The 144179-nt window shown below is 38.0% G+C and overlaps 2 protein-coding genes across 8 annotated transcripts; one reads left to right on the forward strand and one right to left on the reverse strand.

Moving 5' to 3' along the window:
* Positions 1 to 1274: 1274 nt before the first annotated feature.
* ktn1 (kinectin 1) lies at positions 1275 to 92389 on the reverse strand. Of its 7 annotated transcripts, XM_052015666.1 has the most exons (46): positions 92237 to 92389; positions 81487 to 81639; positions 79502 to 80051; positions 72441 to 72554; positions 69844 to 70011; positions 69594 to 69758; positions 63206 to 63336; positions 62244 to 62366; positions 60692 to 60835; positions 57542 to 57636; positions 53842 to 53986; positions 52683 to 52794; positions 49567 to 49754; positions 48302 to 48370; positions 47752 to 47789; positions 46685 to 46766; positions 45259 to 45327; positions 40340 to 40377; positions 40162 to 40252; positions 38574 to 38642; positions 37843 to 37880; positions 37669 to 37759; positions 37462 to 37515; positions 37163 to 37200; positions 36991 to 37081; positions 36066 to 36134; positions 34909 to 34946; positions 34743 to 34833; positions 34534 to 34602; positions 32762 to 32802; positions 32593 to 32683; positions 32439 to 32507; positions 31870 to 31907; positions 30266 to 30356; positions 25640 to 25726; positions 24930 to 25019; positions 24636 to 24713; positions 22580 to 22669; positions 22392 to 22484; positions 20588 to 20659; positions 13526 to 13609; positions 12863 to 12946; positions 8594 to 8677; positions 7392 to 7475; positions 4247 to 4387; positions 1275 to 2200 (listed from the first exon to the last, which is right to left on the reverse strand). In XM_052015666.1, exons 3-46 carry the CDS (start codon positions 80022 to 80024, stop codon positions 2165 to 2167), a joined length of 4296 nt encoding a protein of 1431 aa, XP_051871626.1. In that variant the 5' UTR covers positions 80025 to 80051; positions 81487 to 81639; positions 92237 to 92389; the 3' UTR covers positions 1275 to 2164. The 7 variants fall into 7 exon arrangements, with proteins under 7 accessions (XP_051871626.1, XP_051871668.1, XP_051871634.1 ...); XM_052015708.1 differs by lacking the exon at positions 72441 to 72554; XM_052015674.1 differs by lacking the exon at positions 34534 to 34602.
* Positions 92390 to 101763: 9374 nt separating this feature from the next.
* On the forward strand, positions 101764 to 142326 carry LOC127570718 (TATA box-binding protein-like 2). The gene is made up of 8 exons (XM_052016541.1): positions 101764 to 101946; positions 108416 to 108610; positions 117393 to 117826; positions 121026 to 121113; positions 125711 to 125802; positions 125926 to 126093; positions 139209 to 139303; positions 142222 to 142326. The coding sequence occupies exons 1-8, from the start codon at positions 101764 to 101766 to the stop codon at positions 142296 to 142298; spliced, it is 1332 nt and encodes a 443-aa protein (XP_051872501.1). The 3' UTR covers positions 142299 to 142326.
* The last annotated feature ends 1853 nt before the right edge of the window (positions 142327 to 144179 follow it).

Raw genomic sequence — 144179 nt, forward strand, 5'->3', positions numbered from 1 at the left:
TCTAAATCTACGTTTCAAAGTGCAAGGGCACAAGTCTGAGACTTGCTTTAGCTTAGGTGGCATGGTGGATAGCATGATGCTATTACAGCGCCAGCGATCAGGGTTCAATTCATGTTGCTGTCTGCATGGGTTTCCTCCGGGTGCTCTGGTTTCCTCCCACATTCCAAAGATGTACAGGTAGGTTAACATAGGTTTAAATGGGCATGTGACTCATTGGGCCAGAAGGGCCTGTTACTGTGCTGTAATTAAAGTTTAAAGGGCTGAACACTACCAGTTCCTTTTCGCAGCATAATTCAGACAATACGAGCCTGGCAACATGGTACTTAACAGCCTCTGTTCAACTGCTGTGATCATTTGTTTTTCAGCCTTGTCGTGATTAAGAAAGGCAATAATATCAGAATAACACAATGTATATTTACCCTGATATCCTCCTATGAATTGGTGCTCAGTATTTGATATTGTAAAGTGCCCTGGGAAGCATTGCTACATTAAAATTGAAATACAAATTTTTTTTTATATATACACATCTAGAACAATGTCCCCAAATTAATAATAGTTTTCTCATTTTCTCTCTTCTACAAAACATACTGCACTGCAGAACTTAATTTTGGGACTACTGAACAGAATGTGCATTGTCAATCAGCATTTTTTCCAATGTGTTTCATAGTGCAATGGTTCAATGGGAAACGAAACGACTAAAAACTTTGGGGAATAATACAAACACAAACAAGTTCTTTAACTTAAGTGTTCAATGCATTGCTGAAAAACCAGATTCTCTATGAAAAAATATCAAGACAGCCATCAACTAAACACCTATGGCAATGACTTTAGCCGAGGCATTGATCTATTTCAACAAGCTACTGTGGCGTAGAATACTACTCTACTTGAAATGGAAGTCTCCCAACAATTGGTAACATTGGGTTTGCAATACATCTTCATTTCCTTAAAAAACTAAGCATCACAGATCAGTAATGTTTTGCAATAGTTTCATGGTCAACTTGTGGAGGAAGTAGTTAAAATTAATAGTTGAAGGTCAGCATTTACAGCTGTCAGTATCTTGTCACTTAGTTTTGTCTACACTGATCAATACTTTGAATGCTGTTGCTAATAAAATCCAGTCTATCAACATTAGTGGAGTGCAAGGAATCCAATGCACCATTACCTTCAGTAATTTGAGGAGACTTTCTAAGCCCATTGTACAATTACAGAGAACCTGGCTATCTTCCTTAGCTACTAAAGAAATAAGCAATCATTTCATAGAAAACAAAACGAGATGCAAAGGAGATATTGTTTTTATTCCTCATTTGTACATGGGAGTTGTATAACAGTCCAGAACATTTCCTAAAAAAATTGGCAGCTCTTTAAATGTAAATAGTTTCAATTCTACATCAAAGAAAACAGTTGAATATCAAAGCAGCATTAATTTGAACTGTTTATTTTCTATAAACCATTCTTTTAATTTTAAACTAGCAGCTTGGGTATGTAGCCAATGCACCACAGGTCACTTAACAGAAAAACCAGTTTGTACCATGCTGTCAGCAATAACTGACCATCAAATATTTACTGCAGAATGTTACTATTCACCCCCCAAAGTAACACCTAGAGAAAACAATTGGCATACAGCTGTCTACATTAACATTTCATCTGGCCACACTATAGAAAATACAGTAGTGCTTTACTGAATGAAGCTTCAGTCTAGTAACTTAGAAACAAGCATCCCTTTATTGAGTGTCACTTTTACAAAATTGTTCAGACTTCCTAAGCTAGTGACAAAACATGGAGTGCAGTTGAGGCTGAAAATTAGAAGCAGCTAACCCTGAAAAATTTAATTTAAACCCAAAAGCAAATGAGCTGCTAGATTTATTGTTTTAGTCCCTCTTTTGCCCAAATTATATATTATTTGCTGGTAGTTAATGTAGCCATTTAGCAAAAAAATTTAAACAACTTATTTGCATTTAGGAATGTACAGATTGGATACTGCGTATTATAAAACTAAAAACTCTCAAGCTGCCTACAGTATTGTCGAATCAGTAGTTTAATTCAATATTTAAAAAAAAACAAAAGTAAAGCTCTATTCAGTGTCTGACAATTAAGAAAGGGTGGGAAAAAAAACATAAATAAGGCTTTAATTTGGCAAATCATGGTGCACACCATAGCACCATCTTCAAAAAGCAGCTCCTTCCTCCTGGGCTCCAGCTGCCTAAAAAGTAAATACAAATAACAATCTTAATAGTTACTAGGAAGGTGAGACCACAAAACTCAAGTCTACTATATTGAGATAAAATGATAAACCTCTTAATTCATTTGGGGGGGGGGGGGGGGGTGGTGGATGTGTTAGAAAATCACCCAATGTGTGAAGAACACATGACCACACTTAAAATTTCCAAACAATATGACAAAATCCATATAGGTAAACACATGACAGACTGCGCATTCTGGAATCTGGAGGAACTTCATGGGTCAGGCAGCATCTATGGAGGGGAATGGATAGTTGACATTTCGGGTCGAGTCCAGATTAAGAGCCTCGACCCAAACATTAACAGTGCTGTCTGACCCGCTGAGTTCCTCCTTTCCCTCTCAATCTGCTACACTGAGGATCAATCGAGTTTGCCATGTGTTTGAGCCCTCACCATGTAATAATTTGCCATAATTTCATAAGTGACACAATTTGCCATGTGAACCAAAATCTGCTCCACATTTAAAAGCTGAGAAGTCTAAATTGGTGTTAAAATTTGATACAATGGCAGTTGAGTTATAACTTCCTGTGCAAAATGAAATCTCCAGATACTAAAGCCTTGATAAGATAGCTCAAGGTTGGCTTGAGGAAAAAACCAGGGCATGTGGAATCAGTAGCTGAATGGATGACATATTGGCCAAAGCAATATGTAGTTATACAGCAGTCTTATTTAGAGCACATCCATAACATTTTAAAACAGTCTTAAGAGCAAAGGAAATTTCAGCAGAACCAATACTACAGGTCAGGTAAGCAGTCAGACAATTTGAAGAGATGTCAAGAGAGCAGATATGGTAGAACTCTGTTTCAGTTGTAATACTGTGAACAATGCAGCTGTTTTTTTGGATGTTATTGTGGGATAGCAGCTGGTTGTAAAATGGAGGGGGTTAAAGATATTTAAGAAACAGCAGAATGGAAAAGACTTGCACCTACAGCACTTTGAGATAAAAGGTGCTGTAGATGCAAGTCTTTTCCATTCTGCTGTTTCTCAGATATCTTTAAACCCCTCTATTGTACAACCAGCTCCTTACAATCAATTAAGTATTTCTGAAGTGCAGTATCCATTGCAATGTAGAAAACATAGCAGCCAATTTGTGCACATTGTTCCCATAATCACTAAATTACTTTTAGCAATTTGATTTCCGCACAAAATAATCATTTCATTTCCTCTTCAATTACACAATTATAATACAACCTAGGGTGCAAAAGATTCACAAGGATGTTGCCTGGATTGGAGATTGGACAGGCTGAGTCTGTTTTCCCTGGAGCAAAGGCAGCTGAGCGATGACATGATAGAGGGATATACAATTAGAGGTATGGATGAAGTAGATAGCCAGAGTCTGTTTCCCAAGATAGGGCTATGTAAAACTAGAGGGCATATGTTTACAATTTCAGATGAAATGGAGAAGATTTAAAGGAGACCTGAGGAGTATTTTTTTATATATATATATTATATATACACACACACACACACACAGAGTAGCTGGTACCTAGAATAAGCTGCCAGAAGTGATGGAGGAGACAGGAACAGTAACAACATTTGGCATTTGGACAGGTACTTGAATGGCAGGGCATAGAGGGATACGGAATTAAGGAAGGCAAGTGGGATTTTTAGTGATGGGCATGATAGTCAGCTAAAATGCAGTGGGCCGAAGGGCCTATTTCTATGCCGTGGAATGCCATGACTATGTATATGGACATCCAATTGTCAATGTTGATTAATAATGGCTAACCAACATCAAAATAATTCAGCTATCTATTCCAATGTACAACTGCACTTTTCAAATCAAGCCAGTATAAGCTCACTATTAGCTTCCTACCTCTGCAAATGCAGGTTTTACTTTATTCATTCCTTTACTCTCATTTTTCTCCCCCTCCACGACTTCCCCCTACTCCCACAGCTAAATGTACTTTTGACTGTCAAGAAGCTAATGGCTGTGAAATACAAGCATTAAGCTAGAACACTTCAAAAAAAAGTCAGAATGCAGAAGGAATTCAATATTTAATATGTACCTTTTGCTCAAGCTGGAAAATAACATTTTGAGAGTTTTCCCTTCCTTTTGAGAACTGATGAATCAAAGCTTTCAGTAGCTGCTGCAGTTGAATAATATTCTGATTGAGATCCATTGATGTTTTCTTCTTATCCAACTGTTCCTGAAAAACATTAGAACTAGTGAAAACTTCTTCAATTATGAATTCAGAGCAAGTTTGCTGTTCAGTGCAGTTAATCCTGTTACAATGAAACTCTGATAATCCAACATCTGATTGTTGTGAAATCCTGATGGCTTGGCACCTGACTCGCTCATAAATATTTGTGTGGAATATGAATCACAGGTTAAGAGCAAGAGTGGTGTGTGGCCAGAGCTGGTGTCAGGATCCGAATATCTGGAGTCACAATGTGGGTCAGATTTGAAGCTGGGGTCTGAGATGGAATCCAGAACACCAGGGGTTAGAACGTGGGTAGATTTGTGGCATATTTCACACTCCCTGGACAATTTATTAGATTACTGAGCAACATACAAAAAAGGTTGTTTTGGTGACATCCATCTGTTCTGGTACTAACCAAGTCCCAAGGATGCTGGATTAACAGAGTTTTACTGTAATCAATTTCAGCCACCATAGACAAAATATTCTAGGTGGGTAAAAAAAAGTGGAAAAGTTTACAAATTGCACAAAATCTCAAGATCACAAGTCCCCAAGTTAATTGAAAATCAATAAAGAAAACTGCAGATATAGGCAATCTTAAAAAAAGAAAATGGTGGAAACATTCAAGTTGGGCAACGTTTGTGGAGAGAGAAGCAGAATTGATGTTTCAGGTCTATGACCTTTCAACAGAAGTAGTGGAAGTAAGAATTCAAATGTTTTAAATTCCAGAGGAGGGGGGTTGGAAAGAACAAAAGGAGTGTCCATGATAGGGTGGAGACCAAGAGTTAGAATGACAAATGATGCTGGTGCTTGCCGAGTAAGGGTCACAAAAGTTAGTTATTCGCAGCAGATCTATGTAGATGATGAACGAGAACAAAGGAGGGAAAAAAAAATTAACGTACAAGAACTGCAGTGGCTGGAAATTGGAAGTAAAAGAGAATGCTGGAAATACCCGAAATATCAAGCAGCATCTATAGGGAGAGAAAATCTCACTTACCATTACATTTTGATGGTCTTTCATCTGAACTGGCAATTCCAATACTAATTGGAAAGGCTGGTTATCTGGAATTGCTGAATACTATTTTTGAGTCCTGAGGGTTTTAGCATACATATTTGGAAGGTCAGCTACTGCTCCTTGAGTTGGGCTTTGTTGGAACAGTGTAGGAAGCCAAAGATAGAGGTTATAGTGGGGAATATAATGGAGAATTAAAGTGACCAACAACGGAGCTCAGGGTTACGCTTGCAACTGAACTAAAATGTTCTGCAAAGCAGTCACCCAAAATGCATTTGGCTTCTCTAATATATTATAGGTAATATTAGCATCAAATTGGAAGGAGAACAAGTGAATCACTGCATCACGTGGAAGGACATGTTTGCGTCCCTGGATGATGGGAATGGAAGAGATAAGAGGACAGGTCTTGTATCTCTTCCAGTTGGATGGGAAGATGTTGAGAGAAGGGGAGTGGGTATTAGTGGAGATGGAAGCATGAACCATGAGATTGCAGAAAGGTCCCTTACAAATGCTAAGAGGGGAGGGGAGACGTGTCTGGTAGTGATGGCATGTTAAGTGTTGTGGAAATAATGGAGAATGATCCCTTGAATGCAAGGTTGGTGATATGGAAGGTGTCGATAAGAGGAACTCTATCCTTGTTCCAGGTTGGAAGAGAGAGAATAAGAGAAGTGTGGGAAATGAAACAGAAGAGATTGAGAGTACTGTTAACCATGGCAGAGCAAAAGCCATGGTTATGGAAAAAGGACATCTCAGAAGCACTGGTGTGTAAAGTATCATAAGAATGACAGAGATGGAGAAACTGGGTGAATGAAGCATTTACAGGAAACAGGGTGGGAGGAGATATACCCAGATGGTTGTGGTAGTATATGACCTTGTAATAGATATTGGTCACTAACTTATCCCCTGAAATGGCGAGGGAGAAGCTGAGAAGTTTAGAAGTGATAAAGATAGGACTGCACACAAAAAATTTGGCTCTGAAAGCAAAAGTCACAAAGAAACTAGACCAGCTTGCAGACTAAATGTTGAATAAATATTTGAATCCTATTACAATGTCTTGTATGTATATTGTTAAGCTCTGACAGGAGCTACAATTAATTTTCACTATTAAAAGGGAATGATGTTGAAATGGGAGTTTTGGAGATGTGACACAGAGGAAACAAAAATCCATTTCCCTGGCAGTTTTCTTTCCCACAGGAGGACAATGCTTAACCCACACACAAACAGATGCTGCGTGTTTGCACCTTCCCAATGCAGGATTACTTTCTCTCTATCAATCCTGAAAACAGTTCCTTTCTTAATCCTATACAAGCTTAACAGAATGACTATTATAAGCAAAGATCCGGCCCAAAAAAGATAAAACTGGATATTGTACAATCAATACAACAGTTATCAGTGCTCCCAAGTGAAACTGCAATTCCCAAGCTTCCTGCCAGCTAATCATCACTCTCGATACAAATACACTTGTCCACTGGACTCCTTGTGAAGATTTGATGGAGAGTGGGTGTGAGGGAGAAGTAGGATTCAAAATTTCCAAACATTTATGCTACAAAATCTGCCCATCAACTCTGCACCAGATTAGACTTGCCGGGCCCATTCATTTAAATGGGAAGGAACAGTTACAGGGATGAAGACAATTTCCTTTCTTTAAAAAACAATTTGAACTTGTTTAAATTATTTTTTGACTTTTTTTTTCCCCCCAAGACTTCAATTTTTCTTTTCCGGGGGAAGAAAAAAAGTATTTTTCTTTTTGATTTTTAATAGTTTTGAATACTTGGGAATCTTTGAGAACCAGTGAGCATTTGGCTGGTGACTTTAGCAGCTGTCAATGCATTTCTGGGAGCCAGTACTTCAGTGGTATACAATAGGGTGGCAATTGACTGCTTAGAGCTTCATGTCAACAGAAGATGGGGGTGTAGAGCTAACTTTGCTTGTACTCAGTTATGCCATTAACTGGAATGCAAGCTAATGCCATTTTACTTATTAAGATTCTCTGACACTTACTTCTGAAACTTCATTATTTTCTACAATCCCATCTTTTATAGTTCTTGCTATTTCTGCTTGAATAATGTTCAAAGATTCTTGAGCCTGTAAATTACAAATATAGCAACATTTTCAATGAAAATGCTTAAAAACGGAGAAAATTTTTAAAAATCTATATTAAGCTTTTACAGAATGTGAATATTCAACAGTTGAGATTAAGCCTGCTCTGTTATACACATCATGCACCAATTATGTAGCTGTTCCCCAAAACTGAAATGTGGGGACAATTCTGCTACAATGCAACACTTAGAAAACACAAATGCTCACATCAATCCTCATTTCTGCCTTCTGAACTCCCTGATAGGGAGGCTCCTTGGAGGCAAATTCTATTCTCTAATCCTCCTCAGGGTAGATATTTCTTATGAATTCTTTATTGATGATTTTTCTAAATACAAATATTATTCATTCAGAAGATGCTGACAGTGCCAGTATTTGTTGTTTATCCCTGAATGGCCTGAACTGAGGAGACAGTTAAGAATCAACTACTCTGGTGGATCTGGAATTATATATTAATTGTACTAGGAAAGGACAACAATTTCTTTGAGAAACATCAGAAAACCAGCTGGCCTTTTACAACATCCAGATGCTTCATGGTGACAATTACTGATGCTAGATTTTTATTTCAGATTCCATTACTGTCACTGTCAAATTCAAACATCTCTGGATCAATGGTCCAAGCAACCGAATGTTAACCAATAACTTAATTATGCTACCATATTAACAGTTGTTAGACAGCCTCTATCCAGTCAAATGTCAGTTTTCTATTTTCTAGAGAGAGACAGCATCAATCCTGTTGGTCTGTCCTAATAGTTTTAACGTCAGTTCTATTGCTATCATTGTATATCTTTTTTTTGTCCCATCTCCAGTGTTTCTATATCCTTTTCTTAATGAAGACCAAAACTTAAGAATTATCAAACTAAAATTTAACACTAACTCTGCATTTAAAATCTGTTCCTCCAGATACAAATCTTGGCGCCTAGTTTTTACTTTTGCTCTTGCTTAAATGACACTAAAGAATATACAGTACATGAATATATACTAAATACTGCAAATGCCAAACAGAAATATGTTTGGATAAGATCTAAATTGCTTATAAACAGATTTATAGTTTTTGATCTCTTACATAGAGCATGTAAAGTAATATATCATACACTATATTTTACCTCGTATAGGTTGGATACAACTTCCTGAGCCTCATTCTGTTCAGTCTTCAGTTTTATTGATGTTTCGCTTAATTGAGTTTTAAGCTACAAGTGAAAACAAGATAGGACAAAATTAACTAAACAAAATTCTATTTCCAGTTTTTCCCCCTCTCCCCAAAAACCATTGTTCCCTTCACAAGGGACATTTCTGTTGGTGGCCAAGCAATTTTTAAAAAAAAAATAAGGTACCTCATCTTCTATCACTCTTAATGGGTGGCACTGGACACTAATCAGTTGGTACTCAGATTGCAGGGGAAAAGCAGAACCAAATTTGGACTGATCCACATACTGGGAACCTTGTCTGATTTTCCCCACCAAGATAGAAAAAGACTAAATAATCTTTCCTGATACTGATAAAAACAAAATCAGTGCAGATTAGCAAGATAATTGAAACAGGAGCCTTACTGCTGCATACAACTTATCAGAATTTTAACAAGCTAAACTTTAGTAAGGTTAAGGATTCATTTAACAAAAGCACAGTTAAACACGTACCTATTAATCCCATTACCTCATCTAGCAAAAAAATCTATTAGCAGCTAATTCTGTGTCTGCAATTTTTAGAATCCTATTTACATTTCAGAATGAACTATTCAACCTGTAACCAGACACACTTCCTTTTAATACAAGGATATTAATTCTGTAAAAGGATTGTCAAATTCTTGAATTATCTTCTTCCTTCACACTGATACAAACTTTAATTATAGAGTGATAGAGCTATACAGAACTGAAGCAGACCCTTCAGCCCACTTGTCCATGCTGACCAAGTTACCCAACTGTTAATCCCATTTGCCTGTGCTTGGCCTATATCCCTCTAAACCTTTCCTATCCATGTACCTGTCTGAATATCTTTCAAATGTTAAAATTGTACCCACTTCTATCACTTCTTCTGGCAGCTTGTTTCATATACCCACCAGCCTCTGTGAAATCTTTCCCTTCTCACTTTAAACCCGTGCCCTCTTGTTCTGGACTCCCCTACCCTGGAGAAAAGACTACACCTATTCACCTTATCCATGCCCCTCATGATTTTATAAACCTCTACAAGGTCACCCCTCAGACTCTGACACTCCTTTGGGGGGGGGGGGGGGAGGGGGGGAGTCCTAGCCTATCCAGCCTCTCCTTAAAACTCAAACCCTCCAGTCCCAGTAACATCCTTGTAAATTTTTTTTGCACCTTTTCCTGCTATAGGAAGGATGTCATTAAATTGGATGGCTAGAACTGGACACAGTATTCCAAATGGGACATTATGTGGCAATTGTTCATTATTTAGATAACTGATTTGGATGTTAAATGTACAAGTCATGGTTAGTAAGTTTGCAGATGATTGTAAAATAGGTGGTATCATAGACAATGATGAAGGTCATCAAAAATTACAGGGGGGATCTTGATCAGCTAGGTAAGTGGGCTGAAGATTGGCTTTCAATTCAGATAAGTGAGAAGTGTTGCATTTTGGGATGTCAGATCAGTGTAGGACTTGTACAGTGACTGGTTGGGCCTTGGGGAGTGCTGTGGAACAAAGGGACCTAGGAGTATAGGTACACAGTTCACTGAAAGCAGTGTCACAGGCAGACAGGGTGGTGAAGGCATGTGGCACACTGGCCTTCATCAGCCAGAGCATTGAGTATAGGAGTTGGGATATTATGTTGCAGTTGTACAAGACCTTGGTGAGACTGCACTTAGAGTATTGTGTACAGTTTTGGTTACCCTATTATAGGACAGACATCATTAAACTAGAAAGAGTGCAGAGAAGATTTAAGAGGATGCTGCCAAGACTCAAGGGCCTGAGTTATAGGGAGAGGTTGGGCAGACTAGGACTTTATTCCTTGGAACATAGGAGATTGACAGGTGACCTTAAAGAGGCGTATAAAATCACAAGGAGTTAGAGAGGGTGAACGCACATGGTCTTTTTCCCCCACAGAAGGGGAACTAAAAACTAGAGGGCATAGGTTTAAGGTGGGAGGTGAAAGATTTAAAAGGGACCCGAGGAGCAACTTCTTCATGCAGAGGGTGATGCATATATGGAATGAGCAGCCAGAGAAAGTAGTTGAGGCAGGTCCAACAACATTTAAAAAGATATTGGATATGTACACAGATAAGAGAGGATTAGAGGGATATAGGCCAAATGGGACTAGCTTGGTGGGCACCATGGTCAGTATGGATGAATTGGGCTGAAGGAGCTGTTTCCATGCTGTATTACTCTATATGGCCTTGCCAACATTTTGTGCAGCTGGAACAACTCCTGTACTCAATATCCTAACCAATGAAGGTACACATGCCAAATACCTTCTTCACCACCTTGTTTGTCTCTGTCACCACTTTCAAGGAACTATGTACCTGTATCCCTAGATCTCTGTTCTATAACACTCCCAGGGACCTACCATTGACTGTGCAAGTCCTAGCCTGGTTTGTCTTACCAAAATGCAACACCTCACATTTATCAACATTAAAATCCATCTGCCATTCCTCAGCCCACTATCAAGATCCTGTTATAATTTTTAGATAACTTTCTTCACCGTCCAATATATTACCAATTTTAGTGTCATCTGCAGATGTACAAACCATACCACCCATATTCAAGGAAATTGTTCATATAACTGACAAACAAAAGTGGATCTAGCACCGATCCTTGCAGCACACCACTGGTCACAGGCCTCCACTATGGAAAAACAACCCTCTACCACCATCCTGTGTCTCCTTCCATCAAGCCAATTTTGTATCCAATTGGCTTGCTTGCCCTGGATTCCATGTAATCTAACCTTCCAGACCAGCCTACCATGCAGTACCTTGCCAAAGGCCTTGCTGAAGTCTGATAGGCAATGTCTACTGTGCTACCCCGATCCATCTTCTTGGTCACCTCTTCAAAAAGCTTAAATAAATTCATGAGATACAATTTCCCATGCACAAAGCCACGCTGACTATCCCCAATCAGTCCTCACCTTTCCAAATGCATGTAGACCCTGTGTCTCACAATCCCCTCCAATAACTTATCCACCACTGATGTTAGGCTCACTGGTCTTAGTTCCCAGGTATTTCCTTGTAGCCTTTCTTAAAGACGTTCAACATTAGCCACCCTCCAATCTCTCAGCACCTCATCCATGCCTATTGATGATACAAATATCTCCGCTAGGGGCCCTGCAATTTCTTCTCTTGCTTCCCATAATGTCCCAGGGTACACTTGATCAGGTCCCACGGATTTATCAACTTTTATGCATTTTAAGGCCTCCAATATCTCCTCTTCTGTAATGTGGACTCTCTTCGAGATATCACTATTAATTTCCGAGTTCCCTAGCATGCACGTCTTTCTCTACAGTAAATACAGATGAGAAAGATTTGTTTAGGACCTCGCCATCTCCCATGGCTCCACACATAGAAGACCTCATTGATCTTTAAAGGGCCTTATTCTCTCACTAATAACTTTTTTGCTCCTAATATACTTGTAGAATGTCTTTGAATTCTCCTTTACCTCGTCTGCCAAAGTTATCTTGCGACCCTTTTTTGCCCTCCTGATTTCCCTCTTAAGTGTATTCATACACCCCCCTATACTCTTCAAAGGAGTCACTTGATCCCAGCTGCCTATAGCTGACATACACCTCTTTTTCCTGACCAGAGCTTCAATCTCTCGAGGTCAAGGGTTCCCTACTCCTGCCAACCTTGCCCTTCACTCTAACAGGAATATGCAGGCCCTGAACTCTCACCATCTCACTATTAAAAGTCTCCCACTTACCAGATGTCCCTTTGGCCACTTTTGAACTTCTGAAAGTTCCTCTCTAATACCATCAAAATTGGCCTTGCCAATTTAATTTTGTTTAAAATGTTATCGGATTGCACCTTGGTTACAAACATTCACATCAGAGAACATTAGTCATTATATTTACTTCCAATGAAAAAAGTAAACAGTTTAAACACAACTACAGATGTGTTGAATCATGTCATGAAATGCAAAACATTTATTCCAATCAACAGATTTAAATTCACTGGCAATTGATGTATTAATTGGAAGGCAGTTTAGTACAGGGCATGAAAAAAACAACTGCAGATGCTGCAAATCTGAAACAAAAAAGTCAGAAAAACTCAGATCAGGCAGCATATGTGGAAAATGCTGCCTTATCTCCAGAGGTTTTCTAGCATTTTCTGTGGTCTAGGGCACATTGTGCATGAATATCCACTGCCATTAAATCTACTGAACATATTTTGGGAAAAAATACATGAACACAGTTGCACTGATTTTCTTACCAAATTTAGTTCTTCATTCTGCTTTATTGCTTCAGCACAAGAATCATCAAGTTTCTTCTGTAATTCAGTCAACAGAACTTTGAGCTGAAATGAAGTTTAAAGCTCACTTTAATGTGTTCCTGGGATGGTTGCATAAATATTTAAATTAGGTTAATATACTGTTGCAGTTTTAAGCCTTTTTGATTGTTGTGATACAAGATACTTTTGGATTTAACTTTTTGGACAGTGCAAGGCCACCATCTGCAACACACACAAAATGCTGGAGGAACTCGGCAGGTCAGGCAGCATCTATGGAGGGAAATAAACAGTTGATGTTACGGGTTGAGACCCTTCATCAGGACTGGAAAGGAAGAGGGCAGAAGTCTGAATAAGGTGGTCGGGGGAGGGGGAGGAGCATAGGCTGACAGGTGATAGATGAGTCCAAGTGAGAGGGGGAAGGGGGGAGATGCAAGAAGCGGAGGGGTGATAGGTAGGAGATGCAAAGCGCTGAAGGAAGAGGAATCAGGCAGGAGGAGGCAGTGGACCATGGAATAAAGAGGTGGTGAGGAAACCCAAGACCACTATCAGTTTGGTTAATTTTCTGCAGTTGTGACAATCCTAAGTTTGAACTTCAGTAGACAACGATATTAGTACATTAACATATCCAACTAAAATAAGACTCACTTCTCTGACTTCAGTTACACAAGTGGCCCTCTCCATTTCCACCCTTTCCAATTCAGATGCAAGATGATTGTTCCGTTTTCTAAGCTGCAAGAATTATATTGGTTTTATTATGAACAATATGCAGACTGCAAACAGATTTTAGAGCCACTTACTTATCTGAACAGTACAAAGTCAATAATACCAAATAACTACATTTGTAGCTGCTAAATTCACAGTGGAATAACTTTTTAATTATACAAGGTGGACCTGCTCCAAGAATCAGAATTAAATGCAACACCACAAAACGATGTTAAACAAACTATGCAACATTACTGAGAACAAAAGACAAGGAACTGAATGATCTTTGTCCATTAACTCAGGGCCCTTTCACTTTCAAAAATATTCACAAAAGTTGTGATCAGGAAGGGAATTTAACCCATTCCTACATGGTCGATCAAATTCCACTTATCTGCCTAATCAGTATTTCTTTCAATTCCACCTCTCACCATTTACACTCCATTTCATGAAAACCAAAATTTTGCATCAACACTTTCCTTTCACAAAGCAACAGGTATATACCATATAATAACATTTGTCATACAATCCACTAGATACAAGTACTGAATTTAGAACCTCTCTTTGATGAGCAAAAGCAAAAAAAAAGTCATGCAAAAAAAAAGCCAGCTTGTTTAAATAATAGTCTGAGCTCTGTAGTGGCGACTTGTGAAGTGAAGGTGCTCAAAGTAAACAGGCCTTGTAGATCTAGGGACTTATAGCATTGGCTTTCCCCTCTTCTGATGTTGGCTGCTGTAAGACATCATTTTCAAAGGGAGGCCTATGTCCAACAGCCAAGTATTCAAGCAGACTGAGCACCCCATGACATTAATGGAGGAAAAATGACAACTATTTAAATTTTAACACTTTAGAGCATTAAAAATCACAAAGGTAGATTAAATAGTGAAATGTTTTATTATTAAAGTCCATTATATTTTGAAACATGTGATAGAGTTCCACATATAAATAGAATTATTTTACTTGCCAGTGAGTTTACTAAGCAGTAATTATGGCTTTGTATGTCATTAACAACTCTACCTTTGTGCTAAACATGAGTATTATTATTATTTTTTTTAAACAGACACTAGTTTGTAAATATCCAAAACTCTTACTTTAATATTTGAATGACTATCAACAACCCCAGATTCCCACGTTAAATCATCCATGTACAAAAATCTCAAATTTGTCACTTTCATGGTGTAATGATGACAAAGAGTGCTGCATTTCCCACCATTACAACTGTAATATCCAAGGCTTTGTGGCCTCTTCTGCTGAATCACAAGGTTTTCTTTAAAATGTGTCTTTTTGGTACAATACTTTATAAATATATAATGAAAGTCTATAAGAGCTAGGAATCGTATCCTGTACCTCATCTTCTGTTCCAAGTCCAATTTGTAACTATGATTAAAACTTGGAGTGTTTAATCTCCCAGAATCCACAACTAAACTGCAGTAACGATCATTCTTTTAAAAAAAATAAAAATTCAAGTAACAAACCAGAAATAAAACTGTAAGTGTTGGTCATGCAGTCATCTATCTGCAATTAGTATTTGAGCCAGAAAACTATTTTCTGACTGGCCTACTGTGTATTTTAAGCATTTTTCATTAAGCTGGGCAGGTTTGACTAGCAAGTCCAAATTAGCATGAATCTACATGTTTAAAAAGAGTTCTTGAATTGATCAGTTTTCCCCTGCTCCTCAATTAGGGCTATATGGTTTCACCACGATACTGGCTGAACAAAAAATATCAGTTTTCAGAAATTTTACTGCCCAAACCTCCAACCATCCTTTGCATTCACTTCAGTTCAATTACAATACCTTTGCTAAATAAAAGACAGATCAGAGAGTCTTCTGAATGCTCAACTGAATACAAAAGCCTCCACTTTGAATGTCTTTGTTCTCTTTCAACAATGCTCTTGCCCCACAACCTGCTCCATCTAACATCTTTACCCTAATTTTCTGCAATCTTTTATTTCTTCCCTTACAGGATATTTTGCCCCTATAATACAACAACCCTTAACTTCTTTTCAGCCACCTTGGATTCCTGTCACTACCTCAAGTTTGAATTTCCTTCAAAACCATAACCATCTGTGCTACAGTCCTGCATTTCAAATTAACTACACATGGGAAAAATTACTTTGTTGACTATAAAATGGTTTTAGATACTTAGAGGTTGAGAGTGGCATTATATATTTACTTGGGCTTTTTCTTTGAATTATCTGGTCATTGCTAGCAAATCCTGCATTTGTCACCCATCTTAACTGCCCTTTAGAAGATGTTGGTGATGGTACTGCAGCTTTTTTGGTGAATATAGTACTGAGAGTAAAGATTTCAAGAATTTACTCCCAGCAGCAATGAAGGACAAGCAATACATTTTCACGTCAGAATGTAGATGAGAGACCACAGGTGGTGGGAGTTCCAGTGCATCTGTTACCCTCGTCTTTCTTGTTGATAGAGGTAGTAGTAGGTTCGGGAGATGCTACAAGGAGTAGCCTGGGCGAGTAACTGCAGTGCATTTTGCAGATGGTACACAGTGCAGCCACTGTGTCCTGCTGGTGGAGCAAAATGGTTCATGGGCACCAGTCAAGTCAGCTACTTTGTCCTGGATGAAGTTGTTGGTGCTGCACTCATTCAGGACAATGGAGAGTATCCCAGCATACTCATTTTGTGCCCTGTAGATGGTGGAAAGCCTTGGGCATTAGGAGTCATTTGCCGCAGGACATCTATGGTCTTGATGCTGTAGTATTTACGTGGCTGGTCCAGTTGAGTTGACCTCCAAGATACTTATAGAAGAGGACTTTGTGATGGTAAATGTCATTTGATGTCAAGGGTAGAATGTTATACTCTCTCTTGTTATAGATGGTCATTGCCTGGCACTTCTATGGCACAAATATTACTTGTCATTTATCAGCCCATGCTAAAATTTCATCTAGGTCTTACTGTATGCAGCCTTAGGCTGCTTTGTTGAGGAGATGGTAATCACTTTGAACATTGCACCATCAGCAAACATCCCCACTTTTCACCCTGCAATGGAAAGTCAAATAATGAAGAAGATGAAGAGGTTGGGCCTACAATACTGTCCTGAGGCTTGGATGATTGATCTCTTGCGACTACCACCATCTATGTGTGCGGTACAACTCCAACCACTCAAGTACTGGTGCCCACAGACTTCAATTGTACCAGAGTAGCTTGATGGTGCACTCTGCCAAATGCTATCCTGCAGTCACCCTCACCTACAGAATTCAGCTAATTGATCCACGTTTGAACCAAGGCTGTGAGGTCTGGAGCCAAGTGGTCTTGTTGAAACTCAAACTAGACAGACATCAGCAAGCCAGTGTCACTTGACAGCACTGTGAATGACAGCTTCCATTACTTTGCTGATGACGGAGAGTAGACTGATTGGGCACTAATTAGCTGGATTGGATTTATCCTACTTGAGCAGGATACATGGGCAATTTTCCACATCAGATAGATGCCAATGTTGTAACTGTATTGGAACAGCTTGGCTAAAGACACAACTAGTTCTGGAGTGCAAGCCTTCATCCCTACAGCTGGGATGCTGCCTGGTCCCACAACCTTTGCTGTATCCAAATACTTTCATACAGAGCGAATTGAATTAGCTGGAGATTGGATATGATGGAGATCTCAGGAAGCAGCAGAGTTGCATCATCTATTTGGCATCACTGGCTGAAAACAGTTGTGAATAGTTCAGCCTTTATATAGTACTCACACTCTGGGCTGGGCCACGTCATCGTTGAGTATGGGGATATTGTTGAAGCCGCCTCATCTCGTTAAGTGTTTAATTGTCAACCACCATTCACAGGTTGATGTGGTGGGACTGTAGAGCTCCAATCTGATTTGTTGGTTATGAGATTGCTGCTGAGAATGCAAGTTGCCCTGTATTGTAGCTTAACTAAGCTGGTACCTCATCATTTTTAGATATGCCAAGTGTTGCACTGGGTATGCCCTCTGCACTCCTCATCGAACCAGAGTTGATACCATTATTTTGAAGCCAAGGAAGATTGAAGGATTACAGATTGTCGTAGTGGACAGTTCTGCTGGTTCACAGCACCTCATGAATGCCCAGTTTTTTAAGCTGCTACATCTGTTCCAATTCCATTCCATTTAGCACATTGGTAGTGCTACATGACAATGGAGAGTGTCCTTGGTGCAAAGTAGAATTTTGTCACAAGTACTGGTCAGTGGTCACCTCTACCAATACTATTATGGCAGATGCATAGGTAGATTGATGAATAAGTGATCAAGTTGGATTATCCCTCATGTTGGTTCACTCATTACCTGCCAGTCTGGCAGAACTTGGCCAGCTCTGTCACGGTGATGCTATCAAGCCACTCTTGGTAATGAACATTGCAGTTCTACACCAAGAGCACCTTTTCTGCTCTTTCCATTGTCCGTGTCTCTTGCAAGGGTTATCAAACTTTGGAGAAGCACTGGTATCAGCGAAGGAAGAACAGGAGGTTTCTTTGCTCATGTTTGACCTGATGCCATGAGACTTCATGGTGTCTGGAATCTATGTTGAAGGCTCCGAGGGCAACTTCTTCCTACCTAAATATCACTGTGCCACCACCTGTGATTCTGTTGGTGGGGCAAGATGTATCCATGGATCTTGGGGGAGTCTGGCACATTGTCATACTTGCAGAGAATGTCAGGCTGTTGCTTGACTAGTCTGTAGGAAAGTTTCCCAAACAGAAAGCTTTCCACATCTTTAACTAGATACAATTCCCTTCCCCATTCAGCATTCCTTTTGAGACATTCTAGTCCATTCTCTTATCTCCACAAATCACTCCCTTCTCATTACAACTCCCCATGCAACAACAGGAAAGGCAACATCTTTTTATCTCTTCCCTTCCCACTATCCAGGGAAGGAAACAGTCCTGTCTGGCAAAGCAGCAATTCACTTGCATTTCTTTCAAATCTAGTGTACTGCATTCTCCCCTACATCGGAGCAACCAAACTTAACACTTGACTCCAGTCTGTAGATGCAAACCTGAACTTCCTGTGGCCTGCCATTTTAGTTTCCCATCCCACTCTGACCCAACTGTCTGTGGCCTCCTTCACCATTATAATTAAGCCCAACACAAGTGTGAGGAAAGCACATCTTGCGTCTTTTGGATTCGATATCAAATTCAACATCTTCAGGTAACTATCTCTCTGCATCGGAACTGACCAGCTCTGTTCTAAATCATCCATTTTACTCTTACAACTAACCAAGATTATCATTATAAATACTATATTAGATTCAACAGATTATCACCATGACAACCATTGCTCTAATCCCCTGCAACTGAAAACTTGTTTTTCCCTCTTTCCAGATTTTGATGAAGAGTCTTCAACCCGTAACATGAACTCCACTTTTCTTTTGACAGGTCCTGCCCAACTTTTACAGCTTTTTATTTTTCTCCAGATGTTTGCGAGGAGAACTTTAAGGTAGCTTAGGCTGGGAACAAGTTTGCAGTGTACAAATTCAGTACTTCCATCAATGCCAAGTTGGTCCACACAGTGTTATTCCCCGTCAGTTTCAGGGTAGCAGCAGTGGTACAATCAAGTGGCTTGGTAAACCACATCAGAGAGCATTTGAGTCAACTATGCGGGATGGGTCTGGAATCAACATAGGCCAGATGTTCTAGGATATGAAGGATATTGATATCCTTCATGAACCGGAATCTTCTAACAAAGGACATTAGTGAAGCAGATGGGTTTTCAATGACAATCCAGTAGCTTTGTGTTATTTCTCCCCCCAAATTTAAGATTATTAACTGAATTTAAATTCCACAGCTGTCATGGTAGGATTGAAATGGAGGTCTCCAGATTGTTAATCCAGGTCTCTGGATTACAAATCTGGTGATTTAGCTTCTACATCACCACTTACTATGCCACAAATGGTTCAAAGGCACTTTATGCTGAAAAATAAGGAAACTTAATTGCCTCATTTTTCTCTCGCTTACCTTTCCATCCATTACATCAAAAAAAAAGGGGGCCAATCTTAACAAGAAATTTCTATCCCACTCACTGTACCGTTTGGACATTTAGTGGACCCACAGCCCTCACTCGTGTGTCTCCGCAGAATATTCATTCACTTACACGCAAGGCACGCAACCTTAGTGAGGACAATCTCAATTACATGATGATGGAAACCTAGCTCATGGCTGGTGACATCTTGGACCTTATTTAAGTCCTCTGCCAAGCTATAATTCCAAAATCTGCCCGACATAAACTATTGCAATGAACATGTGGCTACCACTAAATCACACCTTGCCATCTTCTTCCATTCTTCAGGAAACCTCTCTTAAGTTACCTACCCTACCTTTTCATCTCTAAGCTTTGACTCCTTTTGGAAAAAGAATCCTAGATCCCATCGTAAATGTTTCTTGCAAATATTCCACTTCCTTTCCTTCCTTATCCTTTGCAGCAGACAACTCCTAATATCAATCCTAAATCTGCCCATCATACTTCAACCACCCCCTCAATCCAATAATCACCCTGGCTCCCATCTCACCACTCTCCCTTTCCTCTTTGTACTGGCCATCTCTCCTCTTAGTCCTGATGCAGGATTTTGATCCAGAATGTCAACAATTCCTCCCCCCCACCCATGCTGCTTGACCCACTGTCACTCTAGCAAACTAGTTATTGCTCCAGATTCCAGCATCTGCAGTTTCTTGTTTCCTAATAGCAATCTGTTGAAACCCATTATGTTCCCCTGCCTCTGACCCTTCTGCCTTTCATTCTTCCTCAATTTCCCAACACAAATCCTTGGTCACCCCTTCAACCTTACCCCTTGGAAAAGCTGCTGCCCATCCACAGTTGAATCAAAAAGCCATGTTTCAACAATGCCCCCCCTTTCCTTTGACCTTCTGTCCCTCACCAACTGCATCCTCCAAACTGCTTGCAAACATACTTTGTCAGCCTATCCCTAGAATTTCTCCTCCAAAATCATTTACAACTGTAAATAGACAATATACAAATATGCATCTACTTCCCATTTCCTGAACATGTAACAAAGATTCACCTACACTTTCAGTTTCTGTGTTTTCGTGCTTCACTTTTTCCAATTCTTGCTCCAATGTGTGGACTGATGACTGCATCTGAAATACAACATGTGAAACATTAAAAACTTCTGTGAGGAGACAAAGTCCCTCTTATTATCAACACAGCTGGAATACAAATTTTAGTCTGATTCAGACAGCAAGTTTGATAGATATTTGAGAAAAAAGACATATTGACTTATTGGAGAAGGTGGTGCTTGAATGGGTGGGTGAGCAATGAGGGAATAGTGTGCAACTTCCATTGTTTATGCTGGGTTTCCACATGCTTCTGAGTGGACTGAAGGTTATCCAAGCCATCCTGAATGCTCCTTTGCTGTTTTGAGCAGTCACACACACACCACCCCCCCTCCCCCACCCCACCACTCCAGGTGGCTTTGAAAATAACTGATTTGTTTTTGACCTCTTGGTAGTCTGTTGCCATGATGGAGCTTAGAATAGAGTATCTCCTTTGGGAGGTTGTTGTTGGGCATGCAAACGTTGTGGTATGCTCCACAGAGATAGCTGGTGACATTGATTTGTGAGAGGACACTGCTTTTGGTTGGCTTATCCTGCCAATGGATTTGGAGGATCTTGCAGAAACATTGCTGCTACCTACAGGACAAAGGAGAAACTGTTCAACGCACATCACCTCCACTCTGAAAGAAAGGTCACTTCAACCTCAGTTGCAGCATGCAGACAACATTTGCATGTGCACACGTTTGGAGGCAGAGCTCCAAGTCATTGTCAACTCATTCACTGAATGGGCGTTACATTAAGCACAAAACAAGTGTCCTCTATGCACCTGTCGCTACTATGAAACAAATGTCCTTGACAATAAGTGCACAAGACTCCAGAGGTAGAGGTGTAAAAGGGATCATGGAGTGCATGCCCAGTGACCCCCAAAGTTAGCAGAACATGTAGGTAAGGTAGTTGAGGGGCCTCAAACACAGGAAAGAAGGATGACCCAAATAAACAACCTAGCAGAGAAGTCAAGGATACAAAGCTTTAAGTAATTAAAGGAAAGTTGAGCAAACATGCTCTTATTCCACATGTGGTGGGGTCAGGAACTTGATGTCTTTAAAAGGTTAATGAAGGTAGAAATCCTAATCATATTTAATTTCCTAGATAAGCTTTTAAACACTGTAACAGGAAAGGCTATGGTGCAAACAGGAATGGAAAAATAAAAAGTTCTTTAAAAATAGCATAAATATGGCCCTACAATTTCAGTTTCTATTATAATCAGAACATACATATGGGATCGCACATTTGTGTGGTTTTATTTTCCTGATTCTGCAATCTTTCCCAATTATTTTCAATAGGATTAATTGAAAGTTAGTTGAACTGGAAATAAAGCAACATCGGCTCTGGTGTTATTTTGCACGCTTGCACCTGTTTTCTTTCCCTGAAATCACGTTTTCTCTCAGGCCTTCTTCCCCAACCCACAAAAAGAGAAAGTAGAACATTTGGATATTGGTTAAAAAGTAAAATCAAAAAATCTGATCATCAGCCTGGAAAGTAACATTCATTGACAACAGACTATAATATCAAAACGAAAGTACCAGTGAAATGTTAGAAAGGCAATTCTTTGTTGAAATTGGAGAGAATTAGGTAAATACTGGCAGTTCATATTCATGGATATGGTAATTTCCTTCATCCATGATGAGCACATGCAGACTTATTATTAATAAGCCATTACTGACCTAATCATAGAGAAGTAAGCCAATTGTAAAGCAATTCCAAAACAAAAATCAGGTTCCAGAAGATGGTGCAAATTATCAGACAAGCTGGATACCTGCAATAATGCCTTCTGTGATTCTTCCAGTTTCATCTTCCATTTACCTTCCTCCTCTTCAACACTGCTTTGCAACCTTTGCAAAATTCCTTCCTACGGGCAATTTCATTGAAATACTTTAATTTTTGAGAAGAAAAAAGGCACAATTTGAAGACCAAACTCTGATGGAAACAAACAGTAAAACTTACCGTTTCTGCAAGTACCGTTTTGTACTTTTCGCATTCTAACTGCAACATTGCATGCATCTCTTCAGCTTCCTTTTCTTTTTGTTCCATGACCTAATTTTTTTTTAAAAAACGTGACCAATAAATAATACAGCAGTTTGCATGTTTAAACAGATAAGCATGCCAAAGTCCATCCATCAATACTTGTGTAAAAAGACAGATCATTTAACTTAATTTGCACCAATAAATTTTCTCTACAATCTTTATTTCTAAAACTCTATGTCAAGGTAGTAACAACAGAATGCAATGCTTCCTTCATTTCTACTGAGTGGAAATCAGTATTAAATAAGTACTAATAAGTATTAAACTAAAATTTTCCATTTGTGTGCTTTTGGAATATGACCAGTTCAGCTTAACTTCTCCCACCCACCAATGTTGATGAGTTGACAAAGTATTGGTCAAATTGTTCTAAACATGCCTCAATGAAACAATACCCACTAAAGTGGGTCAGATTAGGTCAAATGCCAACACTGATCTTGGAGCCAGTAGACTGCACCTCTCCAGCAACTGAGCTAAGTTGATTATTCAAGGAGTGCAATGACTCAGGTACCAGACTTTGGAAGAATTTGCTTAATTTATGGATTTAAGTGGATGTTAAAATCTAGCACATTATTCAAGGCAGGTGGGCAATTTTCCCCAGTTTCCTAGAATGACCCTCTTTTGCAAAAAGAAAATCAATTAACTGGTGTTTCAATTCATTCCTCATTGTAGGACCTCTGGTCCTACATGACCAAAATATTTGTTATCCCAGAAATGAAAATACATGATATTTTCTTCACATTCTCCATATTTTAAGTTCTGTCAACTTTAATAGTCTTAGTTCAGTATAATACAAATTTAACTTCTCAGTGTTAGAGAGATACATGGATACTTTAGCATGGAAAAAAGCCCTTCAGCCAACTAAGTTTGTGCCAACCATAAAGCACTTTCTTTCAAAACACTAATCCTAAACTAATATACTTTATTCTCCCCACATTCCCATCGCTCCCCCTTTCCCAAATTCTAATCACTCATCTACACAATAGGGGCAATTTTGAGTAACCAATGAATCTATCAACCCACATTTTTAAGGTGTGGGAAGAAACCCACGGAGTCACAGGGAGAACATGCAATCTCCACACAGACAACACTGGAAGTCAGGATTGAATGTGAGTTGCTAGGACTGAGAGGCAGAAGCACTACTGGCTATGCACTGTACTACCCTGCCTTTAAACACAGTATTAATTTCACATTGCTGGCATATAGTCAAACTACATTTTGATCAGAAGAGGCTTGGAAATGCTTTGGTTTAAAAATCAGTAGCATTAGGGGAAAGAAAAAATAATTGGGGACTAATTCAAGTACAATAGACGAGAGCAATGGTCCGCCTTTCGAAGAGTTTATTTGAAAATGCTGCAATGGCAGCATTTATTGTCAGTCCTTTGTGGTTAGCTCTTAACTACCTCAATATCTATCTTTAATTGCTCTGAATTAAGTACCAGCATTACTACTGATATCTACATTCCATGGAATAGACTATACAGCTTCAAGCTAATAACAATAATTTTATTTACCCTAAATGTCTTATCATGTAATGAAAACATCACATTGCTACAGTTCAAGAATACATCACCAACTTCTTAAGGACAGTTAAGAGCAAAACGTGCAAGCTGAATGAACCTGCTTGAGCTTAAGGAAATGCTGATTTGTCCAGTGGAGGGGAATTAGGCAGACCGTGCCTATTGTCTGCTGAGTTTAAAGACTGAGGTTTTTTTTAAAAAAATCTTTAGAATGATGAGGTCATTTCATGTAATGTTTTTTCCCTCTTTCCTGTTAAAATCTCCATTATTCAGGCTTGTGTTTAGCATTAAACTCTCACACCCCAGGTGATGTTTTCCAAACAATTTTTATCTCTATCAATGACTTTCCCCCCAAAAAAACAGTAAGGTGATGCATAATGAGTTAACACACACAAATTAATGACAAACATAAATATTGCTATAATAAACTAGAACAGAATATAGTTTTCAAACATGCAAACCTTTGATTGTTCTGCTACCAGTGAAGATAAAGTCTGCTCTGCAGCACACTCAAACTCCTGCAGCCAATCTGTATAATCCTGCAAGTAAAAAGAACAGCTACTTTTAACAATATGGAAACATTGAGAACAATTATAAAATTTTATATCAATGAAATTAAACTGTTCTTAACATCAGGAATGAAAGCTGATAGTACTGAGAAAACATCAACATTTCAGGAAATAAAAACAGCATTTCCTTACCAATTAACAGTGTCCTTAAAGTAGCTTTATACTAGTTAAACGAAGAATAGTTACCAAGAGAGAAGACACCGATACCCTAGGAAAAAGTCTTTTCAGAATATCTCTAGCTTGCGACTGTACGGCAACCACTTGCTGATTACTCTCCTATTTCAAGAAACAAACACATTTGGAGTTACATTCTAATTGATTAAATTATGTCCATGAAGTAGCTAACTGGCAAGCAAGCAAGCAGTGGCACAGCAGTGGTATACCAATTTGCTCTGCCTCAGAGACAGGGTAAGATTTGCCCCTGATTGTTTCTTTACTCTCAGCAATGCACTAGGGAGGTGTTTTGACAAGGCATTCTTGCAATGAAAAGATGGGGGAGAAAAAGCACAGCAGTTCCTTCATACACCTCCAAGCAGCAGTTACAGAGGAATATCAGGGTTGAGATCTGGAGGTTGGCTGTGTATTTGGCAGTCAGGAGATAGGGGGTGAAGTTGAAAGAGACAGAAGGTGAAGAGAAAGAAAATTAAGGAAGAATAAGCCCTGAGGGTAACAAACAAAACTGGCAAGCAAAAACAGAATAAGACGATCTTTCACTTATAAATTTAAAACAAGACCAACAAAACAGACATGCAAATATTAAATCAAGATCTAGGAAAGGAGCACAACAAGCAGAGTGCAGAATGGTTAGGTGCTAGTGCCTTAAATTTAAAGTTATTTCCATTTTCAGACTGCAGCAGAAATTATCTACTGTAAAAAAAAAATCACATTATTACAACCTTGGCTGTCTTGTTCACTTTGTCCTGCAACATTTTTTCAGTTGATGTCAATGCTTCCATTGCTTTCCAGTTTTTCTCCCGAAGTTCCTAATTATTTTTAGAAAGAACTATTTCAGTTCAGCCAAGAAATTTTGTGAATAATCAATTTTTAATTTAAAAAAGGGGGATTAACATTTGTGAATTTAAAGTGCAAATCACTAAATGTTTATCAAGCACTTTGTTCCATTGAACAGAAAGCTGGGGCGGGGAGAAGCAAAAATTTGCATCTACTGTTGAAAGCAAAAAATGAAGAAAGCAAGTTTTCACAATTTTATGTTAGTTAGATCCAAGGCGATATACGTCTGCAGTGCAGAACAGGAAAACAAAATGTTAAACTGCAAATGCCAGAATTACATAACAGCATTTCACCCATCTTTCTTTTTCACTAACCCATGCATTTCTAGCATTGCAGTTTTATTTCAAGAAAAGGAGAAACATCCACAGTAATTAAGTAAGAAAAAGTACCGTAAGACTGTAGAATAGAGCTAGAATGAGTTATTAGGGAAATCAGCTGAATGGTTTACTAGAGGAAGATGAATTGTAAAACAGGGACTTCTTCTGTGATCAGTAAAGTTCATCCAAAAGTTGACAGAAACTTGGGGAAAAAAAAAATCACTGAACGCATCAAATGATATAACATAGCAATGGGAAAACCATCTCACCAATTTTCTTTCCATTTCTCCTCATGATATCTTCCATTACTTTGTTGATAAATGAATGACTGTTGACACTTGCTTCATGGACATGGATTACCATGGGATGGCAATCACTTGGTACCATTACTTATTTCATCACTTTTCAACAATTCATCATTTTCTTACGCAAGTTTACCGCATCATCATTACTAGTTTAAGGGCCGTACATGGCTACTGACTACCCTCTTTGTTCTCAATGTAATCTTAAAGTGCTGATTTTTGCTATTTTCTTTGTACATTTCTTTTGCACCTCTTGCAGCGTGTCATGTCTCTCCCAGTCCCAAGGTTTCATGGTAATTTTTTTTTTTTTAAACATTTTTTTTTGTTTTATGCTGTCTTACTTCTTTAGTCTTCCATGGTTTTCTTATAGCAACCAGAATTCTGACTCTTGAATCTATATACTTTCAGAAAACACCTTTGACTGCTCCCCTCTGGTTTCACACATTAGCAAATTTACGTAGTTCACCTCCATAGCATTGATATCATCTAAAAGTAAGTGTGGCCCAAAACTCAGTAGTTGTGCATTTCTTGCTTCCAAATACTGCACAGAACTTTGTGAATGGCACAGTGGTGCAGCTAGTAGAGTTGCTGCCCCATGCCTCCACCAAGCCAGATTCAATCCTGAGCTCCAGTGCTGTCTGTTTGAAGTTCATATGTTCTTTGTATGTTCTTCCCGTCACCTCAGTGCTTCCGTTCCCTTTCACATCCTAAAGTGCAAGGTTGGTTAACTGGCTATTGTAAATTACCCCTCAGTGTAGCTGAGTGGAAGTATTGGTGGGAAGGGGGTGAGGGAGAGAAGCAGGGTTAATGGTAATGTGGGGAGAATAAAATGGGATTATTACAGAATTGGAATAAATGGGTGCTTGATGGTTGGCACTGACTCAAATGGGCCACAGGGCATGTTTCCATACTGTATTTCTCTGTAAATGTCCACGACTATCAACATCTGGATTTTACTTTGATTTCATTATTTGTGTTTTTAACAGCTTGATAAGTAACTTAGCTCATTGCAAAAATATGAAAATATAATGAAACTTTCACCCTTATTTATTCTAAGACCTACTGTTATAGAAATCCATCATGAGCATACATTGGAAATTTACTACTTTTAAAACAATGTCAATTGGAACAAGCAATTCTAAAGTTAAAATTCTATTAAAACCATTAGTTTCATTTCTAATAGTTTTACGGTTATATCCCTGCATTTAATTGCATGATAACTACACCTGTTTTAGTCAGGTTTAATACCTCACACTTATGGATAATGAATACCATTTGCTACTTTAAAGCCATTCTCTTCTCTCCAGTATACTTTTCAAATCCATATCCAAATCAAGGACTCACTCTTGATCAAGGGACGTAGGGATGGGGTATGAAAACAAACAAAGGCACATGACAGGCCATGATACCCAACAGTGAAGGCTCAAAATGACCCATGGTCATTGTGTTCTTTTTAAAAATGTGTTGTGCCCAACATAAGAGTGGCCTCAAAACATAGACCTGTGACTTGCCATCTTTCTTTTTAACAAAGAAGATTTATTCCTAATTCTAGGTCAATTGTATTGCTGTTACTACACCGAGTTAATTCAATTTACTTTCCTTTTTACCTTAGTCAAACCCAGTGATCTAATTTTTATATGAACTTTCCAGTTCCATTGTAAATCAACAATACTTTCGTCATTATGCCCAAGATGCTCAACAACATTCATATCACCAGGGCAAACGTGGACAAGGGTGGTAACCTAGGAAGGCAACTTTGATTTGAACCAAAAAAAAAAGACACTACAAGTTTTTACCCAGTGGTAAAAAGAAAATCTATGACATCTTAGCTTTTCTTTTTCATAGAATCGTAGGTTAATCCATTACATTTTAATCTTGATTCTGTACCACTTCCTGTCTTCTAAGTAGGTGGATGTGGCACAACAATGAAGAGGAACAAGGGAATTATCCCTGGTGTTCTGTCCAATATTTGTCCCTCAACCATCACAAAAACAGATAGCTGGTCAATAGCATGTTGTTTGAAGGAGCATGCTGTCCACATATTGTGTTCCATGTTTTTTTGCATCACAACAGTGATTACACTTCAAGGATTGTAAACAACTTTAAGCCTGAAAGAAATATATTTTCTTTTTATAAGACTTACTGACATTGAAATATCCTGAAGTCATTCACTACCCCTGTAATTCCTAAGCCATATCTGCACATAGTTGATGAACAAAGTTTTTCTCTTATCTACCTCCTAGAATAAATTTCTCAATAAAACTCATTCCTCCTCAGCGCAATTACTTCAGACAAACCTGCTGACTTGCAGTCTTCAACATTATCAAGACAACGCTCATTGTATCGAAGGTTATTATCTCAATTTTTTTTCATTTGTCTATTATAAATGCCTCCACACTGTAAATCTCGATGGCATGGAACTTAAATTTCAGGACCTTATTGTTCAGGCAGTTGGCCATCTCCTTCCTCCTCTAATGCCTTCTAATTATCTAGGTTGATCGGCACATTCCTGGTTGACCCTAAAAATCAGAATTTAGTCTTTTTCCAGAAGGAGCATGATACTTACTAAATCGGAAGAACAAATAGGTTTATTGAATTGAGCTTGATGCAAAATGCTCTGTTTCTGCTCTGAAGAATGTATTTATTAATGAGAGGGGTTGGGAACAGATAAATGCTTGGGGACAGCTACTTCATAATACATATGCATGATTTCTAAATTTTTTTTTCCTTTAGCTTTCTCAGTTTCTTTCTGACTAACCCAAGTAATATAACTGTTCCTCTTCACGCATGTTATTTTAAAATCTAAAAAATATATATATAGTACCATCACATTTCATGTATTTAAAGCCTTCAAAGATTCCCAAGTGAGAAAATAAAATCAGTTTTAAGACAGCAAACATACAGCACTGGTCAGTGTGAGAGGGTATACAAAGGCCAGTATTTTTTTTTATGAAAAGAGGAGAAACTTGGGTCGATTTTGTCCCTCACACCATTTTCTCCTTTTATCAAATTTATATACTACTTAATGAGGGGGAGACATAATATATTGCTTGTGATGATTTGGTAAATAAAAGAGTAGAAAATGAAATTGTTGTACTAAAACTTATTACAACTGTAATATTCATTATGAAATTGTTGAAATTCAAGAGGGTTATGTCCCAAAAAGCAGTCACAAGAAAAATCCTTTCACCGGAACTGAAAAATCAGGATGAAGTTTTATGTTTATTTGAAATGACAAATACAAAGCTCTTTAGAGGTAATCCCATTCGGTACACCACTAAAACATTGTGCACAAAGCAGATGTTCAGCAGTTGAATTTTGAGCAACTACTGTCGGAAGCTTTTGCTTTGTAAAAAAAAAATCTGGCAGTAGCCAATGTCATAGCTCCAGAATAAAAAAAGGCAGGCATCCACTAACCACCAATAAAAACCACTGGAAATACTATTCTCTCACATCAAATAAGATTCAAGAATATGTATATTTGTTTCATTACTGAAGTCTGCTTCTCTTTGAACGTTCCTATTCCTACATCCTAAATGCTTTGTATCATAACATTTTTCATTTGAGAAATTAAAGCTGCAGCAGGATTTCAAATTGATAGTTCATCACCCTTCCTTCTACAACAGAAATATTTCAAAACACATAGTACTTAGAATCCCCTACTCAATTGCTTCATTACCTTCAAGAGGAAAATGAAATCCATACATTTTCTCAACAGGTAAAACCATAATAAAGTTAATCAAAAAAAATTCTTAATAATAATGGCAATTCTTATTCCTCACAAATATTCCTACTTTTGAATCTTTCCTATTGAAAAGCTCAATAGTGGAGTTTGAAATACCACCTGTTGCAATATAACCTGCAATAAAACATTAATTAAATTTTTACTTACATTGTTTTTCATCCGTTGCTGATTAACAGCTGCTTTTAGTGACTCAGTTTCTTGGTGTAAAGAATCAATTTCTTGGTCTTTTTCTGAAAGGCTAAAATATGATAAAAATATGAGCAGGGAATTTTGTAAATGCTTACATTATTAGTTACAACAATAACTACTTTTGACAACATATTTAATCATTGCACAAGGATCTCAATCACAATTCCTTGTGTTAGCCTCTGATGGATTGAGATCTGAAAGTACAATAACAAAACTATCAATTGACTAACTACTTTCAATTTCCTTTCCTTTTTGAACATATAGCCTTTTACAGACTACAGACTTTTGACTGTACAAAGCAACTGCTGGGACAGGATGTGTTTTCTATATCCAAGAATACAACTAACATTGATAATTAGTCAGAGACCAAGAGGTATATTTATTCATATTCCAGGACAACATGAAGCACTTTTGAAGAGTAGGCAGTCAATTTGCCCACTTAGTCTAATCAGTCTAATAAAAACAGGGTGATCTATGTTAAGGAAATGATGACTTGAACAGCAGATTAGGTTATTATACCACAAAGTATCAGCTGCCAAGAAAGGTAGTTAAAACCTGAGCTTTTCAGATTAAAGGTAACAAAAATATTTTGTATAACACTGTAACATAATTTAAGGGATATTGAGAAGGCAAGTCTGGAATAGCGTTTTAATGGAAGAGTTTGTTATAGAAACTTGGCTTTAAACCAATCAAGGATAAATACGAGACTACAAATGCTGTAATCCGGAACACAAATCAAACTGCTGGAGGAACTCAGCAGGTTAAGCAGCATCTGTGGAGGCAAAGGGATCAAAGTTAGTAAGGGTGTCAAAGGTTACAGGGAGCAGGCAGGAGAATGGGGTTGAGTGGGAAAAAATTAAATCAGCCTTGATCAAATGGCCGAGCAAACTCGAAGGGCTGAATGGCCTAATTCTGCTCCTATGTCTTATCGTCTTAAGTCTTGGGTTGAGACCCTGCATCAGGGCTGTTCAAGGGTAAACAAGACTAACCCATGGAAAATTAATCCTATCTATAACAGTAAATGAGAAAAAAATTGCAATTATTTAGAACAACTGTAGTGAACTAGTGGGTTCCATTGGATGGATGAATAATGAGGTCAATATAATTATTCTGCAAAATAATATTTTGACATTTTTGTCACTTCATGGTAGTAATGACAGCTTTATGCTTCAGCTACATCTGCAACAGGGCTGCTGAAGCTCATAGTCAGAAGAGATTTTCATTCCAGGAGTACAGATGTTTTTTAAACCAGGGTATTAGAAGTAAAAAGAAATGAAAATATGCTATAATACCAAATCCCTCAACTACCAAGTGAATATTAAGAATATATCCATTTATGAAAAGTTACCTGGAAGCTAAGTAATCTAGTATTACATGTTCATTGAAGTTGTTACATTAGGAGAATTCAATTTCACAAGAGCCAATATTTGATAGATAAATGCTCTGAAGTCAGGATTGTCTGATGAGGTGGTAGATTTTTATCTGATCTTGGCAAGTTATTGTTATTGAAATAAAATATTCTAAGACAGTACAATTAAAAATGTGCCTCACTATTCACTTACACATTCAGCAGTACTTCACTCTTGAGCAATGCAGAGTCCTGTATCAAGGGAATCAGGAATGAAATATTAAAAATGCAAGATTACACTCAGGGCATGCATCGCATTATTACAGCAAGACTCCTGGCAATCCATCTAAACTACATCTACTGTTTCCCGTGTCTAACTTGATTATTAGATTTTCAAAAGAACTTTAGCAAATTTGGCAATAAAAAAAAATCATTGAATCTGCTTAATGATCTTAGGACTTTCTCAATGTTCTGTTATTACCTCCTTAATAATGGATTCCAATTTCTTCCCAATGACAGTTAAATGAACTAAGTTAATGGTTTCCTTCTTTGTCTCACTCTTCTCTTGAAATCGAATACAGGTGGCTCCCACAAAACACAAGTTGAAAAATGTCTTGATTTACTTTTTTTAATCCCCATACACAGATTCCATGACAGTGAATTTTATTCTGCATCTTAAATTTTTGGGTAGCAATTTGCAAATTCTGCAAGGACGAATCTCCGTAACCCAAATAGCTGTAATGTGAGAGTCGCATGTAGTGCTTATTATGCGATTAATCTTACCTGTTCATTGGCTTTATCGTGCAACTGCTGAATCTGAATTTTCAGTGCTGCATTTTGATGCTGAAGATCCTATTTCAAAAATAATTAAAGGTAGTAATTTTAGTTTTTGAACTTCAAACTGAATTCTAGCAGTGAACAGTGGTCACAAAGTTACCTGCAATTTTGTCACATAGCTAGCAACTGCTTCTCTACTGTCTGTCAATGAAGCCTTCAAGTTATTAATTTCTTGTTCTTTTGTTTCAAGTCTGCAAGTAAAATGAAGGTCAGAAAAAATCATTCTGTAAATATAATCAACAGGTTAAGCAATTATCAAGTATACTTACATAATTTGTGATTCTTCATTCTGATTAGCTTTTATTGAATCCTAAAAATGCAATAAACAAAATTGATAGAATATACATTTAAAATACAATCTTTCTAGGCCAGAAAATTCTGTAAAAATTCTGTAATAAAATACTACTAAAACTACAATATTCTGATGATAAAGAGTGATATCAAAAGATCAAAATATATTTGATTTTTAAAATCAAGAATTTAAACATTAACAAGCTACACAAGATATATTTTACAAAACTAAGAAATTCACCAGTCTGAGTCATACAGCACCAAAACAGATCCTTCAGCTCTCAGTGTCCATGCTGACTTCAAGTATCCATCTAGACCAATCTCATTTACCAGCACTTCTGTGCTATGGTGATTCAAGTGCGCACCAAATACCTTTCAAATATTGCCAGAGTACCCAACTCCACCACCTTCTCAGTAACTGCATTCCAGATCCCAACCACCCTCTGCGTGAAGAACTCGTCCTCAGCCCCCTTCTAGTCCTCTTGCTACTCACCTCAAACCCAGGCCTTTTGCTTCTAACAGTCTCCATTATGGGGAGAAGTTTCTCACTAGCCATGTTATCTATGCCTCTCATTATTCTGTACACCTCAATCAGGTTCCTTCCCCACTCTTTTCTACTCCAAGGAAAACAAAACCAGCCTATCTTGTTCTCTCCTCTACAGCATTCTTTCCCATGCAACATTCTGGTAAATCTCTTCAGCACCTTCTCCAGTGCAATCACATCCTTCTTATGGTGTCACAGCCAGAACTGCACACAGTACTCCACCCATGGGCCAAGCCAAAAGTCGTATACAGTTGTTCCATGACTTCCATGCTCCTATATTCCATGTCCCACCTGGGACTCAATACTCAATTGTTTGTATTCTTGACAAATTCAGGTCAGTTGACAAACATTTTTATACTTTTAATTACTAGCTTTAAGTAGGTATGTTAAGCTTAAAAATTAAAGAACAAATGCAGCAATCCCAAAATTACCAAGGTTAATAGTGCAAACTAGAGAAAAATTTGTTGGAATTCACTAGTACCTTTTGTTTGCGGTTCTCTTCCCTTTTCCCCTTACCCCGATTTCATCAATTGCCAGCTGATTTGCACATTAATAACAGTTAACTTTTAAACAAATTTTGTGGTACAATGCCTGACTTGTGCCAATTTCACTTAATATGGGTACTTGACTATTAGCAGCAACCCAGAAATACCGAACAAAAGATTCACTGTATTTAAAGAGTCATATTTTAAATGAAGGCATTTCTTTCAGGCCTTGCTGTGAAAATTAGACACATTATAAATACGGTAAGGTTTCTTTAACCATCTGATTCCAATGTAGAAGATAAACAATTTATAAGTATATATACAAGTTTTCTACATAATAAACCACAGCTGGGTATGTAATATTCTAAGTTCTTCTTTAGGAAGTAAAGAGGTATTACGGTCCACCAGCTTCTTCATAAAGCATAATTGGAACAGACATTTCACAGGTTTCCTCTGGGTGCTCCATTTTGCTTCCACGTCCTGAAGATGTGCAAGTTGGTAGGTTAATTGGCTAGTGTGAATTGTCCCTAGTGTGTAGATGAATGGTAGAATCTCAGAGTTCTTGGGAATGCAAGAAACTAAAATGAGGGAGGGTAGTGTAAAAATGGATGCTTAATGGCCAGCATGAAATAAGTGGGCTGAATGGCCTGTGTCCATGCTGTTTCTTTCTATGTCTCTAAATAAACCACAAGAAAGGAAACCTCATGTTTATATTACTTACCTGATCAGCTTTTTGAAGTTGTACATTTTCTATCTGTTTCTTGAGCAAATCATTTTCTTCTCGCAAATCCTAAATATTTCAGCAAAACGTTGTACAAATAACAAAACACCCACATGAATACATACAGGTTAATTATGGCACAATTACAGCACTGCATAAGCTAAAGAAAATAAGATGGCATGGATAAATCAGCAAAGATATCTAAATACCTTAATTCTTTGGCCATTGTTTTCTAATTCAAGCAATTCCTTTTCCAACTGGTCTTCAATACTTTTGATCTTTTTATCCTTCTCAACAAGACTGGAGTAGTAAAAGTAAGTTAACAACCATAACATTTCAACCGGTTTCCTCAAATTAATTTATTAGAATACTTACATCGCCTGGAGTTCTGTCGCCACATATAGAGAATCCTCCTAAGCAAGGATAAAGTTAGAAGATATAAAGATCAAGAGCTGTCATAATTCAAAAAAATCGAATGAAATATTTTCCACATACAACTTGAGCAGCATTACCTAAAACACAAAGACAAATCAACAAAGACAAATCAACTTTCTCGAAATTTCCAGATTACAACTTTCCTTTCAAAGCTTATATTTTGAGTCCTCCTGAAATGTGCCTCTGGAAGGGGGAATCGTGGAATAATAGGATTGACCTCTTCTATGAAGATCTCACAGTGAATACCTGCCGAGACTCTCAGATTGGGAATGGTCACCTGAGTAATGGAATGTCTCAAGGATAAAACAAAATTGTGACTAAAACCTCAGGAACCTAAAATAAACTTGCCTACTAATGTTTCACACCATTCTGCACTGGAATCTTTAAATGTCACCAATAGCAGAAGATTTAAAATTATAGTGGTGCAATAACTTATTTGCCATAGTTTCTACAGAAATACTATGTACTTAATTTTACTACAAGGAAACTAAATTAACATCAAGTAACTTTACATGGGGCGATCATCAGAGACAGAAATGAAATTGTCAGGAAAAATTCACACTTGGTCCTGATAGAATAAACTGGAATCCCACTACCTGTTCTTGTTGGTACCTTCCCATCAGGCCACATCAACAGAAGTCTATCCAAAATCAAAACTTGGGTTTATGCAAGAATGTTGGGAACCAAGATTAATAATTTTTCGTTTGTTCCACGGTGACAGAATAAAAGAACATGGGCATTCACAAATCCAAGTTCAGTAATGTTATAAACCTAGATTTCTACAAAAGGTGTACAATTGCATTCGTCAATGGGTGCTGCAGAATTTCAGGTTACTGATCCATGATTCCCTCGTACAATGAGATGGACTATGAACTCACGATCTACCTTGTGACCACACACTTTATTGCACTGCACTCTAGCTGTGACACTTTACTCTGTACTGTTATTGTTTTTACCTGTACTACATCAATGCACTCTGTACTGACTCAATGTAACTGCACTGTGTAATGAATTGACCTGTACGATCGGTTTGTAAGACAAGCTTTTCACTGTACCTCGGTAAAAGTGACAATAATAAACCAATACCAATCACTTACTTGGTTAGCAATTCGAACATGTAGCTGCTGAATCTCCAACTTCAACGCCTCATTTTCCTGTAGAACATTCTATTAAAACCGAAAACACATTTTTTAGGCTAAGTTTTTGAAAGACACAGGAGAGAAGACATCATATTGTGCCTATGTACTTTCTGCTGTAAATATTGAAATTCATTAACAGTTGGAATTATTGAATAATTCAAAAATACTGAAGCAACATAATTTGTTTACAGGCATTTGGAGTAGCAATCCAAGAGAAATGCAAATGTGGCCAACTGAAAAATCTCATGCCAGAACGAGAACAGTCTTGAAAAATAATTGCGAATGAAATAAAATATGTTTGTATGTCTTTTGATATTACACCCCAAACTGTTTTAAAATTAGTACAAAGGAATTATACAAGCTAAATTTAAATCATACCAAAAGAAAGCTAGATGTAACTGCTAGATTTGATAAACCATGTGCTTGTTGAAAATAAAGAAAAAATATAAATTAAACTTTTAAAAAAATCTCTTCAAGGCACAGACAAATTGTTCACATTGAAAGCAAGTTTTTTTTTAAAAAAGCTAATGTGGTAAAGCAGCAAAAATGTGCCATTCCATATGAGTGACATAGGTTTGCGTTGTCAAATTTTTCACACAGAAATACCAAAAGCAGCCTTTCTCCTAGAGAAGCAAGGTTACACTGAGTTACACTGACTGCACACCAACTGAATCTGATACTAGGTGGGGTGGGGGGGTGGCGGCAGTGGGTGCTAACACCAGGGCACCTACTCATATCTCCAGCACAAACAGAGATACAAGAGCAAATAAAAGCCAACTGTGAAAAAGATATTTTGTTTCCTCCTTTTCAATTTTCCTCTGTAAAATGTTTTAGAAACCAAAGTTAGATGGTCACTAATTCTGCCATAATGTATTTAGTTTACCTGAATTCCAGCCATTTTGTTGGCAGCTGCTTCTGTACTATCTGCCAACGCAGCCTTCAAATTACTAACTTCTTGTTCTTGCGCCCTAATTCTTTGAGCAAAAAAACAACCTGAAGTCAGAGAAACTATTATTAACCAAATGACGTTTCAACATCCTGAAAAAAATACTTACATTTTCTCAAGATCATCCAACTTTGGTGTTGTAGAAACCTACAAGAATGAAGTTTTATCAAATTTCAGAATGACAATTTTGCGTCACCAACTGAAAAATTTGTAAGTGTAACTTTACACATCTTTCTAAACTGGAGAATAGGATAATAATTAACTGATAGTATTTTTTTTTTAAGACCATCAATAAGAGCTCAATTTTTGCTCACATTAGGCTATATCAAATATACAAGGTTCTGAGAAATTATGGATTTTTCCTTAGCTATCTTATAAGCAGCTCAAAACATTGAGGCATTTCATTACCTGTTGAGCACTTTGTATTTCACCTCTGAGCATCTCATTTTCCTTCCGCAAAGCCTTGAAGAAGAAAGAAAGCAGCAGTTTTACAAAAACAGATGAAACTTCCAAATCAAGTTTCACTGTCAGGTGCAAATATACAAACGTAGAAATGAGAATGCATAATGGCTGCCACAAACAAAAATTTCAAAGAAAAGTTTACAGACTGAATACCTGAATAGTTTTCTCATTACTTTCTATTTTAAATATCTGAGACTCCAAAAGGTCTTCAATGGAACCCACTGTTTCATTCTTCTCATTAATGCTATAGTCAAAGAGATAGTCATCAGCACATGTAAAATGAATTGTGAAGAAAATTATTGATTTTTTTTTAAACCCATTACTTACATTTGCTCAAGTTCTTCTATTTTGGATGCAGAAGATATCTAAAATGTGCGCAAACAAAATAAGATACACTTAATATATTATTTCATTTTAAAATCAGATAGTTTACCGATGCTACTAGTAAAATGCTTGGACAACAGATATGATTTTCCATGTAATTTATCCATCTTCCAAAAAACTCTGAAGAGCAAAGAGGGGAAAGTTATCTGCATTACCCCAAAATACCTATAATTAAATGCCATCACATAATAACCCTATTGCAATTTTAAAATTATCTTTTAAAACCAGACCAAGCCAGACTAGTTTGGTTAGATCTGCAATTCAATTCCTTCACTGTCACCTGTTCTAGCTTTGTGCAACACTTGATTTCTAATAATGGACTTAATTCTCAATTACTTTAACACAGACCGTTTCTTTGCAGCTTTTGTGTCATTGAACTAGAACAAAGTGATCATTTTCCAAAGAAAACTAAATATCTATAATTACTCGTTCTGTTGCACAGGGTAAACATCTTGCAGACATTTAGATCAAGCAGCACCTCACACTTCAGCAATTTTAATTACCCAGAATTATCATTTCTCATCAGATAATAATTGGTAGCTTATCATTTATTAATTCCCCTTATGGGTGAATGTAAAGGGGCAACTGAGATTAGTTGAGCCACTGTTAAAAAGTTCAAAGCCACAATAGAACCTGGTATGAAATATCAAGAAAATAGATCAGCTTTAGCTTACCTGCTCAGCACTTTTCACTTCAAGTTCTTGAATCTTTTGTCTTAAGCTTTTATTTTCCTCCTTCAACATCTTTAAAATGAAATACCAGAAGGTTAATCAGTTGGTGGCTAAAGCTTAGAAATTTCTGATTAAGCATTCTATGTTCACTAAGTATCTTACTATTGATTAGAATTATTTGCATTAATGGACTCTCGTTGGAATTGCACATTTTCCCCCATAACGTTCCAGCAACAAAGTGTCCATTTCTTATGTGGTTATGTTGCTGGCCTAGGAATACAGAGACACATTCAGAAATTCATAGACTCATACAGCAAAGAAATGGACCCTACTGTCCACCTTGTCGATGCCTCCTGTTCTACCAATCTACACTAATCCCATTTACTTTCATTTGGTTCATAGCCTTTGGTACCTTGGCAATGCAAACACTTGCCTGGATGCTTTATAACGTGTCACAGGAGAATCTTCCTCCGCTACCTCTTCAGGCAGTGCATTCCAAACTCCAAACACACTATGTAAAACTTCCCCCTCAGATACAGTCTGAACCTCCTACTTCTCACCTTTAACTATGCCCTCGTCTTTGACAGCCCCATTATGAGAAAAAGAATGTTTTACTTTCTACCCTATCTATCCCCCTCATAATTTTATATACCTCGGTCAGGTTACCACTCAGCCTCCTCCATTCCAGGGAAAACAAACTTGGCCTATCCAGTCTCTCATTATAACTTTAATGGTCTAATCCAGGTAATACCTTGGCAAACCTCCTCTTCTTTAAAATGGAATACCAGAAGGTTAATCAGTTGGTGGCTAAAGCTTAGAAATTTCTGATTAAGCATTCTATGTTCACTAAGTATCCTACTTGCATGATACCTGACTTGCATGCTCAAATCTCTGCAGTGGGATTTGAACCATCAACCTTATACAATGTTGCATAGTTCACCACTGACTCCATTAGGTAATTAAATATGAAGCATTTACAGTGGCCAGAAGCTGGCTGAACATCTGTTAGTATTTGTTAACTATTTATGAACTCATGCTAGCTCTGTGCTGCAAGATACTGATGCAGTAGTTATTCCTAGAATGTTACAAGGCATTTTTCCATGTTGATTAACCTACACTGCAATTTCATTTAGGCAGGAACTTTACCCCACTCTACTCATCACTGTTGTTGGCTGATCACAAATAGGAGTCAGGATATTCTAAGGCAATCAGGGTTGGTAAGAAAACATTACACAACTTACCAGTAAATGCCAGCAATTCCATGCAGAACTACTGGCATTTACTTGCATAGATGCAAATAAATTTTGGTCCCCAGCACAAGTATCCATCAGGAAAATTGCAAACATGCTGACATATTCCTGCAGTATGCTTCACCACAGATGCATGTTCAAATTACAACAACTCAGAACACTCTCACCATCATCAGTTTGAGAGAACAGGACTGTAAATAAGAAATGCTGTCTGTAACTTTTCAATATTTTAAAAATTCTCCACAACAAACTCAAAAATAAGCAGGAATTACAAATTAAAGTTGCCTTACAATTTTTCTTCCTGTGGTAGATAGGTCTACAAAAGTTAATGTTTGGCATACCTCAATTTCTTCCCCTTTATTTGCCACCTGAATAAGTCCAGATTCCAACAGTTCTTCAACTGTTTTAAGTTTTTCATCCCGTTCCTGAAGACTTTTAAAAAAAAGAACAAAAAGACACATCAAAAGACAAGTGTAATTGAACTGCACTAGATTAAACTAAGTGATAAAGGTGACTCACCCTTTTTGCATCTGTTCCATCTTGCATAAAGCTGAAGCCTACATACAAAAGAAACAATCTGTGTGAAAGGTAGTAAGCAACATATTCTTACAAACAATTATGAAAAATATCTTCAAAGTATTTTTTTCTTTGAACTATATTTGACAGTCTTCTAGGTACTATCTTTAGCTATAGATAGTTTTGAACTATAATTATTTGAGAAATCAATCTGACAATAGGAAAATAGGAACTTGTGGAAAAAAATGAAATCAAACAAACATCTATTTACAAGTGAACACTAAGTGGGGCACTTAAGCAGCAAGATATGCTAGCTATTATTCCCCAGAAACATTAAGAGTAAACCACAATGGCTGATGTCATGTAATATCCAAACTGGGTGCCCTCACAATCATTTGCACATGAATGTCAAATCTGACAGTTAGTCTAACATTATAATTCATGGATTCTCAAAAAAGCCTGTACTGTAAGAAATTCTGTTTCCAAATAAAATTACTGAACTCACATCAATTGAATCTTATTTATTCAGTTGGATTTTCAAATTATTAGCACAACTTGAAAGTTAAAAGCATACTGAAACTAAAACAGAAAAAAGCTAGAAACTTTTAGGTCAAGCAGCATCTGCAGAAAGAGAAAATGAGTTAATGTTTCAGGTCAGAGACCCTTCATCACAAGGCAAGTTACTCAAGTTGTTCAAGTCGATAGAGTCCAGAAGGCTGCAACTTGTTCAGCTGGAAGCTGTGGTACTGTTCCTTAAGCTTCTGTGTTTGCCCTCATTATGACAGTGCAGGAGATCATAAACAGGTAGATCAAAAGTGGGAGAGAGAATTAATCTGGCAAGCAACCTGAAGCTCAGGGTCACCACAAAGTAGTCATCCAATCTGCATTTGGTCTCTTCCATGTAGAAGAGAGCAACGTCGTGAGACTAAATGCAGTGCACTAGACTGGAAGAAATGCAAGCAAATTGCTCCTTCACCTGGAAGGACTGTTTCGTTCATTGAATGCTGGGAAGAGGTAACTGAGATATTGCCACTTGTAAGGAATGGTGAGAATATTGTGACACTGTAACAGGGTACAGATAGATTTAGTGACTGGACAAAAGCTTGATAAATGGGGTTTAATGTGGGAAAGTGCAAGGTCATGCACTTTGGTAAGAGGAGTCAAGTTATTATCTAAGTGGATTAAGACTGCAAATAAGTACAGATGGATCAACGTGTCCTTTTGCATGAATCACAAAAAGTTAGTAGGCAGGTGCAGCAAGTAGTTAAGGCCAATGGCATAATGGCCTTTATTGCCAAAGGGTTGGAATTTAGAAATGGGAAATTTTGTTACAATTTGGACAGTCATACAGCATAGAACCCATTACATTCGTGCAAACCAGCGAGCACCCATCAATATTAATGCCATCTTCCAGCACTTGGCACATAGCCTTCTATGCCCAGGCAATTCAAGTGATCATCAAGATGCTTCTTAAAATGTTGTTAGTAACACTGCTTCCACCATCTTCTCAGGTTGTACATTCCAAGTACTTGCCACTTTTGTTGAAGGTCCCCCTCAGATGCACTCTAAATCTATTGCCCCTTACCCTAAATCCACATCCTGCCTCAGACAGGTGTCAAGCTAGCACTTGGGGAATTGAGTGCCGTGATGAATGAACACGAAATGACATAGCCTGATGCCTCCTCCATCACTGGGGACTTCAAATCATGCAAGCTTGAAGAAATTGCTGCCCAACTACCATCAACATGTCACCTTCAACCCCGGAGGACCAAACACACTCAATCACTGCTATACTACCATCAGGAATGCCTACCACTCCAACCCTCACCCACACTTCAGTAAATCTGACCACCTTGCTGTGCTGCTTCTTCCTGCGTAGAGGCAGAGACTGAAGAGCATGGTGCCAGAGGTGAGGACTATGAAGAGCTGGTCAAGGAAGGCAGAGGAACCAATACAAGACTGTTTCAAATTGATGGACAGGGCCGTGTTCAAGGATCTGTCAGCAGACCTGAATGAATGCCACAGTAGTAACTGACTTCATAAAGAACTGAGTGGATGAACGTATACCGACAAAAACATCCCGAGTCTTCCCCAACCAGAAGCCCTGAATGAACCAAGAGATTCTCAGTCTGAAGGCTACAACTCTGGTGTTTAGGATGGGCAATTCAGAGTCAAACAAGTCCAGGTACAACATCTGGAATGTTATCACAAGCAAGAAGAGACAATTCCAGACGAAACTGGAGTCACAGATGGATGTTCAACAGCTGTGGCAGGGCTTGCACGCTATCACTTCCTACAACGCAAAAATGGGTAGCATAAGCAGCAACAACGCATCGTTCCCAGCTGAGCTCAATGGCTTTTATGCATACTTTGGAAAGGGAGAATAATGACACACCTACAAGAGCCCCCACAGCTCCTGACGATCATGTGATCAGACTCTCCAAGGCCAACGTCAAAGCATCCTTCAAGAGGGTGAACCCATGAAAAGCATGCAGACCAGATGATGTACCTGGCTGAGTGCCGAAGACCCGTGCAGACCAATTGGCTGGTGTATTCAAGGACATCTTCAACCTCTCACTTCTGCAGTTGGAAATTCCCACCCACTTCAAAAGGGCATCTATAATATCAGAGCCCAAGAGCACAGTGACCTGCCTCAATGACTATACTCCAGTAGCACTTACATCAACTGTAAAGAAGTGCTTCAGGGGGATGACTTCGGCACAAATCAATTCCAGCCCCCGAAATGACCTGGATCCCCTTCAATTTGCCTATCGCCACAACAGGTCATCAGATGCTATTTCACTGGCTCTCCACTCAGTTCTGGATCACTCGGACAATAGTAATGCATGTGTCAGGCTGCTGTTCATTGACTACAGCTCAGTGTACAACATAATACCCTCCAAACTTATCACCAAGTTCCAAGACATGGGCCTCTGTACCTCTATTTGCAACTGGATCCTTACCTTCCTCATTGACAGACCTCAATCAGTACAGATCGGTAACAACATCTCATTCTCACTGATCATCAGCACAGGTGCATCTCAGGGCTGCATGCTTAGCCCCCTGCTCTACCTTTTACATCCGTGTGGCTAAAGCACAGCTCCAATACCATCTATAAATTATCCAACAACACTACTTTTGTTGGCCGAATCATGGGTGGTGATGAGTCAGCGTACAAGAGAGAGACAGAATGCCTGGTTGAGTGGTACCTCAATAACAACCTCACACTTAACATCAACAAAACTAAGGAGCTGATCATTTGCTTCAGAAAGAGGAAGTCAGGAGACCACGTGCTACTTCTAATTGGTGGGCCAGAGGTGGAGAGTGTGAGCAGCTTCAAATTCCTGGATGTTTACATCTCAGATGACCTGTCCTGGGCCAAACACATAGATGCAATCATGAAGGTGTGCCAGCATCTCTACTTTCTTATAAGCTTAATAAGATTTGGCATGTCACCAAATACCCTAACAAACTTCTACAAACGCACTGTTTGAAACATCCCAACTGGTTGCATCATGGCCTGGTACAGCAACTCCAATGCACAGGAATGCAAGAGACTGCAGAGAGTAGTGGACATAGCCCGGTCCATCACAGGCACAGCCCTCCCCACCATTGACAGCATCTAGGTGTTGTTGCCTCAAGTAAGTGGCATCTATCATAGAGAATCCCCACCATTCGGGTCACACCCTCTTCTCGCTGCTACCATCACGTAGGAGGTACAGAAGCCCAAAGTCCCACACCGCCACGTTCGGGAACAGCTACTTTTCTACAACTAATGGGTTCTTGCACCACCCTGCACAAGCCTAAGCCTAACCCTACCCCAGCAATGGAAGACTACAGACCACCTCGTGCACTACCATGGACTTGTCTCTGATTGTGTCTTTTTTTTTTTGCACTGAGGTCTTGTTTTTGCACAGTACATTTTTCCCCTCTTCACTGCCCTGTATAATTTATATTCTGTGGTGTCTGTACCTATATGCCTGTGATGCTGCTGCAAGTTTTTCCATTGTACCTATACCTCACCATAATTGTGCACTTGACAAAAAACTCTATTTTACTTGATCTATGTCCTCTAGTTTTATCTGGATATGGCAAAAAGTTTCCTGCAGTCTACCCTATATATACCCTTAACACACCTCAGTCATGTCCCCTTTTAACCTCCTCTGCTCCACAGAAAACAGATCTCCAGTCTCTTCTCATAACTGAACTGCTCCATCCCAGGCAACACCCTGGTGAATCTCCACTGCATCCTGTCCAGTGCTATCACCTCTTTCCTGTAGTGTAGTGACCAGAACTGCATGCAGTCGTTGTTGGCGAGGCCACACCTGGAGTACTGCACACATTTTTGATCACCTTACCCAAGAAAGGATATAGTAGCATAGAAGGCAGCACAAAGGACACTCACCAAGGTAACTTCTGGGATGAGAAGATTATCCTATCTTCTAAGAGAGGCTAAACAGATTGGGTTGGTATTCTTTGGAGTTCAGAAGAATGAGCAGCAATCTTATTGAAACCTGCACGATCCCAAGGAGGCTTGACTGGGCAAAATGTTTTGAATAGTGAGAATGTCTCTCAAACGAGACAGTTTCAAGACAAGGAACTGGGCACTGAAATTAGGGGTGCATAGAAATTTCTTCTCAAAGAGGCTAGCAAATTCTCTACAATGCATTGGCTTGATCATTAATATTTAAAGGGAGGTAGATAAATATTTGAAAGAGGAACTGAGGGCTATGGGGAACTGATAGAGTAGAGGCAAGGGAAAGTATGAACATTATATACAGATACTGTTAAGTTGGAACGCAAGGACCAGAGGAACTCTGTCCAGGAAAGGTTGCGAGAGCAGAGGTTTATATGCAGTGTATCAACAATGGCAGAGGGGAAGCTTCCTAAACTAAATATAGTTAAACTGCAAAATAACCTACCTGCTCAGATGTCTGAACTTGTAGCTTTTGTACTTCAGCTGTTAAAGTTTTCTTCTCTTTGTGCAAACTCTAAATACAAAATGGATACTATTATATTCTTTATTTATGAATCAATTAATGTGAAATATGCTTTCATGGGAAAAGGAACAATTTGTTTTCAGGTTGAAATCAAGTCAGCATTTGTAAGCCTAACATCAAACTTCCAATGTTGAGAACGACATATGTTGCAAAGTTCCATCTACTCTGCTGCATAGTTTCAACTCTCCCCAGAATATGCCATTTACACAAACTCAATTCCACAAGGAACCAAAACAACACAACTCCAAATTTATTTTTTCTTTAGGTCATCACTGCAGACTGGAAAAATGAGGGATCCAAAGAAACTAAAGCAATTAAATCTACAGTTTAACAATGATGGACTGTGAATTCAGTGGCCTTGTAAACTAAATTTAGATAAAATATACAAAATAATTAAAACTTGCTGCTCTTATCTCAATCCTTTTGCACATACGCATGAAGCTGAAGTTAAAAGCTCATCTGTTTTCATAGAACTGTTCAGACAATTTAAATGGAACAGTCAAGAGTTCAAACAACCTACCCAACTCGTGATGCCACAGAAGTGAATATAACACAAATATAAAATAGGAATCCAAAGTGACCAGCCTCTACCTGGAGGCAAATAAGTTATTTGGTTTTGCAATAACCTAAAAGGAGCATAAATTCAGTTATACTCTATGTGCTCTTCTGTGGATAGCAGGTCAGTAATTTTAAAAGGCAAATAAATCTGATATTTTACTGACACTTTGATTAAAAATTATGCCTAAAATTGCATATACAGAAATGACATTTTGGGAAAAAACTGAATTCCACTTTACAGCAGTAGATGACATCTTGTATTAATTGACGAGTCTAGGACAAGGCAAGATTGAATACTGTCCTCTGGCCGATCTGAATTTGAACTTGGTTATTTGAAGTTAAGTTAATTTAACACTGAATATTAGATTTGAACTTAGTTCCAACAAAAAGGATACTTGTATTATTTAATATTGTTGAAGCAAGTATGATCACATTTTAAAAATAAAAATACAAGACCCGATTCCCTATATCTACTTTACTAATGACCATAGTGATTAATGCAACAGTTTATCATGCCAAGTCAAAAAAGTGTGTCAAGGTTATTCCCCCCCCCCCACTAAATCACTAATAATAAAAATTGAGTAATCCATCTTTCTACATTATCTTTTCAAAAGAAATGTGAAGATGCAAGATTAAGATATTTGCTATTTTGAATGCAAAATATCATAGAAACATAAATCATTTTATTTTTGGAAACACCATTGTTGGAAATTTTTCCAAACACTTCACTGAAGTAACAATAAGGAAGTAAATACCAGGAAATCTGCTCCAGTTTAAAAATAGTATTTACCTGAATATCCTGTTCCTTTCTTGTTACATGAAGATGTAGAGATTCTTCCATTAACTTAATTTGTCTCTCTTTTTCTGCAATCCTTCAAATTGAAGCAAATTACATTAGTCATATCCGTAGCTCCAAATTTCCACTCATCTCATGTTAATCAAAAGTCCAGAATTATTAGTAGGAATGGATGAGTCTTCCATTCTTGCACTCAAATGCATTTTTTGCTCGATTCTGCAGTACTGACAGCCTTCAGACCACTCACAGTTTATGACTTTTGCAGCTACACCTGCATCATAACTTACATACCTTTTGCAAATATATAACCCATCTAAGATTTATGAACTAACCACAGATAAGTGACTTATGGCAGGATTTCCCTGATCTGCACGATCTAATTGGAACAAATCAGACTATTAAACAGAAGTCAAGAATTCAGCTGGCTTGCCCAACCACTTTTATGTATGTAAACTTCCAAACAGGAACCCAAAATGGTATGCCTCCATCTTGAGGCAAAATGGAAATTATTTTGCTTTTGGATGACCTAAATTACTCTCTTAAAAAAAGTGTATAACGGTATAGTAACTTTTACAGTAATTAACTTCCAGAAATTTTCCCAACTCTTCAATTTGATCACAAGTTAAGACCACAAATTAAGCAATATACAGAAATGAAATTTTGATTAGTACAAAAATATGTGCGCAACCGTTCTGGTCATGTTGATTAATTTGTTGACCTTCACAATTCATAGTTGATTGGCTGTGCCTGTGAAAATCAAGTGGTGGGAGCTACGTTGAGCAAGCTTTCCAAGAATAGATCCCACATTTTAATTTTCCTTCAGTTGCACAGAAGGTCATGCATCACATTTTAATCAGAATACAAGGCTAGTTGTGCCTCAGCCATATTAACAGAGAGAACTGCATTTTGCACAGAAGTGGATGCAATTTCACAGTTTATCTAGCCTGTGCATTTGATATCCAATGATCTGGTTTGCATTCATTATCAGGGTCCTTTATAATTGCCGAGCCAGTATTTTCTCATGATTGAGATGAAACTCGAGTTAATTCACTTTGACTTACTTCTTCTGCAACTCTTCAACTACACTAGCTGCTGAAGCCTACGGAAAAGAAAAAGAAAAAGATAATTTAGTAAATTGCATTCTTGAGCCTTAGAGAAGCTAAATTTTCTGCAGGATAATAAAAATAAACAAGCAAATGCAAAGAGTGCATTAACATCCATGTTTGCCAACAAACTTCGCCATGCCCAAAAGGACACAAGGTTTAGCGAGCAAAACAATAGCAAACTATTCTAGTCCTTCTCCACTATGTACACATTTCTGTATCTGTTTTGCAGAGAGGGTCTTGGTATCAACACAATGGGCCAAATAGCAGCCTTGAGTATTGTACAATTTCATAAGATAGACCAGAAGTAGATAGATTTCTGTGTCCTAGCTCAGGCATACAAAGCAAATGCAGAAATTGGGTAGTTCAGTAAACTAATGAGTAACACTGCTGCAATGCATCGAAAGAAAAAGCTGGAATCTACCAGTCATTTAATTTAAAGCTAGAAGGACAATTCACATTTTAGATATTGATAAATTAAAATTTAAATCTTCAAACATCTCTATACCTGAGTTGCCACTTGGGCATGAAGATTTTGGATTTGAGCACTCATGGTTTGTTTCTGTTCCAACAGATCCTTTTAATTTAAGAACACAGAAGAAATCATCAAAAATGGTTTAAGAAACATACAAAATGTTATTATGAAAATAATTGCATTTACTTATATCATCCATTTAGATGCCCTCACCCAAATGTCTTAATTGTGCTCACCCTAACGAGAGCAAAATGTTTTTTTTCCCTACTTATTCTACTTTCAATTGATGTAGGGCTCCTCCCACTTCCTAGTTGCATCCAAAGTCTTCAGAGACATGAATCTTGATTAGATCCAAGTTTTCTTTCCTCAAACTAGGCAGAAAACCAAGATCTAAATAGATTTGTGAAATATATTAAGGGAGAAGCAGATAAATCATCTTTTGCTTCATGGAAACAGAATTTTCTCCCCTCATATTACAAATCAAAAGATTCACAGAAGGTTAACTGTTCAATTTTAGGAAGTTATGGGAATTACACTATTTAATGGAGATTATACTGAAGACCACACTGATTTCCAAATCAACTACAAAATAGCTGATGAAAGATCTACAGGCTTGAAGTTCCTACAACTGAACAATATTCTATGTAAAATCCAAACACAAAGCCTTCATAATAGACAACATTCGTTTCTCATTAACGATAGTACCCTTCACTTTTCCAAAAAGTAATCAGCCACAGTGATTTTTTTCACTTTACTATAAGTGAATAGCTTTGTATTAATGGAGGCACAGAATACAAGAGTTTGAAGTCAATGTTAGAGCTGTATGCAGCACGGAAGGTGGTTATCGTGGGATGAAAACTATTGATAAATGCTGCTGGCACAATAAAATTGGTTGGATTGAGAATGGGTGAGAAAGTGCTACACTTTAATAGTGAACTATCCCTGACCGAAAAGAACCTTTTGGCCTCTGGAAATGTTTTCCAATTCTCCTTCCCTTAAAGGCCAGAACAGCACATGGAACATCACTAAAACTATGCAATAATTCACTACCTATGCCACAACAAGTCAGAAAGGTTTTCACCACTACATCCACATGGCATAATATTTATTATTGGTTAAAGATGACCTCTAGGAAGAATCATTGTTCAAGAACAACCAGCTGAAAAATGGAATAAGAAAATTTTTTTTGTGTTTGTTCTACTTTGTGCGCTTTTTGGTTGAGAGTACACCAGGTGGAGATGTACAATAGGGGAAACACTTTTTTCTAAAGGAAACGGGAAACTTAGCTTTGGCAATACCTGCACCTGGATCTTCAGAGCATCATCTGCAGTAGCTCGCTTTTGTTCTGCATTTACCAGCTGCATCATCTTTTGTTCCAGTTGTTGCTTAGATAACATGGTATCAGTGAGCTTACTGTGCAAACTCTGCAACTCTTTGCTTTTATTGCCAATTTCATTTTCAGCAACCATAAGTTTACTTTGTAAATCTAAAATAAAGATACAAAATAGCCACAATTAACAAATTAAAAGACACTTTGAACTTGAACAGTCCTATTTTAAAAGGTCTGCCTATCATGTTTACAACATTATCTCACCATTTTACAAATGCCAAATTTCCCTGCAGCTGAACTGTTGGCAGCTTTTCAAAGTATACAAGTTGTCAGTCACATTCCTTTTGGTGCTCTAATAACATAAACCTTGAAAAGTTATAGCAATAGTCTCATGTAGACAACCAAGCAACAATAAATAAACACGAGTTTCCATTGCTAACTGCATGCAAAAAAACTTACCATTCACATGAAGAACACACAAACCCAAATTTTGGTCTGAGAGCAATGGTGAGACTAACTGTACTCGCAGCTATTATGAAGCAAATTCCATTGCAGCCAGTGCCTGCAGAAATCAGGAGGCTGTTGTCTTGGTTACCCTATTTCCCCACAGGTTTTCATCTGATACAATATTCAGATGCACAAAGAAAGGGAAGTTGTGGTGCACTTGTATAGAACACCAGATGAAGGTTTACTGCTATATGGATAGATTGGAGAAACTATGGTCATTTTCCCCAAGAGCTGAAAAGATTGAAAAAATATTTGAGTGTTCAAAATTGTGAAGATTCCAAAGTAAATGGACTGGATTGTGCCACTACAGCCACTGGTTTCAAAAGGAATTACCAGGTTTTTAGCCATTCCTGCTGAAGCAATTCCAGACAACTTCAAGATCAAGTCCAGAATGTCCTGAGTGACATATTCCAGAATGCTGTTTGACAGTGGCAGGAGAATGCACAATACTGATTCCAGACAGTCAAACCCAATCTAGGATTAGAATCTCTAATCGTAATAGGAAATCCCATCCTGAAGGTTCAGTGGAAAAAGACAAGTGACCTTTATTTTAGAAACTGCTTTCCTGAGTTTTAATGTGTTAATCATTAAAAGTTATAATTTCTAGCAATTTTTAAATTTTTTTTATATACATAAATGCCACTGAATGTCAAAGACAAAAATTCAAAGGCCTGACGGTTGTGATGCAAAATAAAGCTCCACCCCTGCCGGGTAAATGGATCAAAAGTGAACAGAAGATTGCTCTACCTGCTGTAACCAACAAACCACAGGCAGAGCTAAATACTGGGGGCTGTTAGTTTTAATCGCTCATTTTCATTTGGCATGGACACAATGGGCTGAATGGCTGCCTCCTGTGCCATAAATTTTTCTTAACCAAAATACAAAGCCTAATGGGCAGTTGAAAAAAAAACTGAAAGGTAAAGAGGTACAGGATGAAGAGAAAACAACACATTTACACACAAATCAAAAATAAAAATGAACTGCGGTTTCTGGAAATCTGAAATAAAAACAAAGTGTGAGGAATAAAAAGGCAGCAAGTCAGGCAGCATTTGAGGAAAGAAACAGTAAAATGTTTCTGGTAGAAGACCCATCATCTCTTTCCACAGATGCTACATGATCTATTGGTGTTTCCAGCATCTTTAATTTATGAAAGCCAGCGAGTATAAAGAGCCAACCCAAGAGTACAAGGGCTGATGTATAACACATCAATCAAACATGGGTAAAAAGGCAAACAAGATTCTTACATGCAGCATCACATCCATAAGCCATTGTGACAATGCAACTGAAAAAAAAAGTTCCAGAAAGTTACTGGGGGAGTGGTGGGGAGAAGAAAAAAAAAATCAGTGGTGGGGAGAACCAGCAGCTTTAAATTCCTGGGCGTTAACATATCGGGTGACCTGCCCTGGGCACCTATGCACACAGATGAAATCATAACGAAAGCCCGCCAATGCTAACGTCTCTCAGGAGGTTAACCTTGTCACCAAACACTCTGACAAACTTCTACAAGTGTACTGTTGAAAGTATCCTGACTGGTTGCAAAATGGTCTGGTAAAGCAATTCAAATGCATGTGAACGGAAGAAGCTGCTGAGAGTAGTGGACTCTGCCCAATACATCATGGGCACATCCTTCCCCGCCATCAGTAGTATCTATAGGAGGCAATAACTCAAGGCGGCAACATCATTCAACAATCCCCACCGTCTGGGCCATGCCATCTTTTTGCAGCTACCATCAGGCAGGAGATACAGAAGCCTGAAGTCCCACACCAACAGGTTCAAGAACAGCTGCCTATTTGGTTCTTGAACCAAACGCCAAGACCCTAATCACTCTGGTTACCAACACTATGACCACTTTGCACTAAAATGGAATTTGTTTTTTGTTCTAATTACATTCTCTCTTTTAAAAAATGTGTACAATTTATAAAAAAATTGTTTTTCTTGTCAATGCTGCTTATATGAAGCTGTGTGCCTGCGATGCTGCTGCAAGTTTTTCATTGCACCTGTGCATATGACAATAAACTCGACTTTGAGATGGAATTTCTACAGAAACTTACTTAATCCCCACAAAACATGCCCAAGTCAGAAAGAACAGTTCTCAGTTCTGACGAAGGATCTTTAACCTGAAATGTTAATTATGTTTCTCTTTCCACAGATGCTCCCTGCATTGCTGAGTGTTTCCAGTATTTCTCTTTATTTCAGATTTCTAGCATCTGCAAATTTTTTTTTGATGCTCATAAGAAATGGAATGGTAGACAGCCCAGGAGCTATGAAGGCAGTGATCTTCAGACAATCTATCTCAAAAGGAGTGCATATTCAGGGAGCAGTTTACAATAACTGTTGAGAGACCAAGTGCAGAGATCTCTGCAGTTTATTTAATCTTATTCTAAAATTTGCTGAGATATCAGATGACAAATGGTATTCAGTCCACCAATGAAACATTGGTTTACTGAGACATTCAAATGAATAAGTATTTTGAAGCACTATCGAATGGTAACAGGCAACAAGCATAGGGAACAATGAAACTTTAAAGAGATAGCAGCCTCTAATAGCCCAGAGATGAGCATCTGTTGCAATAAATACCTTGTTTTGCATTCTGAACTTCTGTTAGCCTTTTCTCATGCTCTGCTGTTATGTTCCTGAGATATTTCTGCACATCCTCTTTTCTCCTTTCAGTTTCCTCCTGCAGCTTCGTCTTTGTGAATAAAAGTAGGAATTAATGTAGCTTACCTTCCAAATCATTAAAAACATGTAAACAGAAAGAGTCTAAAAGCCCATATAAAGTTATCTACAAATATATTTTATCTCCTGACACAAAGAATATTGTAGTCCACAGATAAATGCAAAATATCCAGTTCAGCTACTCAGCCTAATTCAAAACTGAACTATTAGTCTCTCGTCATGATGTTCATCTTGTTCCATGGAAAAAGAATGAGCATTAGGCCATCTTTAATTTGGAGTGCAAGGTAACTCTATTCCTTACAGTGTACAGGGAAGTATACTTAATGGGCTATGCCAAGGAAGAAAGAAATCAATGTCAATATTGTTAATAGATTAACAAACAAGAATGGAATAGAGGATCACTAAAATTTGTAATCAGCACCAGAACAGGTAACAAAATTAAAAGGACATATGGAAAGGGCAGAAAAATGGGACAGCGTGGTTGGCTGTTTCAAAGAGTAATCAAAGGGCGGCATGGCCCAAATGAATTTCTGTACCAGAGATCCTAGCTTTTAAGCAGAGTTTTAGTGTGGTATTCAACATGGGATGATAGAGTTAAGCCAAATAAGATTTATACATGCAACACTGTAAGAGTGCAACTGAAGAAAATTCCTGTAAAAATTGTGGGAAGCAAACTTAAACCATTTTTAAATATGGAATCTGTTCATCTTATCACCTGGTATTTAACAAAAAAGACAAAAAATGCAAAGGACAAAATTGATTTAACTAAACCCAGAAAAAAAGTTTTAAACTAAAAAAAAAAGAAAAACTCATTGGATAAAATCAAAACAAAATGTAATGGAAGATGTCAATCAACAACTTCTGCAAATAATTAGAAAAACAGGTGGAATTCATGAAATTCACACTGGGGTCAAAAGATTAATCCTTGCTGCAGTTTACAAGCTTATGTTACCAAAGTACAGAATGTTGAGCATACAAAGCACCTGCTGAGAATATTTTAGCAAGTCCATTCCATCGAATTGTTATTCAATTTTCTTACTAATTTGTTATCTCTTTATACCTGGAGTTGTTGAACTGTCTGTTCATAGGAAACTTCCAGATTCTTTTTCTGTGCCTCTTCCTGCTGAAGGCGATTTGTTTTCTCTGTAAATTCATTCATTAATCTCGCATAGTCTTGCCGCAGTTTGTTTAGTTCTGTTGATTGCCTACATTCAACATTTATATATAAAAAAAACAAATTAGTGGCTTTAAGCAGCATTCTGTACAAACCCAAATTGTATTTAACCTATTTGGCAGCACATCTTGTGCTAAAGCAGAAAAAAGTGCTATTTAATGATCAGGCTATAAGTTTGCATTTCACGAGTAATTTAATATCTGAAATTTTCCACACATTTTGTCACTAAATTGAACTACTTTTCAAATACCAGAAGTATATCATGGGATTGATAGAGGGAGAATACACACCACCAGCATAGCAAATAATGAAAACAAGCTTCTCCAATTGGGGAATTTAAAAGGAAAAATGAAGCTATTTGCATAATTATGCCGACTTCATTTTTTAAATCTTCTTGGGATGACAACATGTACTGATGGGGAAAGAGGGAAAGGAGACAGACATACATTGGGAACAAGATAGAAGAACACTTGGACAACTGCTCATACAAACCCAAGGTAGTTGGGTAACAAGAAAACATTGGGAAGCAAAAGAGCCTGGATCATTCTGGAAGGTAACAGTGTGAAGCATTGTGGGATAAATCAGTTATAAATTGAAAAAAATTACTTTTCCATTTCACTTCAATAGAAAGTACATCATTGCGATCTAATGTGTACTGCAGCTCAGAACCAAATTGAATATTCCAGACAAAAGATTCTACAGATGCTGGAATCCAGAACAATACAAACAAAATGCTGGAGGAACTCAGCAGGTCAGGCAGCATCTATGGAGGGAAATAAGCAGTCGACGTTTTGTGTCGAGACCATTCATTAGGACAGGAAAGGAAGAGGGCAGAAGCCAGAATAAAAAGGTGGTGGGGAGAAGCACAAGCTAACAGGTGATAGGTGATTCCAGGTGAGGTGGGGGTTGGTGGGGGTGGAGAAAGAGCAGATGTGCCTGTGATGGGATCCCGTTGGAAATGGCAGAAGTTGCAGAGCATGACATATTGGATGCGGAGGCTCGTGGGGTGGTCGGTGAAGACAAGGAGAACCCTCATCCTGTTACGTCGGGGGTGGGGGAGGGCAGACATGCAGGGAATGGAGAAGGTGCAGGTGAGGGCTGCATGATAGTGGTAGAAGGGAAACCCCGCTTACTGAAAAAAAAGGACATTTCAGATGTCCTGGAATGGAAAGCCTCATCATGAGAACAGATGTGGCAGAGGAACTAAGAGAAGGGAATAGCATCCTTACAAGTGACAGTGTGGGAAGAGGTGTAGTCAAGGTAACTGTGTGAGTCAGTGGTTTTGTAAAAGATGTGAGTGGTTAATCAGTCTCCAGAGATGGAGACAGAGATTCAGAAAGGGGAGAGAGGTGTCAGAGATGGACCAAGTAAATTTGAAGGCAGGGTGGAAGTTGGAGGCAAAGTTGATGAAATTGATGAGCTCAGCATGGGTGTAGGAAGCAGCACCAATGCAGTCGCCAATGTAGCGGAGAAAAAGTTGGGGAGCATTACTGGTGTCAACTTGGAACGTGGACTGTTCCACATAGCCAATGAAAAGGCAGGCATAGCTGGGGCCCATGTATGTGACCATGGCTACTGCTTTGTTTCGGAGAAAGGGGGAGGAGGGCAAGTGTCACGGATATAGGTGGGAAAGGACTGGACTAAGGGGGACAAAATGGAGTCGAGACACGAGGGCACGAGTTCAGTGGGGCAGGGACAATATTCTAGTTGGTATTGGTATATTATTGTCACTTGCACCAAGGTACAGTGAAAAACTTGTCTTGCATACTGTTTGTACAGATCAATTCATTACACAGTGCATTGAGGTAGTACAGGGTAAAAACAATAACAGAATACAGAGTAAAGTGTCACAGCTACAAGGAAGTGCATTGCAGGTAGACAATAAGGTGCAAGGTCATAACAAGGTGGATTTTGAGGTCAAGAATCCATGTTGAACATTATATTAGCTATTGACAGTAAATTTTCTCTTAAAAAGCTAAAATTGTAAAACAGCAAGCCAAGTACAAGGAAATGCAAACCAAGTTATTCCAGAATTGGAGGAGACCAGAGAGGTCAGCTCAAATTCATGAATACAATCCTCTGAAATCTAACAGTACTCAAGGCAGCAAAATAATTACTTTAGTTGCAAATACAAGGCACCTTTCAGGGACCAAGCATTTAATCACACAGATAAAAACAGTCACATTCAATCCAACAAGATTCTAATTATACAAAGTGCTGATAGCATTCAGCAGGTCAGTGTGTTTTCAGCATTTTCTTTTATTTCAGATTTCCAGCACTTGCAATTTTGATATACAATATTTTAATTGTCATTTTTCTATGAAATTAAAAAAATGTTTGCTTCAAGTTGAAGTTATACAGTTGACTTATACTTCCTGACATTAAAATATTTGTCCAAGCTGCAATCTGAAGTTGGACTTAAACTTTAAATGCATTACCATGTTAGCTTACTTTTCACAAAAATGATTTCATCTTAATCAACTATGAGACATGTGGAAGTTCAATCAACCTTAATCACTTTTTCATTAATAAATAACTGCAAAATATTAAAAGGAGATATCTTTAGCAGTCCCCAAGGGTTGAAGGCAATTTGCTTCCATTTCAATTCTGTGGATTTACAGACTCTGCCACAGATGAGGCAGGTGGTATTTAACAGGGTGCTAGTGAAGGAGCTGGTCAAACTCCTATAGAGTTTTAACTTAATATGGAATTGTTGGCATATCCAAAAATGGTTAGATCATCTAAAAGAACCTACCACTGCAGAAGTACTTCAGGATATTCCTGGTTGAAGAGCTCTCTTCTGAATGCCCACCAGATGGATGGAATCCACACTGATACGGGGAGCTACTCTTCAGTGGTTAAGGATATCCCTTGCAATGACTTGCCTTGTGGTAGATAGCAAGGAGACCCTTTTGCAGATATCATAATAGACTGGTGTTTTGTGAAAATGGTCATAGTTATGGCATAATTGTAACATCCATAATCCATTTCAGTAGCATGGAAAACCCTGTAAACAACAGCCAAGCTGCTCTAAGCAGAGATCTAGTGTTACTTGCAGGGGCTGCGCTGAGCAAGCAGGGTGTTAGATTATCTAGGATAGGGTGAATAGTGACAAGGTTGGGGTAATCACATAAACTTGTTTAATCCCAGTCCAGTTGCAGAAGACATCAATCTTAGATCTTCTATTCAAGACAGTAGCTGCCATATCATTGTGTAGAAATCTTAGCACAGTGACTTCAGCCGATAACCAAGACATTGGAGGACTGATCCACAAAACATCACAATTTAAGGATTTGAGTGCCTTGACAGGTCAATGAATGCAAGGCATAGTTCTCACTTTAGTTCCCAAAAAATTTCTGGACCTTCCTAGCAGTGCAGATTATGTCTGCAGTGCCCCAGATGGATGGAAGCCACTGGGTTTCCAGGAAAATCTTCTCAATGATGCAGGCTGTTTTGGATATTGTGGCCCAGGGCCTTGTCTAAAATCATGGGTTTGAATCACTTTAATGGAAATAATAAACAACATAACAGCATTTAATTAAGAATTTGTGGTTATCATTTTAGCTCCAAGATGAAAGATACTCACTTGCTTTCCATTTGACTGGGTGCTTTGCTCACAGCATCCCTCAAGATTCTGTTTTCTTGTTTCAATGCTTCCGTTTGATCTTGAAGTTGGCGAAACTGAATGAAATTTCATTATTATAGAAGTGATTAATCTTTGCAAATTTACAGTACGGATCAAGTTGTGAGATTAGCAACAGTATTTGGAAAAACAACAAAAAACTCAGCGAAAACAAACAGCATGTGCCTTCTCCACTTTGAATAATCATGGGCCAGAAATTCCCAGGAGTGACTGAGCATTTTGCAGTTCTCCAAGGACGCTCTGAGCACGTCTTTGAATCATTTCCTCCGTCTATCCAGTAATCTCTTGCCATAACAGAATTCAAAATAATGTGTCACTTTTGGGAATACAGTACCCGGCATGCAGAAAGTTGACATGAAAACTTGCCTTTTAATGCAAAGGAGTGGAGTACAAAAGTAGGGAACTTCTGCTGCAACGGTATAGGACTTTGGCAAGAGGACACGTGGAGAACTGCATGTAGTTTAGGTTTCAAGGATAAAATTTTCTTAGTAGAGAGCTTTGCTAAATTTATTATCAAGATAAAGGAATTGTTTTACAAGCAAGGATTATGTAGATTGGGCCTTTACTCTCCAGAATTTTTTTTAAAAAAAAGAAAAATGGGAGATGATCTTAGTGAAGTATACAAAGGTTTCAAGGGGCTGAATCGGTAGATGTCACAAGGATTCCTTGAATGGCATAATCTAGAACTAGACTTGGAGACAAAGGGATGTCTGTTCAAGGAATGATACGAGAAGGAATTTCCCCTCTGAGAAGGCTGCTGATCTCTGGATTTTCTATGCCAGAGGAGTTGTGGAAGCTGAGTTATCATATATATTCAAGATTGAGATTTTAATTTACTGGGGAATCAAGGGTTATGGAGATCAAATATCAAAGTCAAGTCAAACAGGTCAAGTGTAACTTACTGGATGGCAGAACAGTCCACAGAACTCTCTGGCCTATTCCCATTTAACAAGAACTTGCATTCCTTGAGTACTTACATTTCTTGTTCTAATTATTTCACTTTGATATTTAAAGTACTTTTAGATTGTTTTTAAATGAGAGAGTTACACAGTACAGAAATGGGCCCTTCAGCCCAAATCTTCCATGCTGACCAAGAAGTCTATCCGACTTAGCCTGTGTTTGGCCCATATCCCTCTAAACTTTTCTATCCATAAATTAGTTACTTAATTTTTAATATTTTTTAAAAATGTTTACAGAGATATTAAAAATCACTCACTGCTTTTACAGCCAGCAAAGCCCCACTGCACTAGTAGAGGCCCTGTTGCCATCCAAACGGCAATACTGGAGTCCAGTATTCTAATGCCAGCATTGTAGCCCTCTGCATCCAAAGAGTGAAAAATGGGTATAGGGAAAGGCACAAGGGGCTCTCAGCAGGGGTAGCAAGTCAATAAATCATAGGGGCACATACCATAATCTTTCAATGCTCTCCAAGTAAGAGCTTAGTGCAAAGGACTGCAATGGTGAACACTACTCGCTTATTCAAAGGGAAACAACAATTAGCCCTGCAACTATGAGCTAGTTAGTTTAACCACAATGGTGGGAAGGTTTTCAGAAACACTGATCCAGAACATGATTAATATTCACCTGGTGGAAAATAATTTAATTAAGGCAAGCCAGCACAGGTTTGTTATGAGGAAATTGTGTTTAAGCAATATGACAGAAAGTTTCAATGAGAGAATACAAAGGAAGGTAATGCAGTTTGATGTGTACATGCACCACCATTAAGCTTTTGATAAGGTGCATCACAGCAGACTCACCACCAAAGTTGAACAACGTGGCCTAAAAGGACCATTGACAGCATGGATAAGACCTTGGTTAAGTAACAGACAGAGAGCTATGTATGATATTTTCTTTGGACCGGAGGAAGGTGGACGCTAGCATTCCCCATGTAACAGACAGAGAGCTATGTATGATATTTTCTTTGGACCGGAGGAAGGTGGACGCTAGCATTCCCCATGTATCGAAGTTAGTCCATTGCATTTATTTTTAATCTATATTAGTGATCTGACTTGGAGGGTGCATGTCCCAATTTCTAATTGTGCCATCTGCACATCACTTGGCAGTGTCATGAACTGCGAGAAGTTGCAGCAGGATATAAACAGTTCGATGAAATGGGCAGATAGAATTTGTAATCCAGAAATGCAACATGATGCATTTTGGTAGAAAGAATGAAGGGAGTCAAATAGAATAAAGAACATGTAACTAAAATGAGTTTGGGAGCAGAAGGAGCTGGGTTTTTGTGTGTACTAAACAGAACATATTGAGAAAGTAGTTAACAAAAGAACAAATAAATTCTGGACTTTAACAGAATCATAGAAAATAAAAATAGGAAAGTCATACTGAACCTTTATAGTGCGCCACTCAGCCGTAACTGGAATACTGTGTTCAATAATGATAGTCTCATTATAGGAAGGATATGAAGATATCAGAGGGGAGTCCAGTAAAGATTTATGAGAATGACCTCTGGGATGAAGGACTAGAGTTACAAGGATAGACAGAAAGGCCGGAATTGTTTTCTCCAAAAAAGAGGACAGAGGGTAGATCTGATAAAAGTACGAAAAACAATGAGAAGTCTGGACAGAGTGGCTAATCAGACAGTTCTTATTGCTAAAGGGGTCAAGTCCAAGAGATCACAGGTACAAAATAAAAGGAAAGAACTAGGAACAATTTTCCCTCATGTCACTTGTGTGTTTGTAATCCCGAATATACTGCTGATACGCGCAGTGGAGGTAGATTCCACTTTGGCCTTCAAAAGTGATATTAGATAAATATATAGTGTGGAAAAATTTGCAAGGCTTCAGAGAAGGAGCCTAGGGGTGGAACAAGAGAGTTCGTGCAGACATATTGGTCTGAATGGTCTCCTTCTGTGATGTAACCATTCTACATTAAACTCTGGCCCTTAAGTACAACATTTACAATAAACCCTCCTTGCTGAGGAACATTCTCCTATTTTAGTCCTTTCAAACTGAGCTGGCCTCTTTAAATAAGTTGAAGAGCAAAAATGATAAACACAAGCATGCATTTTAGTGGGCAATTCAAATCTGCAAAACCCACTAGTTAGAGATTCTAAATGAGAATTAGATTTTGACTTGCCTGCATCTGGGTTTCATTCATATGATCTTGGTAGCTGACCTGCAGCTTGTTTTGCAGAGCTCCCAGTTCCTTTTCAAGAGCACTGCGTTGTTCCCTGAACTTGGTCTCAACTACATTAGCCTTCTGCTTTTCTGTCACCAACTCCTAAAATAATTACCACAATCACAGTTAAAACAAGACCAGAAAAATCTGTATCAGTACTGCCCATGATCTCGACAGTATTTTCTCAGAATGATTGTGAAAAGAAGAACACACATAGTAATTATTGAAATCCGAATGCAGATCTGCACAGCATTTCTTGCAATAGTCACTCGTTTAAGACAACCCCAAAAATTCAAGTGGACAAAGCATGCTATCTTGTAAGATAAATGCTCGAGTGAAGGAAGCATGCATGTTTATTGCAATAATTTAGACATCTAGATTCATTTATCTGATGATACTTTATCTAGAATATTTAGGAAGCCATTGGGAAATTTAATTCACGATGTACAAGAATAGCTTCATAAAAACTAAAACCCAGAAAATGTACCAATGGTAACATCTATGATGAATTTAAACACGAGTCTTGAAGGAAAGGACGTTCAAAGGCAGAATATCGATAAGAGTTTAAAAGTGTTCCCATGATAACACAACAGATATCAGAAATGTTACACAATAATTATATGCAACAACAAAAAGTTAAAACAGTAAAGCACCATAAACTTATCTTGATATAAATAGTGGTCATAATTTCTGCTTAAGAGTTAGAAATAATTCTAAGAGCAGAATAGAATAGGAATTTATATAGGTCTCCCCCGCCCATGTCAGAATGGGCCGCTTTAGAGAATAATGTTTTACTTTATAGGATAGAGCATATACATTTGGCTTCATATGGTTCAACTTGATAGCTGTTGGCATTTTTCTTAAAGGGCAATTGAAATAAGGATCCAGTAAAAAATTGGCAAATATATTTTCTACTATCCTATTTAAAAGTTATACTGTACATAAGATCCCTGTTAATCTCCAAGACCGACTCGACAGCAAGCCTCCAAGGGCACCTGAATAAAATACCACCCAAGTACAATCGATATGAGGTGCACTGAATGAAACCCACTTTATCATTTGTTTTGTAAGTTACTGCAAATGTACCCAACTGCTTCTAACCATTTCAAAACTCATGTAACAAAGAATACAACCTGATGCCAATTCTGTCTGGAAACTACACTAGTCATTAGTAATGATTTGTCCATGTGTATCAAACTCCTACAAAATATAGAAACTAAAAACTGCAGATGCTGTTAATCTAAATAAAAACAGAAAATGCTGTTGTTTTGACAAGTGGTCTTCAACGCAAAACGTTGACTTTTTTTTCTCTCTCTTCCCACAGATACAGCCTAACACACTATTTCCAGCATTTTGTTTTTATCCTAGAAACCGTTTCACATTATTATATTCAAGTCGTATGAAAGAATTTGATCTCTAAATTCAGTCTAGTCAGGCTATCAAGATAAATTTGCCTATCACAATTCCATACATAAATCATAATCTCAGATATTTTATTGAAAAACATTACCTGGTTTAATTGTTTGCACTTGTCATTTGCCAGCGTAACTTCATCTTGAAGAGCTCTAAGCAACTTTTCCTTATCTTGTAATTGCTGCTGTAAACCAGGAACTGGGTCACATTTCACTCCAGGCTAGAGGAGAGCACGAATATTATCTGATGAATGCTACATTTTGTTTTACAAGAAAGAAATGCTTTTACAATGAAACTAAGACTGAATAAACCACAAAAAAAGTTCAAAATAAGAGTCATTAAATCTTCCACGAAGTGAATTTCTAAATCCTTCCCTGCATTTACAAATGTTTGTTTTTGTCCTACAAATACGAATAAAATTGATTGAGAAAACCTCAATCCGAGAATAATTAAATCTCTGGTTTTCTGGATTCATCATTAGTATTTGTATTAATTTCATGGGAGTTAGTTTTATTGAATATACCAAGCAAATAAAAGAATGAAAATATTCCCTACTCATGAAACTCATTGTGAAGCAAGGAGTGGAGAGCCGAAATATAATTTTAGGGCAGTTGACTTAAAACTGACAAACAATTTGGTACACAGTCCTTAAAGTTTTCCTGTAACCAGATATGTAGAATGCAGATTTACATAATTTAAGGTGGATCGAGAATAAATTTGATATTGTTTTCAGTATTTGTCACCATTCCCCAAATAAAATGCACCGGAAAGGGCAAGACAACTAGCAGTATGATTACTCCCAAGAATAAGGGATCTTTTCTTAAGATTACAGAAACTGGATCTGTAACCTGTCTTCCTGGACATTGATTCATTAAAACAAAAAGCAACATCCAAGCAGATAAAAGACATGCTAGCAAATTCAAACGAATGCTTCAAAGTATAGTTTAAGTACACCATTAGAAGATCTGTTGAGTGCTATTGGTAGTTGAATCAAGTTTGGCCAGATGATTTGCCTCATGCTTCATAATTATTTTACTAAGAAAATGAACAACCACTTACTTTCTGCCAAATATCCTGAATCACCATAGCCTTATCTTTCAGAATCTCAGCAACATAGATAGCCTCCTCCTCAGTGAATGTCATAGTTTTCAAAGAAGAGAGAAAATCTTTAAATTTTATATCTGCATTTTCTGAAAAGAAAGTTAATATAATCAGCACCAACAAATTAAAAATCATTCAGTAGATTATCTGCCTTCTATGGAGACATTAAATTACGCTCTTCTGGAAGATTCCATGAAATTATAACTTGTTAAAATCCGTGACATTGAACAACCAAAAATTCCAAAGACTAACTATAAATTACTTCATGCAACTGTCACAAAGCAGAAATGCCATTAATCCATGTTTTTATTGGATGGTCATTGCATTACATTTTTTTGTAGTTTATTACAAGAATCATCCAGGACCTTCCTGCTAGGATATTACATTCAGTAAAGCAAGATTAAAAAATGTCACAAGCCAAATGAAAACTACTGTTATTCTGTCTACTCCATTCATGTGCCCATTCCCATTAATATTTAAAATTCTAAAGAGCAGCCTCCAATTGTCCTCTGAACAGCTAAAATAATAATGACAGTAATGGGACAGTAAGAGTTTGCAAACAGATGTCCACAGAACAAGAACACCTTCCATCTGCTTCGTAGAATCATAGAAGTTTGACATAGCCAAGTTAAACAGGCAGCACATCATGTCATCAACTTTCTTATCCACAGACATGCATGCAACATGAGACAGATACTTGTCCACATACATGCAATGCTTTGGGCACAAGAGGAAACTGGAATCATCTCTGGAATTTATGGATTACAGCCAAACAGATGCACTGCAGCGTCAACTAACTGTTAACTTCCAGAAAGCCAGGTGAGTAACTGATCAACATGAGAAAACATTTTTCACTCGCTAAGCTTTCTTGAACATTATACCATGTCAAAAAAATGATACCATGAGTGAAAAGGAAAGCTTAGTAGAGCAAAGACCAAACAAAGAATTTGCGTAAGCGAACAGCATTACATTTTGTTATCTTTGAGCATGACAACTCTAAACACAGCACTCCACAATCTGCAAGATTGCAGAATATAGTAACCCCCAAGTATAATCAGCAAACCCTTCACTACAACACTGCTTATGAACGGATAGCCTTCAAAATAAAGTTGACTTTCCAATCCTATAAATACAGGGTAAAATCTTTACAAACACAGATGAAAATTTATTTAGGCTCTAAAATTAGTATTAATTTAAACAACATTCTTCCTCAAAAAAGCTAAGAGTCAGAGTCCACTGATTGTACGTGAGGGTGTCCCAACTTGGGAAGCATAAAAGTAAAATTGTCTGGTAAAAGTGATTGTCCTGCCCACCTCATTGCCACATTTATTAGTATATTTGAAATATTCCAAGATAAATACTTATGGTAGTTTGTACTGTTCCTAAACATCTTGATAGTTTAGAACTTTAGAAACAGTTAAAATTCAACTGAAAAGAAATTAGTAATAATTCACCTAAAATAAAGCTTAATTCTTTTACTGATTAGGTTGCTATTTGGCAAATGTCCCTTTAAGACATAGTACAGGTGTGTGTGCATGCCTGGTGTCATCATGACAACAGCAGGATAACAACGTGCTGATGTTTATTGTTGAGAGGGGGGGGAGGGGGGGGGGAGGGGGGGGAGGGGGGGGGAGGGGGGGGAGGGGGGGGAGGGGGGGGGAGGGGGGGGGAGGGGGGGGAGGGGGGGGGAGGGGGGGGAGGGGGGGGAGGGGGGGGAGGGGGGGACTAACTGTTCTTCATCCATCGATACAGAGACAATAACTGTGTCCATCACTACAATCCATGTACGGATTTTTGGAGTAATCCAGTGGAATCTACTTTGTCATTAACCTGTAGCGGGAAACCGGTATTTCTGTGGACAGCCACGTCTCGAATGCCTTTTGGGGTGGCAGATACTTTGGAACAAAGCAGTGGAGATCATCAGTGATTGAGGTGTCATATGGGTTCCATCGTGGAACATTTGGATTTTGTAATTTCTCTCTACATTTTCTCTTCAGTTGACAGTGGTTTTGCAAAAGCCTTTGCTCACGTTTCACCTTATGACTTGCTGAATTGAACTTTGAGAACTGTTCCTGGACTTGGAGTTTGGGAATTTGCCATACACACACACATACAGTTTAGTTTTTTTGTGGGTTAATGTTTAATATCTAACATTTTTACTTATTATAAGTAGTTATTAATAAAATAGTTTCTAACATATACATGACTGTGTGTTTCTTTTGTTGCTGGTACGCAACAATGCACAAATTGAAGTGAAAAACACTTACCTTTAGTTAAGGTTAGTGGCCACATTTAAAAAGAATGGGGCCATATTTGATGCACCACCTATGGCAGGCATAAAGCTGAGAGATGTATACTACTCCTGAGCTCAGTGTAATCGGGAATAATTTCAGGACTCGTGAGCAGGAATTGAAACACACCAACTGATCTCCAGCACATTCTGCAGTGCACAGCCACAGAGTACATAGCAGCTCTCCTGCACTTCTCCACAGAATGCCAACCAGCTGTCAACCAAAAACTGGAGCCAGATTAACAACTTTGGGACTAAGAGTCAAAAATCATTCTGCACAACTAGTCTCTCCACCGATCCAGAAAAATCTATTTGTTCAATAAATCTTAGAATATTTCACAAATAAAACAAGTTGTATCTCAATATACTTTGTGCAAGTTATTGGTAGTTAACAGTGCCACTAGTAGCCACAGACCCTACCAAGACCCATTCATCAAACTCATTGACAATACAAAAGGTGGGATGATTTGGGATTAATAAGGAATTTGGTGACATTAAAGTCAATTTCTTCCCCAAATATAATGCCAATTATTTGTAGGCTTGGAATAGTCCAGGTATGTTGTCTTCAGTAGCTTGTTAGGCATGACTTTGTCTTAAACAATGATGAATAATGTTAGACAGGATCAGAAGCCATGGCAGAACCATGATCAGCAATGGATCACTGATCACATCACATCAACTCAGCACCTGGCCCTTTCATAGGAAATGAATCATTTCTCCAATTAAATTAAATTGTACAAACTTTTGAAGAATTTCCAAGCCACTGCCATCAAACACCCAGATGTTGTGCAATTCCATAACTGGCCCACACTTCCAAACTTACAACTTAACATAAGAAGGTCCTGGCTGCCAAATGAAGTCTAACCTGTCTTCTTGCTTGCCTAAATGTTGTCAATATCACATGCCTAGAGGAGACGTGAAATCCATCTACTGAAGCTGGGTATTACAAAAGGTACAAGGTACCTCAGTGCACTGTGTAATGAATTGATCTGTATGAACAGTATGCAAGCCAAGTTTTTCACTGTACCTCAGTACATGTGACAATAATAAACTGGCTCCAGATATCATCTTTCTGTGGCAACAGCATCTTTGGAAAAGCCATCACCAAAAAGAATTGAACCAGTCAAGAACCTTTCCCAAACTGGGATTATCTTGACTTGCCGCAGGCTGTAAACACATTTAGGATTTCCCAAGACACCTTGCCCAATGAGTGCCTGAGCTCTTTACAAGCATCACTTACAAAGGACAGCTGCCTAAGATTTGGTGCAGATCAATCATCCATCAGCTTCCCAAAAAAAAATTACTGGCCAATAAAGTCCAGGTGCACCTAACTCTATAGTAGAGTCTCCCTAAGGTGGAGGCAATTCTAAGCATTAACGGATTTCCGACAAAGTTGATATATCAACAAGTATCTGCACCAGCAACATCCATAAAGCACAGCTTTCAAGAATAACATCAAATAATTTGATTTGCTAATGAGCTTGGTAACAACATCTCACTGATCATCAACACAGGTGCACCTCAAAGCTGTGTGCTTAGCCCCTGCTCTACTCTCTATACACACGTCTGTGTGGCTAAGCACAGCTCCAATGCCATCTTCAAATTCGCCAATGACACTACTGTTGTTAGACAAATCACAGGTGGTGATGAGTCAGCTTACCAGAGCGAGATAGGACAACTGGCTGAATGGTGCGGCAACAACAAGCTCTTGCTCAATGTCAGCAAAACTGAAGAGCTGATTGTTGACTTCAAGAAGGGGAAGAGGGAGAACACGCAACAGACAACGTTGGGGGAAAATCAGTGGTGGAGAGCCAGCAGCTTTAAATTCCTGGGTGTTAACATATTGGATGATCTGTCCTGGTCCCAGCACGTAGATGCCACCATTTGGAAAGCACAACAGCATCTTTCTTGGGAGGTTAAGGAGCTTCAAGCTCATCACCAAGAACTCCAACAAACCTCTAAAAGGTGTACTGTTGCAAGTATCCTGACTGGTTGCATCGTGATCTGGTACGGCAATTCAAATGTGCAGGAATGCAAAAAGCCGCAGAAAGTAGTGGACTCAGTCCAATACATCATGGGCATATCCCTCCCCACCATCCGTAGTATCTACAGGAGGTGCTGCCTTAAGGCAGCAACATTCGAAGATCCCCACCACCCGGGCCATGCCATCTCTTTGCAGCTACCTTCAGGCAGGAGGTACTGAAGCCTGAAGTCCCACACCACCAGGTTCAAGAACAGCTACTTCCCTTCAACCACTCAGTTCTTGAACCAACCAGCAAAACCCTAATCACCACTACAGTTTATCAACATTATGACCACTCATCACTTTGCACTAGAATGGTCTTTTTTTGTTCTAATTATGTTTTTTTTCTTCTGTATGATTTATGTTTTTGTTTTCTTGTGAATGCTATTTATATTATGTTATATGCCTGTGGTGCTACTGCAAGTAAGCTTTTCATTGCACCCGTGCATACATGTGCTTATGTACATGACAATAAACTCAACTAACAGCACAGAGAACAAGAATACAGTAGCATAGGAAAAGACTGAATTTTCATCACAAGCTGAACCTTGCCTAGAAGTGAATTTATTCGTAAAGCAAAGTGAGTATACATTTGAAAATGTTCAAAAGGGCATTTCCAGAAGTTACTGAAATCTTTCTTGAAGTCAGAATCAGGTTTATTATTACTGACATATGTTGTGAAATTAGTTTTGTGGCAGCAGTACAGTGCAAAGACAAAATTACTATAAATTACAAAATAAATAAATAGTGCAAAACAAAAGTAATAACGAGGTAGTGTTCATCAGTTCTTAGACTGTTCAGAAATCTGATGGCAGAGAGGAAAAAGCTGTTTCTGAATCGTTGAGTGGGGGTCTTCAGGCTCCTGTACTTCCTCCCCAATGGTACTAACGAGAAGAGGGCATGTCCCTGATGGTGAGAGTCCTTAATGATGGATGCCACCTTCTTGAGGCACCGCCTCTTGAAGATGTCCTTGAGGGCAGGGAGGGTTGTGCCCATGATGGAGCTGGTTGAGTCTACAACCCCCAGCAGCCTCTTTTGATCCTGCACATTGGAGTCTCCATACCAGGCTGTGATGCAACCAGAGTGCACTCTACTGTACATCTGTAGAAATTTGAAAGAGTCTTTGGTGACATACCAAATCTCCTCAAACTCCTAATGAAGTAGAGCTGCTGGCATGCCTTCTTCATGATTGCATCAATGTATTGGGCCCAAGCTAGATCCTCTGAGATGTTGATACCCAGGAACTTGAAGCTGCTCACCCTTTCCACCGCTGATCCCTCAATGAAGGAGGTGCGTGTTCTCCTGACTTCCCCTTCCTGAAGTCTACAATCAATTCCTTGGTCTTGCTGACATGTGTTGTTGTTGTGACACCACTGAACCAGCTGATCTTTCTCACTCCTGTACGCCTCCTCGTCGCCATCTGAGATTCTGCCAACAACGGTGGTGTCATCAGCGAACTTAGAGATGGTGTTTGAGCTGTGCCTAGGCACACAGTCATGAGTATAGAGAGAGTAGAGCAGTGGACTAAGCATGCATCCTTGAGGTGCGCCTGTCAAAATATTAAAGCCTGGATAAACTCTACCAAATAATCTCAAGTTCTCACGGAAGACTAAAAGCTGTAGTTAGATAATTATTGGAGAAGGGCTTTAGCACCAGTTAGAAGGACAACATGTGATTATGACTTATCCAGAACTGGATTCTGGTGAATTATTTCCATTTTGATTCATGGCATTGTCTTGAATTTACAAACAAATTAAACATAACAGCTGACCAGCATTTAATTCTCACTCAACATTTTAACACCTGGAAGGAATACAAAAAAAATAACATTTTTAATCATCAAGAAATGTAACTTATCACCTTTAGCAAGCTTATAACTGGTTTCACCACTAAATAAAACAGAACAAGCAGCAAAAATCTTAACACTAACAGAATCTAACAAGTTCTGTTCCAAACTTCAGAGCAGCCATATATCAAAACAAGTTAAACAAGAAGTACTGAATATCAACAAATAAGCATACACAGCAAATTACCTTTATCACATTCAGTCCTCTGTTTCTTGGCAATTGTTTTCTGCATACCACTACTGATCACATGGCTTTTGTCATCAGCCACAGCTTCCTTCTTTTCAGCCTGAGCATTATCCAAGGGAATGTAGACTGCAGACTTCATTGGGAGACTCTCCACTGAAGCTGAAACTGCCAAAGAACACTTCCAATTGAAATAACTTCACAGAAATTGCATAATTTGTGTTTTTAAAAGTAGCAAGAAAAAAATACCAACCAGTCTCTACTCTTTGCTTTTTTGGCACAGTTTTTCTTTTCACCAGTCCACTTTCATTTGGTTTAGACTCCATTGGTAGAAGCATTGTATCTTGTTTTTTGCTGATTGTTTGAGCAGATTCAGAGTGCTCTTTTATGCAAGTACTGCGCGTGTCCTGTCCTGGATCATCTGAAAAATTCACATTGAAAATATAAAGCATTTAAAATAAAACAGGACAAACGTTGCACAGAGAATTATTCAACCTGGATGGTGGAGATCCCAACAAATACATTATAACTGAATTTACACTCAAAATATCAAGTCAGCATTAATTCAAAAATCATTGAACATTTCAAAATACTGTGGAAAAATGCACAACAAAAATGAATATTGACAGTTGCAAGAGTTCAATTACAATAATGATCTCAATTTTTTGATTTCTGCAAATTTCTATGAAAACTTAAAAGCATTCTTGACCCAAAATATACCACTGTCCGTTACAAATGAAGTTTCCCCTCTGATTTAATGGCTCACCCAATGACTCAAAGTGGAAGTAGAAGTGTACAAATCAGGAACTTGGGGATCATAATGCTGACTTGTGCTGAATTAGTTAACATGTAGGAACAAAAAGGATATGCCTTGGTGTTGTCTAATAAACAGATCAAATTGGAAATGCAGGAATATAGCTTCACTGTGCACAATTATTCACCCCTCAATACTTATGTTCACCAAGATGCCAAAGCAACAATAAGGGCCTAAGTTCTTGGATTTCCTCCATAAACCTCTCTGCCTCCAACTTCTCACTTGCTTAAGAAACTCCATCTTAAAGGAGTGAGAAATTGGAGGCAGAGAGGTTTATGGCACAGGAGCATTATCAAAAAAATATAATACCAAACCTCAAAGCAATAAGGACATATGATCAGAAGCTCAATCACAAAAGTAGGTTTTTTAGGAGGAAGATGTAGTAGTGTTTAGGGAGAGAAATCTAAAAATTCATACCTTGGCAGCTAAAGGTAGTGATTAAAATCTGGGTTGCAAAGAGGCCAAAACAGCAGCAGCATACATACCTTGGGAAGAAAAAGCAGTAAATAACTGTAAAACGCAAGGTGATATTCAAGTGGGATGCACGTTTCAGCAGGTGAGCCAAAATAGGATGGAGCTGGGGAGTTGTACAGAGGCAGCAGTAGAATTTCCTCGGTGATAGCAAGCTCAGAGGTCAAATACTTCACTAAAACTGCAGTCTGATTCAGACTTGTATATGATAGAAAAAGGAACAAATCTGGTTACTCAGTTTGTGGCAGGGTCTAAAGAAAATGTCTTTGGTCTTCCCAGTAGTTAGCTGGAGGAAATTGCTACTTGTGGATCAAAAGAGCAAAATATAAGGCAAGTTTAATACTTAAACATTTGAAATGGACTTTCTGACAAAAGGACAAAAAAAAACACACTGATATTAAAATAAAACTGGCAATTAAGGAGGATCCAAATGAAAAAAAACTGCAGGTGCTGGAAATCTGAAATAAAATCAGAAGATGCTGAAATACTCAGGTGAGACAGCAGTTATGGAATGAGGCACTTTTCCAGTTCTGATGAAAGATCTTTGACCTATAATATGAACAATATTTCTATTTCCAGTCATGCTGCCTGACCTGCATTGAATTTTCTATCATTTTCTATTTTTATGTTGGGGTGGTACAGTTGGGAAGTAGGAAGCAAATAATTGGTCTTTATGGATAGAGATTAAAAGTGGAGCAAATGACCTCCCATCCACAATCATCTTGTAATACTATACAGGGTCATGGTGACCAAGTCACTATACTCATCACTCACAGAAGCAAGCCAACCATTTTCAAATTTATCTTATTAACACGACCTACATAAATATCCACACGGAAAATTTGGTTTTGATTCCATGGACCTATTACCAAAAGCATTTAAAATTATGACATGATAGATCTCCTTTACAGATAGATCATTTCTTTAAAAAAAATCAAATACGTTATATTAATTGATCAGCTAACATTGATTCGAGCACTGATCTCAGGATAATACTGCTCTGAAACCAACATTCCAGAAAGGAGGAATAGCATCAGATGGACTTCCACCAGATACTCCACAATCCAATTTGAAGTATATTGAGAGAACCACAAAGTTTCTTCAAAAGATACGTCAAATCAGAGAGTAATACGAAAGTAATACATTAACAAAAGGAAAAAACCTCAAGATAAAATGTCATTTAACATTAAAATAATTATATTAAAAACACACCAATTGCCACTTTGAAAAGGATGACCTATTAGAACTTTCAGAAAATGGAAGCCGCAGGATAGATGATGGCAGCCTGTAAACAACTCATCCTACTAACTGCAAACCCTCAAATGTCATCAAATGACCAATGGACATCAAGAAACAACCTTCCAATCAGAGAAACAAGAGTTCATTACAGTTTTAAGTGGAATGTTTAGGACCAACTTTCACTACATGTATAAAACAGAACAGAAATGTTATGTTACTTTCCATCATAAGATCATCAGATATTATAAAAAATATACTAAGTTAGTATATCCAATAGATAGATTTTTTAGTCTTAATGTAGCATCCTAGCTCTAAATTACACTTACTGTCCTGTCTCCACAAAAAGGATGCATCCTCTCTCGGCTCTGCAAAGTGAGCAGCAGTTTCCAATCTCTCTGGGTAAACGTGGTAGCTATCAAATTGCTCAGACACACTAGTAGCTAAATATAAAGAAAAAAATCTTGTAACTGTGATTTTGCTAAGCTAGCAATTCAGTTAATTCAAATCAATCCTCACCGAGTGTTATGTTTTTTTATTAAGAAAAGGCTTTTTAAAAATTGATGTCAATGAAGCCGGATGCTTTACTGACATCAAATGCAAGGCAGGATCAACACTTTCAATTGTGCTGTATCTTGACATTTACCACTGTGACAAGGTCATTGGTTACCTATATTTAATTAGGAACCAAGATTTTTAGCAAGACCTACCCACATTTCTGATGCCCACAGAAGCCAGTGTTAAGTTTTATGATTTGCTCTATGATACAGGTAAAAAGTGTGGCACTGTAACTTCCATAAGCAGTGGCCTGTTTCAAAGAGAAACCACTCGTCTTTAGATTCAAAAAGGCATAGTACAAAAAGTAAAGGAAACACCAGTCAGTGAGCAGCTCTCCCACATGGAAATATCCACAATTTCAACAGATGGATGTGTGTATCCAAGAGTATAGAAATTCAGCAGAATTGGGAAACTGGAGCTTAAGTGGCAAATAATATTTATATCCACCCCACCCCACCCCCCCTCGCCCAAGCCTGAATCGAGTGCACATCATTCATCATTATTTGTGGAGTTGCTAATGAAAGTGAAATTGCACTAAACAAAAGAACAAAAATGGAGATGTTCATTTTGTGGAAGGTCAATAATAAAGCAGCCAATGATGACAGTGCTCCAAGAAACTCCTGTCATGATGTTTTAGGACTGAGATGATTAGCCTCTGACAACCACAACCATTTTAATCCCAAAAGGATGATAAACTAATTTTAGCCTCAATACAGATCCTTGTAGCCTTGCAGGAAACAACCAGACACATCCAACCAACTCGGGGACCAGTACATTAACTCTTCCCTCAGAGATTGGAACATTATGGCATTAATCTGCCTTTACTTTTGAGAGATTCAACCCAATTTTAAAAGCCTGCCATGAGAGACTTTATCAAGTTACAACTGGAAGTCCTTTTAAAAAAAAATCAAGACACTTCCCTGTTCACTACATTGATTGTGTATTGAATAATTTCACTCTGGTTCATAAAGCCCAATCTACCTTTCACAAATATGTGCTGGCAACCTCCGATCAACTGAAAATTTGAGGCATTTTGGCACCATCTTTAATTATAGAGAAATAACCTCTAAAATACACATGAAGCTTGCTGGTGTACAATTGTTCTGTTTCACTCTCTTACTTTTCTTAAAAGGAATGGAATATGCTATATATAGAAAGTTTCCAAATGGAACATTTTATAATTAGTCATCTGCAAATATACATAGCTTTTTCTTAAAATCCATGGGATTGAAATTACCATACTTGGAGATTTGAACTTTCAATGCTATTGTTTAATTACTGTTGACTGCAAGTCCCCATGACAAGTTTAATGCTAATTTCCTTCAAATATCCTTTATTGTAAATGACGACAAAGTAATGATTCAAATTATACACTTTTTTTTATTTTTATTCACAGTCAGCATCCATTTCAAGAGCCTTGCATTAGTCTTGGTCATTGCCTTTTTTTTCTAAATACAGGTAGATGACTATATGTTAGTTGTCTACAGCTGTCTTTTTTTTGGCAAGTGCAGCACCCGAGCATTTAAACTATCTCTGTACCACATTCTTTTTGGATACCTTCCATTAACAGATTTGCCAAGTCTCTTCATGTTGATGTCAACCTTACCTAAATGTAGAATCTTAGTAGTTGCAATGTCCTCCCTTTCAAGCACTGCACGGAACTTAATGTTAGCACTGCTATTAGCTAAATATTCACAAGCAATTAGACCGCAAACTAAATCTGTCTGATTATTCATTACCAAATGCATTATAGCCTGCAGAAAACCATCCTGAACACTTAAGGAATTTATGACCTTTCAAGCTCAAGCTACTCTGCTCAACTGGTTATTTAAAGTTAAATGAACCCACCATTAAAATGCAGCCTTCCTTACCTGGTGGTGTAATTGCTGCATTTATATATATTCTAACACTTCATGACAGCTGAGAAGGAGCCCAAATACAAATTTCATATACTGTTTGAAGTCCTTTTCTGAATTCTATTCATAAAATTGCATTTTCCAACTGACCCTATCATCTCCTTGCCTATCAGTGAAGTGGTTCCAACCATAACTACTAAGGTTTCTCCTCGCATTTTACCATTTCCCACCCATCTGCCCTGTAGACTTTATGAATGGTTGATATCTACTAGCCTTTAATGCTCTGGCAATAAAATTTAAACAGATCAGCCTTGCACCATATAACCACCCATACAATTAAACCTTTAGACAAAATTGTAGGTACATAAGAGGTGCATTTAGATAGATGAAAAACATTCAACTCCTTGTCATTCTATCCAATTAATATTGATCTTTACCTCAACTACTTGGCCACTGGTTGCTCCACATGTCCTTTAGGGGACACAGTGTAGTGTTAAATTACTTATAACCCAGAGAACCATCAATCCAAAGACATCAGTTCAAATCTCAATGGCAGATGGGAAGTTTAAATTGTTAACTAAGTAGTTCATAATTTTAAAATCATAAATAGTGATCATGAAACTACTTAAACACTTTATTCCAGCCTTTTCTTACCTTTTTAAGCTCTCCTCTGAAATGGTCTAATAAGCCATAATGTTGAGATTCTGATTAGTTCATCATCATATACACCAAGGTGCAATGAAATTCCTTGCATGAAACTCACAGAGTAAACAATATACATGGTAATAAATAGAACATTCCATCACCCCACTGAAGTTAGCCAAAGACAGACAAGCCACCCAACATCAACTTAATCCAGTCAACTCAGTCCATCTTATAATCGTATAGGGACTAGTGTCCAAATTAGAAGAGCCACCCGCAGAGTAGTCATGCAAGAACCCAACATGGTTATATCTTTCAGCCAGCATCCCAGCCTCCTTCATCAAAATCTGTAGATATATTCTATCTTTGAACTTGCTGTTGATTACCACACAACTTTCTCCCTCAGTAAATAAAGCAGCCTCATTCATGTTTAAGAACACAGAAGAACGGGAGTCATCAGTGATCGAGACTTCCAATACCCAAGGACATCGATTCATTCTGATAGTTACAGCTGGTTCTGAGATTGGCACAAGGAATAAATACACGTGACCATTCTTTACAATCTACTCACTACACACACATCCGTTCACAACAATATTTGAAAGGACAGTGTGGCAGTCACTCTTGCTATCTTCCCAACAAGGACACCCTCCACAATGCATTAAATGGGATGGTTTGCAGAGAAACGCAGTATTCACTGTACTGCACCACCATCTGCAAACCTCTGGTATAGTAATAATGGTAATGGAGGATACATGTTATCAAGTTTTTAAAAAAAAACATTGGTTCAAACATGAGTGCAGAAGACAGCAGCACCAACTGTAACCTAAAAATAAGTTCCAACCTGGTAAAGCTGCAACAAAGGCTACACATGCTCAAAGAAAAAGCAGCATGCTGAAAGAACCAGGCAATTAAGCAACCAAAGCATCATATCGAAGTCCTTCAATCCTGTAACATCTAGAATCAGTTATATGGCATGGTAAAAGGCCCTTCAGCCCAACTCGTCTGTGCTGACCAAGGTGCCAACCTTAACCCATCCTATTTGCCAGTGCTTAGTCCACAATACTCTATAAACATTTTTTATTCATGTACCTGTGCAAATGTCTTTTAAACAAAACCGTATGCATTGCTGCCATTTCTGGCAGCTCGTTCCATGTACCCACCACTCTGTGTGAAGAGCTTGCCTCTCAGGTCCCCTTTAAATCTTTCCCCTCACACCTTAAACCAATGCCTTCTAGTTTTAGATACCCTTACCCTGGGGAAAAAGACTGATCATTCACTTTGTCTGTACCACTCATGATTTTATAAACCTCTCTTACATCACCCTCAGCCTCCTTCACTCCAGAGTACCAGCCTATCCAGTCTCTCCTCAAAACATCAGCCTTCTAGTCCCAGCAACATCCTTATGAATCCTTTCTGCACCCTCTCCAGCTTAATCGCACCCTTCCTATAGTACAGAACTGCACATAATATTCCAGGTGCAGTCTCACAAATATCTTTACAGCTGTAACATGACATCCCAACTCTTGTACTCAATGCCCCAAACGATGAAGGCAAGTGTGCTAATACTCCTTCATCACCACCCTGTCAAACTTTGTTGTCACTTTCAAGGATCTATCCACTTGTACCCCTTGGTCTCTCCGTTCCACAATACTCCCCAGGACTCACTGTATGGCCTGCCCTGGTTTAACTTCCCAAAATGCTTGATTTCACCCTTATCCGAGTTAAATTCCATCTGCCATTCTTTGGCTGACTTTCCCAGTTGATGTAGATCCTGTTGCAATCTTAGATAACCATCTGACTGTCCACTATACCACCAATATTGGTGTCATCCTCAAAATTACTAATTATACCACCTACATTCTCATCCAAGCTGTTATTATATGAGAAACAACAGGGGACCCAGCATCAATTCCTGGTCACCAGCCTAAAATTTCTAGAACAACCTTCCACCAAGCCAATTTTGTATCCAATTGGCTAGCTCACCCCAAATCCCACGTAAACTAACCTTCCGGACCAGTGTACCATGCAGCACTTTGTCAAAGGCATTGCTAAAGTCCAAGTAGACAACATCTACTGCCCTGTTCTCATTAATCCTCTTGGACACATCTTCAAAAACTCAATCAAATTTGAGAGACACAATTGCCCATGCACAAAGCTATGCTGAATATCCCTAATCAGTCCTGGCCTTTCCAAATGCAGATACAACCCATCTCTCAGAATCCCCTCCATTAACTTTCCCACCACTGAGGTTAGGCTCACTGGCCTGTAGTTCCCCAATTTGTTCTTGCAGCCTTTTTTTAAATAAAGGCACAACATTAGCTACCCTCCAGTTTTCCAGTTTCTCACTTGACGGTATCAAAAGGTAGAAAAATCTCTGCCAGGACCCACTAATATCTTCCCTTGCTTCCCACAATGTCCTGGGATGCACTTGATCAGGCCCCAGGGATTTATCCACTGTTATGCACCTCAAAACTACCAACTCCTCCTCTTTTGTAATGCTGATATGTTCAATATCAAAGGGCTATAGGTAAACCTAGTAATTTCTAAGGTAGGGACATGTTCGGCACAGCTTTGTGGGCCGAAGGGCCTGAATTGTGCTGTAACTGTTCTATGTTCTAATATATCTAGTCACAACTGAAGGACAACAGAGCAAGAAACAGGTGGTGGCAGCTCCAAGAACGTCTCTAAGTCTTCATGATGGCACAACCCGAGATGCACATGGCAAAGATTAACATGTGCAACCACGTTCAGCTAGAACCACCAACTCTCCATCCTACCGAGAACTCTATGATCAATAATCTCTGTTCACATTATATGAAATCAAGAACCAACAGAGCACATGTAGAAGCAAAGGCAAGGGGACAAGACAACATCCTGACTATAGTGCTGAAGACTTGCACTCCAGAACTAGTCATATGTTTAGGCCAGCTGCAGCAGTACACCAAACATATCTACCTAAAAACAAAGTTGCCTTGTTACATCTTGTCCACAAATCAGCACAATTCAAATGAATCCAGCCTCTCTTTGAATTGTTTTCTCTGGAGCACTGGAAGCTGAGGGGTGACCTGATAAAAGTATTTAAAATTATGAGAGGTATACATAGGGTAGAGAGTCGAGACTTTTTTTTCCTTGCAGCTAATACTTTTTAATCCAGGCAAAATACTGGTGAATCTCTTCTGCACCCTCTCCAAAGCCTCCACATCCTTCCTGTTATGCAACAAGAACTGCACACAATACTCCAAATGTGGCCTAACCAAAGTCTGAAACTGTTGCAACCTTCCTTCATTGATTGGGGTGTTGAATATAAAAGTCAGGTATGCTATATGCTGCCTTTACTGCCCCATCTACTTGTGTTGCCTGTTTCAGGGAACAATGAACATTCACAGCTACCTTGCCTCCTTTCATTACTTGGCACTGTTTTTAAAAAAAATCTATAGCCGAGATGATTAGCTGTCAGCCCTGCCCAACTTGGTAGCAGAGCTGCCACAATAGCAACCACACAAAAATGAAGTGAAGCAATGCTTCATTAAAATCATTTATGCTAAATACATTTGAATACATCTCAATTATATCCACATGAATAAGTATACCCATTCGACAAAACCAGCTTCTCTCCCCTTTCCACTCTTATTTGTTGCTTCCTTCTCAGTTTGCCTATGATTATCCAGCATCCATTACCACCTTATCTACTAGCAAAATAACAGGTGATTGGTTCTGGAAAATTTCCTCCCTCCTTAATGTAACAATGTCTGGTTAACTACAGGAAATGTAACATTCTGTTCAAGGAGGGTAACCTTTGCACACTTCATACATTTGTATTCACCATAAATGATACAGAAGTCCAGGCATGTTCACATTATACACACTGTTTTTGATGCAGACCCATTTATACACAAGGCCCGAGGGACAGTTAATTTATTGCTGTGGATTATTTCCATTTCTTCATTAACTTACTACTACTCAAACCAAATTATTTTTCTACACTATAACCCAGCTAATAGTCAATAATATCAGATAAAGAGATTGAATAACTAAACACCAAAGCTATCACACCACACTTGAAAGCTTTCTACTTTGATGGGAGGAGACAGGACCGGGAGGTGTAGGGAGGCAAATAATATTAAGGATTTAATTCCAAAATTGCAAAGAGATTCAAATTTAGTGGTAAGACAAAATGCAAACAATCTGTTGATTCATCCTAATTACGTCTCTAAATTTGGTAAAACATGCATCAGAAGATATTTATGTACAAACCACAGCTGTACAGAATATAATGATGAAGAATAAATAAATTTGTGAATGTGTAGCGGGAAACAATGCAATAACCTTACCTGTGTCATTCTTATGCTTTTTTTGTCCAGATTTTCTTTTAAAACTTGACATTTCTGGAGGAGTAGGTTGTTTGGTAACTGGTAGAAGTTCATTTTTTTTTGCAGCATGTTTCAATCCTTCAAAATCCCTACCCAAAGTCTCCTCAGATACATGCCTTGAAGATTTCTTATCTTTCTTCTTCCTTTCTTTTAATCCAGTTGGGATTTCACCCAGAGGTGATGAAATACTAACAGGCGTCTCTTCATCAGGCATCAATACATCCACCAATTCAGAGTCTCGTATTGCACTTTCTGAATCAGATTCGTGCATGTTACCATTGGTGTTGTCTTTCTTCTTATTCTTTTTCTTTTCATTTTTCTTCTTGTCAATTTTTGCCGAAACCGGTTTAGCATCACGTTTTTGTTTTGCAAGTATTTCATCATATGAAGTTTCCTTCATAAACAGCCAGAAGAACAGAAAAATTATGGCAATGACCACTGCTGGGATAATAAGGAGGAGATACTGAGATTCGTAAAACTCCATGGCTGCTTCCTATGTCTATTGTAATATCTAAAAGAAAGAAAAAAAAAAATCACAACAAAAATCAGTGTTCAGGATTTATGGAGTTCTTTGAAACAAAATGAGGTAAAAGATCATTCTGACTCCCATTACTACTTAGATCCTCCACGTGACTAAGCAGTGTGGTTATGCTGCGGTGAAGTAAACATTTGAGAATCGGTAATAAAACAGAAAATGTTGGAAATATTGAGCCGGTTAAACAGCATTTGTAGAGAGTGAAATAGAGTTAACATTTCAGATTGCTAACTATTCACCAGACCGCAAATCATTGACTGTTCTTCTCCTCACAGATGCAGCCAGACCTGCAGAATATTCACAATTATTTTGTTTTTGCTTTAGATTTCCAGCACCTGCTGTTGCTTTTACTTTGATTTGAGAACCAATATTGGGAGCAAAATGCTTTCTCATCCATTTACAGCAAGCAGCATTGAAAATATTGCTTACTCTAGAATCTATTTTGAAATATTTGCTTATCATATTACTACTGGATATGAATTACACTTGCTACATAAAACAGATGAACAAATTTGGAAAAACTGCATCAGTAGTCTTATGTAAAACATAAAATAAACTATTTTATAACCACATTGACATTACGGACATCAAGTAGAATTATATTCTATCCTGCATCATGAATTATTTTACAGGATATATCATTGTACATATTGGTCATATGATCTGTAAACAGTAGTGAAGAAAATGGATTTCTCTCTAGCAGTAGTAAAGTTTGGGTTATATATTTCAGTACAACTTAAGTACAAATCTTATAGTAATTTTTATATCTCTATGTCTTGCGCTGTACTACTGCCACAAAACAACAAATTTCACAACATACATCAGTGATAATAAACCTGATTCTGAATTCATCTTTAAGAATTTCAAACAGCCAGAAGTAATGATTCTGCATGATAAGGAGAGGTACTTAGATGAGATACATTTGCTTTGATTTCATAGCAGCAGTGCAAATGTTTGATTGAACCAAGCAGTGCAAAGTGTGATCAAATAAACTACTAGAAAGCGCAAAGATGACAATGACAATTTCCACAGCATACTCATAATTTACATGAGCATTAAACAAAATACATGTATGATTATAAAAAGCTTGAGTGCTACAGGCATCTCCCATCCCTGGAGATCCTAGGGCAGGTAAGCAAATACTTAGTCAAAGAGAAGATTTTGAAAACAAGTGTCTTTAAGATGGAAAAGAGCTAGACAGAAGGGTGATTTAGGGAGGGAATTCCAGAGGTCAGGACCTTGGCATCTTAAGCTAGCCACTAAAGTTTGGGAGATTAAATTTGCACCAGAATTACAGAACTAGTTATCTCGGAGGATTGTGGGGCTGGAAGAGAGAAACAGAAGTAGAGGGGAAAAGCCTGTAAAGAGATTTGGAAATGATGAGAATTTTAAAAATCAAGGTCTTATCTACCTGGAAGCCAACAAGACAGCATAGGAAGATAGACAAATGGAACTTGATGGGAAGCAGAGTTTCGGATGATCCAAAAATGCTGACTGGGAATGCACTGGAATATTCAAGTCCAAAGATAGCTGGAAACCTGGATGAAGCTTTTCTCCCCCGAATCTGTCAAGGAAAGGGCAGATTTAGGTGACTTTTGTAAGGTGGCAATAGGCAATCATAGTAATGGAGCTCAACTGGTGATAGCTTATAGTTAATTATCTTACCAACTCAGCACCAAATATTACTTTTAGGATTCAGGTCCCATACAAAAATACAGAGTCTAAAATACATACAAGCAGCTTCAAATCTCCAGAAAAATTACTGAAGTCCTATGTTTCTTTTTAACAGGTGTATCATTACCCCAATGTTCCAATGAAACTGATTACAGGTCACCCCTGTTACAGGGGGGTGGAGGGGTTGCAGTATGTTCTAGGAAGATGATTTTCCATAATGCAAAGCCACATCATCTGCACATGCATCAAGGAACACCAGTTGAAAAATGTGTTGATTTATTTACTCCCCGCCCCCTCAAATTCCTCGAGTAGGAATTTTATTCTGTATCTCAAATTTTTTTGGTAGTGATTTGTGAACTCTACAAGGGCTAATTTCTGTAACCCAAATGACTGTAACATGGGGGTCACCTTTAGTGTGCTTTACTTTGATTTCTCAATTGGTTTAGACAGCTGTCACCTTTATAGGATTATACCAATCCAAACTTTGCTTTAATACAAACTAACATGCAGTGGTCAAACAATCCTCTCTGGAATAAGCATGACAAGCAGTTATGACTAGTCAACTAACACTTTAAAAGGAAAAGTTGTAAAAATAGAATTTGCTCTGCTATTTACTTCAACAAGTCTATTTATTGAATACAGTAATCAGAGCTTTTCAAAATGCTCCAAGTCAATGCCTCAAATGTTTTAGCTAAACCCAGTTATTCAAATGACAGATTAAGTAGTGAATTATACTTTAAGTATTTCCCCTCAATGTGCAGATCATACAATAAAAGCAAAAATCTCAAACAGAAAGCATGAATTCACCACTGTCAAATGAATACCTACCATTGAAGTGCTAACAGATATACCCCACTCCTGCTTATATAAATGCTTGATAAGATATACAAAGATATTGCAAATATGAGCAACTATAATTTTTTTTTAACTATTACACCAATACAAAGAGGAGGATGAGACTTGCAAAGTAAGTCTGGAGAAAATATGATAGTCAATCCATTAAAGAGGTAAGGAAACAGGAACTTACTCAGACACTGCCATTTTGAGCCTAAGGAAAGATACAGGAACTGCTGGTATTTTGTTATGATCAGCAAGGGTAGGTCAGCTTTGTTCATCTTGTCTAAAGTAGAACTAATATGTTTGGTAACAAAATTTCTTGCATTACAGATCTGTAGCCTCAGTTAAAATAGCTACTAGTTTACCATATTTTAAATACAGCTTTATCAGCTAACATTTTGAAAATCTCTCTTCCAGGACGGCTAATCTTTCCAAAATAGAGACTTGCTAACTTAAGTAATTAGGGCCAGAGTTTCTTCGTAACTTGCTGTCTTGGGTACCACAAAGGACAAGTTGCACGGTATGCTGAAACCAAGCAATGAAGGAGGATCATCTGTGGAAAAAAAACTAAAGCTGCTTCACCAACTCCACTCAGCTCACCTGGCTCAAAGCCTTTCGTACTTGACCTTTTCAGAGAATCACAGAACACTACAGCACAGAAAACAGGCCATTCAGCTCTTCTAGTCTGTGCCAAAACTGTATCCCGCTAGCCCCATTTACCTGCACCCAGTCCATCACCCTCCAGATCTCTCCCGTCCATGTATCTATCCTATTTATTCTTAAAACAAGAGTGAGCCCGCATTTACCACATCAGATGGCAGCCTGTTCCATACTCGCACCACTCTAAGTGAAGAAGTTCCCCCTCAACTTTCCCCTTTCACCCTAAAGCCATGTCCTCTCGTACTTCTCTCTCCTAATTTAGGTGGAAAGAGCCTACTCGCATTAACTCTGGCTATACCCCTCATAATTTTGTAAACCTCTATCAAATCTCCCCTCATTCTTTTGCGCTCCAAGGAATAAAGTCCTAACCTGTTCAGTCTTTCCCCGTAACTCAACTCCTGAAGACCCGGCAACGTTCTAGTAAATCTCCTCTGCACTCTTTCAATCTTACAAATACCCTTCCTATAGTTAGGTGACCAGAACTGCACACAATACTCCAAATTTGGCCTCACCAATGTCTTATACAACCTCACCATAACATCCCAACTCCTATACTCAATACTTTGATTTATGAATGCCAGGATGCCAAATGCCTTCTTTAAAACCTTGTCTACCTGCGACGCCACTGTCAGGGAATTATGTATCTGAACTCCCAGATCCCTTTGTTCCTTTGCACCCCTCAGTGCCCTACCATTTACTGTGCATGTCCTACCTTGATTTGTCCTTCCAAAATGCAACACCTCACACTTGTCTGCATTAAATTCCATCTGCCATTTTCTGGCCCATTCTTCCAGTTGGTTCAGATCCCTCTGCAAGCTTTGAAAGCCTTCCTCACTGTCCACTACCCCTCCAATCTTAGTATCATCAGCAAACTTGCTGATCCAATTTACCACATTATTATCTAGATCATTGATATAGACAACAAACAACAATGGCCCCAGCACAGATCAAAGGCACACCACTAGTCACAGGCCTCCAGTCTGAGAGACAATCATACACTACCACTCTGTCTTCTCCCACACAGCCAACTTCGAATCCAGTTTACAACCTTTCCATCCATACCTAGTGTCTGAACCTTCTGAACTAAACTCCTATGTGAGACCTTGTCAAAGGCCTTACTAAAGTCCATGTGGACAACATCCACAGCCTTTCCTTCATCTACTTTCTTGGTAACCTCCTCGAAAAACTACAAGATTTGTTAAACATGATCTACCACGCACAAAGCTATGCTGACTATCCCTAATCAGCCCTTGGCTATCCAAATACTTGTATACCCGATCTCTCAGAACACCTTCCAATAATTTACCCACTACTGGTGTCAGGCTCACTGGCCTTCATGGATTTAAGAATTCTCAGCGAGGTGAAACAAAGCTATTTGGGATTTAAAGTATTCCCATATCTGTTCCAAACAGGTTTAAAATAACACTTGATTTAGATTATATAAATTAGAATGCATACTACCTATAACTTAACGTGGCAGAACCTTGTTTACACCACAATTATTCATATTTATTTGATTTCATTACTCAAGGCACCAAACGTAGAGTTTCTTTGCAGAGTTCATTTTGATTTTTTTCTGATTGGGGAGGTGAGTGAAGGGGAGGAAATGGTATGGAGGAGATGAGAATGAGTGGAAGAGCAGGAACAAGAAGAAATCATTAGCAGCACTAAGAGATGGTCTAAGTCAATAAGAGGAGACAAATAGGTTGTCCAGTCATTCTCAACATATAAACACTTTTCCACATTGTTTTTTTTTAAAAATAAAAAAAAACTGGGTGGTGGGAGGGAAAGAGGAGGGGGAAACTCAATTTTGTGACTATTTTCAAAACCATGTTTCCCCTTTTACGCTGTATCAAAAATAACACAAATGGTCAATTTGCAGCAGTGCTGGCTAACCAACAAGATGTGGAGAGGCCATAATCTTGCAGACATTGAGAAAATCGAAAGGGTGTGGTGCATGTTCAGAATGGCATTAGAGGCAAATTGTTAATCCGCCCATTGGAAGGTGTGACTGACCATGTTCAGTAACAAAAATTCCTCGGCACTTCTTTAGACAAATGTATCTTCCATTAGCTCCTTACTAAGCCAGTGCTCAATATACACGTTTTTTTTTGGGTACAGTGCATCTGATCAAATGAACAGCTCGGTCTCCCACCAGACCCAGAAGTATCTTCCCAGCTAGAAGCCCCTGTAACAGCATGACAACATTAAGCTATAAAATTCAGGGAGGGGCCTCAACTGTGCAAAGTAATCTCTGTCAAGAAAGTTGTGGTGTTGCAACAATTTTCATCATTGTCTCAATCTCTGGTCAATAACTGTCTCAATAATCAACTGTCAATCAGCAAATTAACTGAAAGTACCATGGATACTATCCAACTGCACACTGATGCTCAGAAAGGTTCTACCAGGATCATTCAACTCCACACTCTAATTGACCATGTGTCAAATTCTTGAAGCATGTATCAAATTCAAGGAGGCAAGGCGAGAATGATTGCCTTTGACATTAAGATACCATTTAAGAACTTCAGATTCAAGGAACTCCAGTAAAATGCAAGTCAATGGAAATCAAAAGGGAACTCTCCAATGTCTGAAGTCATAACCAACATAAATGAAGATATTGGAGTTCAAATCAGAGCAGTCTCTTCGGTCTGTGTTCAAGCACTGCATGAACCTTCCCTCCAGTTACCCGATTGCTCCACACCATTTCACAACTCCCAGGATAATTGCTTGTTCTGACAAGTTCTGGAAATTGACAAGCAACATTCATGCCATACAAAGGCCAGCCAATAAAAATCAACAACAGAAGCTAACTATCAGTCCTTCACAATCAACAGTTTTGCCATCAATGTATTCTCCACCATCAATTTCCTGTGAATCCCCATTAACCAGAAACTTAATCCTAACCCTCAATGGATGAGATATACAAAGGCTATGGTGACAAGAGAAAGTCTGTGAATGAATAATCCCTAACACATGGCTCATCATCCAATTCCAAAGCCCAACAGCAAGTGATGGAATATTCTGCACTTGCCCAAGGAATCCAGCTACAATAGTTAAGGTGATCAACCTCAAGGAGAAAAGTGCCCACTTCATTGTAACTGCATTACAAGAGGCAATTTCGAAAGCAGTTCCAAACTGTGACCTATACTTCTAAAGAGGAAAAGGAAAAATGATGTTCAGAGCATGTCAATTTTGAGGAAAAGGTGTTGGTTGTCTTGAAAAACATTAAGATGGATAAGTCTCAGGGCCAAATGGGATCCATCTCAGGATACTGAGGAAAGCAAGGGAAGAGATGGGCCTTGACAGAAATAGGAACAGGAAAATAGCCATTGTTGTTCCTTTGTTTGAGGGTGGCAATGGGGACAAACCAACAAGTTACAGCCTCTCATCAATGGCAGGAAAATTATTGAAGATTGTTAGGGACAAGATTATTTGCATTTGGAAAAGCATGGACTTATTGGGGAAATCAGCAAGGCTCTGGGCGAGGGGGGTCCTGTCTCACAAACTTAAGAGTTAAGAGAGTTTTTTTTTGTGAGGAAACGACGACGAAGATGATTGATTAGAGTAGTGGACGTTATCTATATGGACTTTAATAAAGCATTTAACAAGGTCCCTCATGAGATGCTGGCCCAGAAGATTAAGGCACATGGGGTCCAGTGAGTTGCTACGTGGTAATACAAAATTGCCTTGGTCATAGAAGACAGAGGGTAGTGGTAAAGGGGCGTTTTTCTGGCAAGTCCACGGTGATCTGCAAGGGTCAGTGCTGGGACCTCTGTTTGTAGTTTTCACAAAAATTGGTGGAATTGTGGATAACAGGGAAGGTAGTCAATGGATACAGCAGGATATAGATCAGTTGGAAATTTGGATGGAGAAATGGCAGATAGAGTTTAATCCAGACAAGTGTGAGGTCAAGTGCAAGAGGAAATTATACAGAAGCATTGATGCACAGAGGGATCTTCAGGTACAAGTACATAGTTCTCTGAAAGTGACAAAACAAGTGGGTAGGGTAGTAAACATGGTGCACAGCATGCTTGCCTTAATCGGTTGGGACAGTGAGCATAAAAGTTAGAAGCTATGCTGCAGCTGTACAAAACTTTAGTTAGGCCACTTTTGGACTACTGTGCGCAGTTCTGGTTGCCACACTATAGGAAAGATGTGGAAGCTTTGGAGAGGATGTACAAGTGGTTTGCTGGGATGCTGCCTAGATTGGAATGTATTAGCTATAAGGAGAAGTTGGACAACCTTGGATCGTTTTCTCTGGAGTGTCAGAGACTGAGGGATGACCTGATAGAAGTACATTAAATTATGAGAGGCATAGGTAGGGTAGACAGTCAGAGTCTCCCCTCCCCCCCCCCCCCCCCCCCCCCCCCCCAAGGTGGAAATGTCAAATACTATAGGACATAGGTTTAAAGTGAGTGGGGGAAAAGTTTAAAAGGAGACTGGCAGGGCAAGTTTTCATTGTAAGAACACAGTGATTGGTGCCTAGAACACATTGCCAGGCAAAGTGGTAGAAAAAGATACAGCAAACAAGTTTAAGAGGCATTTAGAAAGACCCACAGAAATGCAGGAAATAGAGGGAAACAGACCACATAGAGGTAAAAGGGATTAGTTTAATTTGGCAACATGATCGGTGCAGATATGGTGGGCCTAAGGCCCTGTTCCTGTGCTGGACTTTTCTATATTCTGTGTTCAAAACCTTTGCAACTGTCACTCCCTCTCTAAGACTGAAAGCAATTTAATCCAAACTGAAACCAGGATCTTAAATTGGAACAAACCAAACTATGAAGGCATAACTGGCCAGTTGGCAATGATATATTGGAAAGCTACATTAAAAGAGGTATGACAGTAAATAAGCAATCACCAACTTTAAAGAATTAATACATTGGTTTCATATTATATACATAGGCCAAAAAAATGCAGGAAAGTGGTCCATCCATGGCTATCACGTTAAAGGCGGTATTAGACTCAAGAAAAGGACTTATAATGACGTTAAACCAAAAGCAGCAAGCCTGAAGATGGGCAAGTCATCAGAATTCAGTAAAAGGAGGACCATGGCATTGATAAGGAAAGGAAAGCAGTTAGCATGACGCTATTACAGCGCCAGCGATCGGGGTTCGATTCCCGCTGTCTGTAAGGAGTTTGTACGTTCTCCCGCGTCTGCGTGGGTTTGCTCCGGGAGCTCCGGTTTCCTCCCACATTCCAAAGGCGTACAGGTAGGTTAATTTGGGTTTAAAAAATGGGCAGCGCGGACTCGTTGGGCCGGAAGGGCCTGTTACCATGCTGTAAATAAAATTAAAAACTTTTAAAAAGTCAAAAACTACAGCAGGCAGATGAGAAAACAGAAAGAGGCCATAAAAGCTCCTACAGACATGCAAAAAGGAAATGATTAGCCAAAGTTAATGTACCAGCCTAGAAGTTATATTGGGGAATATGGGAATGCCAGCAAAATTAAACAAATAATTTTTTGTATCTGTTTTCAAGAAAGACAGAAAACCTTGTGGACATTGTGCAAGACCAGTCAGGGGTGAATGAGAAGCTCAATGAAATTAGCATTAGTTAAAAAAAAAACTAGTGAGGAAAAAAATAATGAGATAGGAAGCCAATAAATTCCCAGGACCTGATGACCAGCATTCTAGGGTTTTGAAGGAAGCAGGTATGGAGATTTTAGAAGCACTGGCTACAAGCTTCCAAGATTCCATAGGTCTAGAATGGTTCCTACAGATTGGAAGATAGTAAAGGTAACCCTAATATTTAAGAAAGAAGGGAAAGAGAAGATAGAAGTATATAAGATTAGTCAGCCTGACATCAGTAGGAAGGAAAATACTATTAAGCATGAAGTGGTAACAGGCTTCTTTCACTCAACTATAACAGTAGCCTGGAATAATCTAATGCAGTATGTAAGCAATTGCCACAGTATGCAGCAATCTAATAAAATATGTAATCAATTACAGCAGCATACAATAATGCATTGTTGTAGTAACCAATTATAACAGCATACAACAAACTATCACAATATTAGCTGACTATGCATTTTTTTTCCTGATGCCGCATCTAGCAGAATCAGGATGCGTTTGGATTTGCAGAAGGCCTTTAATGGGATCATGTCAGAGTAACAGTATTGGGAGTAATAAACTGCATAAATTGAGGATTGGTAAAATGGACTGAAAACAGACAGTAGGAGTGGAAATAGATTAATCAGTTCACGTTGGTAAATTTTGACCTGTGGGATGCTGCAGGGATCAGTATTGAACCACAGCTACTCACGATTAGTATCAGTGAGTGGATTAGCTGTAACATATCCAAGTTGCTTATGATTGACAAACTGGGTAGCAGTGCTGGCTGTGACTAGAATACAGGGGCTTCAAAGGATATAGACAAGCTAACTAAAGTGGCAAGAACATGGCAGATTAAATATAACATGGGAAAATGAGAGGTCTTCTACTTTGGTAGAAAAAAAATGGAAAGGCAAAGTTGCTTCCAAAATGGTGAGAGATTGAAAGGTGTTGGTGTTCAAAGGGACCTGGGTCAAGTCCTACATGAATCAAAGTTAATATGTAGATATGTAACTAGGTAGTCAAATGGTATGTTGGCTTTTACTGCAACATGATTTAGGTCCAAGAGTAGATAAGCTTCACTCCACTTAACCAGAATCAAATCAAAGAATTACATCATGGAATCACAGGTACATGTGAAGCTGATGCTTCTCCAAACTGGGCTGTCTAGGGCCTCAAAGTGGTTGACACAAGCACTGAATGTCCTATTCTTGCTTCTATATGCATTTTTAATTTAAGACTCTGTTATTGCTTCGGTAAATATCAGTACAATGTACCACCGCAATGCCTTGTGGGAAAAAAATGATCAAAGCAAGGACACATATGTTTATATAAATACTAAAACAAAAATCCAGGGATATAGGAGGAAAGCATAGAGCTAGCACTAATTACTTGTCTTCTGGAGGTGATAGTGGAATTGTTTGGTACAATTTAATGTTTCACAAGACTGATCACAAGCCAACTGATCATCAACCATATCTTCTGATCTCAGAAACAACCCAGTTTTCCTGCCCTATAAAGATCCATTTACAGATGCCATCTGTTTACTGCCAAATTTCTTCAAATGACTTCAAATTATCTAACTGGCATTATAGGGTTTCAACTCTTGATTTGTTGCATTATTCCTCTTGGCCTCTTAATTGTTAGATCAGCAATAATATCAACTGTCACTTGATAACCAAATACTGCACTGCAGCAACAGAGAGCATATGCATGTCCCATTTTGAAAGGGAAAGGCAGGCACCAAACTCTTGCTTTAACAATATTAATAAATACAACAACAGTTCCACAAACAGTTTGCTTTTCTTCCACAAGCATGAATTGGCATTCAACCTCCTCTTAAATCACCGTGGGTGGATTTGACTAAAGCAATTGGCAATACAAGTTTTTCTGGCCTAGAATTAACTGCGCAATTTAACACTTACTTTTAAATTTTCTTGGAATGCCTTGTATAATTTACAGGAGAAAGAGATAACTAGGCCAAGGATTGCAAACACAATTCAATCCTCATTTTTATCTGAACCAATTTTTTATACTTTTGTGAAGTACCGTATTATCATGGATCATGGAACATGACCATACAAGTTTGTGTGCAATTACTAAAGGGCACTTATAAAACAATTTCTAAAAGGCCACGAAAGATGAAGTGATCAACTTGGTTTGAATGCATCAATCTAATAGCAAAGATCAAGCCATTTTAGAAGATGCAATTTACTTCAGAAATTCCCACTTATGCAGACTAGAAAAACGTCAAGAAGTGTACAAGGAGAGCGAGAACCAATTAAATACGCCTTTAGTCATCCCCACCTTAGCCATATAATGGAGATGACAGATAGCATTAATGTAGAACATATTTGGAACAATAAAATGATCAAAATATTTTTTTTTAAAAACACTGCATTTTTATATAGTAGTTATCCTAATCAATACTTCTCACTAATACCATTGGCAAAGCTTCTCAGAGGATTTAAACAAATCACTATCAAATGAAGGTCACCATTTTTTGGTAACTCAAAACGGGGAGAATAGTTAAATGATTTTTTTATTCAAAATTTAAATATTACATTTTATTTCATGTTATACCATTAATTAGCAAATATTAACGTAGCCAGTGCAGTAAAGGAACCGTCCATAAAATTTGCGTACATGCATCGTTCTTGTTCAAGGGCGTGTCTGGTTTGAAAAAAGGGTTTGACTGACCCACCCACACTACAGTCAAAAGGTGTATTCCTGAAGCCTACCGTAGAAATCAAGAACATGTAATTCAGTTTCTACTATTTGTGATAAATAGTATTCATTTTAACAATTAACGAGAGTGGTAGACTAAAAAAAAGTGGAATTTATAATCATGTATCCTAATACTGTGAGAATGTCATAACACCCGAAACAGGGGACTGCGTGGTTCACCAGATTATTGCTGTGCCATTAAATAATCTATTGCGTGACTGAACTTGACCACAATGGGCGTGGAAAGAAAGCAGAGATAAACGTGTTGGCAAGGCAGGTGGATAATATCGCTACAACTATTCTATGTAATGATACTACAGGACAACACTTTGCCGAGGAGAACCAGGAAAAGCCGGTCCGTTGGAGGAGGCGTTGGGGTTGCGTCCCGGAAACGCTGATACGGGTTTCCTCACAAGCGACCACCCAATCACCTCCCCAACACTCCTCGGTGTCGTCCCCGCCCTTCTCGCCGCTCTCAAAGCCATTTCCCACCCAGGTTAGGTCCTTCGCCCCCACCCCATCAAGCCGCCGAGACAATCGAAGTGAAGGCCAGGCCGCGGCCTCCTGCTGCCCGCTCCAGGTCCTACGCTAAATCACGGCCGCTTCCTCGCACGGCCCCGGTCACCGTTTCGGGGTCGGGGATCAGGTCCTTGGACTCAAACCCACCCAATCGGATTCTGCTGGCTCGCCCGGAGCCCCCCAGTTGCTCACCTCGCAGGCGGAGGAGGGGCCCGGTTGGCTCCCAGCTGCTGTCACCGTTCCCCCGAAGCCAAGGCAGCAGAAGGCGGAGACAGAACGCGCGGTCGCCTGGCTGACGTTCACTTTATTGCAAAATCGGACTGTCCCAGGCTGCAGCCAATCCCGGTGCAGCCACGACGCTTGAGCTTCAACTCTTAAAGGGGGAATGCACACAGCTCCTGCAAGGTCCCCATCTCGAAGCCCTGCCTTCCTTCCTTTGCTTTGACTTCATCACTCCTATTAGAGGTGCCTGTGTATGAGGTTTTGTTTATATATATTTAAAAACGAACATTTAAAATTTCGTACTCACTCTCTCCTCTCGTAAACAGGTTTTCCTAAATAGATGTCACCAACGTTATGGTGGAGCTGTCAGCCTCGTCTCCAAAAGTTAGTAATCAAAAAGTTGGGGGAAAAAAAAACTGGTCCATATATACCTATAGGTATGACATAAAAACCACCTCATGATGGTGTCAAACTGGAGCACCGTACAAAGTAACCTTTTCCGCAGGGTCATAAATTGAAGAACCAAATCCCGAATCCAAAGGACATTCTATGAATGTAAGCAATGAAGGGATTTTTGATCAATTTGAATATTTTAATCAAACATACAAACGAGGTAAAATACAATGTGCCCGATAAATTAAGTGGGCTTAATTATCAATACCTCCCCCCCCCCAAACTAAATCAAAAGCAAAATATTAAATCTTTCCGTGTTCCATATTTAAATTAATCTCACTTGAAATAAATGGCCTGGCTACAAAAGTTCCTAAAATGTTCGGCTAGTTTCTCACGTAGCATTAGTTCATCGAAAAGGAATTGCGCTGAAATTATGATTAACGTTAGGCATTTTCAGTTATTAACCCAAAATATAAATGAGTATATCTGATTTAATAGACTGAGTGAAAAGTTAGTCATACGACCCATTTAAACACAAACGGAGTCCCTGGACACGGTGCTATTTTTAAATTGACCATCGGAAATGTAATTTTATAATCGCAATGATAAAATACAGTGGGGGTGGGTAAACTAGTAGACAGAAGATGTTATCAAGAAAAAGACCGACCCGAAAATATCTAAACGATATTGATGAATTTATCACTTTCTATTTCACCCAATAATATCAGATTCGTGGAGAACATTTAAAATTGTTAAGGCACGAGGCTGTGGTAGATTGGAGAACTATATTTACAAGTTATGACAGTAATCATGCCATTTCCAATATTTAAACAATTAATGAACAGTGTACGTGTAATATTTATCCCTTCAAGCTAAAAAAAGAACAAAATACAACAGGAAAAATGGTCCAACTATCAAGCTAAAGATGGTATCAACTCAAAGGAAAAGGCTTACAAGATTGCCCAAAATGTGGCAAACCTGAGTGCGAAAATTTCAAAATTCATTAATGCTTTGGTCCTTCTTTGCTCGGGAAAAGAAAACAAAATACCCAGGTGGCCTAACGCAAAATATAAAAAGATTGCAAGAGCTTCTATAGAGGTGAAAAAAGGAATACATTAAAGTTCATGTACATCTCTTGCAGATCTAGACAAGTAAAATTACATTGGGCATAGGGAAGTGGCAGAGAAATTTAACATTTTGTGTGACTTCACGGAAGACACAGAAAACCTGTTAATAGTGGGAAAACTACGCATCTCACGGAAATTATTAAAAAGTCACCAGCATTAATAGGATTGGAAGCGACAAGTCCCCAGATAAATCACTCCTCTCATTTTTATCAAATCAAAAGGCAAGAAAACACTATGGGAAGTCGTTATGCCTGTTTCGTTGTGGGATTCCTGGTACAGTCCTTGTTTCTGTACTACTGAGACTCCCTCTCTTCCCCTTCTTTCTTTGTGTTAATTACAGGATTGGTGCTACTATTTACACATACAGAACCTGAACATTTCATTACTTTACTGCCAATATCCACCCTGCTCTCACTTTCACATGGTCCATTACTGACTGAGTCTTTTTTAAAAAAAACAAAACACTTCACATTAAGCATTAGGTTAGCTACCAAAGTCTATTACAAGCCTGCACACTTCCACAGTCATTTTTATTAGATCTCCTCCCTCCCTGCAAGGACCCCATTCCATTCTCCCAGTTTCTCCAGCTCTGTCATATCTGTTCTGATGATGCAACTTTCCACACTAGTGCTTCGGAAAGATCTTCCTTTTCCCTGAAATACGCTTTTCCCACCAAAGTTAAAAAGACTCTCAACCGCATTTGCATTTTCACATTTCTACTCTTATTGACTCTCCCCCAACCAGACCATGGATTGGGTTTCCCTTGTCTTCATCTTCCACCCTACCTGCCAACACATTCAATGGATTAGCAGAAATTGCCAAGGATATCTCCAATTACGTTCCACCTCCAGACAAATCTTCCTCTCCCCTTTCAAAGTGTCAAAAGACCATTCCCTTTGCAACTGCCTGGTTCATTCTTTCATCTCCACTATCCCATCCAATCATTTATGAAACAATACTTACCCTTTTACCTCTTCACTCCCCATTATCCAGGCACCCAAACAGATCTTCCAACTCAAGCACCTCTAATCCAATGCATTTCATTCAATGCTCACCATGTGGTCTCCTCTAAAGAAAACAAACACAGATTGGGAACTAGCAAAACAGCCCCATTCACACACCAGGGTGATCCTGAGCTTCCAGTCACCAGTCACTTTAATTCTTCATCTAACTTCCACTCTGACTTCTGTCTTTGGCCTGATACTCTGCTCCAACAAAACTAAGGAAAAGCATTTCATTTTCTGTCTAGGCACATTACAGTTCTCAGAACTCAAAATGGAATTCACCTTCAGATATCTAGCTTCTCCCATTTGTTTCAGAACTGGCCAGTCCTCTATGCAGAATAGTTGTGATCAACAAGCATTCATCACCTCTCTTGGATGGCATCAACAGCTTTGTCTCATCTGGATAATTTTGGATCTCCCCCAAATCACAGACATTTCTTTTATTCTCCCCTCCCTGTGATCTTGGCTTCACTTTCACAAACTGGTGGAGTACATTGTAAAAGTCCATACACATAGTGATAAATATCAAGTAGTGCTATATAAGGGAGCAGATGTACAACATAAAGTAATGTCTTCCTTATTGAATCTTACTCTTTCAGCAATACGAATTCCCCAAAACACGCATTTCACCAAAGGCTGGTTTCTGAGCCAGTTAAAGCACTCTATCCTTTGTTGGACTGCAGTTAGTTCTCATTAAACAGTCTTCACACTGATCTAGCAGTAACACAGCAAAATATTAAACAATACCATTTCAAAAGTACAGATGATACACAGCAATATTCTTAGGTTTTCCAAATAATTTAGGTCACAGCTTTAATTATATCAGAATCAGATTTATTATCACTGACTTATGCATCATGAAATTTCTTGTTTTATGGTAGCACTGCAGTGCAAAGACATAGAATTACTATAAATTACAAAATAAATTAGGGCAAAAAAAAGGAATAACAAAGTAGTGCTCATGAGAGAATTACATAATGCTATTACAAGAATGTTGCTTGGGTTAATTTTTCACTTGGGTGTTGGACTATTTTTCTGAACCAACAAGTATGTATAGCATTCCATTTGACTTGTATCAGCATGCTTTGGTAAGTGGATGACATTTCATGTGCCCATTTAAAGTTCAGCAGACATAGAATAAAAAAGTATTCAAATGAAATACAACTTGACTTCTGTATTTCAAAACTGTAATGGAAAATTTGCTAGCCTTATAATTGGTATTAAATACAAAGTGTAATCCTTTCAGTTTGTCTTTTTCACCACTTAGGCGGAGCAAAAGTTAACACTTAAGTTTGTAGTAAAACTCCTCTTCCTTGTGTGTCAAATAGGAAATATCATGGAGCATTGTTATTGCCAATTGCACTTAGACACCATCTACCTGATGTTTAATCAACTTGGTAGCAACAGGAAATATTTCAAAATTAGAATAGTAGCAGTCATTTTCATTATTTGGTGTCCAAAGCTGTTACTTACAAAGCCCTGGTGAGCTTCTGCCCATCTACCACAGGTTGGTCCTTGGTAATTTTGGCATCAATAAAAGTGTGGAGTTGCAGAGAAATGGCTTTGTTAATTAATATTACTTTTTCAGCTTGGGATGTTCAAGTTAGAATTTAACCCAGACCAGTGGGACAAATGCTATTATGTAAAAGAGACATAAATTTCCTGTACACTCAAACAATATAAAATAGGCAAATAGTAGGCAATAACACTCAACGAGGCTACAGTCAATACTACTGTGAGAAAAAGATTTGCTACAATGGTTCCCCAAGTCCAGTCTGTCTTGGATAGTAATAACAAGCAGAACTCAAGTTTCCCCTCCAATGCAATAATGTAAATTGTCATTTTCCAACTGTTTCTTCTGACTAGGATCTGTCATAATAGATACCACTAATTCTTGAAATATAGTACAAGACTCTGCTGATATTGATACCATGATTTTATGAAATAGCTTGATGAGAAGACTGCAGTAATAAATGTTGAATTGCTAATGAGACCTTGTTAGCAAGCATGACTGAAACAATGGCAAATGTTTATACTGCAAAAGCTCCTTGTGCATTGCAGATTTTTTTATATCACAGAAGCTCCACTTTAATTGTTATATAAACTAATTACTGCTGTAATTTTTACCTAGAAATGAGAAGTTTGGAAAACACCTTTTAACATATTTCTTTAGGCTCTTTTAACCTACCATATATTGGCATACTTTGTTTTAAAGATTAATGTACAAGATTCTGAACCACAATAATTATCCATTACTGTGGGCATAATTTTTGTATTCAACAATATAACATTTTTCATTTTAATTTAGCACAATTCAACTGTTCCATAAAAAAAAACTGCTATGATGAGAGAAAAACAAATTGTATTTCACCTCACAGTGAAGTTGGATAGTACAAGGAGTTTATTCCCCCCCCCACCCCCCGACAGTTATTTAAATTACAATATTTTATTCTAAATGCATCACACTGTACATTGGCCAATGAAAATATTTTCTTAAAATTCGGGAAATTAGATGTGCTCAAAAGGATGGTTACAACTTTCATATATTCAATGGACAAATTTGCCAAAGAAATACAAGTATTAAAAGTAAAAGTCCATGAGATGTGCATGTCTAAGTTTTGCACACTGTCATTACTTTTAAGATCAACAAGCACACAAGACTAATAATAGTTAAATTTAATGTATTTGTGAGATAGTTCAGACAGCATGATTTTATTTGCAGATATGGTTTACAACATATTTTGCACTGTACTATAATCTTGGATTGTTTATTATATGTAATCCATTATTTTCATTGTTAATCTTGTGTGGAGTCAACCAGATTTCTACACTGCAATTTGTACCAAAAATCATTGCAAAATGATAATTGCGATTTAAAAGCATGTGGTTATAGAAAGCCCCATGGAAGCACTTCAGAAAGCTTTAATGAGGTTTCTATCTACCACTACAAAAGCTTAACAATAACCAAGTCACTTTCATAGCTTCCCCTCCCCCCCCCCTTGAGATTTGGGGTAAACAGAAGGAGATAATTTGCAGAATTGCATTAAAAGCTTCCTAACATTACACACCATTAGGATTCATTAGAAAGTCAGTGCCTTTGTTACCTCCTGTGCTGCAATTTTGGTAAATCTCAGCACCAAATTATCAAAAGGAAACCAATGATCTCAAATCATTGTTCCTTGGCAACATTCTACTGTGGCTAAACATTTACTATTGGATAACAATGTAGGTGATATAAAAATCAAGATTGTGCATGCCTTCAGGAATTTATTTTGCCCTCATGGAAAAGTGCTTGGTATGGTAGCTGGCTGCAGGATGAGGAATTATTCTGGTGCCATTTAAATCATATTTCTTTGTGATATAGGAGGCCATTTCTGCCCATTGAGTGTATGTCAACTCACAGAACAATCCTATTTCCCACTAATTTTCCATGTAACCTATTCTCCAGTTTCCCAAAAAAATCCCCCAAAGTTATGCCCACAAAACAGGATAATTATTGTGGTAAGGAATCTTGTATGTCACTTTCCCACTGCAAAGAGGAATTTTCAGTGGCCTATTAACCTACCAACCCATACATCTTTTGGTATGTAGGAGGCAACCCACATGGTCACAGGGAGAACGTGCAAACTCCAGACAATACTGGGAGGTCAGAATTAAACCCAGTGAGGCAGCAGCTCTATTAACTGCACCATTGTGCAACCCAGAATGTCCTAATCAATGATAATGTAAAGATACAGATCATAACAACAACTTCTTAGGAACATAGGCTGATGAGAATTATGAACCTGAATACATTATGATTTGAAAATGCAAGTTTTCGTTCTTGGATTAGATTTTACAGATATTAATTTACAAAATCACCACAAAACAAAAACAACAAAAAATTCAATTTCCTCACATCACTGGAATTCCTTAAAGTATTTCATCTACACTGGACAGACAAGAAAAACTCAGGGAAATTATGTAGCTGTGTTTCAATTTAAAGCAATTTCCAGTCATAACTGGCATCTATAGATGTTATGGACATTTTGACATGTTTATATTCACCATAAAGGAAGCGCAGATGAGGTAACAAAGGCTGGGTCGTTTGAAAGAGTTTAAATTCTTTTAGCATTCTTTCTTTGACTTCTGCAAAAAAAATTAAGCAATGTTTGCAAAGCACAACAGGAAACCCAATAAAAAGACCATACAAATAAATACAAGTGTTCATAAATATATTTAAAGCATTTAAATATAAATCTAACTCACTTTGAAAATAATACTTGTAAATGTTGCACCAAACAGTAGATCAGCGGCCTCTAGACTAAAATATATTATAACAACAGGTAACATTTAGAGGCCAACTGGCTTGCAACTATTTTCTATTTATTTCCAATTTTTCATCAGTCACACCATTTTTTAATGAAGTGATTTTGAAATTTGAAAATTGAACAAAAATTGTACAAAATGTTGCAGTTCATTGGCAGGAATTTTGTCTCCAAATCAGTAGGTTCCGGGTTAAATCCACTCCTACAACTTGAATTCAGAACTCTAGACCAACACTCCAGTACTCTACTCTACTAATCTAAAACTGCATAGTTTTAGATGTTGTCTTTCAGATGACACATTTGAACAGAGGCCCTGTCTGCTCAATTAGATGGGTGGTAAATGTGTCATGGTACTATTTCATAAAGGACCTGGGGAAATTACCTGGGGAAAGTATATTCAAGACTGAAATCTGTTGATTTTTGGATTCCAGGAAGATATGGGCATTGGGGGGAAAAGTGGACGAGGCACAGGATTGGCTAAATCATGTTGTACGTAGAAAGTGTGCTTGAAAGGCTGTATAACCACTATCGCATCCCAGAGGATAACCACTCAGCCCAGGAATCAACCTAGTAAATCTATATTGCAAACTCCAAGGTGAGTAGAACCTTCATTGGGTAAGGAGACAAAACTGTACACAAATAACAAAAAATAGAAACAGGTATAGGCCAGTCTTGTGAGCCAGCACTGCCATTCAACAAGATCAGACTGATGATCTATCTTACTTTCACTTTCCTGCCTGATCCCCATATCCCTTTAATTTCAAATAATCTATCATCCTGCACTCTGAATGCAATCCAAAGCTCTCAGGGGTACAGAATTCCAAAGAAAACCACTCGAGTTTAAGAGAGATGTGCAGAGATATTTGTGGTCCTGTTCTTGAGAGGTTTAGTGCATTTGGTAAAACATGGAAGGATTGCTTATTGTGCAAATTGTTCCAGTTTTCTTTTGTACTTAAAAATTAATGCCAGCTTGGAGACTTAGAATTGATAAAAGGAGGACCAAAGTAAGGAAAATTGCTCCAATCTATCGAAGGCATTAACATTTTGGTTTGTAGCCTTATCTAACACTTGACTGCCTTGTGCAGGTAAATAATGTGACCTTTGATGTGTTTACTAAATTTTGAGGCAGGCGTAGTATGCAACTTAGGTAGAATGCAACTTAGAGCAGTATTTGTTGTCCAATTTGAAACTAATAGATGAGTGCCTTGCATCCAAACAAATGTTTTTGTACCACATATGTATGAGATATTGGCTCACATCCCTGGGAACCCAGGTTTGATTCAAATCTCAAGTGCTGCCTGTGTGGAGTTTGCTTATTCTCCCTGCAACAATGTGGCTTTCCTCCATGTGCTCTGGTTTCCTACCACATCCCAAAGGTATGCTGGTAGGTTAATAGGCAAGTGTAAATTGCCCATTAGGTGTAGATAACTGATAATAAGAATCAAAAAAAAAAGGGAAGTTGGTGAGCATATAAGAATAAACTGCCGGGATAAGGGGGATAGCACTGGGAGGAATTGGACTAAAGAGATTGCTCTGCTGGAAGGCAGCATTCAATCGAGCTAAAATAGCCCCCTCTGAGTCATAATATGCAATTTATGTGATGTGTGAATAATTTGCTCTACATTTCATATTCTATATAAATTTCTGAAGCCCTGCACGATCTAAACAAGATTTTGTTATTTATCGACTCCAAACCTCTTGCAGTGGAGGCTAACATACCATATGACTTTCTAATTGCCTGCTCCACCTGCAAGATAAACTAATACTTAATTTTGTCACATCATGGGTTAAAATAACATACTGGAGCTGGAGGGAATGGATAGATATGATGCAGGATCTTAAGTCATTAGGATTATGTTTATATTGCAATATTCAAAGCTTTAAACGTCAAAGAAATGAACATATCCATAAAACACAAAGATCTCAGTGTCTACAATCATCAGGATGTGATAAACAATTAGATGAAGTATTCCAAAAATAGGTTACTAATAAATTTATAGAAAGAATCTGATTCATCGCAAGAGGTTAACAAAGCAAGCTGGGGTAATATTCACTCATCTCAAACATTCATTCTATTATAATTGTTAATATTAAAAATTACCAGTTGTTACATAGTATCATTATATCTATGAATCATCCAACTGTATGTAAAAACAAAGGATTGACTTTAGCACATGTAAAGTGATCCATTATTTATAAAATTTTCCACATTCCAGATAGTAGTCAGAGAGGACATCTTACATGCCTTCTGCTAAGTAATTTATCATGAACAAGGTTCAATTGTTAGATGCAGTTGGCTACAGCTCAGTAATGACAGAATTAAGTATTTTAATTTCAGGTTGCAAATCACACAGTCTGCTTATGGTGACTGGTTGCAAATTCTTATTAATGGTATAGCTGTATTAAGAAGTTAATCACATGTGAGAATTTTAGACATGGAATAGTATCTGCACTTGGCACAGAGCTTTAAAAAGGTCAAATATTCTGTTTGCATCAGGAACATATATTATGCTGGCTATTTGCTTTAACATTATAAACCATCAGGTGAACAAGGAACATAGCAGCAAATGCAAGTTTGACAAAATAACAAACAAGAGAGATTGATAAAGTAATAGTGCTGCAATAAAAGAAACTCCAATCCAGAAGCAGCCAAAGTAACATAAGCCATGGTGGGCAAAGTACAGCATTCATCAAAAATAATTGTGAATCTATTTTACATACAGTATGTTACAAGCCTAGCTAGTGAACTTGATGTAGCTTTGGGGTACAACTTAGAACATGCAAACAGACTGAAAATAGAGTATGAATTAGATTGTAGTGATAATAAAATAAAGCATTTCTGGTTTCAGGTATTTCTAAAACCATTATGACATCTCTGAAAATATGAATATGGAAACAAGAAGTTTGGTCTCAAATTAACAAAATGCAAAAGTAAAAGTGTTATAAATAAAATTTAACTGCAAGATTTTGAACACAGTAGTTTTATTTCTTGTGAAATAGTGATCCTGACACAAATGAACAAATCAATATGATCAAACAGTTGTCAATATTGATGAGAAAGGCAATTGTTTTCAGCAAAGCAGAACTAAATTTCATTTAAATGGTGCACAAAAGATATTTAGATTGCCTCCAATGATTCAAGTCACACCTCACAAATCATAGAAAACTTTTCTTTTATCTCTTTAGGATCCAAAGTCCATATTCACATGGACCAGAAATCAATATTGATTCATTCAACTTTTAGATGCATCTGTTGTGCTCGGTTGAAATGGAGTGTAAAATATTTTAACTGTACTAAAGAATGCTGACCACAATGAAAGTATGAGAGAATTACACTGACAGAATATACAAATTATTTTATTCATATTGAGCAAGACCTGATAGAAAAGGTGCAAAAGTTTGTAGCTCTGTACTGAACTCTTTGACACCTGTCTTCAATCAAGGCTAGAATTAGCAATTCATTAAAATTTCTTATCTAATGACCAGTTTAAGGAAATTTCAGTTGGAATAAACCTACTTGAAGTGATACAGCATTAAAAAATTTGCACAGTTGAAGGTCTGCATCTAAGATAGAACAGAAAAAAAATGGATCCATTAAGAGACTTTTATTCAAAAGCAATGAAATCCAAGTTTCCTTGATATCTCTCTAGTCTCAGATGCAATCAGTTATCAAAAGAACTTAAGTAATTCAATGGTTCCAAGTACTGAAATGGAATTAAAGAACATCACAATGTTCTCCCATGGAAATGCTTTAAAGACTGTTTATGAATATTTGTTGCAACTTAACCAAATCCAGATTATGTGATACAGTTTGATTTGTTTTTCTCCTTTCTTTCATAAACCATAACTGGGTAGTATCAGGCAACTTGTCTCTACCAATACAAGTGTTAGAATGGGGATTACATTTTAAGAAGACAATAATGAAAAGGAGTGGATGTTATAGAGCTTTAGTTATACTCCATTAAATGTTCATTACTGGGGGACTCCATTTTAGGAGGGATAGATGGAGCATAGATTCATCAAAATACTAAAAGATGGTGGCGGATTGCACATACTGGGTTTCCATTCCTTTGGATATGGGAGATTAAGAAGTGATCTGTCTGAAAAGCTTATGATCAGAGGAGATCAATGGGTAGATTGAAAGGTCTGATCACTCTGGTAGACAAATCATGAACAAGGACCGATGGTCTTTGACCCAATCAAAGTCAAATTCAAATTTATTGGTATATGCACAAGTACATATATGCACAGGTGCAATCAGAAATTTACTTACACAGGTACATAGCATCATATAAGGAGCATTCACAGGAAAACATAAATTATACACAATTTTTTTTTACAAGAAAGAACAGAATTAGAACAAAATAAAACAAAATCCATTTTAGTGCAAAGTGATTAAGGTGGTCACGGTGTTAAGTTGTAGTGATTAGGGTTGTGCCCTGTTGGCCATTGAGGAGGATGTCAAAATGTATGTTTAAATTACATGTTTAAAAGGCAGTTGGTCAAGCACTTGGATAGGAAAGGAGTGGAGAGATATGGACCTAATGTGGGCAAATAGGATTCGTGTAGGTAGGCATCACAATTATCATGGATGAGGTGGGTCAAAAGTGTGCTGTATAATTCTGATTCTATAAAAACAGTGGTGAAATTTTCTCAAGAACAATTGCTGGGACTACATCAAATTGAAAGGCTTACAACAAAACCTTTCCCTCCCTCCCTCCCCAATCATTCATATGGCAGATCTGCACCTTAATTCCAATTAACTGCCTTTATTTCGTACTCTTTTGACTGAACCAAGTGCAGAACGGGCTCGAGGGCTAACTGACCTACTCCTGTTAATTACCTTTCAATACATAGAACACATTAAAATAAAGGCCACTCTGTCCAAGTAGTTTTTGCCAACATTAATGTTTCAATAAGCCTTCTTCCATCTTTTATCATCCTGGATTTTTTTTTTAAATACATATTTCTACCATATCCAGTTTCAAAATAACCATTAGGGATATATCCCAAACCATTTAACTTTTCTCATTTGTTTATTTTTCCATGAGCTGTGTTTTGCACAATGTAGAGAAAATGAATAGCTCAAGTTACTTTCTTCATCATCTTTATGATAAATACAGTCCATAACTTGTGCAATTTTTTTCTGAAATTACAGAACAGTGTTTTAATTCTCTTTGAGCATCATTTTGCAATCCAGTTGTTGCTGTTTAATTAACTTTAATTATGATTTAATAAAGATTTCCATGCAGGAAAATGTAAGGCATTTTTGATATTCTTTAAAGTTTTCTTTTTTTTCCCCCAATCTTTTTATTAGTTTTCAAATTAATACAGATTAATATATCAATGTTTATACATGTAATACAAAGAGATCAGGAGAACAACCATGACATGGATAATCATAAAGAACAATAAAGTATTAAAAAAATCTGTAGATCCAACGATCTGTTAGTGAATGAATATAATATAAAAGAAAAAGATTTATTATAAAACATAAAAGAAAGAAAAAATCCTCAAAACAATAAGAAAAATTATAAACAATATATCAAACCAAACTAAGCTAAAAAAAATTCAACACAAAAAAAACAGAAAAAAAAAGCTGGACTAAAATTTCTCGATAGAAACAGAGCAATATTATGTCGTCAACTCCGTTCCTCTAAATTGAAGGGTTATTATAAGGGGATCTATATCATGTGAAAATATTGAATAAATGGACTCCAAACTTCCTCAAATTTAAGCAAAGGATCAACAGTACCACTCCTAATTTCTTCCAAGTTTAAACATGATATAGTTTGAGATAACCATTGAAAAGTAGTAGGGGGTATTGGCCATTAATGTAACAAAGGCAATCATATGGTTAGTGGAGGCAGATAGATGGCCAGATTCTATCCTTGGTAAACCAAAAATTGCAGTGATAGAATGAGGTTGTAAATCAATCTTCAATATATTTGAAATAATGTTAAAAATATCTTTCCAATATTTTTCCCAAAAGAGGACAGGACCAAAACATATGCGTCAAAGAAGCCACATTCGATTTACATCTGTCACATATAGGATTTATATGTTGATAAAAATGAGCTAGCTTATCTTTTGACATATGGGTCCTGTGAACTACCTTAAACTGTATCAAAGAATGTCTGGCACACATTGAAGATGTATTAACCAAATGAAGAATTTTCTTCCAAGTCTTTGTCGGTAAAGATGTCTGGAGTTCACTTTCCCATTCATTCTTAATTTTGTCCAGTGGTTCTAAATGAATTTTCATAATTAAATCATAAATTATTGCTATCAAGCCCTTCTGACAAGGATTAAAACCAAAATTTTTTTCTGTAATTTCAGTTTTGTAAGGTGTGGGAAGAGAGGGTATAGTACCTTTTAAAAAATTTCTAATTTGCACACATCAAAAAAAGTGTGATCTAGGCAAATTGTATTTGTTAGACAAAAGATGTAAAACAGTTATCAATGAATAAATCACGAAAACATACTATTCCCTTCCTTTTCCATATGGAAAAAGCTAAGTCAACTCTGGATGGATGAAAGAAAAAAATTAGATTGAATGGGACTTGATAGATTAAATTTATTCAATCCAAAAAATTTACAAAATTGAAACCATATTCGTATCGTATGTTTAACAATTGGGTTAATCATATGTTTACTTAATTTGGTAAGTGCAAAAGGGAGTGGATCCCCTAAAATAGAAACTAATGAAAATTCAAGTACTGATTGGGACTCAAGATGTACCCATTTGGGGCATTGAATTACATCTGAATCTTGTATCCAAAAAATTAAATATCTGATATTGATTGCCCAATAATATAATCTAAAGTTAGGCAAGGCCATACCACCATCCTGAAGTTTTCATACTGGAAGTCTCTACCCCACAGGATTGTAGGGGCTAAATCATTGAGATATTTAAAGAGAAAATCAATAAATATTTGTCAGATTGGGGAATTGGGACTATAGGGAACTGACAATAGAAAAGGTGGCGAGGCCAGGGGCAGAATGGCAAGGCAGGCTTAAGGGGCCGAATGGCTTATTCATGCTCCTATTTTCTTGTATTGCCAGCTAGGAGAACACAAATGATACATCTTCCATACAGTTAATCTCATTCACAACTCTGCAGTCTATATCCAAATACATTCCATTCACACACCACCCCTGAATTTATTGATGACCATTGGCTCCTAATCCCGAAATGACAAACTTAAAATTCTTGATGTTGTGTCCAAATCCCACATGCTCGTCCTTTGACCCAACTCTGAAATTTCCACCAACATTTCAAATGAAATACCAGCACCTCTCTATCTTTTGAAATGTACTTATTTTAACAAGATCTTGATTATTTTCCCAATACCATATGTAGAGATTAAGTAAACTCAAATTTTATTGTATCAGGAATATGATATAATTATTTGCAGCTAATAAACAAAAACAATCTGAGGGTTTAATCAATTGTTGTTTCCCCCGATTCTTCATGGACACTCAAAAATACTCCAACCAGATTTGATTTTCTTTAAATCAAACACAGTCATTAAAATTTCTGCATAGCTTTTTAAATACTCCCCATTCTCTCTAATCTAACACCAACAGGTACTTCATATTTCCTTGAAAAAAAATTAAAACCAATTTCTGGCAGAACTTTGGTTAATTCATCCAATTCCATAATCAGAGAAGCTCCAGATGAATGAGATACTTCACGAAATAAACTTCAACCCATGTAACTTATACTCTCCAAAGTAGGTATCCTTACAAAGTAGCTAAGCACATTAAAAGATATTGTTAAACTTTCATACTTACCAGATCCACATGTAATCATTTCGAGGTGACAAAACACCTGTGAGAAGGGAAATATTTCTTTACGCCTAACCAAGGTCTATTCATATACACATACCAACTAATTCTACAATAAGTAAATATCATATCAAATCAATTATTCAGTTTATCCAAATATAATTTAGCACAAATATCACACATTAAAGTAACACACACCCAAGTTGGTTGGGAAATATATTCAGAAAACAATGAGTCACAATTTAAGCAAGCTTTTGTTTTCTTTATACAAAAAGTCAGTATGTCCCCAAAAGGGAGTTACTTCAAACACGTGTCAATTCAGAGATTAAGAAGCCAAGAAAAGATTCACTTATCCTTCTTAGGAAGCAGAAATTGTACTGCTTAAGACATCTATTTTTGTCAGTAAACCTCCATTGGCAAGTTAATTATCTAGTTGCTAATCATGAAACATGTCAGCATAGACTCAATAGGCCAATATGCTTTCATTCTATATCATAAGATGTGGAAATTCATCTCCAGCACCTTTAATAGACCTTAAATCCATGGAATAATAACACATTTCCTTATAGATATTTTACAGATTTAGTGCCCACCTTCACACAATTTCCTTCCTTTTTTGATTAAGTTTACTTTCGCATTGTAGCATTTTGTCAGTTGTCTGTGTTAAAAGAAACCTCATTATACCTTAATTGTCCAATTAAAGATTTATTTTCATTTGCCACCAATCAAATACACTTACGCATTAATTCTTTAAAATAAAGCTTTGCCATTTGGACTGGAGATCATTGCCTACAAAATCTGCTCTTCTCCTTGGTTAAATTAATGACTTTCTCCCTTTAAAATCTCCAATAATTCCGTTGCCTTTCTGCAGCCAGACTTGATACCACATCCCGTATAATTATGCTCAGAGTACCCATTCCATTCCTCTCGTTTAGGTCGTTACTGCTCACATTTTTGCCTTTCGCAATCAACCCGTGCACGAAGCCTTTTGGTGGGTCTGTTGTTAATAAGTCCAAGATGCCAATCATCAAAAAAAAGATTTTCACCTATTCTCCACTTTTGGCCATTAGCGTAGTTATGAAGCATGATATCCGGTTCTCTGCCTATAACTGTCTGCCAGCATATCAACTATTTTAAACTATAAAGTTATCAATTAATTGGCAACTATTAAAGGCCAGGTATACAACTTGAATTTGAAGAGATGGCGTGTCCTTAAAATAAAATCATTACCTTATCCCCCCCTTGCCCGGAACAAAAACGGGATCATTTTAAGTTCTTTACGGGGCAGAGTAGTGAAGCAATACTGTACCCACAATAAGATTATTCAGAAGTAAAACGAACAGGAAATAAATGTTACATGAAATTGGGGAAAGTAGAAAAATAGCGTAGAAATGTAATAACACTATTTATTCCCAATTACATTTTTAGTGGGTTTTGTCCTGTGGATGTTCACCGCGAAAGCAATGCTTGCTGTGTAAAAAAAGCCAGTCTTATAACTCACATGCCAATCTTTATAAACTATAATAGAATAAAACATTTTTTGTAAAACTGCATGGATTTACGTGTTTCACATCAACAGAGACCACGTGGGGTGAATTGAAGACGTCGGGAGCATTTCTGGGTAAAGGTTCTGCTTTCCTGCTAGCCCAGCTAACTAAAACGATTAACAAAATCATTATGGAGTCATCGTTGGAAAGTTATTTTGATGAATCTATTGAAAATGTAAGTTAATTTCTCTCCTACAATAAAACTAATTGCAAGAAGGGTATACGAGAGTAAAACTCATGATGAATTTCATTTTGTTCCTTTTCTCTAAGTTTTCACATGTGAAATGTAATAATTCTTTTTTAAAAACGTAAAATTATTTAAATGTGTCATTAGTAGGTCAGTAGCGCATCGTGAATAGAAATTACTTTATCTTTCAATTAGTTGAGCTGGCGAATACAGAAGCACATTATCTTATTTGTGAAGTTGGATTTTTTGTGTTACCACTTTGCTACCTGTATACAAGGAATGTTAAAGTTGCTATAGATCAAGTTCAAGGTGAGCAATAGAGAAAGTGAATTGGCCAAAGATTTTGTATTCTACTTAGGTGTATTTTGTTGGTACACTTTTTTTGTTGCTGCAGATCGGCATCCGTAATAGTTTCCTGGATCCGAGTTAATAAAACAACATTTGAAAGTATATTAAGAGAATTCTCTCGATTGCACGACTACTTGTTATTGCTTCAAGCATTACTCCTAAGTCCCCCAAATGTTTAATTCCTTCTCCCGCTGTATATAATTACATTTTATGACACATCGATCACAGCAAGCCTGAGTCGGACTCCAATAGCTACGATGGAACTTTGCATTTACTGTACCTCCCAATGTCGCAGGGTTAGGGTGGGGCAGGCATTAGGCTCGACTTGCTGAAGTTTGGGAAAAAATTGGGTAGTTTGTTAGAATTTGTACTAATCAATCACACCTGAGGTTTGTAATTATAGTCTTATCGAATCAGATTTTTCAAACAAGTAATCGACATTGATGCGTGCAATACTCTCTGTAGATCTTAATTTAGTTCACTTGTACTTTTCGAGATTGATGTTTTCATTGCACTAACTCTTCTAAAGAAGGCTCCATCTATCAACTGACTCCAGTTATTCAAGACAAAGAAAAAGAGGTTTGCCTCAACTGACTGTGAGGTAAACTTCTTTTTTCTTTGTCTTGAATAATACATTTTAAATGTCTTGGTTGAAGTTGTTGTATTGGTTTATTATTGTCACCTGTACCAAGGCACAGTGAAAAGCTTGTCTTACAAACCTATCGTACAGGTCAATTCATTACACAGTGCAGTTATATTGAGTTAGTACAGAGTGCATTGAAGTAGTACAGGTAAAAACAATAACAGTACAGAGTAAAGTGTCACAGCTACAGAGAAAGTGCAGTGCAATAAGGTGCAAGGTCACAACAAGGTAGATCGTGTGGTCATAGTCCATCTCATTGTATAAGGGAGCTGTTCAATAGTCTTATCACGGTGGGGTAGAAGCTGTCCTTAAGTCTGGTGGTACATGCCTTCAGGCTCCTGTATCTTCTACCCGATGGAAGAGGAGAGAAGAGAGAGTGTCCCGGGTGGGTGGGGTCTTTGATTATGCTGGCTGTTACACCAAGACAATGAGAGGTAAGGACAAAGTCCAAGCAGGGGAGGCTGGTGTCCATAATGTGCTGGGCTGTGTCCACAACTCTCTGCAGTTTCTTGCGGTCCTGGGCAGAGCAGCTGCCGTACCAAGCCATGATACATCCAGATAGGATGCTTTCTGTGGTGCACCAGTAAAAGTTGGTGAGAGTCAAAGAGGACAAACCAAATTTCTTTAGCCTCCTGAGGAAGTAGAGGCACTGGTGAGCTTTCTTGGCCGTGGCTTCTATGTGATTTGACCAGAACAGGCTGTTGGTGATGTTCACTCCCAGGAACTTGAAGCTGTCAACCCTCTCGACCTCAGCACCATTGATGTAGACAGGTGCATGTACACTGCCCCGTTTCCTGAAGTCAATGACCAGCTCTTTTGTTGACATTGAGGGAAAGGTTGTTGTCATGACACCATTCCACTAAGCTCTCTATCTCCTTCCTGTACTCCGCCTCATTGCTGTTTGAGATACGGCCTACAACAGTGGTATCATCTGCAAACCTGTAGATGGAGTTAGAGCAGAATCTGGCCACACAGTCATGAGTGTATAGGAAGTAGAGTAGAGGGCTTAGGACGCAGCCTTGTGGGGCACCAGTGTTGAGAATAATTGTGCCAGAGATACTGCTGCCTATCCTCACTGATTGCAGTCTGTTTGTTAGAAAGTCAAGGATACAGTTACAGAGGGAGGTGTTGAGTCCTAGGTCTCGGAGTTTGGTGACAAGCTTGCTTGGAATTATTGTATTGAAGGTAGAGCTGTAGTCAATAAACAATAGTCTAACGTATGTGTCTTTGCTGTCCAGATGCTCCAGAGTTGAGTGTAGGGCCAGGGAGATGGCATCCGCTGTAGACCTGTTTTGCCGATAGGCGAATTGCAGTGGGTCCAAGTTGTCTGTAGGCTGGTAGGCTGCACTGACCAACCTCTCAAAGCACTTCATGATGATTGATGTCAGAGCCACTGGTCGGTAGTCATTGAGGCACGTTACCTTGCTTTTCTTTGGTACCGAGATGATAGTGGTCTTCTTAAAGCAGGCGGGAACCTGAGACTGAAGCAGGGAGAGGTTAAATATGTCCGCAAATACTTCTGCCAGCTGATCAGCACAGGATCTGAGCACGCGGCCCAGCACACCAACTGGGCCAGGTGCTTTCCTCCTGTTCACTCTCCGGAAGACTGGTTCAGGGTTACTGGTTACAGAACTTAATAAATATTCCCAATGCAATGGATGTTTTATTATGCAATAACATTATCCATGTCTGAAGCAGAAATATTCAGTGAGATTGGTTATGAAATTAGGAAACATTTCTTCAACCAGGAATTAGCACAAAGCACCTAAGAACAGAAGAATTAGGAGCAAGAGTAGGCCATCTGGCCCTTCAGGCCCGTTCTGCAATTCATCAGGTTCTGAGCTGACATTTCAGCTCGGCTCCATTGTCCTGCACTATCCCCCATGTCCTTGATTCTCTTGATTTCCAGAAATCCACTAACCTCTTTATAGAACTAAATGATTTGACTTTCAAAGCCCTCTGAGTGAGGAGTCCAAAGGTTCAATATCCTCTGAGTCTCGTCATCTCAAACCTAAATTGTCTAGCTCTTATTCTGAAAATATGACCTTTCATTCCATGTTCCTCAGCCAAGGGAAGTACCTTCCCTGCATCCACTCTATTGAGCCCTGTAAGAATTCATCTCTCCTTCCTTTGAACCCTAGTAAATACAGGCCTAGTGTGCTCAATCTCTCCTAAAATGATAAACCCAACATCTCACAACCTAGGTTGGTGCACCTTCATTGCATTCCCTCCATGGTCAATATTTTTCAGAAAAAGTGTACAAATTACTCCAGTGCAGTCTCACCGACACCCTATATATTTGCAGTAAACCAATTTTACTTCAGTATTTAAATCCTCTCTTTCTCTTTGTCAATATTTTTAGTAATTTCAAATAAGAAGTACAAAATGCATGAAACAAAGGAAAAAAAGAAAATGTTACAAAATAGATTGTATTGAATCACACAAGAAATCACAATGCTTCATATTGATAAACAAAAAAAAATCAATTGATATTGATAAGTTGGAATAATTTTATTATAAAAAAAATCTAACTCCACTACCAAAACTAAAGCTGTTTAGTAACATCCTAAATACATAGTAGTATTAGCCAATATCTGTACATTTAGCACCAAATCAGTGGTTTTGAAAATAGTTCAAAAAAGGTCCCCATAATATTTGAAAGTTCGGAATAGATCCAGAAATAGAGCAACGGATCTTCTCTAAATTTAGATATGACATAACATCCCGTAACCATTGAGCATGAGTAAGGGAGTAGTCTCCTTCCACTTAAGCAATACAGCCCTCCTGGCTATAAGAGAAATGAAGGCCAATATGTGTAAATCTTAAGTCTCCAGAATTATATCTTTTTCTCCAACAATCCTGAATAACGCAGTTAAAGGATTTGGCTTAAAATTTATTTTAAAAAGTACAGAAAAAGTACAGAAAAAGGTTGAAATACCTCTATCCAGAATTTTTCCAAACTCAGACATGACCAAAACATATGGATTAAGGAAGCCTCTCCATTATTGCATTTGTCACAATAAGGAGGTATATCTGAACAGAAACGTGATAACTTATCTTTGGACAGGTGGACTCTATTGGACCACTTTAAATTGAAGAAGGGAGTGACATGCACATAATGATGAAGTATTAACCAGTTTAAAAATTTGATTCCAAGTTTCCTCAGAAATTGAAATCTGTAGATCACATTCCCAAGTGTTTTTAATTTTGTTTAAAGGGACCTTATTCATTCCTGATAATCTACCATAAATCTTAGATATTGAAGCATCATAGAAAGGCTTCAAATTAAAAATTACGTCTAGTAAGTTCTCATCAGGACTATAGGGGAGGTATGTACTTGAGATCGGAGAAAATCTCTAATTTGCAAATATCGAAAAAAGTGAGTTTTGGCAAATTACATTTAGTTGCCAATTGTTCGAACGTTAAGAAATTTCCTCCAACAAACAGATCCTGAAAATGAGTAATACCCAATCTATCCCATTGTTTAAAAACTATATCAGTCATAGAAGGTTTAAAGAAAAAATTAGCAAAAAATGGGACTAGACAAAGAAAGATACAATAAACCATAGCATTTTCTAAATTGTAACCAAATCCTCAAAGCATGTTTAACTACCAAATTATCAGTAAATTTATTTATTGATAAAGGAAGTGAAGAGCCAAGCAAAGAAATAATAGAAAATTTTTTAACAGAATTAACTTCCAAAGAGACCCATACTGGACAGGCTTCGTGATTAATATAATGTAACCAAAAAGTAAGATTTCGTATATTGACTGCCCAGTAATATAACCTAAAGTTAGGTAAAGGAAACCCTCCATTATTTTTAGCTTTCTGAAAATGAACTTTATTTAACCTAGGATGTTTATTTTCCCATATGTAAGAAGAGATAATTGAGTCAAGAGAATCAAAAAAAGACTTCGGAGTAAAAACGGGTAAAGCCTGAAATAAATACATAAATTTAGGTAAAATATTCATTTTAATAGAATTAATGCGACCAATCAGCGATATAGAGAGGGGTGACCAATTTGGTAAGATCCTTTTCACATAATTCAATAAGGCAAGAAAGTTCTCTTCAAATAAATGTTTATAATTCTTAGTAATAGTTACACCCAAATAGGTAAAATGGTTTCTTATGGTTTTAAAAGGAAGAGTAATATCGAATGGTATCAGATTGTTCAAAGGGAAAAGTTCGCTCTTGTGTAAATTCAATTTATATCCCAAAAATTGGCTAAAACAGGAAAGTAAAGAAAGCATAGAAGGTAACAAAGTCTCAAAATTAGAAATGAAGAGCAGTAAATCATCAGCATAGAGCAAAACTTTATGGATGGTACCTCTCCTAGAGATACCGGCAATCTCTATAGATTCTCGAAAAGCAATAGCTAAAGGTTTTAGGACTAGGTCAAATAGCAGAGGGCTCAAAGGGCATCCCTGTCTAGTTCTACGTTGAAGTTTAAAAGGTTCAGAAAGCTGAAAATTAGTAAGAACACAGGCAGAAGGAGATAAATCCTCTCTTAATAAAGGCCAACGTACTATTTCCTTCCTAATTGCTTGCTGCACCTGCATGTCTGCCATCACTTTTAAAAGAAAAGCTCTGCTTTTCTCTCTTGTGCACTGAAGTGAATGACCTTGCCTTTTTCCACTTTATGCCATGTTCTTGCCCACTCACTTAATCATTACATTCTGCTCCCAAGTCACATCTCACCCAGTTTTGCATAATAGTGGCATGATTAACTGGACTACTTAGACTGCATCATTTATGTGAGCTCCTCAAAATTCTGTTTTAAAGAGTGGTGGGATAAAAAATGCCCATTGACTTCAAGGAGATCTAATTGCTGTGAAGTAGTAATGCAAATTACTCTTGCACACTGAAACGGCTTATACAATCCTGCTTCTCATGCTCATTGCTCTACACAAGCATATAAAGTTGTTTTTTTTCCTTGTCTGCTGAAAAGATTAGATCTTCCAGGATGGAAATGGGTCATCTGGCCGTGGAAGTGTTTAACACCAGATGAAAAAATCGTTATAATTGGACTTATTTACTGTTCCAAGATCCCTCCCCTATCAACCTCTGTATAATCTATATCAACTATTAATTACTTCTGTTTGAACAACTAGCCATGAAAGTGACTTCCATAAGTAATTCTTCATGCAAAGACTTTCTCCCACTTTGTTCTGAGCCCCTTTTAAATTTTTAATCTGAGGCCCCTTGTGTTTGACCTTCAACTACAAGAAACTTGCCTTTTGTCTTCTCTATCCCAGTCTTTTATCATTTTAAACACTTACATCATGCCAAGATGAACTATTAGAAATAAAATCCATTTTAAGCATTTTTCTTTTGCTTTGTAATCTGTACACATCGACATTACATGGCTCTCACCTGTATCAGGAAATTCTGACATCCTGAAGCTGAATATCTTTGGAATAAAATATCTACTTTAGAATAGGTATTTCAAATCAAGATCAGAAGTATGCTTTCATTGCTGTTGTATCTGTGAGATTATCACTTAACCAGACTAATTAAGGACTGCATGCTACAAATCTTCTACTGAGAGTGAAGAAACTGGTATGCATCCAGTATAGGAAACAAATACCTCATCACGACCATAATAGAACATAGAACAGTATAGCAAAGGAATAGGCCCTATGGCCCACGATGTCTGTGCCAACCATGACACCAATTTAAGCTGCACATCTTCCTGCACGTGGTCTATATCCCACAGTTCCTTGCCTGTTCAAATGCCTGTGTAAATGCCTCTTAAACGTTACTGCCATAAACTTCCACCACCTCCCCTGGCAACACATTCCAGGCACCTACCTTTCCCTGTGTTAAAACAAACTTGCCAGGTAAATTTCCTTTAAACATTCCCCCTCTCACCTTAAAGCTATGCCCTCTTGTATTTGACATCTCCATCCTGGATAAAAGACTGACTATCTGCTCTGTCTATGCCTCTCTCAATTTTATATACTTCGATCAGGTTGCCCCTCAGCCTCTGACGCTCCAGAGAAAACAATCCAAGTTCATCCAACCTCTGCTTATAGCTAATACTCTCTAATCCGTGCAACATTCAGGTGAACCTCTTCTGCAGCCTCTTGTAGCCCTCCTTCGAAGACAGTGAACAGCCTTCACCTGAATCCATGCAGGAAATGGACAATATGGCTATCAGCGCCACAAATGGCATATAATTGATGCACATCCATTGAATGAAACAATTCACATCACCTTGGCTCAAAGAAATATTGCAGCACCTCACTTCTCTACTTGGCATCTCAGGAGGCTATTGAGTATAAATTGGGATCCTTTGCATCTTGATTTTTTTTCAACCAATTGCTGTTACTATCTTTGGAGCACTGCCCTTTTACAGTCAAATGGGCCCTGCATCTCAGAGTTGCTCTTTGAACTCTGAATTTAATCATTTGTTAAATGAATTCTTCTTACAATCTGTCTTAGAAAATAAACCATTATTTCCATTATCTGTCTGCAAAAAGTGCTTTAATTATTCATATAGTTAAGGACTCATTGCTAACTTTGTGTCTGCAATTCTAACAGAAGCTTATTTCATGTCATGAAAAAACTCAGAGCCGAATGGCTAGTCTTCAAACTCAATCAATAGCCTCTCAAGATGTAAACTGATGTCATCACCACCACCCCCCCCCCCCCCCCACCCCCACGGCTGATCTTACTGAGCAGGTTGATGTGATGTGTTCTATCCCAGGATAGTACACTTGCCCATAGCAAACACATTGGCTGTTATTTCCTCAAATGTACAGTGAGATTTTAAACTCTTTTGTCAAGCATTTATCAAGAGTTAGTTGGTGTCACTAATGATTTATTTCCCTACCCTCTGGTAGACATTGGTGCGGCAGATGGAGACGGATGTCACTGGTAGCTGCTCACTTGGAATGGACCTGGAGGCGAGCTAATGGAATGGATTTTGCATACTTATCTTTTGCATAAGTTCTATAAGTTGTATATCTGGCAAGCCATAAGCTTATAGCAAAGGCTGTAAATCTAGGAACCACTTCAGGATTTAAATATATTCCATGTTGATATTTCAGTATAAAACTGGAGATCAGTGCTCTGTTGAAGTGTAACCCTTCAACAGAGGTGTTCAATCAGGGTTTTAATTTCTCTTTTCCAATGCACTATTCAAGAGCAACTTCAAATTTTCTGGATGCCTTGGACAATATTCTTTCCTTAACCAACAGCAAAAACACTCTTTCATCTCATACTGTGTTTGTGAAATTGTAATCCTATTTGCCATCACAACGACAGTAATTACACTGAGAAAATAACAGAGAAAAAGACATTTTTTATGATACCCTCATTCCCAAAATGTACTTTGTTGTGATGACATCCACGAATTCTAGTACATGAAACAAGTGTCTATCTATTTTTAAGATGAATCAGTGAGTCTTGTAAGGCTATTTAACAGTGGAAGGTACAAAATACAAGTCTTGTCCCTTGCTCAACAGCTACACCACAAGCCACCTACAGAAATAACCAGGCGGTGAAGAGCAGGAACGATCATGGGTTCAGATACAAAATGCAGTTCTTAATTGATCTTCTGCACCAACTGATTTGTTAAAGACTTTAGTGATTGAGGGAGTTCAAGGGCAATCTCTTGTATTTAGTAGAATGGAATGAATTTATGGAATGCCCCAAAACCTAAAGACATGAGCAGCAACCAGTTATAATATTTAATTCACGTTGTCTTATGAGGATGAAGTGGTACTATATGATTAATTTTTTTAATGTTTTATATGAATAATTTCATTTTTAGGATGATCTCGCAACAAATGATTCCCATGTCTTTGATTCTATAATTCCATATGATGCAGACCTAACAATTCAGGAGCCTTGTTATACTCCTCAGCTTCTTCAACCTCAGGAATTATCTACAGAGCTTACTTCAGCCGATCTTAGTTTTCTCAGTGATGACCAAGACCAACAAGATGATGATGATGGAAATGACTGTACTAGTCAGCAACAAACAATAAAGCAGAGCCAACTGCTGACAGATGTCAAGAATAGTGATGGTATTGTTACACTTGGACCTGAAAATATTAGCCAGTTGCCATACCAATCAACAAATGAAGGAATTGCCACTCCAGTTGATAATGAATCATCATCAATTTGCCCAGTACCAATGACTCCTATGACACCTGTAACGCCAATGACCCCAGTAGAAAGTTCTGGAATATGTCCCCAGTTACAGTAAGTATTTTTGCTGGCAGGATTACCTCTTCAAAAACTATACTTCTATGTATAATGTAATAAACATTTTTGAATAGAATACTTATTTTCTAGACCACTTTGTTATGAATTTCTGCAATATTATTTCTATTGTGCTACAGCTGTAGTGTTTTATGTTATGCTTGAATTTGCCTCTTGATTTTTCTGACCACGGCATAAGCCACCTTGCTTTGTGTCCGAGGTAAAACATTCAATATATGGCTTATCCTCACTCATATCTCCAAACCAAATGGTCTTTTGGTAAGACTTGTTTCATTTTTAAACTTTTGATCCTTGTCTGGTTGTCACTGCCAGCAGGAACTGGAATTCCTTTAGCAGTTTAAAAAATGTCAGTTATGATTACCAAATAGCTTTAAGAAAGTCTATATTCCTGTTGAAACTGATTTCTGAATGTTCTTGCAGAATTCCCCATAAAACTTCCTGATTGGATCATGAAAATATTGCCACACAGAACTGCATCTTGGCCTTATCATGGGATACAGGAATCCAGACAGTTAGGAGCTGGTTCCAACTGTAAACAGAATAACTTATTCCTCAAGAAACTTTAAAGCACTTGAGGATGGGCCAGGACCAACTCTACCAAGCATCCGTGCCATTCAACCTACCCATTTGATCCTTGTCTAAAGCTCCAGTAGGGCTCTGTTTTCCTTCTCCAGATTTCTACCTCTACTCCCATTCTCCAACATCCTACTGCTGGTATAAAGAGGATCTTGAAATTATTCTTTCAAAAACAGAATCACCCATCTTGAAGTCTCTAAGATCAAGTCCACTGCCTGCTCCTTTCTTGCTATTGTGTCTTGTCCTTATCTTTACACATTTTTACCTTCTTGCTAATTACCAGCTCCATTGCCCTTATGTTGTCTTTTTCACTTCCACCTACTCTGACATTTTTCTCTTCATCAGTATTCCCAAATGCTGCAGCATTTCTTTGTGCTGCCATTCATGACCTACACGCTTGAAACTCCAAGAACCACTTTCTCAATTCTTCATGAAATTGTCCTTCACCTCCACCTTCAGTTGCCCATGAATCTTATTAATGCTACATAAATTTCCTGGTTTAGCTTAATCTCTATTCTGGTCTATTAAAAATTGGTAGAAAATATTTGAAAATATTCAATAGAAATAAAGGCTATTAATTTCCAAATATACAAATAATGTTGGAATTTGCATCTGAAAATATCTTTTGGATTTCCATAATGTGCTACAATTGAAATTACTGTAATCAGTGTTCTGATATATAGGACACAGGATGAAATAACGTACCCCTCAGCTCATGTGTAACATATTGGCCGAGATTTTGCTAAGATAGAACTTCACTCATTGTGCCACATAATGTTGCCCTTCAGCTCTACATTTTCTTTGCAAGTTGCTAGTAATGTGAACCATAAATGATGAATCCAGCAAGGCATAAACAATGTAGGGCTGAGAATTTATTGTTCAGGTATACTCTTTTGAGCTGAAAGGTAGCATGCAATTGCAGGAAAATGTATCTTAGAATTAGAAAGCACTGCATTATTTTTTCTTGGAGCAATTTTACAGATATAAAAATTTAATGAGACAAAGGAGATCTTTCTGCCCATGTTGTCTGTAGTGAGCAATAAAGAGTTATCCAATTGAATCTAACTTTCCGGCACTAAGTCTTTAGCCCTGCACATCACATGTCTTTAAGTGCACATGTAAGTACTTTTTAAATGAGGTGGCTAAAATGGCATATGGGATGCCTTCCTTTATTAGCTGAGGTATGGATGAATCTTTCTGCCTCTACCAACCTCTCGGGCAGTGAGTTCTGACTCTTACAACTTGTCAGTAAAAATATTTGTCATCACTGCTCCAAAAATTCTTTCACAAATGTTTAAAATCTGCCCCTTATTTTCAGCAAAGGGAACCACGTCTTTTCTATTTACTCTGCTTAACCCCTCATAATGTTATACACCTCATTTATGTTTTGAGAGGATTAGAATATAAAAGCAAGGATGTACTTCTGAGGCTTTATAAGGCAAGGGTCAGACTGCATTTGGAGTATTGTGAGCAATTTTGGGCCCTGTATATAAGGGAAGTGCTGGCCCTGGAGAGGGTTCAGAGGAGGTTCACAAGAAAGACAATGTATGATGAGCATTAATTTCATTGAAACTTATCGAATACTGAAAGGCCTGGATAAAGTGGACATGGAGAGGATGTTTCCATTAGTAGGAGAGTCTAGGATCCAAGGGCACAGCCTCAGGATAAAGGGATGTCCCTTTAAAACTGAGATGAGAAAGAATTTCTTCAGCCAGAGGGTGGTGAATCTGTGAAATTTGTTGCCACGGAGGGCTGTGGAGGCCAAGTCATTGGGTGCATTTAAGGCATAGATTGATAGATTCTTGATTGGTAAAGGGGTTAAGGGTTATGGTGTTGGAAAAAAATAAATCAGTCATGATTGAATGGTGGAGCAGACTCAATGGGCTGAATGGCCTAATTCTGCTTCTATTATCTTATTTTTCCCCTCTACCTCCTCTGTTCTAATGAAAACAACCTATTTTTTCCAATTTTTCCTCATAGCCACAATTTTCAATCCTGGCAAAGTTTTTGTAAATCTCTCCTGCAACCTTTCTAGGCTATTCATATCTTGTAATTTGGTGTCCATGACTGGACAGAGTACTTAGGTTGCAGCATAAATTACTTCTACTTTATCTTTCACAAATCTATGCTAAATCAACTGAATTATGATTGCTATCACAAATTTGCTCTCCCACTAATAGTCCTTCCACCTGCTCATTTCATTCCCTGAAACTAAATCCAAAATTTCTCCCACTCTTGGTGGATTTGCTAATATAATGGCAAAGAAAAGTTTTCCTGAATGCAATTTAGGAATTCTGTCCTCTGTACATTTTATACTGCCTATGTACTAATGAATGTTACGATAAGTGAATTTTTTCCAAAATTACTGCCTTAATGCTTTTGCCCTTGCCCAAAATTTGCTTCCAAATTCGCTCTTCTATCACCCTCTGAATACATGGAGGTCTTTAATGTGGTGCCCCTTTTTTCAATTTTGCCTCCATTAGTTTCATATTTCATTCCAGAACTGGGAACAACATTCTAATACAATTCTGAGAGAATCTTGCAATATCAAATAATACGGTAAATCAGCACTATAACCCTTTGTTTTTTTTTCCCTCCATAGAAATATTGTTTCCACTGTCAATTTAGCCTGCAAATTGGACCTGAAGAGAATTGCTCTACATGCAAGAAATGCAGAATATAATCCAAAGGTAATTTTCTCAAATTAATTCAGCCATGTTGTTCTTGTAAATTTGTTCTTTTTTGCTTCACTGTCAATCTTGCATTCATTGTATGCAGTGTTCATCTTTTAAATCTTACTTTTTCACTCTCCTATATTGAGTTTGGTTTCTCCTATAGCAATGTACTACACAGCACAGCTTTTCAAAACAGCATTAATAATGTAACTATTATGAAGATAAGAAAAATGAGGAGCAGGCGTATGCCTTGAGGCAATTAATGAGATCAGAGTTGCTCCTTTTTTTTTAACCACTTTCCTACCTGACACTTTTTCTCTCTTTGAGTCATAGATTCATACAGCACAGAAACAGACCCTTTGGTCCACCATGTCCAGGCCAACCATCAAGTACCTATATATTACTAATCCCATTTACCAGCACTTGGTCCATAGCCTTCAATGCATTGGTAATTTAAGTGCTTGTCCAGATATATGTTGAATGCTGTAAGGGTACCTGCTCTACCACCCACTCAGGTACTGTGTTCCAGATTCCAAGCACCATCTGGGTGAAAAAGTTCTCCTAAGATCCTACCTAAACTTTTTACCCTCATCCTAAACCCATGTCCTCTAGTTTTGGATAGCTCTGCTATGGGGAAAAGTTTCCTACTTTCTACCCTATCTCGAACCTTATAATTTTGTATACCTCTATCAGGACCCTGAACTGACCCTTCTGTTCCAAGGAAAACAAATCCAACCTATCCAGTCTCTCCTCATAACTGAGGTGCTCCATCCAAGGAAAGATCTTGGCAAATCTATTCTGCTCCCTTTCTATTGTAATCATGCCCTGGTGTGGTGACCAGAACTGTACACTGTACTCTAGCTGTTGCTTAACCAATGTTTTATGAAGTTGTACCACAAGCTTTCTCCTCTTATATGCCCAGGATATATGTCCTGCCATCTTCAGAGATCCTTGGACTCGTACACTGAGATCCCTCTGTTCGTCAATGCTCCTTGGGCCTGACCATTTTCAAAGTGCATCACCTTGCACTTGTCAGGATGAAATTTCATCTTAATATCACTCCTAGAGTCTGTGCTCAATGGCATGAAATCCACAGTTCTATGGAGCAGAAAATTCTGAAGATTCATAACACTCCAAATCTTAGTTTTAAATTGTTGCCCCTTCATCTGTGCTCTTTGGTTTCAGGCAGATGATGCAGCCTATCAGCATTTATGATATAAATCCCTTTTAGAAACTTACGCAGGTCAGTAGATTACTTATAACTCCAGGGAGAATAGATCCACCTCTTCTAGCAGGATAATTAATCAAATTGATCTATATAACATAACCTCCAAGACAAACAGATCATCCCTTGGGTTTTGACAGTAAAACTGCACAAAGATATGACCTCAACAAAATCCTGCCCAATTTCAGCAAAACTTCTTTACTCTTGTATATTAATTCCTGAGTAACAAAGCTCAAGATACCATTCTTAACTAGTTCATGTATCTGTAGTTAAATTTTCTGTCTTTTGGTTGTTTGACGGACTCGAGGGAGTGGTGTTCCCCAAAGTTGGTACTATGGCCACTACTTTTCTTAATGTGCGTTAATGACTTGGACACAGTTTCCAAACATTCACAAGACAAAAATTGGAAGCCCAGTGAACTGCAAGGAGGATATTAATAAACTTCAGGAAGCTGAAAGAACGGATAGACAAATGGCACATGAAATTTAAATTGGAAAAATGTGAAGAATTATACTTCAGTAGGAAGAAGAGGCAATACTAACTAGGGGCACTAAAGGGGATATAAGAACAGAGAGATCTCTGCCACAAATGCATAAATTATTGAAAATGGCAGGATAGATTGAGAAACTGATTTAAAAATAGTATGCAGGGTCCTGGTTTTTATAAATAGAGACAGAGTACAAGAGCTGACCCTAATAAGATATTGGTTTAGCTAAGCAGATTCTCTGGATTAACACTTGAGATGAAATAACTTTGCAAAGCTGTGTAGCTAGTGCAGAGTGGGACCAGCTGGACCACTCTTGTATGGAGCTGGCACAGACTCAATGCACATTTGACAGTTTTTTTTAACCATTTATAAAATATGCTATTCCTCCTCTCCCCAAAATGAATAACTACAGTTTATTCTACCTGCCATCTTATGTCTCAATTACTTAGCCTGTTAATATTGCATTGCAGATGCTAGATTCTGTTCACAAGTTGTATTCCCACCTAGAAAACTTGGGGAAATCACATTTGGCCATCCAATGTAGGTTGTAATTCACTAATTACCTCCATGCTGATCCTTGTCATTATACAATTTTAAACGGAGTACAGGAAGAGAGAGATTTATCACATATATGCGTAAATCACTGCCAACCTGAAAATGGCTTGTCTATTATTACTGTTTGCTGTCCATTAATCAGTCCTCTATGCATAATAATTTTTATCAAAACCAAAACCTCATGAATATTTATAATCATTATGATAGCACCTCAGCATTTGAAGATCTAGAAATACTAAATCCACAGGTTTTCACTTAGCCATCCTGCTAACTACATCCACCAACCAATTTTTGGATTTGAAAATCCTTTACTTGAAGCCACACTACCTCTAATCATTATTAGGACTTAGTAAGTACCTGTTTGAACTTCATTAACAATGGATTTTAACATCTTCTCAATTTTGCCAATCTCAGACTCTGAGAACCACGTTCACTGCATGCCCTCTTTTAACATACTTGTGGAAGCTCCTAGATTTTTTTTTCTTTCTCACATACTCTCTTCTATAACTATTGTTCTGCTTATTGCTAATGCTCTCTGAGTCCTCATGTTTACAACTATCTTTAGCAATATCATAAGCTCTTAATCTCTTACTGTCCTTAACCTCTTTCCTTAGCAGATGTAACAATATTTTAGATTCTGTCTTCACTTCTCAATATATATTCACTAAGAATTATAAAACAGACAGTGAATACTACATTGGTACAAATAGTTGCAGCTTGAAACTATGCATAGGGTAGTGTATATGTGGAACAAGCTGCCAGAGAAGGTAGTTGAAGCAGGTACAATAACAACATTTGAAAGGCATTTGGTTTAGTACATGGATAGGAAAGGTTTAAAGGATTATGGGCCAAATGCGGGTAAATGGGACTAAATTCAGTGGGCACATTGGTCAGCATGGATGAGTTGGACTAAAGGGCCTGTTTTTGGATTTGAAATTTGGATATATTAATTTCCCATGCTCTCCAGCTGTTCTGCTGTCAGATCTCAGCTCTCACTCCCTTCCACTATCCCTAACTCTCAGCTCTTGCTTTCTCTCTTTCCAGACTCAGCTCTGTCTCCTCTTCCTCCCGCATCACTCACCTTTCAGCCTTGACTATCCAGCTTAAACAGTCTTTGTCATCTGCTGCCCTTTCTTTTTATGTTATCCCCAGTGCTCTGCTCTGAGCTCTCATCATCTTCAGCTTTCTCTCAGTTCAAGATATCAAGTTTTAAGCTTGATTGTATTATGGCAAATTAAATTTGACAAAAAAAGCTTACGAAGGAACATGCAAAGCTACTACAGATGTAGCTGGGCATGTTTGATTTCATAATTTATTGGTATTTACTGAGCAACTGGAGATGTGGTAAGCTGAAAATTGTGGCTTCTCTGCTGATAGCCAATTACAGCTGCTCACTTTTTCATGACCATGCATTGCACTGCTGTCCCTACTAGAGGGAGAGTTTAATTAGTGTGATAAACTTCCTTAAACAGTTTCCATTACAAATGGAAAAATTGAAAGGAAATGTGAGCTTCCAAAACAAGTATTCAGAAAGGAACATTGTGATGACCTTGATTATTTTCCACCAAACATATATTTTAAAAAAAATCTCTACCTCAGAGCCACATAGACCAGAAACATCCCAGATCCTGTCTCCACACTTGTTCTACTTTGCTTACCTCGATGGGAATAGGTAGATTGTCACAAGAACTCTGTTCTGAGTGTTGAGGAAAGGGAAATGTCATTCAGGCTTCTCATTCCAATCATCACAAATCAGCCTTATTGGAGATGAGAGTATATACATATCATGTGAAGCTAGGATCATCCTTCACAATTAGCTTGGCACTGAGTGAATAATGACCACTTGTAGCTAATAGAAGGCAAGTGTTTCTGCTGGAATTAAGCAAGTCTATGATTTCAAGAATGGAAGGGAAAAAATGGAATACACAAATTGTATTTTCACTAGAAAATTTAGTACCAATAGAGGAGAATACATTCTTGCAGAACACCACAAAAATGTTAAGTCCAAATGAAGTGATTACCCCAAATAGATGAAATAGAAAATAAGTCACACTTGCCTCTCTAATTACTGTAGATTTTTTAAAAAACTTTTCTCCTGGGATCTCTTTCCAAAATGTTTCTAACTTCTTGCCTGTTGCTTTTGTTTTTGTCATGTAAGCTTACTATGGTGTTACAATCCACAAAATTTATGTCAGCTTTTCTTAAGTTTTAGATAAAGAAGCTTCTTATTTTCTGCAACAATTGGCAAGATCTTGTAAAGTGAAAATTAATCACTTCAGCATTAAACAATTAATCTGTTATAATTTTGATCTAATTTTTGTTTACTGACTTGTTCTTAACAATAGCGGTTTGCTGCAGTGATAATGCGAATACGAGAACCCAGAACAACAGCTTTAATCTTCAGTTCAGGCAAGATGGTTTGCACGGGAGCTAAAAGGCATGGTATCCTGTTTCCGATAAATCATTAAAATATAAGATCACTTGTGCTAGGTTACATGTGATCAATGTTCAGGAGTTTAATTAACATGGAATCTTTATTTCTTTCTCTTTAACCTAACAGTGAAGAACAATCTCGGTTAGCAGCTAGGAAGTATGCTCGTGTTATTCAGAAACTTGGATTCCCAGCAAAATTTCTTGAGTTTAAAATCCAGAACATGGTTGGAAGTTGTGATGTGAAATTCCCCATCAGATTAGAGGGTTTGGTTCTTACACATCAACAATTCAGCAGGTACAAAATTAATACCTCAGGATTGGTTACTTTGTAAATCACTTCAAGCCTAAATGGATTAGTTTTAAATTAAATATATTTTATAAAATACAAAGGGTGTGGTGATACCACAATGTTCTACAAGTCCAAAGATGGCAGTGGCCAAAGAAAGAGGATCAATTTGTCATTTTAGATAACAAATTTCTGTGAAATGATTCTGTGTTGCTTCTGTGAGATTGGAAATTACCACAACTTGATTTTAATATTTTTCACCTATTCTAACAAAATATTCCAATGTATTTCTCATCAAAACTGAACAAGGGGTAGTAATTACAGTTCTGAAGAAGAGAGGAATAGCAAGACAAGGAGTAGCGAGAGTAGGAACCTATTCCAGAATACTTGGTGAAATTAGTATTTGCAGATAAAATAAGAATGGTGGATTCAAGGGAGTATAGTGTCGGAAGAGTGAAGGGTAGAAAGTTGCTAGAGAAATGGGAAGTCGAGGCCTTAAACTAAGATAAATCTTCAGATGCAGTCTGGAAATTTAAACTAAGGATAGAGATTAGAGAGGAGTCAGGTTATTTAAAAATAGACTTTTAACACATGTAGTTATATTTAGTATTGCATGTAATCTTTTCAAAATACAGTATACTGGTGCCTTATTTAGCACCCAGGATGTGTTACCAGGAATGAGAGCACTAATTCAATCAGCTCTGAGAGGAGAGTTACACAGTGCACTCTCCTTGGCCAAGCTCCAATGATTTAATGCACTTTCATTGGCCAAGCAAACATGAACAATGTGGCCGTGTTTGGCAAGGTGTCTAAACATATTTGGTAAATTGTATTCCTTTCTAGTACTTGTTAACAAAAAATATATTTGCCCCAGGCCAAGAGCACTATAATGGATCAGTGCTGTACATGATAGCAATAGATATAGCATTATTTGTATGAATTTTATAAACCAGCTGAATTAATCTAACCTGGGATCATTAGAGAGACTGTTGATCGTGAAAGTAATCTCATAAACTAAAAATCCATTCAGCTTTTAACACTATCTGTGTTTTTTTTTTGCCCTACTCCTTATAATTTTTCAAAGTAATCCTGATTCATGAATCATTTTTTTAATTGGAAAATTGGGCTTGCTGCTTTTCTATTTATGAAGGAGGGAAACCAGGGAATTGTTGACTAGTTGGCCTAACATCTATTGACATCACATTACCAAGATGCATAACAAAGGATAGAACACTTTGAAAACTTCCAGTGAGAGCCGAATAATGCCTAAAGAATCAAGCCGATTTTATTTAATAGGTGACTAGTCATCAGAAGAACGTTTGTGGATGTAATTGATATTGAGTTCTAGAAGGCATTTAGTGAAGTTATCCATAAGAAACTTTCGGAAAGCAAGTTCTTGACCTGGGTAAGAAATTGGTTGAGTAGCTGCAGACAGCAGAGATACTGGGCAAGTACTCTAATTTGCAGCATGCAACCAATAGGGCTGCAAGTATTCATCATGCATAAACAACTGACTTTTTGGGATAGAAAACTATATATCTGATGTTTTCATTGAGACAAAGATAGGTGACGTTACAAGTGGTGTAGATGGAACTGTGTAATTTTAGAGATATTAATAGATTGAACAATGGCAAATGGTGTTTAATGTCGCAGTTATGAGGGCATTTACTTTGACTTAAAAAGAAGTTAGAACTGGATATTTTCTAAATGGTTTAAAGCCAGAAGCAGTGGAACTCCAAAGAAATGGGGATCCACACATGTAAACCTTTAAGGTGTCATGGTCAGGTACAGAAATTAATCAAAATGGCTAAAAGAATACTAGTCTTTCTACCTAGGAGCAACACACCTTAAGAAGGCCTTGGAGAAAGTGCAGCATAGCTTTATCGTGATGATACCTTGACTCCATGGATTAATTTATCCCCCTGAATTTAGAAGGTTCTATTTTTGTGTTCTGTAGTTATTCTTTATTGATGTGAATATAACTGTCATCATTTTGGAGGGCTTCCTATGGCTTTAAAACCTGATAGCCTTCTAAGAGCTTGAATATAACCTAGTAACTTAGCAAGAAATGTGATGATGGGTGTGCAATATCTGTAAGAATAAATCCTATTTGCATATTGCTGATTTTGGCTCAAAGGTCAAACATTGTTTTCATAAAATTCCAAAGGATCAAACTGCTCTTCCTTTCTTAATTAATTTCACCATCAATTACTAAACTGCTTTTTTTAATGACAATTTGTTAACAGCCTTCCAATGGAATTAATTCACGTAATACCTTTTGATAATCAAAAAATAATTCTTTTGCCATTGGGAAAAGTGGTATTGGTATTGGTTTATTATTGTCACTTGTACCAAGGTACAGTGAAAAGCTTGTCTTACAAACCGATCGTACAGGTCAATTCATTACACAGTGCAGTTACATTGAGTTAGTACAGAGTGCATTGATGTAGTACAGGTAAAAACAATTACAGTACAGAGTAAAGTGTCACAGCTACAGAGAAAGTGCAGTGCAATAAGGTTGGACAGAATAACCAAACTAGTGACTGAGATCTGAAAAGTTGCCACGTGACTTGACTTAATAAACACACATGTATGCAACGCAGGCTTTGGTAAAAGGTGAAATGGAAGATTAATGCATAATTTTGTTTGCAGACAACTCTGTAATCTTAAAACCTGTGCTGTTAAATCATTGCATTGTTGTATGTTTGTAATTTGGATGTTTATGTTTTGGGAGCACTCATTCTACAGGTTAAAATTTGCACTCGGTTTGAAATTGCTGGGAAAATAATGAAGCACTTGCCATTCTCAGTTTGATTTTTAAATCAAGTAATTTGTCATGAAGAAAATATATACTACAAGTTCTGAATCTCTACAAATTCCCCCATGATCTCCACTAAACTAAAAAAAATTAACTATCCCATCCTGAAATTCCCTGTTGAAGTATATGGCATGATTTAAATTGCTGAATTTATGATAATGCAAATAAATATTACAGTAAGAAATGTAAAGTGGCATATGCAATGAGATATCTGGATCAAGCAAGTTCCAGCCTGGTATTTCATATCAAAAGACTAGGAATATTATATTTACTTCATGATGAAAATGAAAAATAATCACTCAAACTAGTCAAAGTTAACTGCACACTAGCAAACTCAAAGATGACAAAAGGTCCCTTGGCCCTGTTACATTCCAAAACTCCCATCTTCTCATCCAGAAATTGTTGATTTTACCAAAACCTCACAGGGAGTTTAACGTTGCAGATTCCCAATATCTTAGAAGGAACTTTGAATAATATCCACAATGTTAATTTTCTGGATTTGCCAAGACCAGACTCCAGGAAGAAAATACTTCTATTTTAAAAATATCATCTCAAATACGTAAAAGGAGAGTGGTCAGACCAGCATTGTGGAAAGGGATGTTCCGAATATTGTTGAGGCCATGTATTGAGCAGTCCTGCTTTAAACTTCCACATTAATGCTGTTGCTTTGTTTAAGTTTTAATATAGAGTGGCGACACTTGCGGGCTGCTCCCAGCACATTCTCAGTAACACAAAAGGACATATTTCACTGTGTATTTCGATCTACATGTGACTAATAAATAAATATCTTATAAGATATTACTTTTAAAAGAGCAATAGTCAAGTTTTCCTTGATTCAGCAGTTCCTAATATTTCAATTTGTTGTTTAATATAAGTCATATGCCTTCATATTATTTTAATGAAATGAAGTGTCCTGGCAATTCAAGAACTTAAATAGGAACAGGAGTAGGACATTCAGCTTCTTGCACCTGGTCTGCCATTAGATAAGACAATGACTGATCTTTTACCTCATTGTCACTTTCCCATACTAATCATATTTCCCTTGATTCCCTTTTTCCAAAAATCTATTTAACTCTGCCTTGAAAACATATAGTGACTAAGGCTCCATAGCCCTTAAATGAATAAATTTCTTCTCATCTATATGCAGAATGGTCAACTTCTTAATTTGAGACTGGTGCTAGACATTCCATGCCTCATACCTGTTAATGCTGTCATACTGTGAGGAGTGAAACTAAGATTCAGCCACAAAAGACCAAAAAAAAAATTCATTGGTCAACTAATCCACAACCTCTTGCTTACCTGGCTGCCAAACTTGGAATAAAGTTATTAAGCATTTCTGAATGTCTCTGATACATTCAAAAACTATTAAATATCAAACAAATATAAAATTACCAAAATGTTATATTAAAATATGCAAGCACTCTCTGGGGCAATCCCTAATTATTGAGTATTACTAACTTCCACTCTGATTTTGTGAGTGAGGTGGTATGCTTTTTCTGGCACCTGAGGCTTTTGTGTACTTCCTTGTATGGCCTTGAGAATCTCAATATCCCCAAATCTCCTTCTCCTTGAGTGGTCTTGGGCCAGAAGTTCCCAAGAGTTGGTAGGGATGTTGTACCTGGAGGATGTGTAGAAAAGTTCCTTGAATCTTTTTCTCTGTCTACCTCATTAATTCTCATGACAGAATTCTGAATAGAGCATCTGTTTTGTACTCTGGTGTCAGTTATGAGAACAGTGTGGCCTGACCAGAGTAGCTAATTAAGAGTAACTGGGGATGTTGGTCTGTGAGATGAATCTGATGGTGGTTCACTTATCCTTCCAGTGCATTTGGAGGATTTTGTGGAGACCGTATTTTCACAGTACCTAGAGATGGCTGCTGTAGATAATTCAGGTCTTTACTCTTTTAAAAACTCTCAACTAAATTCAATTGATAAAATAAAAATTAAATGACCCAATACTTACTGCAAGCATTCTGCTTCATTCAAATAAATAGAGGCAGTGATGATGCATTTTCAGCAGTAAACTCCCTAGAGGGACTGCAAGGGAATTATTGTAATATTGTGCTCTGTTACTGGGCCTCAACATTACAGCATGGTCAGGAAATCATTAGTGATGAACACCCAATGAGTTTAGGATTTCCATTTTTACACATAAATCTTACCATAGGTGGCACTTCAGGAAATACATTCCCCTGCAAAATCTGGTTCATTATTTTAATTTCTGCTTGCATTGCTATCAACTCAATATTCTATCACTTGCTCAATAGTTCAATCAAACTTAAAAATTTCACGAGATGGCAGGCTAGTTTGTTAATAAGAACCAAATGTAAACATGTTACTGAAATTACATGTATAGGCCGTTCCTGGGCAACAAACGGGTTCTGCTTTTACAGACGTCCATAAGTCGATTTTGTCCATAAGTCGGAAAATACACAAAAATCACTCAATGTGGTAACAACTCCACAATATTGTAATGAATGGTATCAAAAGCACATAAGACTGATAAGAAAGAACAATTAGTAAAAGTGGAGAGAGAGAGGAAACTAGTTCTGCTGTCATAGGAATGAATGTACGTACATATGCCAAACTTTTTAATTTAATAATATTATGGGAGCTCATTCATATGTACAGGGTGTCCATAAATCGGGTGTTCTTAACCTGGGTATGGCCTGTAATTTTGAGTTTTCCTTGAATCATAATTTTTTCTGATATATTAGTTTAACAATGATCATTTCTTCATATCCATTCCATTGTTGCACTGTCTCAAACAAGTAAATTTTATTTCTTTAGCTTTTCTTCATTGAATTATTAATAAATGTAATTAATCTGTTTTTGTATTAAGAAGTGACGGTTAACATTTGAATTAAACAACAAATGAGGCAGTTGGAATTTAGTGCTGACATGTTCCTAGATGATCGTAATTTGAATAGCACTGTTTAATTCAAATTATTTATTGGGGATCTGATGCCATTCGTCTGCTTTATTTCATTCCCTTTTCCAATCAAACAGAATTGCACTGAGTATATGAGATGTAAACTCATGAATGCTATTTAGAATATCATCCCCTTGGAAATTCACATTATTGGATTTTTTTTAAAAACTCAAAAATGGTGCTTTGTTAGCTGATACCATGCAATGTAATTACACACAATGCTTGATTAACTTGTATTGGTATTGGGTTTATTATTGTCACTTGTACCGAGGTACAGTGAAAAACTTGTCTTGCCTACTGTTTGTACAGATCAATTCATTACACAGTGTATTGAGGTAGTACAGGGTAAAAACAATAACAGAATACAGAGTAAAGTATCACAGCTACAGAGGAAGTTCAGTGCAGGTAGACAATAAGGTGCAAGGTCATAACAAGGTAGATTGTGAGGTCAAGAGTCCATCTCATCGTATAAGGGAACTGTTCAGTAGTCTTATAACAGTGGGATAGAAGCTGTCCTTGAGCCTGGTGGTATGTGCCCTCAGGCTCCTGTATCTTCTGCCTGATGGGAGAGGGTCAATGCGAGTTACTTGCTTTTAATCATCCATAAAAGCATTGTAATGTGTTATTTTAGAACAGATATACATTATCTTGTGTTGATTTTTTTGGGATGCAATTATCACTAGCAAAGCTGGGTATTTATTGTCTATATCCAATTGGTTTCAAAAAAGTGGTTTTGAGCTGCCACCTTAAACTGCACCAATCATCCTGGTGAAGGTACTGTTGTGGTGCTTTTGGGTAGAGTGTTCTGGGATTTAGACCTAGCAATGTTGAAGGAATGCCAATTTTGTCCTCCGTAGTGGTAGAAGGTCATGTCTCTCAGTATTAAAGTAATTTGTTTAACCCAGTGGTAATTGTTTGTAGCCACTTGGGCCAGAAATTAGATTTTGTGATACTGTTTAAACACTCTTAACCAACACCAACCATCAGGAGTCTCACGAAATGGAACTGAGTTCAGTTAAGATTACTAGGGAGAAGGTGCTAGGAAAACTAAATGGACTAAAGACTGATAAGTCTCCCAGACCGGATGAGGTGCATCCCCGGGTTCTGAAGGAGGTGGCTTTAGAGATAGCGGAGGCATTGGTGATAATTTTCCAGGAATCGATAGATTCCGGCATGGTTCTGGAGGACTGGAGGGTCGCAAATGTAGTTCCGCTGTATAAGAAAGGAGGGAGGCAGCATAAAGGAAATTACAGACCTATTAGTCTGACATCAGTGGTGGGAAAGTTATTGGAATCTATCCTCAAGGATGGGGTTACGGAATACCTAGAGGTGCAAGGCAAGATAGGTCCTAGCCAACATGGTTTTGTGAAGGGAAGATCCTGCCTGATCAACCTATTGGAGTTTTCTGAAGAAATCACAGGTAGGGTGGATAAGGGAGAGGCGGTAGATGTTGTGTATTTAGACTCTCAAAAGGCCTTCGATAAGGTGCCTCATAAGAAACTGATTAATAAGATGAGAGGTCATGGAATTACGGGTAGGATAACAGAATGGGTGGAGCATTGGCTGGTTGGCAGAAAGCAAAGAGTGGAAATAAAAGGATCTAGTTCCGGTTGGCTACCGGTTACTAGTGATGTTCTGCAGGGCTCGGTGTTGGGGCCGCTCCTTTTTACCTTGTGCATTAATGATTTGGATGATGGAATAAATGGTTTCATGGCTAAGTTTGCAGATGACACCAAGATAGGTGGAGGAGTAGGGAGTATTGAGGAGATAGGAAGGTTGCAGAGAGACCTAGACAGTTTAGGAGAATGGGCAAGGAAATGGCAGATGAGATTCAATGTTGAGAAATGTGCAGTTGTACACTTTGGAAGCAGAAATAAGCGTGTAGATTATTATCTAGAAGGAGAGAAAATTCAAAGTATGGAAGTACAAAGGGACTTGGGGGTACTCGTGCAGGATACCTTAAAGGTTAACCACCAGGTCGGATCGGTGGTAAAGAAAGCAAATGCTATGTTGGCATTCATTTCGAGAGGTATAGTGTATAAAAGTAAGGAAGTGTTGATGAGGCTCTACGGGGCACTAGTGAGGCCTCATTTGGAATACTGTGTGCAGTTTTGGGCCCCACACCTTAGGAAGGATGTGCTGACGTTGGAGAGGGTTCAGAGGACATTTACGAGGATGATTCCAGGAATGAAAGGGCTTACGTATGATGAGCGTTTGTGGGCTCTTGGACTGTACTCACTGGAGTACAGAAGAATGAGAGGGGACCTCATAGCGACATTTAAAATGTTGATAGGAAAGGACAAAGTAGATGTGGCTAGGCTGTTTCCCTTGGTGGGTGAGTCCAGGACCAGAGGGCACAATCTTAGAATTAGAGGGTACAGTTTCAAAACAGAGATGAGGAGAAATTTCTTTAGCCAGAGGGTGGTGAATTTATGGAACTCCTTGCCACGTACAGCAGTGGAGGCCAGATCAGTGGGGGCGTTCAAGGAGGAGATAGATAAATATCTAAATAGTCAGGGTATCAAGGGATATGGGGATAAGGCCGGAAATTGGGATTAGAATAGGTTTTTTTCCCCTCCCCCCCCCCATTCCCCATTTCTCATTTCTTTTTTTCCCTTTTCCTTGAAGCAGACTCGATGGGCCGAATGGCCTGCTTCTGCTCCCTTGTCTTGTGAGCATGATCAGCAAATAGTCAATATCACACACTAAAAAAGCTATTTAAGGTTTTGGTAACCTCTGAACGTTACTTTATCTGGTGTTCTCTCATGACCACAATGTTATTGTCCATGTCAAAAATTACATAATCGCTTTATCTTCAGTGAATGTGATATCCCCACAAATGACTCGTTAATGATTGTCTGCCAGCAAGGGATGGGCATGCATCTATTTTGCTGTGATTCAGCAGGAACAGACCCTTTGACCCACGATGTCTGTGCCAAACATGATGCCAAATTAAACTAAACCTCTTCTGCCTGCACTGTGATGGCAGAGGGGTGTTAGAGCAAAAGGTGTCCATTAAGATTTTTTTATTTCTTTAAGATTTAAGATTTCTTTATTAGTCACATATGTACACCGAAACAAACAGTGAAATGCATCTTTTGTGTAGAGTGTTCCAGGGGCAGCCCGCAAGTGTCGCCACGCTTCCAGCGCCAACATAGCATGCCCACAACTTCCTAACCTATACGTTTTTGGAATGTGGGAGGAAACTGGAGCACCTGGAGGAAACCCACGCAGATACAGGGAGAACGGTCAAACTCCTTACAGACAGCGGCCGGAATTGAACCTGGACTGAACTGAAGTCCATTACTGAAGTCAATGATCATTAAGCATGCTAAGAATGCTCAGGTATGATATAACACGTGTTTACGTTGCCCCTCCAAAATGGTGAAATTTGAGTGGCCCAACACATGGAGGCAGCAGGGCCGAGGCCCGAGCCAACTGAATGCCTGACCTGTGGGGGCACCTGACACCGGGGCCACTCCGGATCGGAAGCCTGACCCTACGGAGCATCCGGGGCTGAGTCCCAACGCCAAGGCTCCCCTAGATGCCCCCACTTACCTGCTGGAGCAGCCCACTCCTCTTAAGGACCTTCAGACTTGTATGAGAACGACAGCTTGCCTACCAGACCAGCTGAATCCACTCCAGGTCTTTGAGATCTGTCCTTAAGCAGTCACTTACCTTCCAGTTCAGGTGACCCCACTCCAGGACTCCCAGGACTGACCAGATGCAGCCACTTACCTCAGAAGCGTGGTAAGAGGGCTGGGCTGCAGGTGAGACTGAAACAGCGTAGGTTCAAGACCCCCCCCTCCCCAGCATACTACCAGCTAATGTCCAGGCCATTGAGAACAAAGTTGATGAACTAAGAGCGAGACAAAGAGAACTGAGGGTCTGCTGTGTGCTATGTCTCACCGAAATGTGGCTTACGCCTGCCTCACCTGACCGCGCACACAACCTGAGAGTTTCTCAATTCACCGGACGGATTGTACGCTGTCCTTGGGCAAAGTTAGAGGCGAAGGGGTCTGCATCCTAACCTTGTGGTGCTCAGACATGACTGTCCTGACGAGTTTCTGCTCACCCAGCCTGAAATATCTAACAGTGAAGTGTCACCCATACTACCTGCCATGGGAGTTCACTTCAGCTATCCTGATGGCTGTCTACATCCCACCCACCCCAGGTGGATATGAAGCCTGCACTCTATACTCCATGCAACAGCCTTGAAATGGGATACCCTGAGGCCCTCTTTATTGTTACAGGTGATTTCAACCAGCCCAACTTCAAGCGTGTATTGCCAAAATACTACCAACATGTCTCCTCTCCCACCAGGGGCCCAAAGACCCTTGACCATTGTTACACAACCATCAAGGATGCCTACTGAGCCACCTCCCCCACCCACACTTTGGTAAATCAGACCACCAGGCTGTGCTGCTTCTTCCTGCATACAAACCAGAAGCTGAAACAGGAGGATCCAGTACAGAAAGGAGTATAGTGCTGGTCTGAGGAAATAGATGAGCTTCTTCGCAACTGCTTTGAGTCGGTGAACTGGTCCATGTTCAAAGACTCAGCTGCCAGCCTAAATAAGTATGTCACCACTGTCACGGACTTTATCAGCAAATGTGTTGAGGACTGTGTACCAAAGAGGACAATAAGGGTATTCCCAAACCGGAAACCATGGATGAACCAGGAGATCCACTCCCTACTGAAGTCTAGGATTGTGGCATTCAAATCAAGTGACCCTGACCTATTATAAGAAATTGAGATACGACCTCCGTAAAGCTATCAGGGATGCCAAGAGATGATACCAGTCCAAAATCGAGTCCCAGCCCAGCCGCCAGTTGTGGCAGGGTTTACATGCTATAACGGGCTGCAAAACAAAGTCGGGCAGCAATGCTGACAACAGCGCATCCCTTCCTGATGAGATTAACACACTCAATGCACGTTTTGAACAGAAGGGGACAGGAGTGTCACCACCCATCCTGACAGCCTCCAGTGCACCTGAACCCACAGTCACCATTGCGGATGTAAGATCAGTCTTCCAGGGAGTGAACCCACGGAAAGCATCTGGCTTGGATGGTGTCCCTGGCCATGTCTTTAGATCCTGCACAGAACAGCTGGTAGGGGTACTTGTAGACATAGTTAACCTCTCTCTACTTTGATTCGAGGTTCCCACCTGCTTTAAGAAGACCACTATCATCCTGGTACTTAAGAAAAACAAGGTAACGTGCCTGAATGACTACCGCCCAGTGGCTTTGACATCCACCATCATGAAGCGCTTCAAGAGGCTGGTCATGGCACACATTAACTTCAGCCTCCCAAACAATCTCGACCCACTGCAATTCGCCTACTGCCGAAACAGGTCTACGGCGGAAGCAATCTCCCTGTCCCTGCACTCATCTCTGGAGCATCTGGACTGTGAAGGCACCTACATTAGACTATTGTTTATTGACTACAGCTCCACCTTAAATACTTTAAATCCAAGCAAACTCATCACCAAACTCCGAGACCTGGAACTCAACACCTCCCTTTGCGACTGGATTTGCGACTTCCTGACCAACAGATTGCAATCAGTAAGGATAGGCAACAACACCTTCGCCATGATTATTCTCAACACTGGAGCCCCACAACGCTGCGTTGTCAGCCCTTTACTCTACTCACGACTGCGTGGCCAGATTCTGCTCTAACTCCATCTACAAGGTTGCAGATGATACCACCATAGTGGGCCATATCTCAAATAATGATGAGTCGGGGTACAGAAAGGTGATAGAAAGCCTAGTGACATGGTGTCAAATGTCAGCAAAACAAAAGAGATTGTCATTGACTTCAGGAAGAGGGAGGTGCACAACGTCCTGTCTACATTCAATGGTGCTGAGGTCGAGAGGGTTGAGAGCTTCAAGTTCCTAGGAGTGAACATCACCAGTAGCCTGTCCTGGTACAACCATGTAGACACCATGGCCAAGAATGCTCACAGCGCCTCTACTTCCTCAGGAGGCTAAAGAAATTTGGCATGTCCCATTTGACCCTCACCAATTTTTATCAATGAACCATAGAAAGCATCCTATCTGGATGCATCATGGCTTGGTATGGTAACTGCTCTGCCTGTGACCACAAGAAACTGCAGAGAGTTGTGGACACAGCTCAGCACATCACAGAAACCAGCCTCGCCTCCATGGACTCTGTCTACTCCTTTCACTGCCTCGGTAAAGCAGCCAACAAAGACCCCACCCACCATGGACATTTTCTCTTCTCCCCCTCCCATTGGGCAGAAGATACAAAAGCCTAAGAGCACACACCACCAGGCTGAAGAACAGCTTCTATTCTGCTGTTATAAGACGATTGAATGGACCCCTAGTATGATAAGATGGACTCTTGATCTCACAATCTACCTTGTTATGACCTTGTACCTTAATGTCTACCTGCACTGCACTTTCTCTGTTACTGTAACACTTTATTCGACATTCTGTTGTTGTTTTACCTTGTACTACCTCAATGTACTGTGTAATGAATTGATCTGTATGAATGGTACGCAAGACAAGTTTTTCACTATACCTCAGTACATGTGACAATAATAAACCAATTTCTAGAATTAGAGGAATTCAGTAAATTCAAATATATCCACCTTTTGAATTGCTATCCAGTTCTCTTACACTGTTAAATCAATGCTTTGTGCTCCTTTTATTGTTGTATTCATATTTTATTCCCACTGACAATCTACTAATCAGGAGGCAGAATGCGTCATATCTAACCATGTTGTAATGACATTTACATATAAAGTCAGTCTCACTTTCTTTATAAGTGAGAGATTTCACACTGTTCCATCCACATCAAGCATATTTACTTGAATTTCCCCATCAGAGTTTTTAATTCATCATTTCTATGGTTGATTTCCAATGAGCTGTTACCATTGAAATTCAGATTCAACTGAGAGTAAAAATACAGTGACAAGCTTAAGACCTTTGCAGTAATGCTTACTAAACAATTTACAAGATTTATCCATTCTTTAATTTTAATGCCATAAATAGTTGTATATATCATAATTGTACTGATATTTTCAAAGCAATGAGCATCAGTGTGATAGGAGGGCAAAGCACGACAAAGGGCTGGTGTGTTGAACTACAAAAGATTTGAAAATACTGTAGAACTGGTGGCTCAGAATGGCCAGCCATTGTGTGATGACTTTAGAAAATCGTTTTGCCTATTTTGTTTTAAAGACAAAGCTGGTATCCATGTACTTCAGTTTGTGCAATTGGCATATAACTGTGCAAGAAGGTGAGCAAACTATGATCTAAATATTATTAATCTTAGTTGGATCTCAAGAAAAGTATTAAATTTGAGGACTGCCAATATCACAAATATCATTCATACTATTTTTCACTTCCAGCTATGAACCAGAATTATTTCCAGGTCTTATTTACAGAATGGTTAAACCAAGAATTGTTTTGCTCATATTCGTTTCTGGCAAGGTTGTTTTAACAGGTAAAAACAATTCTAATGCTATATTTTCAAGTTTGATCTACTGCATTTTAAGAGTGATTGCAGTAAATGCACTTTTAATTTTGTGTTTTCAATTAAGCATATCTGATTTGTTGCCTGGTACCTGTTTAATGAAAGATAAATTGAAACAAAACTTGTTTCTGATGTGGGTGGAAAGAGTATAAATAACTATAGCCAAACATTGAAGTACCTCACTGCCTTGTGACAGTTTACAAATTTTATTTTAACTTAAAGTGGGATTTATCCGCTTCCATTTAATTTGTACATGTTTCATTGTTTCATTTGTTTGCTGTTTCCTGTTTCATTTTCAAGATTTTTTTAAAAGCTGTGTAATCTAATTATTAATAGTTCCTTTTCTGATTCAAAACAAATGTAAGAAATATGTTTACTTAAGTTTGTACATATGCTGTATAGCTTCCACAGATTTTTTCCCTGGTGATCTAAAGTCAAAATAATGGGTACTGGATAAGAAACATTAATTTGGCTGCATATCAGATCTTGCATTTTATATGAATCATTGAAACCATAGCCAATAGAGGAGAGAAGGAGGCCAATTGATCCACCATCCGTGCGGGCTATTTGCAAAGCAATCCATTCATCCCTGTTCTCCTGCTCTTTCCTCATATTAGTTTCTTTCGTGCTTGTCCAATTCCCTTTAAAAGCACTGGTATGACTGTAAGTGCCTTTGAGGTAGTGAGTTTCACTTTATAACAATTCTCTATTAAAAATAAAACCTTGTATCATCCCTATATCTCATGCCCATCGTTTTAGATCTGTCTCCTGTTTGTTAATGAGAACAGATTCTCTCATTTTAACCTATCTAAACCAGGAATGTACACCTGTCTTTCTCGACATTCTCTGCTCTTAAGAGAATAGCTCCACCTTCTCGAGTGTAATCTTGCAGCTGAAATCCCTCTTTCTTTCTTTTTCAATCTTTTTATTAGTTTTCAAATTAATACAGATTATTATATCAATGTTTATATACATGTAATACAAAGAGATCAAGAGAACAATCATGACATGGATAATCATAAAGAACAATAGAGTATAAAAAAATCTGTAGATCCAATGATCTGTTAGTGGATGAATATAATAAAAGAAAAAAGATTTATTATAAAATATAAAAAAAGAAAAAAAAACAAAACAATAAGAAAAATTATAAACAATATGTCAAACCAAACTAAGCTAAAGAAAACAAAAATTAAAAAAAACAGAAAAAAAAACTGGACTAAAATTTCTCAATAGAAACAGAGCAGTATTATGTCATCAACTCTGTTCCTCTGAAATCCTTCATCTCTGGAACTATTCTATAAAATATTTTCTGCACCTTCTCGACGATCTTTATATGCTTCGGTATGGTAACCAGAATTTGATGTAAAACTCCCAACTGTGCTCAAACCGTGTTTTTTAGTAGTTTTTCATAGCCTCCTGACTATTATACTCTGTGACTCAATTTATGAAGCTCACAATCCCTTAAACTTTAATAACTGCTTCCTCAACATATCATTCCACTTTCAAAGATTTATGAGCCTAAGCATTAAGGGCCTTCTGTTCCTTTCAGACTGTGCCATTTAGTCCAGGTTATTTTATCCCAGTTCTCAGTGAAAATGTAGCACTTCACCATTTCATTTGCTCATTCTGCCAGCCTATCAATACCCACTTGCAGAATATTCCTAATATCCTCATTTTTTTATTACCATACCTCTAAGTTTTGCATCATCTATAGATTTTGAAATTTCATCCTGCACAGCCATGTCCATGTCAATAACATATATCACAAAAGCATTGGTCCTAGCACTGACCCCTTGGGGAACACCAATATCTATCTTGAATCTAAAGATCAACGGTTTACCACAACTCCCTGCTCTCTGTCTTGAGCCAATTTCATTTTCACACTGTCACAAATTATTCTAGAGTTCTTAATTTTGATAACCAGCCTTTTATAAGGGATTTTGTCTGAAAATTTACACAGGCTCCCTGGGTTATGAAGGACCTGACTAATAGAAATCTGACTTTACACAAATTTTCACACATATGTTTTAAAGCATTTTCAAGCTAGTAATGATAAAACATTTCATGGTACTCATTAATGACTGGATACAGGATATAAAGTGTATGTAGAGCGATACAATATGGGTTACAATAGATAACGGATGTTGCTGACTTACAGAGAAATCACCCTATGAAAGAGAATTAAAAATGACATAAAGGAAGTCCTTTTTATAAATTGTACAGTATTTAGTTGGAATCTGGAATCCACCATCTACAAATGTGATGGAGATAGGTTCCATTGTGGACTTCAGATCAGAATTGGAGAAATATATGGTGCTGTAACCATTCTATACTCCTATGATCTCTAATGTAACCTCCTGTGAAAATAGCTATTTATTTCTCAAGCAGATTGCTTAAGATTAGTTAACTAAAATCTTATCTTAAAAGTTTAATCAAGTAGGACTCTGTGGTTACGTTCTGAAATATCTGAAAATATGAATGATGAGCAATGTCTTCACCCTGTAGGTGGTAAGTCTTTGGAACTCTCTAACCCAGAGAGCTGAGGAGGCTCGGTCAATGAGTTCATTCAAAACAGGGATTGGTAAATTTCTGGATATTGGGGAAATCAAGGGACATGGGAACAGAGGAGGAAAATGCCATTATGGTAGGTTGGTGGAGCAGGCTCAAAGGGTTGGATAGCCTTGAGTGTTCAAGTGTTCTCATGGTTTATTTTGCACAAAAGGCAAGTGTTTTGCAGAATTAGTTATTGGTTTTGTCACAGAAATTAGTTCGAACATCACTGTAAGGATTTTATCACTTTGTTAATTCAGTTCATTATTTGATTTTTTTTGCCTAAAACAATCAGGATGTAGTTCTCAACAAAATGAAAGATGTTTATTTTTCTGTAGGTGCTAAAGTACGTTCAGAGATCTATGAAGCATTTGAGAACATCTATCCCATCTTAAAAGGGTTTAAGAAGACATAATGACAAAAGCAGGATATCTCTACAGACATCTAGATACTGTTCAGTCCTTCATACATCTACTCAAGAACTGAAATCAATACACACTGCTGAGCACATGAGAAAAGAATGACTTTTATGGAGCCACACTTTATGTTGCAATTCACAAACTCATACAATAAATATTCAGAGGGGTTGGGTTGGGATGGGTTTGGTTCATTCTAATTCAAACAACCTCATCCCTAACACTACTACCACCATTTCACACAATCCTCATTAAGTAATATTCCTGCTGGGAATTCATTCCGCGTTGTAATCACAGTTTATTTAACTTCTTGTTGTTGCAACTAAAATTTTACTTTTGATCCTCTCAAATGTCCATTTATTATCTTTATTTATACTATTCACCTCCTTATAAATATCATTCGAGCTCAATGCTCAGTCACCTTTCAAGACTGAATAGCCCAGGTTTCTCAGACTTTTTTGCACATTAGTCCAATACCAGGGAACATTTCAGAAAGTTATTTGATTGTTCCCTGGTGTTAGTGTTCTGAATTAAATTATCTGATTCTGAACTCTATGTTCTAAACGTAACTTGCTTTTATACACTGCTATTCAGGTTTTATAGTTTGGAACTTGCTTTTTCAGTTTAACTTTATCTAATTGTTATTCTGCATTGGTTGGTTAGACATGTGTACTTGGATTGCTGGCTCTCTTTGTGTAGTTTCTGCCATGTTTTTTTTATTTGTATGTAGCACTTCATTTATTTTGTATTAAATTTAATTTCATTTTTTAATCCACATATATTTTGTCCAGGTCACTTTGTATATTCTGAACTATTCTTCCTTATGTTATACCATTTTGAACTAAACTGATTAATCTCTGGGGCAGCACATCCAGCACCATTTGTCCCTCTTTAAGATGTCCTTTTGTAAACAAAAGACCTATATTATGAAACAATGTTAAATGTGTCTGATTTAAGAGGAAAGAAGTTTAATGTTTAACATTTTGAAGATAATTGTATTATGTCAGTTGTAGAGCTCTAAGTATTAAGGATACCAACTTTTTGAATCAAAATGTTACACAGAAAATATGTTGCTCGGCATTCTAAATTGTACCATATTTCAAATAGTAATTTATAACTTTGTAATTATAATTTTTGCAAAATAAACTTTTTCATTGCAGTATTCTTAATTTTATTTTTCCATCATTTGACCTTCTGTCGCGAGGTTTCATTGGAAATTTTAAACAATGTTGAAATTTCTTTTTGCCTTTCTTTCCTGCACACCCTGCTTATTGTTTCTCTGTGTAGAACTGGAACACCCAAACCACGGTCCTTGGATCAAACTTCTCCATGGGAACTCATGGCCTGGCATGAAAGGGAACAATCCAGTCGGGGAGGTTTGGAAGTTCTATCGTGCACAAGGCCAAAACAGTCATATGCGGTAGATTAGGCCCTTAACCCCCTGCATATTCCTGCTATGGAGGAAGTGAATTGGGGTATTGGTATTGGTATTGGTTTATTATTGTCACTTGTACCGAGGTACAGTGAAAAGCTTGTCTTACAAACTGATCGTACAGGTCAATTCATTACACAGTGCCGTTACATTGAGTTAGTACAAAGTGCATTGATGTAGTACAGGTAAAAACGGTAACAGTACATAGTAAAGTGTCACAGCTACAGAGAAAGTGCAGTGCAATAAGGTGCAAGGTCACAACAAGGTAGATTGTGAGGTCATAGTCCATCTCATTGTGTAAGGGAACCGTTCACAGTGGGGTAGAAGCTGTCCTTAAGTTTGGTGGTACGTGCCTTCAGACTCCTGTATCTTCTACCCCATGGAAGAGGAGAGAAGAGAGAGTGTCCCGGGTGGGGTCTTTGATTATGCTGGCTGCTTCACCAAGACA

This window comes from Pristis pectinata, chromosome 1 (assembly GCF_009764475.1).
Source record: "Pristis pectinata isolate sPriPec2 chromosome 1, sPriPec2.1.pri, whole genome shotgun sequence".
NCBI classification, from domain to species: Eukaryota; Metazoa; Chordata; class Chondrichthyes; order Rhinopristiformes; family Pristidae; genus Pristis; species Pristis pectinata.

Bases quoted from the DNA above. Each gene is read 5' to 3' on its own strand.
- ktn1 (XM_052015666.1), bottom strand. From the start codon at position 80,024: ATGGAGTTTTACGAATCTCAGTATCTCCTCCTTATTATCCCAGCAGTG. The intron at 40,253-40,339 runs GTGAGTCACCTT...TTTTTTTAAAAG, and splicing joins ATGGAACAGATGCAAAAAGG to TCTTCAGGAACGGGATGAAA. The intron at 37,082-37,162 runs GTAAGTATTTTT...TTTTGCTCAAAG, and splicing joins TTGGATGATCTTGAGAAAAT to AATTAGGGCGCAAGAACAAG.
- LOC127570718 (XM_052016541.1), top strand. From the start codon at position 101,764: ATGGTGGGCAAAGTACAGCATTCATCAAAAATAATTGTGAATCTATTT. The intron at 108,611-117,392 runs GTAAGTTAATTT...TTTCATTTTTAG, and splicing joins TTGATGAATCTATTGAAAAT to GATGATCTCGCAACAAATGA. The intron at 121,114-125,710 runs GTAATTTTCTCA...TCTTAACAATAG, and splicing joins ATGCAGAATATAATCCAAAG to CGGTTTGCTGCAGTGATAAT.